Source organism: Humulus lupulus, chromosome 5, assembly GCF_963169125.1.
Source record: "Humulus lupulus chromosome 5, drHumLupu1.1, whole genome shotgun sequence".
Classification (NCBI taxonomy): domain Eukaryota; kingdom Viridiplantae; phylum Streptophyta; class Magnoliopsida; order Rosales; family Cannabaceae; genus Humulus; species Humulus lupulus.
The window spans coordinates 241,956,241-242,100,419 of record NC_084797.1 but is presented as its reverse complement, the minus strand read 5'-3'; the positions used below and the strand labels follow the sequence as shown (position 1 = coordinate 242,100,419).

Here is a 144,179-nt window from a genome sequence, read left to right as displayed (position 1 = left end):
TTAATCAGTGGTGCTGGTGAGCAGCTGCCCCTAGGGTGTTCAACCTCACTTTATCTTGGCAACCCTTAGTATCTCTAGGCACTCTCACGGAATGGCCAATATTCACGGCTGCTATCCGGGAATAACTTATCAGAGCACTTGCTCGGATTCTAACCGTCCAATGATTAAGTAAGCATGAGGGCCCCTAGGTCCCATTTATCTTGGCGCCCCTAGGTTTAACCAGCTTATCCTCATCTCATGGCCACTCGTCGCGGTAATGAACCGGACATAAATAAAATCAAGCAGTGTGACGGGGATCAACCGTCTAGGATATGACGGACTTCTACCGTTCATATTTTCTAAATCAGCACTCACTAGACTAACGTCTCTAAGCAACTTTCTATGACAGCCTATATATGTGCATGTATCCCTATACTAACATACAAGACAATAATCATTTCATGTTGCAGCCATACAATATAAGTTGACTTACTTGGAGTCCTTAGCGCTCAGCAAGTTTTCACCCTCCAACGTTCAGTCCAGTTACGCTTAGCCAATACTGTAGTTATCCATACAGTATACTCGGATTAATTATGGCACTAATAATTCGTTATTATTATTTTGGGCAGTTTGGTCATTTTAATAAAAGTCATTTGTAAGGATTTATAATCCTTATTTGGGTTTTAAACCTATTAAGGAAAGTTATACAAAATATTCGAGACTAAACCCTAAGTCTCGGGGAGACCTATCCTAAGGTCTCGATACCTAGGCTCGGGTATCACAATGGTATTTCCCCACAACCCGCTAAAAATCTTACTCTTTCAAGGTATCGCTATTAACCCGCACTTTCGACTAGTCGGTTAAAATATGTAAGATTTTAGCCGGTATTATATCCAGAAAATACAAATAAATTCCTTAATTATTTTTAAAGAAAATAAACTCTTTAAATTTTCCTTTTATTTTTCTTAAGGTTTTAATATCTAAAAACCGTTTTAAGAAAATTGCCTAATTTGTCTTAATTAGGAAAACCGTTATAAATTTCTCATCTTGACTAATTAATTTTCTAAAAGAAATTAATCAATTTTACTTACTAGAAAAATCATTCATTTAATTATTTTCTCAAAATATAGGGTTTTAAACCCTCTTTTAATTTATTAACTATTAATAAATTAAATCTCTTATTTTTAGAAAGAATAAAAACTCTTTAATAAAAGTAATTCATTTAAACTCAAAGGGTAAATTTTAGTGAAAATATGATTTCAAGACTTACCATTTTATATCTTGAAATAAACAAAATTTTACTTTTTACCTTATGTTCCAAAATATCATTTTTACACTAAGTGTGAAAAACCTATTTTTCACATTTTTAACTACATACTTCGTTAGTTCATATCTTGAAATTTACTTACCCAATTGTTACCAAAATTTCCCAATTCCATTTTTGTTATGCCATTTAGGTCTTTGTAAAATCTTAGGTCAAAATGAGCATTTTTGATTGGTGAAATCATTTTCCAACAATGAGGTAAAAATTACCTTATTTTCAAGTCCTTATTTTTTCCAAACTTTGACAGCTAATAACTTTCAAACCGTTTAATATTTTCTTACCAAATTTTACAGTGGACTAATAGGTTATGCCAGAAATGGGTCCACAAAATTTTAGAAAAAACTGGGTTCATTTTCCCTATACAGTGGCTGTCCAAACTTGGTTCCGAAAATGAGAATACGAAAAAACAGTTTTTTTACCTAAACTTTGAAATAGCATAACTTACTCATTTCTAAACATTTTTTAGTGTTTCAAAAGCTCAATTTTATGTACTCAATCTCAACAACATAACAGTACAACTTAATTTTACAAAAACAATATACAGTGGCTGCTTGACCCCTTGGAAGTCACAGCTTAAAACATGTTTTGTTTTAGGGTATCCTACAAAACCCTTGGGGGTTTTGGTTCCCATTTTCAAAAATCAATACACATGCATCATAAAAATTATTAAACAACTACCATAACCTTATTACATCATCAACAAGAAACTCTAAGCATTAGATATACAAAAAAAAAATGCTTAAAACTAAAAACCCTACAACAAACTCATCAAAAGTAAACTTTTTACCTCTTTGGTGTTCTTGCTTAAGGTTTGGACCTTCCTATAAGCTTTGACTCCTTCAAAACCTTTCAAAAACCCTAACAAACTTCCCCCAACAACATAGTCAATTAGCTATTTGAAACTCTATGCTTAAAACTTTACAAAAACCTAGATTAGTGAAAGTTTACCTTAGGGAAAATACTTCCTAGACCAAGACTTAGCCTCAAAGTTTCCTTGGTGTTCTTGGGCTTGAAAAATGGAGAGAACACTTTGAGAGGTCTTCAAAAATCAGATGATTGAATGTGAGAGAGTGGTGTGGTCGGTTGGGGAGGGATGGAAGAGTTATATACTATCTAATTTACCCTAAAAACACTCAAGTGTTTTACCCACTTGCTTTTATCCCTAACCTTTAATTAAATGGGATTTAAATCTTATAAAAGTGGGTTCACACAACTCTAAAAGACCACATGGCCGGCCACCCTTTGCCATATATGATCATTTCATATATATATATATTTTTTAAAGGGTTAATAAATGTTTCATAAGAAGAAAAGTCCAAATTGACTTTTGACACCTTTTTCACTCTTATTAAGTTTTAATTATCAAACTTAACATTAATTAATTAAATTAAATGTCTCTCACATTTAATTTAATTAATCACATAATAAAATTTAACCTAAGGTCCATTCATGGAATAAAATTCCCCATTTCGGCAAAATTAGGCATTTAGCACAAAATGCCTTAAAATTTCCATTTTCTTTTAGGTTTATTATTTTTGACCAAACTTTAACTTTTATGAATGTATTTTATGCCCAAAATATAATTGCCATGATTTTTCGTTTTATTTTCCGAGATTTTTACCCGATCAGGGTTTTTGTGTCGGTCCAGGACCGAAAGTCTTATCTTGACTTTTAAAATCACAAAATTCATATTTTGGCTAGCAATAACTCATGGAATACTTACAAACAAAATATAATATTATTTAAAATAATATTCTTAACCCGGGGGAAAAATCCCGACCCGAGTCGTTTAAAGGTACCCAAAAACGTAGGACGTTACAAAGTTTATGATAGTGGCCCATGAGTTTGTCAATGTGAGCCCTAATGTCACCTGAACCATCGTAAACAGTGTGATGCAGCATGTTCAAGTGTTCATTCTTCTCATTCTTTGAGAATTTCTTATACTTTTCCTTAATGGCAGCAAGAAAATCCTTTGCATTTTCAAACTTGGGAATACTATCACGAATGGATCGTCCATGTGATATCTCATAAGCATCAAGCAACAACGATTGGAGTGTTCCCAGTCCTCGTACGATTTCTTATCCTTCTCAGTAGCATCATTAGCAGGCTTAGATGGTGCATCAATTCTCAAGGCCAAGTCCATTTTCATGAAGGTCAAGTTCATCGTGATATTTTCAATCCACTACTTGTGGTTGGTTGCATTCAGCGTCAAGACGGCAGGAGATCTAAGAATGCTTACAGCTGACATTGAGAAACAAGAGCAATAACTAGTAAATACATGTTATGATAAACCATGTCATTTGTGCTCTTTTCTCATCAATATATGATCGCAAAATAACAAATGATCATTATGTATGCTAGAGTTCTTAGACAAACACACAAAATAGAACTCATACACAGGTAAGAACAATCTATTAAACATTATAATAATTTACTATTGAAATGATAGATAAATTGTGATTCATAATGTTTAATAAATTTTCTTCACCATATTAAGCATCCTTACCAAGCAATTATTATCGATAGGATAATTAATTACTTATATAGATCTTAGTGTAATTTTGGAGGAAAAAACACATAATTTAAATAAATAATTATTTAAATGTTCCTCTTTACTAAACAATTCACATGCTTATTCTTACGACAGACAAGAAAATAAACAATAATTGTTAACAATATATAATAAGATTCATGCCACAAAAGATTAAATACAAATACCATTATGAATAAAATTCATGGATTAATCTTGTGCATAAAAAATAAACAAGATGGGGAAATGATAGAATGCTAAAAATGGAATAAAATAGTGAAAATTGGCCCAAAAAAGATCCTTGCACGCGCCCCCACGCGCCCTTTTTTTTATATATATAATGTCCGTACGACATGTCGTTTACCAAAAACGACATGTCGTTCCGGATGAACGACGTGCAGTTGGGGAGGAAACGACGTGTCGTTTGGGCTAAAGGGATGCTGTGTGTCCGTATGAACGACATGTCGTTTTTTGCCTGACAGAGGCAAAACGACATGTCGTTTTCATCGTCCCTGTCACCCAAAATTGACCCGTGGGTCTGCTTCTCGGGTCTACGCGACCCGGTTCGTGACCCGGTCGGATAGGCCATCTCCGGCCACCAAATCCGACTCCGTTTGAGGGGTTTTTCTCCACGTCTCATCCTCTATCACTTTCCGGCCTCTATTTGGGTTAAAAAACTCTCAAAACTAACAAACATATATACATTTTTCTATGAAAGTTTTTGGAAAAAAAATGGGTATACATGGCCGAAAACACTCAAGAAATTCCCCAAAATTTTGTCAAAAAAATGGTCTGAACCCATTGATGATTAATATACTAATTTTCTTCATAGCTCAATTCGAAATTTCATTGTAAATTTTTTTTTGACAAAAAATGGGGTATATGACAATAAGCTCTAAAATCAAAAGACCTGGCTCTTGATACCAATTGATAATTTTAAAACAATATTATGAGCATTAAATCCATAAATCAGATTCAAAACAACATTATATGCTCATACAACAATCCAATAACACATTTTATTTAGAGCATTGAATTGAATATAGCAATTGATAGAGATAAAACATACCTGACATTGAGTCTCCAATGTTCATCTTTGAATCTCTCACGATCTACACAAAGATGATTAGAAAATAGCAATACAAGAGAGAACTTATGGAGAGCAACCCTTACCAAAAACCACATGCATATCTTCACCCAACAACATATATGTTCTATATATATGTCTCGTATGCCTTCTTACCCTAAGGGGTATATTGGGCATATTGGGCTTATATTATTAGATATGGTAGACTATGGTTTAATGGGCCAACCTATAGTCTTTAGGGTGCTACCATGTGCCTCAATTGCAATTAGATTAATATTAACCATCCCATTATGGTCTTTAACTATTCGTAGGCACTCTAGAAAATGATTGTGATAATAGAATTATGTTTGTAATTATATTAGTCCATATAAAATTCTAACACTCCATTCTACTTCTAAACCACTTTTCACATTCTAACCCACTTTAATCAAATAAATATAATTTATAAAGAAAAAAAAGAGATGGGATAATATTATTGGCAGGTATGATAAGTAAGGAACATACCAATATATAGGTTAAATTGACACATTTTTATACATTGGAAGACTTAATTAACTAAAGATTACCAAAAAGTGAGTTTATTGTCTACTGTAAAAGCATGCTAAGTCAATTTATGAATTGCAAAGTGATGGATATGAGAAATAAATGCTCCGAAAAATTAGACATAATAACTAGTGGTTAATCCAAAAAATAATTTCCCAACAGAAGTGAAAATTTAAATAAATTGTATTTTTATATACAAAATATACATATTACTAAAATAATTATAAATGACACAACACTATAAATATAAATATAAATAGCAACATATAAATATTATAGGTAAAAAATTGACATGGGCATAAACATACAGATTTGTGAAAAGGGAGTAAATTGTAAATTTGTTAAATTAATTTTTTTTTATATAATTATTAGAGCATGTAGGAAAAACAGAAAATAGACAATTAAAGTCTTTGACTAAAAGGGCTTCTCTTTGGTTAGAAGTAGTGTTTGTATTAGAAAGAAAGTAGGAGATCAAGTCTTTTGGGAGCACAAATTTGTTTGGAGCTAAGTTGTGGAATGGGTGCTCTATTATTTGGCATACTATTACTTGGGATAAGAAATTATTGGCATTGGTGTCAGGTGAAGATTGGTGATTGGCCTTCTTTAAGAGTTCTGGTGGATTTTTGGCTTCTAAGTCCATCTCCAATCACAACAAATATTACTTTAAAGAAGAATATTCTACTTTTATTTTTTTTAATCATCAATAAACAATTTAATTAATAAATAAATATTGATCATCAATATTCTACTTTTATTCTTTTAATTATCAGTAAATTTTAGTAACAATTGTTGTTTTTTTATTGTTGTTGTTGGTTTTTTTTAATTGTTGTTGATTTAATATAGTAATTTAAATTTTGTAATTTAAAATTTGATAATGTTATTGGTTTTTTATTTTTATTATTAATTTTTGTGTTGTATATTTTTTTATTTTAATTATTAGTATAACATAAATTTAAATTTTATAAATGAAATATAATTAAAATAACAAAAATATATAATTAAAACTTATAATATTATATATGAGGATATATTTATATTTTAAAAAAATTATCAAGACTAATTTTAATTTTAAATTAATAGTAGTGTCTTCATCATTGAAGGTAAATAATATTTTCCTTCATTATAAAAATGAAGTTAAAGCTTAGTCGGAGATAGATTTTTTGTTAAAAATAAAAGAAAAATGGTTTTAAGATAAATATAGAATCTCATTGGAGATAGTCTAAGTTAGTGAAAACAATGTGGTAAAATCATGTTCAGCTTGATTGAATTTTTAATCTGAGTTTTGTTGGTTTGAATTAATTAGACTAGCAGAAATTATTCGGTCCTTTAAATAATTTTATTTACTTGTAAATTTGTAAGAGCCGATGACAAAATAAAAAATGATTTTTTTTTTTTAAAGAAAAAAAAATGATTGTTAAAAAATTGAAATAATATGACTATGATTATGATGGTCATTATTTGTGACAAAAAAAACTTAAAATAAACTTATTGCGCTAGATCCTAGTTGTTAAAACTAGCCACTATTTATTTTTTATTTTTTAATTTTGTAAACTAGCCACTATTTATGATATCATAAAGTTAAAAATAAAGAAAGACACTAAGAGTACTCCACCCATGTAACTATATTTACTATATAGCTAAATTATAACTAAAAAGTACTAAAATAGTCATATAATAAATATTTTATCTTTTAAATTATTTTACCCTTTATCTACCATGTTTAGCTAAATTTATGTTACACTATTATATAAACACATTATATTATTATCTCTCTCCTTCTTCATATATATATATATATCAACATAAATAAAACTTATATATTTATATATATATATATATATTTAATCATCTTCTTTATTTTTTTTTATATATTTTATATATATTTATATACCTATTAAAAGAATTTTATTTATATTTTATAATATTATTATATTTAATCTTTTAATATATTTTATTTTTATTTTAGCACAACATTACATATGCTTAATATAAAATATGACATATTTGTAAGTTGATCATATATTTTATAATATTAATAATTAGAATAAAAAAATATATATTAGTATTGGAATATATATATAGATTAATAGTTATAGAAAATATTTGAAAATATAATATTTAAATGATACAGAGAAAAAAAAAATAGAGAAGCTGATGTATTATATAATATAAAACTTATTGGTAAAATAGAAAAATATGTGTTTTTGATAAGTATTTTAAAAGATCGAGTAGAACACTCACATTTGATAAGTTATAAAATTTAGCTCAAAATCATCAAAAACATACTCCATTGGATGAGCTAAACCACTCATTTATTTCATCTCACTATATTCCCAACTCCAAATGTAGCTAAGGTTTACCTCTCCTTCAAAACATTTTTTTTTATTCTTGGTCTACTTTTTCTATTTATTTTAATTAATAAAGATATTTATAAATATAATATTTAAATAATGTAGAGAGAAAATATAAAGAAACTGATGTATGATGTTATATAAAAATTAGAGGTAAAATAGAAAATTTGATGTTCTGGTGAGGTATTTTAAAGGATGGAGTAGAGTATCGGTTGGGAGTAGAGCTGTAAATGTGGGTTGGCCCGGTCCGGCCCATATTTTCGTGCCTCCAAATAATTCAGGCCGGGCCGGGCTAGGACCATATTCAATTCGTGTCGGGCCGGGCCGGGCCGGGCCGACCCATATTTGAAAGAGTAAGCCCAACACGGCCCATGGGTTTGGCCCATGTCGGGTCAGCCCACTTTCCTTATTCGAGCCGACCCACTTTTCTTATTTGGGCCCATTTTATTATTGCCAAAAAATGTAAAGATGAGAAATTGAACTATCTACTTCCTCTTTAACAATCAATGGACTTACCACCAATCCAAATACATTTCTTTGTTTAAATTATAGTTTTATGTACTTTTTAACAATACTTTACACAAAATTATATCAAAGATAATTATTAGAATTTGAATATAATTATAAACATATAAACATTGAGAAAAATAATAGACTTTTATTATTATTTTAATTTATAGATAATTGATAAATAAAAATTTATTATCATTATTAATGTCAAAATATTAGACTTTTTATCATGTCGTGCTTTTGGGCTAGTTTGTTCGTGCTTTCGTATCATGCCTTCAGGCTTGTTGTGCTGTACCGTGCTCAGGCCAATGTCGTGTCATGCCGTGCCATGCCAATTTCTAATTCGTATCGTGCTTGGCCCAAGTCCATATTTTTTTGTGCCGTGTCATGCTCGTGCCTCCCGGACTCATGCCCGTTTCGTGCTGTGCTAGAAAGCCCCGCTCGTATTTACAGCTCTAGTTGGGAGTAGTCTAAGGCTATAGTAGTTTGGCACGAAAAGATGCCTATGTCTACTAACAAATTTTATTAAGCCTTTTCTTTTGAGTTATGAATCATACAACTTTTTGACATACAAAAACTAGGCTCAACTCTTTCATCGTGACTTTTTAATTTATAAGTAATGATATATGCACCCAAACTTTACACACAGTAACGTGTTACTGCTTTTTAAAACAATAAATTTCAATTTTAATAAATATGATTGAATAAGCTTAAACTGATACATATTTGTATGTATATTTAGGTTGCACATATCATTACTCTTTATTTACAAGGTGACTGGTGAATTAGACCTTCCTTTGATCGAGTAAAATAAGTTTGACAACAGAAAACAGTGGAAGGAAAAGGACAGAAATAGTGTATCATCGTGATCCTGAAAGAAAACAATTGGTGCACACAGATAAGATTGATCCAACCATACACTTGCGTGGCCAGTATTAATTAGCCCAAAAGAAAGAGACAAAGGGCAAGGCTTTTTCTCTTTCCTAACTCACCACCATTGGCCTAGTGGCCACTGATAAACCATATGGCTTCCTCTAACATGTCTCTCCCAATCTTTAAGCCCTACTTCCATGGCCGAAACTTCCTATCTAGTCGTCCCACCAAGCTTGGTTTCACCACTTACAAACCCCAATCACCAAACACCCTACGACCATGTGCCAAATTCAACCTCTCAGAAATTCTGGGAGGCAGAGGACTCTGCAATGGAGAAGAGGGTATACTAAAAGAGCTGAAAAAGAATGTTGAAGAGATAACACCACTAACAGATGACAAGGAGGAAGAAAAACCAGAGAGCCTTGCGATTTCGGGGACCGAAGAAGCGGTAGTAGTCCCTGAAGAAGGTTTTGACAAGGAGTTGATGGGGCTAACTGGAGGATTTCCTGGAGGTGAAAAGGGCTTAAAGCTCTTCATTGAGAAAAACCCACCTCCGGCAAAACCTTCAGTTGAAAATAAACCACAAGCTACAAGCTTAAAGAAGTCGAAAGCACCTGATATGCCGATGTTACTCCCCGGCATGATCGCCATTGTGAGCAACCAAAATAGTCCTTACTACATGTACTGTGGCATTGTTCAGAGGATCACTGATGGAAAAGCTGGAGTTCTTTTTGAGGGAGGAAACTGGGACCGGTTGATTACTTTTCGCCTGGAAGAGCTCCAGCGCAGAGACAAGGGCCCTCCGGGGAAAAATCCCAAGTCTTGTATCCTTGAACCTCTGCTCCAAAAGGATTCAGAGTAATTCTTGTTTAAGTTCAATCACATGTATGTAAATTTTTGTACTGAATGTGAAGAATTATTATATGAAAATAAACTAAAATAAACAGTGCAAGCAAACTCTCGATTATATTATCTCAATAGATACATGAGTATCATGGTTTTAAAATGGAATGCAAAATCACATCTTTCTTTAAGGTGTATCATAAATTTCAATTATCAATTGTTACAACAGAACAACTTTGATATCCTGTGAAATGGTTATTAATACTCAATAAAATACATCGCACCCTTGAAGCTCCATCGTGACATCAGATGCAGCCACCTAACTGCCAAAAGAAAGTTAAAAAATGAGTAAATGAATTGCACATAGTAAAGGAGACTAAGTAGCAAACATAGAACGAGTGATTTCATTTCCAAGTTTAAGCTCATATCAACTTCTAAAGCACAATAATACTAGTTGATTAAAAAGCAGCTCATGGAGCATCTAATGGTTTTTGTTAAAAATTAAGAGGTTTTATAAAGCCGGATGTAAAATCAACCCCCCAAAAAAAGCATCTGGTGAATATGTTAGATATGAGAAAAATCAATTTATAATAGTCTGATCCCCTGAACCACGATTGATATTCTTCCCATTTATCTACAAAGTAACAATTGAATATGGATGAAAATAGGATTATAGGAAGAAGAAGAAGAAAAAAAATTGCATATGTTAAAAAAATAAAAGGAAAACATTTGTTTAATTACTTCATCAGCGGAAGTAATGAGCTTACAATAGCATTTCATGAGCATGAAGTAATATGTATCAGTATCAGCAATAACGTTTGTTTCCCAATTATTTTATTTATATTTTTACATAATATTTTTCTTTCATTAGTTAGATCACAATAAGGAGGCTGTACCAAGGACAAATTCATTGCCAAACAACAAGAGGATTCAAATACCAAATGGAAAATTTTGAAAATATGCAAGCAAGTTTCACATACCAGAACAGCCTCAATCTCCTCATTGGTCACTGGTGTTCGTTTGGGTTGAAGTGAAGCTTTCCCTCCCAAACTTGTAGAAGCCTTAGAACTTGAGAAAAAAGTGAGAGCAGCCGTTTTAGCTGGTGCTTGAGTCTCAGATGCAGAACCTGAAAGGTTGGACATGTGTGTTAAAACTTAACAATCTCTCTAAATGGGAGGAAAAAAAAATAGATCTCAATGTTGATCTGGGCACAAGAAATATAAAATCTAAAACAAAAACCAATTGATGATGTATAAACAAATCAACAAAAAGTTTCCACATCCATATCATGCTATAGAAGGCACGACGACACAAATTTTGTATCCTCGACTCGATACTACAGGATGACACAAAATATCTATCCTTAGCAGTCAGAATCTCAATACTGAAATGTTAACAATAATCCAATGCTTTTGTTTGTAACTACATTGTTCCATCCATAAATAATCTTAAGGCCATGGTCTTATTACTCATATCTTATGATATGAATATACCACCTCAATCCGTTATGTATGGCTGATGAGATTTCTTATTGTTTTTATACTTATCTTTCTGCTAATGTCAAAATTTATGGGAGGCAGAAAGCTCTAACAAATTAATAGGGAGGTTCAGTGATGAATCGAAACCAGACCTTATAAGAGTTGGGTAATTTATAAATTAAACCTAAAAATTCTCCACCAAATATGAGTTGGGCACTTCAGCCATTAAAAAAATGAGCTGAAAAATCTTAGACTTTTGGCACTGACCCTTTTTATAAACAGAATTTCTTAGAGTGACCCTCACTTCGATTCTACTATACTACAACCAAGAACAACTCAAATTTCTTCTTACATTCTCAATGCAAACGAATCACTTCGCAACTCTTTGACCACGTTAAGGATTTGGGTTCGTTAAAAGACCTAATTTTGACCAATTTTCATTCTCAACCGTAAATTATTCAAATAGAGAAAAAGAATAATCGACCCTCGAATATGCTAATTCGAATTAACAGTATATAGTGTATTATCAAGAGAATTGATCATTTCGAATAGATAAAACAACTACAACAACAGTCAAAGCAAGAAATTTGATCACCAGATGGTTTTGGATGTCAAGAAAAAAAAGAAGAAAATGGATTGAGCTAAGAAGTTGAATGAAATAGCTCACCAGATGGTTTTGGATGTCTCTGAGGAAACTTGATTCGAGGTATGTACTTCAGCGCTTGAGCTCCCCCCATCTCTCTCTCTCTCTCTCTCTTCTTGTTCTGGACTGGACTGGGGACGACGACTCACGACGGCGCTTTGACGATTCCAGAGATTACTAGAGTGTTGTTTGGTGCACAGTACTTATGGTGGTCCCAACATATCTCAACCGCACATGTTACCAATCAATAGTCGGGTCGGGTCGGGTCGGGTAATGGCAGCCTTGGTCGGTTTTCCACCTTGAATATGTTAACAAACGAAAACTACATAAAATAATACAATAATTATTTAATTAATTATTAATATTACACCCCCTTAATATTAATGAAAGAATTATCATTCTAGCAATTACAAAATTTTAACCCTCGATCGATTTAGGATTTAGGATCGTTTAAGGTATAGTGTCTTATTTTTATGATTAATATTTAAATCTGATATAACTTAATAATATCTTATCATACTTGATATAAAATGACTTGATATTATAATGTACTTAATCCATCTCGTACTGTATCAAAAATCTCCCACTACAACCTTTATACCATACCCTCACACCATGCAATGATAGTGTTAGTGTTACTATATATTTTTTTTTGTTATAACTCAATCTTAAATGTTAGATTTTACTATATATTAATTTTTTTAATTTTATACATAGTATTTTTTAGACTTACTGTTATATAAATATTTTCATTACATGACTAAGTATGCTACACGTTCTATGCACGTTGAATTTCACTTGAATGGACAATATATAGTTTAACATAATATAACAATAAAAATAACAAAAAGATGAATATATTTATATATTTTTAAAAAAAATTAAATTTAAACAAAAATATTATATGTTATAATAATACAATACATACAATAAAATAAAAATATAATAAAAAAAAACTCTTTTGTATGGTGCATAAAACATTCTGTATAAAAGTTTAAAAATTATTAACACGTATAATTATACTCCTTAAATTATGAAAAAAAATCAGGATTATAAATACTCATATTTTTCAATTATTGTATTTATCTCGTATTTTTATTTTCTAGTGATGTATTCAAATATATATTTATAAAAAACTTCATTATTTGATTTAATCATAAGAGGTTTCTTAAAAGAAAAATCAGCCACATAATGACACAATTGGGCATATATTATGAGCACCGTGTACCACCACCTCTTTCTCATCCACATTTACACTATGAAACGACAGCGTTTTAAAACTTACACTATAATTTTTCATTGTTATTCTATCACTTGAATCATCATCATAAATCATCTTGCTTCGATGGATGGCCTATTCGTTAGAACACTCTCAATTATTAGAATCAAACAAATACTCAATTTCCACCCTAATTCGAAAAGGATTTCATTAGAAGATTCTTCATTGTTGTTATCACAACTTGTAGGATTTAGTTGAGTACTCACCAAGTTCAACAATTTCATCATCAAACCAATACCATAATTCATGTGACAATATTTGTTTTTAGACTAATAGCCATAAGACTACAAAGAAAGAGGGAAGAGAAAATGTCTTTTTTATATATTTGTTAATGATAAGAAAAATAATCTATTACTTACCACCATCATAAACATAGCTATATTTGGTATAATTGTTCAATAATTGTCTAATTATCTTTGTGACATTTATATGGGAATATATATTGAAATTAATGTTGAATGAAACAACATTGGCATTGACAAGAGTAGCAATGAAACCACACTCATTCAGAAAAAGGAGGGTAACCCAACAAAGTTTTCTTCATACAAACAACACAAGTGAAATCTTTCAATAATTTAAAGTCTTGTGAAAGTAACAAAATTACATACTGGTTTTATAGAGGGTTCACTCATATGTCATAAAAATAATGTCCATAAATTCTGAATTCCTATATCTTCTTTTACCTGCACATAAAAAATAGAGTGCTTCTTCTAGTCTCGCACCAGCAGCATAACTAAGGTTGGAACGAAACAGAATAGGAGCCGGTGTTTGGATCTTTGACAGCCTTGAAGTTGTCGACGCTCATTCCAAAGCGACCCAACAAAGAGTTGCCCATTTCTTTCAGCTTCCCTGCTCAGAATGAACAATTTATTACTTGATTTCGTCACAATTAAGAACATGAAAGAAGTTCTCACATAATAAGAGTTTGATAGATGGCAAATAAACATGTAGTAGATGTATGTATGACCATCTAAGAAGGTGTTCAATGAGAGGAAACCATGAACAGGCAGTGGAAGTAAAAGCTTAAACTCAACAAACTAAGTAATATGCTGCATGAATTTCCCAGGAATAGCATCACAAATCAGTGCATGTTTGGTTGGATGGAACAGGGTCATTCCATTATTTGATTTGCCAATTAAACAACGGACTTACCATTTCAATGGAATAAACCATTCCATTATTCATTAGAAATGGAAACCTCTTTCCATTCCTAAAGAAATTTAAATTTTAAAATAAAATTATCATCTCACTATTCTACTTTTATTTTTTCAAAGTAAAATGTCTTAGTCTAGGGATATTTTTGTCAATGCAATTCTAATTCCATTCTATTTCTACATCTAACCAAACAAAATAATTTCTATTCCACAGTGTAAGCAAACAATGTAATATTCTTCCTTGCTATTTTATTCCATTCCAGTACTATTCTCATTCCCATTCTAATTCCATTCCAGCAAACCAAATGCTACCTTAAGCAGAAGGCACACCGGTGTATTAGAAATAAATATACAGTACATGCACCAATGAATTGAACATCCAGAAAAAAAAGTTCTATTGTGAAAAAATCAAGAAAAATGAAATCTAAAATCTTATTGAAGAAAGCTGTGGAGACAAAATGATGTCATGTCTTACTGTCTACCTAACGCTTATTAAGTACAGTTGGAGCAAAACGTTAAATTAAACATCATCTCAAGACATTTTTTATGATCTTCTCATGTACTTAGGTTGCTAGTTGCATGTTATGGGGTCGGGCAAAACAGTGTTACAAATATAAAGTACAGTACATAAAGAGTAAAGAATGATAACTTGAGACAACCGCCAAACAAAGTTGGCCAAGTTGTGAAGAAATAAGTGCAACTAAGGCAACAATTGTTAATCTACTTTATATGTTTATATCCTTTCAATTTGTGAACACGATCCTAAATTTTATACGTTTATCAAATATGCTTTTATGCCCATTTACTTTCACCTACGGAATTTGAAAGTCTTTCTTAAGAATGCACGCCAACTTCATCTATAAACTTCTAAAATATTCAAACACTTCAAAGTAGAGGAAATTAAAAAATAGGATGAACAAATAGAGTTTTCAAATATATTACCAATCATCTCCTCTTTCATTTTTTCTCGTTTTTCTTCAGCTAGTGGTTCCAAACGGCGAATTGATTTCCTGGCTTGGTCATTTGAAGGATCCAGCTCCAAGATTTTTTTCATATCTAAGACAAGACAAGAATGAGAGAAGGCAAAATCAGCAGAGCACAAAACTATTCATACAACTTTTAAATCCTTTCAGCATATAAAAGGACTATTACTACAGAGAGAGAAGATTAACTGAATAAAGATATTATACCACTGAAGTCCAATACATATAAAGTTTAAAAGTAGAATTGAGAACATCCATGCATAGCTTCACAAAAGCATCAAATCCAAACTCACCAGCAATAGCCTCCTCAAAATGGTCAAGCTTCTCGTGAGCCTCTCCTCTTCTTAGCAGAGCTTTTATGTATGATGGATTTAGTTCCAATGCTTTTGTGCATTCTTTGACTGTTTCCTCATATTTTCCCTATGATACATTAATAATATATCCATTATTACATAAGAAAACAAAAAACGTAGAAACTAAATCAAGTGACAAAAAGGTAGCAAAAATTATCTATATTAAGAGGGAACAGAACTAAGACCAAGATAATCATTGCTATAAAAAAAGAACTAAGACCAAAATAGAGATGGTTTTAACATCCCATAGATTCTAATAGCAGATGAAAACTATTGTGAATGGCAGAAGAAAAAAAACCCAATATTCTATTTCTAAGCTACATAGTTATGCTTTACCTCTGTTAATGCTTTTATCCAAATTAAACCTTCTGATAAACTGGCATTGCTTTCTTATGTAGTTCCAGAAGGCTTATAACAAACCAATTTCATTCTACTATAAACTATTCTAACAAATGATTATATATAAAACGAAAAATTATTGATGAATGGAAACAAATAAAATCTACAGAATTAGGAAAAAAATAAATAAAGCATGAAAACAAACCAGCTTCAAATAGCATATTGCACGATTTGAATGGCATGTAGAACGTATTTCCACAGATGAAGTCATCTCTGGTGCAAGTTGTAAAGCAAGTTCATATTTTGATAGTGCCTCCTCAAATTGCCCGTTACTGTAGAGCTGATTGCCTTCCAATTTCACATCATTTGCTTGTGCTAAGGATTTCTGGTTTGAACAGTAAGAAAAGACCATAAGATAATTTTCAGAAAGCAACATAGTTTAAAAAATGTTCAATAGATCACAAAATTGTTGCTTTAAGCAATTGATAGCAAAATTCTTCTCTTTTATAAGAGTATCATCAGATACCAGGTTAACATAATGAAACAAAAGAAACAATAAAATGAAAGATATTTACTCTTTCTTTTGAAACGATCATAAACTTAGACCAACATTAGAGGTAAGTGAGAGTGACTATCAACCAAGATAAGTCTGCAGAAACATAAGTATCCCAGAAAGGTATTAAGTCTTACACCCTTATGTCTAGCACGGCTCAATGAACCCAATTCTTTTAATTCCTATTATGAAAATTCCACTGGAACAGAAAAATAAATTAATCTTATGAGCTAGTTTAGTTAATCGACAATGCACAATCTTTCATTTCAATCAACTTGTTGTGCAACAATGTTGTACCCCTAAATTTAGTCATGCACAGATATCGGAATAATGTCAAAGATGTCAAAGCCTAAGAGGCATTACATTAATTTTATGTACATTCACAGAAAAACATTAAAAATGTATAAAAGAAGCATCAAAATGTTTGGGACCATATTCAAAATCCTGTATTTCGTATCCATTTATAACCTCTATAGAGATGCTTTTCATTTCAGTATAGACCACAAATTACAAAACCTAAACCCCCATTACTCAACAAGTAGGGAAAACACAATAGAAAACACCAAAAATCGATTGGAATTCGTTAATGCTTAATTTTTTTTTTTTTTGAATCGTGTCTAGAGGACAAACCTGATTGAGCTCATCGTCATCATTACGGGAAACAACTTGTTCTTCTTGTTGATCCGATTGGGAGTGGTGATTTTGCTCCTCTGTTTCTTGAGGCGGTTGGGTATGGTGATCGTCGTCATCGCTGCCCCCAAACTCGCCATCGCTGGCGGTCTCGAAGCCCTCGTCGTGGTCCTTTTGGGAAGAAGAGGGTTTTGGAGGATTCGAAACCCGGTCATCGTCCTCGTCCACTTCGATTTTCACCATTTCTGTAAGCTTAATAGTTTATTGGGAAAGTGGTTAGTCTCTAGCGAAAGCAATAAATATATATAAATAAACCGGTTAATTAGTTCATAAATTATTTTGAAGAGTTAATTAGTTTCTAATTGACCACTAAAAATTATATATTTTTTTAAAAGTAAAGTAAATATCTACTAAACCGATAATGTTTACAGAGGAATACCATATAATTCATACCAAGGCTTTTACAATAATCAACAAAAACTTCATCTAAAGCCTTAATTACTCACAAGTAATTAAGCTTCCAACAACTATAAAGTAAATAGGCATATGATAGATCAACCCACCAATGTTTATTACCCAATAATTGTAACAACCCAAATTTTCTAGTGTAGATTAGAACCTGGATTGGGGAGCCAGGAAAATCATACTTGATTTATTATACAATTAAATGATTATATGCATGATTATGTGAATTATATTATTATATGATGATAAATACATGCATGTGGGTCAACTTTTCATTATAAGGGTATTTTGATAATTTGGCATGTTGATGGCATATTTGTATATTTTCATGCATGTTAGTGAAGTATGAATGAGGTCATATTATTATGTGGATATTTTTAATCTATTCGACATGAGACGATCTTAGAATACAAGTTAGCGATTTGGTCATAACGGGTTTATTTACCGGGCTCGGAGTGAGTCTCATTTATGTGATTAAGTTCACAAAAATATCATTTATAAGGAACTTAGTGGGAGTTAAGGATAAAATACTGATGAGGGGTAAAATGGTAATTTGCACCCATCTCGTTAGTAAGTCATCGATAGATGATTGACTGACTGTAATGGTTATAACAATGGATAACATATTTATGGTTTTGAAAATACGTTCTATGAATTCAAGAGTTCAATTTTGAGTCTATAGTGGAGTCACGAGGAATTAATAATGTAGTGAAATTATTCATAAATAAATTCACGGTAACTTATTGGAGCTTGATTTCATGGATCCATGGTCCCTGCATCACCTTTGAGTAAATCATCTAGAATGTCTCAATTAATTGATTTAATAATCAATTATGATTTTTAAAATTGACTAGGTCAATTTTGGAAAATTTACAGAGATATGAGATTTAGAGAATAAAATAGAATATTTGGGTAAATTTATTAAAATTGATAAATTTGTGTCAATATAAATAAATAATATTAAATAAAATTTCAAATTATAATTAGTTAATTTGAATAAGGATTTAATTAATTAATTAAAAAAATAAATAAAAAGTTTTGAAATTAGGCCCAATTGGGATTTAAATTAAAAACAAAAAGATTTGGCCCAAGTCCATTTATGGCAGCCCGAGTCTTTTATTTTTGTTTATTATTTTTAATAAATTTAAATTTAAATAAGGAATATGATATCTAGGATTTTTATAAGGAAGTGAGCTTCAGTTGATTGGTAAGTGAAACCCTAGACAGCCTAACCTTTCTTGACCACTCGCTCTTCTTCTTCTATTCAAGATCTCGTTCTCATGTGTTGAGAACCAGCCCACACTAATTCTAGGTTAATCAAAGGCTTGGTGAGGAAGACTCTGTTGCTGATCTTGTTCAATCTCTTGATAATACTCTGCTACATAAAGGAATCAAGGGTTAGAGAGATTGAATGATGGAGTTGTTCCAAATCCGCTGCGTAATGTAAGTTTTTACTTTACTCTATATTTGTATCAATTTCATAGGAGTATGTTCTAGGAATTTGCATGTTTATATGATAATATGTAAATTACATGAAAATAAATAAAAATCATGCAATAAGTATGTCCTACAATAGCACCCGTGAGTCGAAGCTCAGCAAGAAAACTCAATATGATATGAATAGGTAATAACATGTCACTAAATCATAATAAACATGTCTAGCAATAATAGCCCTATTCTTGCATGCAAAGCAAGTCCAAATAAGTGATTGTGGGCACTGCCCTCTTGTATAGATGACTATCAAGTCAATCTGAAAATATGTTCTTTGAATATGTGACTAACGAGTCACGAACTTGAAACAGATAAGTAATTAATAAGTCACGAACTTGAACTAGATAAGTAACTAATAAGTCACGAACTTGGACTTCTCACCCTAAGATGTTACAGTCACCTTAGCCTTTTAGCCTTGAGTCTATGTAACTAGCCTTTAGACTAGACAAACGCTTTTGTTTTCATCGAACTTGGGGTCGGTCAAGCATTTCATGCTTATGTTGATAATGCTTAAGTCGATTAGATCTAATCTTTTCGGCTTGTGTTAAACCCCAAGCATTTCAAGCTTATGTTGATAATGCTTAAGTCGATTAGATATAATTTTTTCAGCTTGCGTTAAACACGCTAATACCGTTCTTAACTCATAAGCCAATACCATACTATCAGTGCCCAGTACCATTGCCGAACTTGACTAATAAGTCACAGCTTCACAATCAATACTGACACCATTGTTGTTGTTGACTAATAAGTCAGTACCATTCAAAAGTAAGTAATGCAACCAGACATATATCATGTTATCCAAAAAGCAGGTATGGGTGACGTGGCAGGCGTTTTCAACACGTGGCTGACACCTGGCGGAAGTCCTATTCGACCATCGACCAGAGAGATTCCCATGGCGTAACATTTGAACTTTATATACGACCAGCTTGGTCGTATACTCCGTATATTTAGAGAAAATCTTATGCAGTTATGATCATATCCGAGATTGTCTCCCATGATTTACTGAATATCCGATTAATTAGGAAAGAATATCTGTAACTGATTCATGTAATACTCCTTAAGCCTATAAATAAAAAGAAATAGCTCAAGGAATGAGACTTTTTGGATGATTTTGAGTTCATACTTTGCAAGAGAATTAGAGCTATCATTGTATTATTCACCTCTCTAAGGTCTGTGAAACTCGGAGAACCCTAGTTCTTTGATCACTTCTTTGAGATTCTATATTAATAATAGCTTAAGTGGACGTAGGTCATTACCAATTCTTGGGGTCGAACCACTATAATATCGTTGTGTTATTTACTATTTTTCCATTAGATCTGCTTCAATAATTTTTGTCATATCAAATATCCACTCCGTGTTAGTTGGCCAAAATGAGGGTCAACATTCTGGTGTTTTCATTGAGAGACGAACTCAAGATTGTTGAAGTATTAATGGCAAAAACAACAAAGAAGACTGGGCAGGCGGTTGGCGCTGCACCATCTCAACCTCCTCCTCCCCTAAACGTGGCTGAAAATGAGCCACACTTTGAATTTGATGAGGGGGAACTGGACTCCGAAACACTGAGAAATACCCTGGGGGTATTGCAAGATGAATTGCTTAATCTGAGGGCCAGTCAAGAAAGTACTGCGGAGATTATGGAGCGACAGTAGCAAGAGATAGAGTGTTAGCGCCAAGAGCTAAGTGAAAGACAGACGGAGATGGACCGTCGTCAGAGGGAGGCCATGGCAGCCCTCGAAGCAGCCCTACAGTTGGCTTGGAATCAGGCTGCACCTGCCTCACAGCCTGATCAACCCTCAAATGGGCCACCCCAAAGGGGTCCCAATCCTAGCCCCCCAATCCAGCCGACAAGCCCTCAAAGGCCCGAGCAGCCACCAATGCCTCAGGACGATGTCCCGCCAAGGTACCCTAAGATGCAGCCTCCATCTCAGGCTGGTCGCGGAAATCCCCCACAGCCAAGGCAGAATAGGGCCGAGCAGCAACCCCGTAGTCCTAGACGCCATAGGGGTGAAGAGCCGAACCCACCGAGCAGGGGGCAGCGTCCTTCTGGCAACAGAAGGAACTCAGAGATAAACTCTGCGGTCTGGGGCCCCCCACGGCCTGATAATGCATGGAGACCTACCGACCAATGTAGGCCACCCTCTAACGCTCGGGAAGTTCTAGCCCGAGGAGGCAACCGAGGGGACAGTCGGTCCCACCATAGCCAATCGAGGTTCAGAGATGGCCATGATTACAATGAGGCCGACTCAGGCAAAGGAAACGTTGGTCGGAGAAATGAAGAGAGAGGTGGGGGTAGAAGCCCACCACCTAGGGAAGACCAACCAGAGAGACGTAACGCTGGGGGGCAGCCCAGACAAAACAACGTCTTTAATCGGCTCGAAGCAAGCGAGTAGCGGCGAAGAGACGAAGACTTAAGGGACGTACTCAATGACCGCCGGGAATGGCACGATGAGTACATCCCCCAGCAGCAGAGGCCTCGACGATTCCTGAAGCCGTACAGGCCCAGATAGACACCCTGAACCAGGCAGTGCAACAGCTGGTCGGGGGAAGGACGTCTCACATCGAGTACGATAGGAGAAGAGCCACTCCTTTCGCTCAAAGGATAGCTGTGGCAGAAACTCCCAGTAAGTTTAAGATGCCCACGCTTCCAAACTTTGACGGGTATGGTGATCCGGTATCTCATGTCAACAAGTTTGAGATACAGATGGACATTCAGAAAGTGTCCGAAGACGCTCGGTGCAGGATCTTTCCTGCAACACTTTCTGATGCTGCACAGGAGTGGTTTTTCAAATTCCCTCCTGCAAGTATTGTTTCTTGGGAGATGTTCGTAAAGGAATTTTATGGACAATTCTATGCGGGTCATGTGCACCCAACTGAGGCAAACCAACTGGTTGAGATACGCCAGAAGGAAGGGGAACCCTTGAAGGAGTATGTTCATCGCTTCATGCGCGCCGCAGCAAGAGCCAAGACTGTGGGCGATGAAGGCAAAATGATGGCCCTAACTGCAGGAGTTAGGCGCCATACGCCCCTCTGGAATAGCCTCAGGAAACATGGGGTTAAAACTACCCAAGAGTTTTTAGATCGAGCTGATCGATACATCAAGCTCGAGGATGCAATTGCCAACGAAGGCAAGTCGCCAGCAAAGAACAAGGGGCCCAAAGAATATCCCGCCAAAGCCTCCAATGGGACGAAACCCAACGCCAACGGCAAAGGCAATGGGAACGGCAATGGCAAGAATGGGGGAAAGAGGCCCCATAATGAACCCTCGACCTCCGAGAACAAGCACGCTAAGGGCAATCGTTATGAACCAAGTGTCACTAACTACACTGCCCTCGTCGAGTCTCGAGCAGAGGTATATCAGGCCACAAGCTCCAGTGTGCCTTACAAAAGACCCGCTCCCATCCCAAAAGAAATGTCAAAAAGAGATACAACTAAGTTCTGTCATTTTCACAACGACTACGGACACGATACGAACGAGTGCAACCAGCTGAAAGATGAAATCGAGTTCCTTATTAGACAAGGACACTTGAGGAGATACGTGCGGGCCTCGGGAACTTCCCAACGAGAAGCTCTAGGTGGCAACGAGCAGGCGCCTGCACGCCAACGCTCGCCACCTCTGCAGCCTGATCCCGTAGCTGGCACTTTGCTCACCATCAGCGGTGGCCCACACCTAGCGGGAAACAGCGGAAAGGCAAGGGAGAGATACGCTCGTACCCTGCGCTACGACCAGGACACCGAGATGATGACTGTGGAGGATCGGGCATCAAAGAAGGCTCGGTCAGAGGACGGTGAAACAACCTTCTCTCATAGTGACGCCCAGCATGTCTGATTCCCATATTTCGATCCGCTCGTCGTGGATGTTCAAATTGCCAATATGATGGTAAAGAGAGTGCTGGTCGATACAGGAAGTTCAGTCAACATCCTGTATAAATCGTCGCTGGAATGCATGAAGTTGTTCGTCAAGGACTTGGAGCCCTGCAACCAAACAATTTATGGTTTCTCTGGTGAGGGATTCGCTCCAACAGGGTCAATCAGACTTCCGGTAACAGCAGGTACAACACCCGCTACCATGACATTACTCACTACTTTCATAGTAGACGATTGTCCTTCTGCTTACAATGCTGTGATCGGAAGACCCATACTGGTTGACCTTCGAGCCGTCACCTCAATATGGCATCTGGCCATGAAGTTCCCAACAGATGCAGGGGTAGGACGCGTGTTGGGAAATCAAAGGGAAGCAAGGGAGTGCTATAATGCCTCAATTACTAAGGCCAAGAAAGGAATGTCTATGAGCGCTCCCCCAGAAAGGTTACAGATGGCCATTGATACACAAGCCCAATCAGGTGATGAAGTCACCAAATAGGGTGTTGCCCTGGTTACCCCAGAACCGTTACAGTGAACAGTGAACTCGAAATTTGACCCGCTACCCGAGTCCTTTGGTTAAAAAAACGTGTTCTAAGTGTTATTAACATGCTAAGGTGAAAATCAGCAAAAAAAAAAAAGAAATGATATGTTTTATTTAATACATAAAACTATTCATGGGCCCTCAAGAACATTTACAAGTTATTTACAACTCAAAAAGGTCATTACTGTTCCAAAATTACAAACCCGCCGACCTAAGCGGCAAAATAGGGTAAACTCCCTAGTTCCTCTGAGAACTCCTTGGCCGTGGTGGTCAAGCGGCCGCATATGTACACATCACCACCTAAGCTCTCCACTCAAGGCTGGGTGAGCTTTTCTTTCCTTTTACCTGCACCACATAGCACCCATGAGCCAAAGCCCAGCAAGAAAACACAGCATTGTATATAAACAATATCAAAGGATTATCATTATAATCACACAGAGCTTATAACTCTTAAACAAATGAGTGAATATCACTTGAGGTTCTAGAAAACCATACTGAGTGACTGACAAGCAAGTCACTAATTTGAACAGAAGAGTAGCTGCCAGGTAAGCCACTAGCCTTAAACAGATGAGAGACTGGTAGGTAAGTCTCTAACTTAACAGATGAGTGATTGATGGGTAAGTCACACAAGCGCTTATAACACTCATCGAACTTGAGGTCGGTCCGGCATTAATGCTCTCTGAATCATCCAATGCAGATATTGATTAGATCTAATCTTTATTAGCTTGCGTTGGACACGCTAAAGCCGTCTTGACTAATGAGTCAACACTATGTGACCAGTGCCCAGTACCACTGCCGAACCTGACTAATGAGCCATGACTTCACAGTTGGTACTGACACCTTTGCCAAATCTGACTAATAAGTCAGTACCATACACAAGTGAGCAAGATTTTCTAAGCATTTGGTAATCAATTCATGTCCACATTTACATAATCAACATGCCTCAAGAATAACCATGCATGTCACTATGGGGTGCAGTTTTCTTACCTCTGATTTGAGCTAGAATGAACAAAAGAACGACCCTTGAGAACGGTTTAGCTTTTAGTCCTTTAGCGGTTACCTAATCATAACACATTATAGGATACCATCAATAACATGATAATCAAGGGTTCTCAAACCAAGCTCTAGCCTCCGAGACATCAATCCTCACTAATCCGGGTAGTAGGAGTGATCCCGAGGCCTAAGACCATGTTCCCGGGGTCAAAATGAGCAAACGAGGTGAAAACTGGGCAAAGGCTGTGGCCCTAGCACCTTCGGCCGTAGCCCCTAGAGTTTCTTGAGGCAAGCGCCGCGACACCCTACACCAAGGGCCGCGACGCCGAGCAAGAACAGAGAGCCCACCTGCTTCTTCAAAGCAGGGCCGTGGTGTAACATGCTGGCCTTGAGGGCATGTTACAAGCTAGGATGGTGCTCGGTCAAATGCGCACGCGAGGGTGCAGGCTGGTGAGCATGCTCATGCCTAGTTTGTACGGCAGTGGCATTTTCGTAAATATCTTCAATATTGCCCGGAAATGGACGGGACTTGGTAGGTTCCATATTGAAGGGTCTATGAACGCAATGGTATGATTAGATTTGGGAGATTCGGATAATTGGCGAGCTGAGAGCTAAATATGTCTCCCAAGCAAAAATCATATATGTTCCTTGTAAAAGGCTAAAAGCTCAGAAGGCTCTTTGTAGGGGGAGCACCTGGTGTCAGCTCTCCACCACCCCCTGGCACAGGTGTGTCAAGTGAGCTACTACTAGTTGGGAGAACTAGTAGGGCGGGCATATGAGGACCACGAGGGGACTCATATGTCTCCATGAGTAGGAGTACTCATGGACATTACCAGGCTGCCCCGGTAGTGCGTCGAAGTGTGCTGCCAGAGGTTTAAGGGTATGGTTCCCTTGGCTTGTCGGGATGCCGCTTGCATGGAACGTGGCCCAAACCTTCGAGAGATGTCGTGGTGTGCCATGGCCACGAATCTCGACACGAGATGGCACGGGAAGTCATTCGTGGGACTTGTTAGCATGCAAGCATTGGAGGGTGCATTATGCTTGAGTAGGACAGAGGTCCAGTGTATGCAACTAGTCTGGCAGCCAGTCTCGAGGGCCTGCCAACATGCATGATGGTATGGTGCCTTAAGGATTGGACCATGGACGTATGGGAGTCCTTGTTCTGTGACATGAGCTAATCGAATAGTATCGAATGGGACATGATGGGAGGTGTTGGCCCGTCAGCTTGGTGTTGGCTCATAACCACACATGCTACCTTGACTTGCAAATGTTTGGGTGAGCATCGGTGTTGGGATTTGCCTTGCCATAGTGAGAACCTATGGACAGTGTGAGTGTCTTGGCTAGATATCCTTGATGCATGATTGCACTCATAGATGCTTGAGAGCATGACTCAGCGAGAGTTGTTCAAGAGACGGAAGTGTGCAAAGGCACACGGCCACGCGAAAAATGTGCCCATTGTTATTCGAATCGTTGGAAGGCTGACCTTGGCTCAGAGGTGTCAAGGTGCCGCACGGGCATTTCCACTGTCAAAATGTCAGCCCGCGACACGCGGCACCCCAAGAACAGGGTCGCGGCTCCCAACTCTGGGCCATTCCCAAATGTGTTTTTAACACTCCAAAACCTCCATAAACATACCTAAACATTCCCCAATCATCAAAAAAAAAATTCCCAAGCTTCCCAATACTCCAAAACCATCAAAACCCAAGGTTCAAATGAACCGAAAACTCAACAATTTACAAAATCTAATTCAAAGCTTAGAAACTCGAAAAACTCAAAACTTAAACTTCAATTACCTTCGATTGGGTTGTTTTCCATCGAATCCTTCGGTTAAGAAGCTTCTAATATTTCCTAGGATCTCTATGCATCGATCCTCGCTTGATTCCGACTCCTAGAACTTAAGATTTATTCGAAAAGGCTCAAACAGTAACACGGACTATCGAAAGGAAGAACGAGAGGTTTTCTATCGTACGTTCTATCTGACAAGCTACTTCAAGCTTAAGTAACCTCAAATAAAACCTAGTGCTCGGGGTCCCGAAAACACCCCCGGGGACATTATAGTCAAAAATCCCAGAATTTCACCCTGATCTCGATAACTCTCAATTTATCATCAAATAAACATTCCTATTACCCCAAAATTGACCCCGTTATGACAAAACCGCTAATCCATTATATATGACCGTCTCATGCCGAATATCTCGAATATATCTCCATAATAATGGAATCTCACTTATAATTCATATTATGCACCCAAATACACAATTATGCCCTAAACGGGCCAAATTACCAAAATATCATAATATTCAAATGTGGACCCACATGCACGCATATAACATCATATCATAATATAATTCACATATATATGCATATTATCATTTAATGTCTTAATTAAACAAGTATGGCCCTCCCGGCCTACTAATCCTGCCATTAAACCATATCGGAGAATTCGGGGCATTACAACTATCCCCTCCTTATAGAAATTTCGTCCTCGAAATTTATCTGAACAGCTTGGGAAACTGACTCTGTATATCTGACTCCAGCTCCCAGGTCACTTCCTCGACCTTGTTGTTCCTCCACAATACCTTAACCAAAAGTATCATCTTATTCCTGAGGACCTTATCTTTTCTGTCAAGTATCTGAACTGGCTGCTCCTCAAAGGAGAGATCTGGCTCAAGCTCCATATCTTCATAACTCAGAATATGACTCACATCAGATACATACCTCCGAAGAGCTGATACATGAAACACATTATGCATGGCAGACAACGCCGGAGGCAAAGCCAATCTATAAGCCACCTGACCAATCCTCTCCAGGATCTCAAATGGACCTACAAATCTAGGGCTCAGCTTGCCCTTCTTCCCAAACCTTCTCACCCCTTTCCATGGCGAGACTCTAACGAAGACATAGTCTCCCACTTGGAACTCCACGTTCCTGTGCTTAGGATCTGCATAGCTCTTCTGTCTACTCTGAGAAGCAAGTATCCGAGCTCTTATCCTCTCAATGGCCTCACTGGTCCTTTGAACTGCCTCAGGACCTAAATATCTCCTTTCACCTGTCTCATCCCAATGAATGAGAGATCTGCACTTCCTACCATACAGCATCTCATAAGGTGCAACCCTAATGGTAGACTAATAACTGTTATTGTAGGAGAACTCTATCAAAGGTAGATACTTACTCCAAGTTCTATCAAAGTCCAGCACACATGCTCGCAGCATGTCTTCCAAAATCTGGATTGTCCTCTCAGATTGTCCATCTGTCTGAGGATGATAAGCAGTACTGAACTTTAACTGTGTCCCCATGGCCTTTTGCAAACTCCCCCAAAACTTGGAAGTAAAAGTGGGGTCTCGATTTGACACGATTGACCTAGGCACACCATGGAGCCGCACAATCTCTTTCACATAGAAATCTGCATACTGGTCAACTGTATAAATAGTCCTCACTGGTAGAAAGTGAGCTGACTTGGTGTAGCGATCCACTATCACCTAAATAGAATCATGCTGACTAACAGTACTGGGTAAGCCCACAACGAAATCCATTGTGATGTCTTCCCACTTCCACTCTGTGATATCCAGAGGCTGCAATAACCCTAACGGCCTCTGATGCTCAGCCTTGACCTGTTGACATGTCAAGTACTTAGCCACATATTCAACTACATCTCTCTTCATCCCTGGCCACCAATACAACGATCTCACATCCTGATACATCTTCATGGTGCCTGGATGCAAAGAGTAAGGTGTAGTATGAGATTCATCCAGAATCTCTCGTCTCAAGGCAGTGTCTAGCAGTACACATATCCGTCCTTTATATGTAGAGTCCAAGAACTTTACTTAGCTAATTGTTTAGTAGTATTATAGTATGTTTAGTATTATCTTTGTAACTGTGGATTTTTGGTTCAGACCGGGAATTATTTGGACACTCATAGTAGTACTTATAGATTTTCTAAGTTTAACCTATAGTTTAAGAATATTAATTTTAACCTAAGGTTGATTAATATGACTGATATTAAGGATAATATTTGTTATATTATAAGGTTTAGATATCAACCAATAGGATTTTAAGCACATGTTATGAATGGTGATTAAGGATTAAGTATTTTTTAGGATTAAATTTAATAAGGAGTAAAGTTTGAATGTTATAGGGTCAGTCAGCAGATTTGAATACGTTGAGGGCTTAGTCAAGGCTGTTTACTCCATTCAAACTTAGCTAAAAATGTGTAATTTCGTGTTTAAATATTCAGCGTGTGCCGATATATCGCAGCTATAGGAGGCGATATGTCGCAGCACGTAGATACGGAAAACACGAATCGATGCACGGTCGCCTCGGGAACAGTAGTCCAGGCGATATATCGCCTACAGGGGGCGATATATCGCCTCCTCCAGCATATATTCAAACATTTTTTGAATTCTTTTCCTTTCAGCCATTCAAACTTCTTCATAAGTCCAGCATCTTTTGAACGAGTCTTCAGCCTCTGCTGAACGATTATTCAAATGATTTTCACCTAAAAAGCCATTATTTTTATTCAAGTAAAATCAAGATACTTTCATTCCCAAACTCTATAAATAGGACCTAGTACCCAGCCATCATTCACCTTTTGCTCTAAGTTCAGAAGCTGCTAGTGTTCAGTGAGTGTGAGAGTGTAAACACCTGGTTTGGGAAAAGCATAAGCTTATCAAACACTTTGGGAAGTGAGGTTCTATGGTATTTCGGTTGTGGTATAAATTGGTCTTTCAAGTCTTTGAGGTAAACCAAAACTTTAGTTCATTTGCTTTATGTTATTTCCTCTTTCATAACCTTCTACTCAGTCCCCTAACCTCATTCTTATTTTGGTTAGGGAATTCAAGTTCTTAAGCACATAAGTTTCGGTAAGTATGTTTTTCAATGGTTTAGTCTTTCCCATCCTTTTCATTTCTTCTTCTTCATAAGACTCACTCTTTCTCATATGGTTTTAGGAGTGTTCCAAAAGTCCCAACTCAGTCCATCATATCCCGGTAACTTTGGTAAGGAAAATAGGATAGAATCTATATGTTTATTGCTTATGTTATCTTATGTGTTATGTTATGAAATATGATACATTATGAATATGTTATGAATGTGTATGTTTGTAGGCTTGGGCTTATGCCCTATTTGACTAACAAGACCCCAAAAAGATTATGGGCATATGCCTACTTAGCTAGTAGGACCCCACTAATCTCATGGGCATAAGCTTGTTTAGTCTATGGGACCCCAAGTAATAATGGCCATTATAATAAGTGTATGTATTAAGTGTTATGATATGTCTTTACGTTTATTATGAAATTTATATGTTATGACTATGTGTTAGATTTTCCTTGTTGGGCATTAGGCTCATTCCTTTTTGTTTTATGTGCAGGAAAATAGCTTTAAGAGGCGGTAAGATTCGTGGACGCTTAGAGGATGTGTATCGATGGTGAATGGAGTCAAGGGGCCGAGCGTTATTCGATTCGAGGATGTAGTCTCATTTTATCTTTTATGGTTTTATATGTATTTTCTGCATTTCTTATGTAATTCTTTTCATTTAAATCATGTTTTGTTTTTAAAGACAATGGGATCCCATATCCTTCTTAGTATTTGTTTGTAAGTAACTCTTATTTTACAAGTTACTCAATAAAATTATGGTATTTTTGTAAAAATGTAAGTTTATGTATAGTTTCGTTAATGGTCCAAAAAGTCTAGATTAGTGGGTCATTACATTATACCTCAATAAGCCTATTTCTGACACTGTATAATCTCTGGATGCTCCAGCCATAACATCCTCTCTGATCTTGATCAGCTGTGGATCACTCAACTGACCTTCTTTGATCCTCTCCAACAGCATAGACTGTAGCGTAATGTTAGCCAACTAGCCCACCAGCAACTCTATACCAGCTCTGGTCATATCATCTGCTAATTCTCTGGCTATCAGCCTCATACCATGAATCTGTCCCGGACCCTTCCGGCTTAAAGCATCAGCTACCACGTTGGCTTTTCCTGGATGATACAGAATCTCACAGTCATAATATTTTACTAACTCCAGCCAACGCCTCTGCCTCATATTCAGGTATTTCTGGGTGAAGAAGTACTTTAGGCTCTTGTGGTCTGTAAAGATCTCACACTTCTCTCCATAGAGATAATGCCTCCATATCTTTAAAGCAAAGACCACAGCTGCTAACTCTAAATCATGAGAAGGATACCTCTTTTCATACTCCTTCAACTAACTAGAAGCATAAGCAATTACCCTCTCTGACTGCATCAAAACACAGCCCAAACCCTGATGAGAAGCATCACATTAAATCACAAAGTTCTCCTGATCTGTCGGGAGACTCAGAATCAGAGCTGTAATCAATCTCTGTTTCAGTTCCTGGAAGCTGTTCTCACACTTATCTGACCACACAAATTTCTGACTCTTACGTGTTAGCTCAGTCAAAGCAGTAGCAATCTTTGAGAACCCTTCCACGAACCGCCTATAATAACCTGCCAATCCAAGGAAACTTCTAACCTCATAAGCATTCTTTGGCCTTGGCCAATCTCTGACCGCTTCGATCTTTGCTGGATCTACTTTATTCCCCTCATTACTGACAATGTGTCCAAGAAAGAATACCTGAGACAACCAAAACTCACACTTCTTGAATTTAGCAAACAGCCTATGTTCCCTAAGTCTCTGCAGAACCAACCTCAAATGTTGCTCATCCTCTGACTCAGTACAAGTAAATTACCCGCACTACAACTATTGGTCGCTACATTATTTACTGAACTACCTACTGCCTGGAAGAAATCTGAATTTAAGGAGGGAGCATTCTTAAAGTTGTCGTCCCCATCGAATAGATGACAGGGAATTGGAAAATGGTTTAAAAGCAAAATTAATGTACCGTTATCATCCAACGAGTCGTTAGAGAGTTCGGTAGGCTCGGTAGCCTTTTGTTTCCCTTTTCCCTTGGGAGCCAAGGGCCTCTCCGTTCGGTGAATGTCGGCAGGTTCCCTGATTGTAACCCCAATTGGTCTCCTCCACGGAGGAGACGCTTGGGGCTGCTGCTCGGGTTCCACTTCGGCGTGGGCATTTTCCGCCGAAGGCCCACTTGTCGCTGGTTGAGGATTCCATAGGCTGGCCAACCTAAGGTTAGCCTCTGTAACTAATTTTTTGACACTCTTCTCTATTAGGATAAAATTGTTTTGCCTCAATGGAAATGATTATAATATTACAACTCTATGCAATAATATTACAAGTAAATATAGATTGATTAAATAAGGTTATAACTCTATAACTGAAAATACAAATAAACTAAAGAAAGGAAGAAGATGATGATGAAGAAGAGAATAGTGAGAGTACAACTCTAAGCAAAAGATTACAAGTAAAATAAAGTGTTTAGACCAAATGAAAAGATTACAACTCTTAAACAAAATATACAAGTAAATAGAACAAGAGAAATAAGAAGAAAAGCAATAGAATAAAAGGAAGAACAGAAACACAATCAAACTCTCACTTACACAACCTAAGTGAAGAGGATTGGGGATCACCAACTTGAACAAGGTTTAAAACCTTTGTCCAAAAGCTTATTTCCCCCTAACTCAAGCACTAAGGGATCTCTCTCAGATATTGGAAAAGCTTTCTGGAATTATCAAGCCTCAAGGTGTTTCTAGCCAAGTGCTCTAGTGGATAGAAAAGTTGTGTCTTACAAGTGAGCTATAGGCTCCTATTTATAGAGTTTAGAGACACCCTTTGAATTTCAAATTCCACCAACCCCCATGGCTGTTACCAATGTTTAATTGGATTAATATGGAATTAAAAAAGAGATTTGGGAGTTATTTGGGTTTTTTGAGCCATTCAACAAAGATTGAAAAAACTGAAAATTTGGTCAGTTTTTGGCCTGTGGCCGCGGCCAGAGACATTAGTGGCCGCGGCCATTGGTCTCTGACCCACAGGCCGCGGCCACTGACCAATTTCAGCACAAAAAATTGTGTTGTTTTTCCAAATGGTTCCAAACCCTCCCAAAAGATTTTGTAACTCCCAAAACACATTATTGGGGTTAAAATCATATCTCTAACAGCCATATCACATATGACTTTTATGAAATTCATCTCAATATTGTGTAACAACAATCTTACACAATAAAGGGTAATATTTGGGAAGTTACAAATTTGTAACACCAAATATGTTACATTATTTGGATATATCTCATATATCTAAATATTGTAACTCTCTATTATATGTTACAATATGTGACACAATTTGTCACATTTATTTAATCTAAAACATTATATTATAATATAATATAATTTTACATTATATTATAAAATAATATAACATTCTCAGCATCTGGCATGCTGGCTAAGAGTGTCGTCCTTGACTCCATCCCCGGAGTTGGGTTTGGTCGCAACCATGGGCCTGAAACACATTGAAAGGTTAAGACATTGTGGCAGAAAAACACCAAGTGAAGAAGCTAGCGACGTGAAAATTTGACCTCCTCGTGTGAAAGTCAAGTTGTATGTGACCAGTTCAGGCGTAAGAAAGTAGTCCTGGTGGTACCTCCCCACGTTGGAGATATGGGTGGTGTCAGTCAGGAAAGTGCGCCCGGTTTCCTGATGGCAAAGATGGAAGAACCCCGTGCCTTCTTGGTTGGGGTTAGATTTAAGGTCAAATAGGAAGTTGACCTCATGTGGCGACGGTGCGGGCCAATTTTTCTGGCTATATAGGATGTAGAGTGCAATGAGCGTTCTATATCCGTTCGGGGTGATTTGGAAGGGGGCAACTCCGAAGTAGTTGGCCACCGCCTGAAAGAATGAGTGAAGAGGCAAAGTGGCACCTGCCTCAATGTGAAACCGCGACCAAGCGCTGTAAGCACCCCCAGGCAGACTAGCCCTTTGGTCGAGGTTAGGTTTGACTAGGGTCACCCTTGTCAGTTTGTATTTATTTAAGTAGTTGGCGATCATCCTGATCATCACTCTACTCTTAGCGACAACATGCCACTCGACATCCGGCTGAGTAGTGTGTCGAGGACGGGCATGCCTTTGCAGATTTGTATCAGGAATATTTTTGCCTCGACCACTGGTCGAGGGAGCATCAGCAGTAGGCTGACAAGAGGTGTTGGAATTTTTTCTTTTTCGATCTTTAGTTTTGGTGCGAGCCATTTTTTGGGTCGGAACTGAGGAAGTATTTGGGTTAAGGCGAAAGAAAGGAATATTTGGTATCAAAGTAGAAGGATGTTCTTCGTCTTCAAGCAGCTGAGCTAGGAGGTCGTCCTCACTGGGTCTTTCTCCTCCCCACGAGTCTTGCATATGAACTACAAACAGACAAAGGAGGAGATAAGACGCATAGCTTAGGAATTTATGTGGGAAGTTGGGATAACGTTGCTCGCGTCTATCGACCAGCAGCATTCTTACCGAACACTAAGTTTTATGCTAGCAGTTTGAAAAATGGATCAAAAAGGAAAGTAAAAAGTTTTCTGAAAAGAAGTTTTTTCAACTCCTAAGGTGCGGGAAAAACCCAGTTTTTCAACTAGCCTAAAAATCGAATTTTTACGTCGATTTTACGCCCTAAATCTATGATCCTGACTATCAAACTAACTCCTAACTTATATAAAGCAAAAATACACTACCCTATCAAGCATCAAACGGTTTATACAAAATCCTCACAAATTTCTACTCAAGAACGCAAAAAATTTCAGAGCACAGTAGCAGCATGCATGGCATCTCGAAGAGTGTAAAATACTAAGAAATTACCTGAGCGAAGGTTGGAGATTCAGAAATATGAAAGCTTTGAGCTAGAAAGATCCTCGGCAGGGCGTCTGAAATTTTCGAAATTCTGGGCTCTGGAATAAGGCTCTTGAGAGTTCTTGGCAGAAAATGGCGAATACGAGGTAAAAAGGTGAATGAGAGGGTTATTTATAGAAATCGAAGTGTAACAAAAAGTGGCAATCATGACTTTCCCTTTTTCGAAGCATGGGGGAGTGTATAATCCGTCGGAGTGGTTTCTTGAAAACTGAAAAGGCTTGATTAGACATAATTAGGTCACGGTTTTAAAAAATGCACGAGGGCTCTGACAGATTTTGTGGGGCATATGGACAGTTGTTTTCCTAAGTTTACTTATTGCTGGTCGCAATAAATAAACTTGGGGGGCAAATGTTATCCAAAAAGCAGGTATGGGTGACGTGGCAGGCGTTTTCAACATGTGGCTGACACCTGGCGGAGGTCCTGTTCGACCATCGACCAGAGAGATTCCCATGGCGTAACATTTGAACTTTATATACGACCAGCTTGGTCGTATACTCCGTATATTTGGAGCAAAATCTTATGCAGTTATGATCATATCCGAGATTGTCTCCCATGATTTACTGAATATCCGATTAATTAGGAAAGAATAGCTGTAACTGATTCATGTAATCCTCCTTGAGCCTATAAATAAAAAGAAATAGCTCAAGGAATGGGACTTTTTGGCTAATTTTGAGTTCATACTTTGCAAGAGAATTAGAGCTATCATTGTATTATTCACCTCTCTAAGGTCTGTGAAACTCAGAGAACCCTAGTTCTTTGATCACTCCTTTGAGATTCTATATTAATAATAGCTTAAGTGGACGTAGGTCATTACCAATTATTGGGGCCGAACCACTATAATTTCGTTGTGTTATTTACTGTTTTTCCATTAGATCTGCTTCAATACTTTTTGTCATATCAAATATCCGACTCCGTGTCAGTTGGCCAAAACGAGGGTCAACATTCTGGTGCTTTCATTGAGAGACGAACTCAAGATTGTTGAAGCATTAATGGCAAAAACAACAAAGAAGACTGGGCAGGCGGCTAGCACTACACCATCTCAACCTCATCCTCCCCCAAACGTGGCTGAAAATGAGCCACACTTGGAATTTGATGAGGAGGAACTGGACTCCGAAACACTGAGAAATACCCTGGGGGTATTGCAAGATGTATTGGCCAATCTGAGGGCCAGTCAAGAGAGTGCTGCGGAGATTATGGAGCGACAGCAGCAAAAGATAGAGCGTCAGCGCCAGGAGCTAAGTGAAAGACAGGCGGAGATGGACCGTCGTCAAAGGGAGGCCATGGCAGCCCTGCAGTTTGCTAGGAATCAGGTTGCACCTGCCTCACAGCCTGATCAACCCTCAAATGGGCCACCCCAAAGGGGTCTCAATCCTAGCCCCCCAATCCAGCCGACGAGCCCTCAAGCTCTGATCAATTCTATATTCAATCTTCATGTCATGCCCAAATCACATGTGCTGTTATGCAATTACAATGCAATCAATGTCCATATATAGAGCATTCAACATGCCTCATCAATGACCATGCATATCACATATTGAGTGCAGTTTTCTTACCTTTAGTCCAAGCACAGGTTACCAATAAATGAGCCACAAGCAAGATCTTGTTTCCAAGCCTCTAGCGATAACCTAGTCACAACCATAATATAAAACCTCATAAAAAAATGAGTAAATAAATACTTCCAAACCCAAACCTAGCCTCCGGGACATCAAATCCTACTCAACTAGGTAGTAGGATCAATCTCAGGCCCTTAGAGTTAAGTTCCCACGATTAAAAACCAAATCTAGGCAATAAATGCACAAGTCAGTCGCGACTTGCCCCAAGTCAATGAGCCCATTGCTTGGGCTCTAGGGTGGGCTGTGAATTGACCCATCTTCGGTCGCATTGCGCCCCCAGGCTTCCTCCTCCTCGCTTTTGGCTTCATCCAAGTGACTTGCTAGAACAAGGTCGCGACTTGACCACGAAACAAGCCACATCCTACGATTTTCCCACTTAAAATCTTCCAAAAACCTATTCAAACATATCCAAATCCCAAAATCAAAGTTCCCAAGCATCCCAATTATCCAAAACCAATAAAACCCAAGCTTCAATTCATTCAAAAACTCGTCAAAACACAAAATCCAATCAAAGCTTAAAAACTTTAAAAACTTAGAACTTAAAACTCAAATTACCTCTAATTAAGTCGTTTCCCAACTAAATCCTCCGGGTAAAAATCTTCTAATCTTCCCTAGAATCATTATGCCTCGATCCTTCCTTGAATCCGAGTCCTAAAACTCAAATTTCTTTTGAAAATGTGATCGGATGTTGAAAAGGGAACGGGAGGGAGAGAGAAGTTCTGAAGGTTCTTTTTATTATTTTGATAGGTTACTTCAAACTTAAGTATCCTCAAGCAAATCCTAATGCTCGGGGTCCCAAAAACGCCCTCCGGGGTAAAATAGTCAAAATTCCCAGAATTTCACCCTGATCTCACTTACTCTCAATTTATCATCGAATATTTATTCCCATGACCTAATATCCCGGTAATGTGCTAAATTCCCTCCGACTCACTCCGAGTCAAGTATGGATCTCGTTGTGACTGTCCCACTGTCTTGCCTCCTAGGATCTTATTGTGTTGAGTTACCCAAGCACAACCAAATAATAATGAGGCACCATACACATACCACGCATATGCCAAATATACCCATAACGGGCCAAATTATGAAAATTACCCAATTAAACAGAATTGGGTCCACATGCATATTTAATACACCTAAACATGCATATCAAGTCATATTATACTGTTATTCACATAATCACACAATGATACACATAAATATCACATATTCATATAATTCCAGAATTTGCCATCTTGGCCCCCTAATCAAGGCCATAAGCCTTATTAGGAAATTTGGGTCGTTACAGTTTCCACCACATAGAAAGATTGAATTTGTGATAGATGTGGCACCAAGGACGGAGCCGGTGTCTAGAGCACCCTACAAAATGGCCCCAGCAGAGTTAAAAGAACTGAAAGTACAGCTGTAGGAGCTATTAGACTTAGGTTTTATCAGACCTAGTTTCTCACCTTAGCGCGCACCGGTTCTGTTTGTGAAGAAGAATGATGGTTCTCTGAGGATGTGTATTGATTACAGAGAATTGAACAAGTTAATAATCAAGAACAAGTATCCTTTGCCAATGATAGATGATTTGTTTGATCAATTGTAGGATGAGAGGGTATTCTCAAAAGTAGACCTTCGATCTGATTATCATCAGTTGATGGTCAAGGAGGGAGACATACCGAAGACTGCTTTTCGCACTAGATATGGACATTATGAATTCTTAGTCATGTCTTTTGGATTGACTAATGCCCTAACTGCTTTTATCGATTTAATGAACATAGTGTTCAAGGATTATTTGGACTAGTTAGTGATCGTCTTCATCGATGATATTCTTGTTTATTCTCAGTCAGAGTCAAAGAATGAACAACATTTGAGATTGGTTTTACAGAGACTGAGGGAACACAAATTGTTTGCAAAGTTCAAGAAATATGAGTTATGGTTATCTCAGGTAACTTTCCTTGGGCACATTGTCAGTAAGGAAGGGATTAAAGTAGATCCAGCCAAGATTGAAGCAGTCAGAGATTGGCCAAGGCCAAAGAATGCTTCTGAAGTTAGGAGTTTCCTTGGATTGGCAGGTTATTACAGACATTTCGTGGAAGGGTTCTCAAAGATTGCCACTTCATTGACTGAGCTGACACGCAAGAATCAGAAGTTTGTATGGTCAGACAAGTGTGAGAACAACTTCCAGGAACTGAAGCAAAGGTTGATTACAGCTCCAGTTCTAAGTCTTCCTACAGATCAGGAGAAGTTTGTGAAATACTGTGATGCCTCACATCAGGGTTTGGGTTGTGTTTTGATGTAGTCAGGGAAGGTAATTGCTTATGCTTCACGTCAACTAAAGGAGTATGAATAGAGATATCTCACTCATGATTTAGAGTTGGCGGGTGTGGTCTTTGCATTAAAGGTATGGAGGCATTACATTTATGGGAAGAAGTGTGAGATCTATACTGACCACAAGAGCCTGAAGTTCTTCTTCACACAGAAAGACTTGAACATGAGACAAAGGCTTTGGCTGAAGTTAGTAAAAGATTATGATTGTGAGATTTTGTATCATCCAGGAAAAGCCAACGTGGTAGCAAATGCTTTAAGGAGGAAGGGTCCAGGAAAGATTTTCAGTGCGAGGCTGATATCTAGAGAATTAGCAGAGGATATGACCAGAACTGGTATAGAGCTGCTGGTGGGCCATTTGGCCAATATTACGCTACAGTATACACTGTTGGAGAGAATCAAGGAGGGTCAGTTGAGTGATCCACTGTAACGCCCCACGTCATTATGGCTGCATCCTGGAATAATGACTGGCTCTGCAAACCAACACGAGTCTTTCCATAGTAACGTGGGGCGTTACAAAAGGTATCAGAGCCTTGACCTAGCCGGAAGTGTGGCTGACGAGGACATCGGACCCCTAAGGGGGGGTGATTGTGACAGTCAGAATCCTGTGATCCGCAGGGGGAAATATCGGGTAAAAGCTGTGCAATCCCACATCGCCTGGGGAAGGTCAAGTGTGATGATTCTAAGACTGTGTATGTATGGGGCTACACAGTTGAAGATGGCTTAAATAGATTGATGAGTACTACCTATTCCAACAAGATACATCTTCTTTTCGGTAACCCATCACTTGAGAACTCCAAAGTTAAGCGTGCTTGGCCTAGAGTAGTCTCAAGATGAGTGACCTCCTGGGAAGTTTTCCCAGGAAGCGTGCGAGTGAGAATAAAACACACTGGAAATACTCATGTTGGTTTGCAGAGCCAGTCATCGTTTTAGGAAGCAACTATAGTGACGTGGTGTGTTAAAAATGGTATTAGAGCCTTGACCCAGCCGGAAGTGTGGCCGACAGGGATGTTGGAATCTGCAGGGGGAAAGATGGGGTAAAAGATGTGCAATCCCACACCGCCTAGGGAAGGTAAAGTATGATGATTCTAAGACTATTTAGGTATGGGACTAAACAGTTGAAGATGGCTTAAATGGATTGATGGGTACTACCTATGTCAATAAGATGCATCTTCTTTTTGGTAGCCCATCACTTGAGAACTCCAAAGTTAAGTATGCTTGATCTGGAGTAACCTAATGATGGGTGACCTCCTAGTAAGTTTTCCCGGGAAGCAAGCGAGTGAGGACAAAGCATACTAGAAAAACTCTTGTTGGTTTGTAGGGGCCATTCGTCATTCCAAGAAGCAGCCATAGTGACGTAGGGCATTGCATCCACAGCTAATCAAGATTAGAGAGGATGTTTTAGCTGAAAGGTCCAGATATTATACAGTGCCTAAGATGGGCTTGTTGAGATACAATGGTCGGATATGTGTTCCGTTGGACACTGCTATGAGACGGGAGATTTTGGATGAATCTCATACTACCTCTTACTCTTTGCATCCAGGCACCACAAAGATGCACCAGGATGTGAGATCACTTTATTGGTGGTCTGGGATGAAGATGGATGTGGTAGAGTATGTGGTTAAGTGCTTGACATGTCAACAGTTCAAGGCTGAGCATAAGAGACCAGCAGGGTTATTGCAGCCTCTAGATATCCCAAAGTGGAAATGGGAGGACATCACGATGGATTTCGTGGTGGGATTACCCAGGACTGTTGGTCAACATGATTCAGTATGGGTTATTGTGGATCGCTACACCAAGTCAATTCACTTCTTACTAGTGAAAACTACATATACAGTTGACCAGTATACAGTTCTCTATGTGAGAGAGATCGTGCTCCTCCATAGAGCACCGAGGTCGATCATGTCAAATCGGGACCCCACTTTAACTTCCAAGTTCTGGGGAAGTTTACAGAGGGCCATGGGAACACAGTTGAAGTTCAATACTGCTTATTATCCTCAGACAGATGGACAATCTGAGAGGACGATCCAGATATTAGAGGACATGCTGCGAGCATATGTGCTGGACTTTGGTGGGTCCTGGAGTAAGTATCTACCTTTGATAGAGTTTTCCTACAACAACAACTATTAGTCGACCATTAGGGTGGCACCTTATGAGATGTTGTATGGTAGGAAATGCAGTTCTCTCATTCATTGGGATGAGACATGGGAAATGAATTACTTGGGTCCTAAGGTAGTTCAAAGGACCAATGAGGCCATTGAAAATATTAGAGCTTGGATGCTCGCTTCTCAAAGTAGAAAAAAAAGTTATGCAGATCATAAACGCAGAAATGTGGAGTTTCAAGTGGGAGACTATGTCTTCCTTAGAGTCTCGCCATGGAAATGAGTGAGAATGTTTGGGAAGAAGGGCAAGTCGAGCCCTAGATTTGTAGGTCCATTTGAGATCCTGGAGAGGATTGGTCAGGTGGCGTACAAGTTAGCTTTACCACCGACATTGTCAACCGTGCATAACGTGTTTCATATCTCAGATTTTCGGATGTATGTATCTGATGTGACTCATGTTTTGAGTTACGAGGATCTGGAGCTTGAGGCAGATCTTTCCTATGAGGAACGATCAGTCCAGATACTAGACAAAAAGGACAAGGTCCTTAGGAATAAAACGATACCTTTGGTTATGGTATTATGGAGGAACAACATGGTCGAGGAAGCGACATGGGAGTTGGAGTCAGATATGCAAAATCAGTATTCCGAGCTGTTAAGGTAAATTTTGAGGACAAAATTTCTGTAAGGAGGGGATAGTTGTAACGACCTAAAGTCCCTGGCTTAGAGCTTGGATTAGGGGGCCAGGAGGGCCATAATTGATTTATTATGAAATTAAATGATTATATGCATGATTATGTGAGTTATATTATTATATGATGATAAATGCATTAATGTTGGTCCATTTTTCATTGTTAGGGTATTTTGGTAATTTTGCATATTTGTATATTTTCATGCATATTGGTGAGGTATGGATGAGGCCACATTATTATGTGGATATGTTCGATCTATTCGGCATGAGACGATCTTAGAATGCAAGTTAGCGATTTGGTCATAACGATGTTATTTACCGAGCTCGGGGTGAGTCTTGGAGTAATTTGATGATCAGTACATTACTAGGAATTAAAGGGTAATGTGACATGATTTTTTTAACTATTTGAGAATATTAGGAATAATGAGAATTGGAGGACGTTAATTATAATTAACGGGATTAGATGGGAAATGACGATTTTGCCCTTGGGGGCTGTTAAGAAGTTAAATTAAGCTTGGGGGCATTTTGGCCTTTTGACCAAGGATTATATGTTAAAATTAGAAGCTTGTATAAAAAGGTAGGCTGAAAACAGAGTGCTCTTTCTTCCTCCTCCACGATCATCTTTCCTATTTTCTTCCTTTGGATTTTTGAAGCAAGATTGAAGGTTCAAACTTGGGAATCAAAGCTTGAGGTTCTAGGCTAGTGTTCAGCCATTGAAGGGGATTCAAACCTGAGTTTAAGGTAAGGTTTCAGCCATAGTTTTTTTTTTCTTTCTGGTTTTTGCTCTATTTTTCAGCTGGTTTTTAGTTGATATTTTGGACTGAATAAATGAGAATTTGATGAGGTTTTAAATGTTTAAAGCTTAGGTTTTGTTGGTGGAGTGATGGATAAGTTGTGGTAATGCTTGTGTGTGATTTCTAGGTTGATTGGTGAAGGTTTTTGGCTGGTTTTAATGGAGAAAATGACAGGGGGCTGTGTTTGTGGGGTCAAGTCGCGGCTTGGCCCAGGCAAGTCGCGGACTGCCCTTAGCACCCCAGGAAAATTGCTCTCTGACTTGGGGGCGCACTGCGACTCACTAGGCTAAGTCGCGGCCCGCCCCTTCCTTTTGTGCCAGGGAGAAGTTTTTCAAGGGTTAGGCTCGAGGTTCCTTTTCCTAAGGCTCGGGATCGAATCTACTAACCATTTTAGTACGATTCGAGGTCCCGAGAGTGAGGTTTTAGATTATAAACTTTTTATGAATTATTTTATTAATGGGATTTCATATTTGGTTATGAATAGGTGACCGCCAAGGGACCAAATGATTGATCGTTCTCAAATGTCATTATTTTATTATTTCACGCTCGAACCATAGGTAAGAAAACTGCACCTAGTGTAACGCCCTAAACTCCAGGGACCGTTACTGTGTGCCTTGTAAACAGTGTTAAACTCGCTAATCGAATCATTTGGCCAAAATCGTGTAACTAAGTAGGATTAGCAGTTTAGGGATTAAAAATTTTGGTTAAGATATAATGTTTACTATATACATTGGGATCCCAAAAATATAATTTAGAGGTCTATTACAAGAAAATATTTACAACCAGCCGATCTAAGCTGCAAAACAGGGTTTAACCCTAGTTCCTCTTCAAACCTCGGTCGTGGCGGTCGAGCATCCGCATATGTACACATCGCCACCTAAGCTCTCCAACTCAAAGATGGTCCAACTTTCTCTTGCCTTTACCTGTACCACATAGCACCCGTGAGCCGAAGCCCAGCAAGAAAACTCAATATGCTCATGAACAAGTAATAACATGTTGCTAAATCATTATAGGCATGCCTAGCAATAACAACTCTACTCATGCATGCAAGCAGGTACAAATACACGTTTGTGAAGTCCTGCGCTCTGAGTAGATGACTAATAAGTCTCTCGCTCTGAGGTAGATGACTAATAAGTCTCTCGCTCTGAGGTAGATGACTAATAAGTCATTCCTTGACCAGTTGACTAATAAGTCACTCTCTAAATAGATGACTGATAAGTCCATCTCGGTCAGATGACTGATAAGTCTATCCCGGTCAGATGACTGATAAGTCCATCCCAGTCAGATGACTAATAAGTCTATCCTGGTCAAATGACTGATAAGTCCATCTCGGTCAGATGACTGATAAGTCTATCCCAGTCAGATGACTGATAAGTCCATCTCGATCAGATGACTAATAAGACCATCTTGGAGGTCCCATACCCTCCTAGCCATGTGACGTGTAGGTCACCTTAGCCTTTCTGGCTCTGGCTCTAAGTAACTAGCCCTTAGACTAGACAAACACTTTTAGTTTTCATCGAACTTGAGGTCGGTCCGGCATTAATGCTCATTTTAGTCATTCAATGCAGATGTCGATTAGATCTAATCTTTTAGGCTTGCATTGAACACGGTAATACCGTCCTTGACTTATAAGTCAATACTATACAACCAGTGCTCAGTACTACTATTGATCTTGACTGATAAGTCACAGCTTTACAATCAATACTGACACCAATGTCGATCCCTGGCTAATAAGTCAGTGCTTCCTCAATGAGGTAATACAAACAGACATATATCATATGTCAAAGATTCAAATATAAGGCATTTAACATGCTCATTTAGTAATCAAAAGCATAATTATAATCATGCACAATTACAGAGACTCAAGCTCTAATCAATCTCATAATCCACATTCATGCCATGCCCTAATCTCATGTATCTTATGCATTTTCAATGCAATCAATGTCCACATATAGAGTACTCAACATGCCTCACGAATAACCATGCATGCAGAGACGAAGCCACTATTGACTATGTGTAGGCTCAAGCCTACACTGAAATATTAAAAAAATAGGCATAACCATAAATATATGTATATAATATTTAATTATTGAGTCTATATTTACTTGCCTTATTTTTAGTATAAGGAGACCTCACTTTCTAAATTGCCAAACTCATAGTCATCTTAAGAGCATATTAGTACCTAGTCTATTAATTAGATTAAGGCAAATGTATATATAAATTATTGCGTTTTAAAATTATAATTAAATTTATATATATTGTCATATTATTAAAATTTGAAAAATATGGTAAAAAGATATTGCAAAAATATGAAAGATTAATCAATTTTTAGTTATAAAAATGATGAATTATAAAGTTAACCTATGTGGATTTAACGTAAATTCTTAATATTTTGAAAATGACCAGAATTGAGAATATTAATTTCAAATTATGCTGAAAAAATTGTCATGAAGTTCAACAAGCATACATACTAAAAGTTCTTTATAAACCTTAACTCAAGATATTTCCATTGATAAAATGTAGAATTCAATCAAGAGCATTAAATAATGTTTGGTTAGAGGAATTTTAAAATTGATACTATTATAGTAGATAAAATATTTTTTTCTACGATTATTTTGAAGAATCAATTGTAAAATAAAATAGAAGTTTAATATATTGTTTATTTGTGTACATTGAAATATACATTTTTTTTATATCTTGACAATAAAGTAATCATCCAATGATTTAAAAAAATGAATATTCGTAAATGTAAATTTTAGTTTATTCTTATGACAATGTTTTTTTTTTCTTTAAATGAACATATATATGAATATTTGAAAAGATAAATTTAGTATTAAAATATATTAATTATGAATTAATTTTTTTGTTCAAGCCATCACTGAGTACAATTTCTAGCTTCGTCACTGCATGCATGTCACATATGGGGTGCAGTTTTCTTAGTTTAGGTTCGAGCAAGAATTAGTAAAAGAACAACCCTTGAGAACAATAAATCATTTGATCCTTTAGCGGTCACCTAGTCATAACCAAATATGGATTCCCATCAATAAAATAAATCATAAAAAGGTTTACAATCTAAAACATCACTACCGGGATCCATCCCGCACTCTCGGGACTCTCAATCACCCAAACGGGGTAGTGGAACCATCCCTCGAGCCCCCAAAATCATCCAAAACCCAAAAAATATGTTTGTTGGAAATTGCACTAGCGCTGGGGCGCTTCCCCAAAATCAGAGAAGCCCAAAACCTGTCCTGCCTAGTGCTGGGGCGCCAGGAATGGCGCTGGGGAGCCATGAGCAAACCAGAAACTTTTCTGGTCTTCTCCCTTGCGATCCCCCTTGAAAACCAAGCATCCAAATCAATCCCAAACTTCACCCAAACATCAAATTCAATCCCTAAACTTCATCTACAACACACCCTCATGAAAACCCAAGCAATCAAACTCAAAAACTTCCATGAATTCTCACAACTAACACCTCAAATTCTCAACTGAAAACTTACTTGAAAAAAACAGAGTATAGCTTAAATTCATGGATGTAATTTTACCTTAAGCTCGATTTAGATCCCCTTCAATGGTTGAACCAAGGTCCTAAGCTCTCAAGCCTTGCTCACCTAGCTTGGATCCTCAAATTAGCTCTCAAAAATTGAAAGGAAGAAGGAGAGAAGAATAGGTACGGGAGAGAAAGAGATGAGGATGATGATGCTCTGTTTTGTTCTAAAAGTTTCTACAGCCTTTGAATGATGACATATATCTTAGAGTGAAAAGACCTAAATGCCCCTAGGCTTATATTTTTTCCTTAACAGCCCTCAAGGGCAAAACCATCATTTCCCACCTATCTCGTTAATCATAATTAACACCCTCCAATTCCCATTATCCTCAATATTCTCAAATACCAATAATTCATATCCCGTTACCCTTTAATTCCCGGCAACGTTCTAATCACCAAATTACCCCGAGACTCACTCCGAGACTCGAACTTAATCCCGTTATGACTAAACCGAAAATTTGCATTCCATGATCGTCTCATGCCGAATGGCTCAAACCAATCCACATATAATGTGGTATTATTTATAATTCACCCACATGCATGAAAATACACAATCACACCCTCAACGGGCCAAATTACCAAAATGCCCTTATAATTAAATGTGGACCCATATGCATGCATTTATCATCATATAATAATATAATTTACATAAACATGCATATAATCATTTAATAGTATAATAAATCAATTATGGCCTTCCCGGCCTCCTAATCAAGGTCCTAAACCTTATTAGGAAATTTGGGGCATTACACTAAGTATGTGACATGCATGGTTATTGATGAGGCATGTTGACTGCTTTATTTGTAAATATGGATTGCATGTTAAATGCTTTGCAGTCTTGCTTATTTATGAATGGTACTGACTTAATAGTCAGAAACGACAATGGTGTCGATATTGATTATGAAGTTGTGACTTATTAGTCAAGTTCGGCAGTATTACTGAGCACTGGTCGTACGGAATTGACCTATGAGTCAAGAACGGTATTAGCGTGTTTAACGCAAGCCGAAAAGATTAGATCTAATCGACATAAGCATTATCAACATAAGAATGAAATGCTTGACCGACCTCAAGTTTGATGAAAATAAAAGCGCTTGTCTAGTCTAAAGGCTAGTTACTTAGAGCCAGAGCCAAAAAGACTAAGGTTACTGACACGTCACATGGCTTAGGGAGTGGATACCCGAAGATGGACTTATTATCCATCTATTTAAGGAGCATAACCCTAGAGATGGACTTATTAGTCATCTATACAAGGAACAAATCCTTAGAGGTTGACTTATTAGTCACCTGCACAGTGTGTGACTCAATAATCACTTATCTGATCAGGGCTGCAAGCCCAAAATAATTACCATAATCATTTATTGATCTTCACTTATTTGATTGGGGCTATAAGCCCCAATATGATTATCAGAATCATTTATTGATATTGTATATATGCAGTTATAAGTTTTCTTGCTGAGTCTTGGCTCACATGTGCTATGTGGTGCAGGTAAATTGAAAGAAAAGCTTACCCAGCCTTGAGTGGAGAGCTTAGGTGGCGATGTGTACATATGCGGCCGCTTTACCACCACGGCCAAGGTGTTTCTCAGGGGAATTAGGGGTTAACCCTATATTTTTCCACTTAGGTCGGCGGGTTGTAATTTTTATACTGTGTTGACCCTCATTTTGGTCAACTGACACGAAGTCAAATACTTGATGTAACAAAAGGTATTGAAACAGACCTAATGGAAATAACAGTAAACAACACAAAGATATTATAGTGGTCGGCCACAAGAATTGGTAATGACCTACGTCCACTTAATCTATTATTGATATTGAATCTCAAATGAGTGATCAAAGAACTAGGGTTCCTTGAGTTTCACAGACCTTAGAGAGATGAATAATACAATCGTAAGATAATAGCTCTAATTCTCTTGTAAAGTATGAACTTAAATCAGCCAAAAAGAAAGAAGCCCCTTCTCTTGAGTTATTTATCTTTATTTATAGGCTCAAGGAAGATTACATAAATTTGTTACAGATATTCTTTCCTAATTAATCGGATATTCAGGAATCATGGGAGATAATCTCGGATATGATCATAATTGCTCAAGATCTTCTCCAAATATACGGAGTATACGACCAGGCTGCTCGTATACAAAGCTTAAATGTTACACCATGGGAATCCCCCTGGTCGATAGACGAACAGAACCTTTGCCAAGTGTCAGCCACGTGTTAAAAATGTTTGCCACATCATCCATGCCTGTTCTTTGTGTAGGATCTTAAAATTTAAATCTAGATGCATGCTTCCTATTATTTTTCCAAACACATAATAGAAACATAGAATAACATGACATACATATGAACATTATATTCGTAAATTAACATAAACACAATGATGTAGAAACTTACGAATACGCAGCGGAACTGGAACAACTCCTTCCTTCAATCTCTCTAACTCTTGATTCCTTTCTGTAGCAGAGTATTATCAAGAGATTGAACTAGATTAGCAACACAGTCTTCCTCACCGAGCCTTTGATCAATCTAGAACTAGTGTGGGCTAGTTCTCAACACATGAGAAAGAGATCTAGAAAAGAAGAAGAGAAAGTGGCTAAGAAAGGATTAGAGTGTCTAGGTTTTCACTTACCCAATGAATTAACTGATTCTGACTTATGAAAACCCTAGATATCATATTCCTTATATAGACAACTTAATGGGCTTTATTTAAATTTAAATTTAAATTTAAATTTTGAATTAATTAAACTAATAAACAAAAAGATAAAAGCCTTGGGCTCCCACAAATGGACTTGGGCCCAATACTTTTATTTTGAATTTAAATCACAATTGGGCCTAAATTCAAAACCTTTTATTTATTTATTTATTTTAATTAATTAACTAAATCCTTATTCAAATTAACTAATTATAATTTGAAACTTGATTTAATTTTTATTTATTTATATTGACACCAATTTATCAATATTAATAAATTTACCCAAAGATTCTCTTTTATTCTCTAAATCTCATATCTCTATAAATTTTCCAAAATTGACCTAGTCAACTTTAAAAAAATCCTAATTGATAATTAAATCAATTAATTGAGACATTCTAGATGATTTACTCAAAGGTGATGCGGGGACCATGGATCCATGAAATCAAGCTCCAATAAGTTACCGTGAATTTATTTACGAATAATTTCACTACCTTATTAATTCCTCGTGACTCCACTATAGACTTGGAATTGAACTCTTGAATTCATAGAACGTATTTTCCAAAGCATAAATACGTTATCCATTGTTATAACCATTACAGTTAGTCAATCCTCTATCAATGACTTACTAACAAGCTGGGTGAAAATTACCGTTTTACCCCTCATCAGTATTTTATCCTTAACTCCCACTAAGTTCCTTATAAATGATATTTCCGTGAACTTAATCACAGAAATGAGATCTCAATCATTTAACCTTTTGAACAAAGCAATTAAGGAAATCATCTTTTCACTTCTCATACAGAAGTTATAGATTTCATATCTATGAATAATACTCCCACTCAATTTCATTACTAAATCTCCAAGATGTAAGTATGGGCTAGACCGTAGGGTAAGCTGGTAACGAACAAGTCAAAAGATTTAAATAATATAATTAGCAGAATATTATCACTCAGAATTAAGATCGACTTAACCTATGGTCAACGTTGTGATATTGATTAGATTCGATAACAACGATACTTATTTATCAATCAATAATCAATATCGGTCCTAGTCCGATGTAACCAAATACATCCGATCATATCTACTTGGTCAATGCCTTGGACAAGACATCACACTCCTAATGTGTAAGTAGATCATATCGTAGATTTCCTAATCAGTGAAAATCCAATGCACTGATCTAATCTAGGACTTGTTCTTTTGAACATATAATTACAACTATAATCCACTGTGACCTAGTCACCATAATTGTAACTATCCATATGTTCAGAATTTTATGAATGTTTGTATTAATTGAATAAACATGTAATAAAACAAGTGAACAATGCAATTGAATAAACAAAATGATTTCTACTTCTTTTATTGATAATAATAACGTGTTACATAAGAAAAATGGTTTTATTAAGGGCATAAAACCCAACACTTTGGATAACATTTGCCCCCCAAGTTTACTTATTGCGACCAGCAATAAGTAAACTTAGGAAAAAACCTTTCATATGCCCCACGAAATCTGTCAGAGCCCTCGTGCATTTTTGGAAATCGTGACCCAATCATGTCTAATCAAGCCTTTCAGTTTTCCGACGGCTGATACACTTCCCCATGCTTCGAAAAAGGGAATTCATGATTACTACTTTTTGCCACACCTCGGTTTCTATAAGTAACCCTCTCATTTACCTTTTAACCTCTTATTCGCCATTTTCTGCCAAGAACTTTCAAGAGACATATTCCAGAGCCTAGAACTTCAACAGGTCTTTCTCCTCCCCATGGGTCTTGCATATGAACTGCAAACAGACAAAGGAGGAGATAAGACGCATAGCATGGGAATTTATGTGGAAAGTTGGGATAACGTTGCTCGCGTCTATCGACCAGCAGCATTCTAACTGAACACTAAGTTTTATGCTAACAGTTTGAAAAATGGATCAAAAAGGAAAGTAAAAAGTTTTCTGAAAATAAGCTTTTTCAACTCCTAAAGGGCGTGAAAAACCCAGTTTTTCAACTAGCCTAAAAATCGAATTTTTACGCCCTAAACTTATGATCCTGACTATCGGACTAATTCCTAACTTATGTAGAGAAAAAATACAATACTCTATCAAGCATCAAACGGTTTTTACAAAATCCTCACAAATTTCTACTCAAGAATGCAGAAAATTTCAGAGCACAACAGCAGTATGCATGGCATCTCGAAGAGTTTAAAAGACTAAGAAATTTCCTGGATGAAGGTTGGAGATTTAGAGAAATGGAAGCTTTGAGTTTGAAAGATCCTCGGCAGGGCGTCTGAAAATTTCGAAGTTCTGGGCTCTGGAATATGTCTCTTGAAAGTTCTTGGCAGAAAATGGCGAATAAGAGGTTAAAAGGTAAATGAGAGGGTTACTTATAAAAACCGAGGTGTGGCAAAAAGTAGTAATCATGAATTCCCTTTTTCGAAGCATGGGGAAGTGTATTAGCTGTCGAAGTGGTTTCTTTAAAACTGAAAAGGCTTGATTAGACATGATTGGGTCACGATTTCCAAAAACGCACGAGGGCTCTGACAGATTTCGTGGGACATATGAAAGGTTTTTTCCTAAGTTTACTTATTGTTGGTCGCAATAAGTAAACTTGGGGGGCAAATGTTATCCAAAGAACAGGCATGGATGACGTGGCAGACATTTTTAACACGTGGCTGACACCTGGCAGAGGTTCTGTTCGACTATCGACCAGGGGGATTCCCATGGCGTAACATTTGAGCTTTGTATACGAGCAACCTGGTCGTATACTCCGTATATTCAGAGAAGATCTTGAGCAATTATGATCATATCCGAGATTATCTCCCATGATTCCTGAATATCCGATTAATTAGGAAAGAATATCTATAACAAATTAATGTAATCTTCCTTGAGCCTATAAATAAAGAGAAATAGCTCAAGAGAAGGGGCTTCTTTCTTTTTGGCTGATTTAAGTTCATACTTTACAAGAGAATTAAAGCTATTATCTTACGATTGTATTATTCATCTCTCTAAGGTCTGTGAAAATCGAAGAACCCTAGTTCTTTGATCACTCCTTTGAGATTCAATATCAATAATAGCTTAAGTGGACGTAGGTCATTACCAATTCTTGGGGCCAAACCACTATAATATCTTTGTGTTGTTTACTGTTCTTTCCATTAGGTCTGTTTCAATACATTTTGTTACATCAAGTATTTGACTCCGTGTCAGTTGACCAAAACGAGGGTCAACATACTGTAATGACCATTTTGGATTGTAAATAACTTGTAAACGTTTTTATGGGCCCATGTATAGTTTAATGTTTTAAATAAAATATATCTATTCCTTTTGACGGAAATTTTCACCCTGGCCTATTATTGACACCTAGATGCATGTTTATAACCTAATGACTTGTTTACAACCTAGATGCATGGTTAATCACTCTTTAAAGTTCACAATAACAGTCTTGGAGTAACCAGGGCGTTACTGTTCACCGAGTTTTTCGGAAACTAGAATTACGAGAGCGTAAAAGAAAGGATTTAATGAAAGTAAACAATGTTTTTTTACGTGGTTGGGGCGTTAATATACCTTAGTCCATGAGACAGTTGTATTAGAGCTTAGAGAACTTTTGACAATGGAGTTTTCTACAAGTTGCTTTCAAAAGTTCTGGCCAACCGTATGAGAAGTCTCATTGACCATGTTATTTCAGACACACAAAGTGCTTTCATCCCGGGACGCCTTATCTCAGATAATGTTATGGTGGCCTAGTGCTGCTGAAAGTGTATCTAATTTACTCAACCAATTTGAATCCGCATCTGGCCAAAAGGTGAATTATTCAAAGTCCACAGTGTTCTTCAGCCCTAATACTAGCTCTTCTGCACGTGCTCAGATTTGTGATATTCTCCATATGCCTGAAGCCTCTGAGGGAAGTCTCTATTTGGGGCTACCGAACATAATTGGGAGAAACAAAAATGTTGTTTTAGGATTTCTAAAGAACAAGGTAATTTCGAGAATCAATAGTTGGGACGGGAAAATTCTGTCTCGTGCCGGCAAAGAAGTTCTTTTGAAAACTGTTGTCCAATCGCTCCCTACATATGCTATGAGTGTCTTCCTTCTTCCTGTCGGTACATGTCATGAAATTGAAAAACTCATGGCTAGTTTTTGGTGGAAAACCTCTTCCAGCAAAGGGAAAGGTATTATATGGATGTCTTGGGATCGTATGGCGGCACATAGATTTGATGGTGGCATGGGTTTTCGACATCTACATGACTTCAACATTGCTATGCTCGCTAAACAAGGTTGGCGATTGCTTTGCAATCCTGAATCTCTTGTTGGGAAGGTTTATAAAGCTAGATACTATCCTCGATCTGATTTCATGTCAGCAGAGTTAGGAAGTAATCCTAGCTTTGTTTGGAGAAGCATTTGGAAAACCCAGTCCCTTCTTCGTTTGGGCACCAGAAGAACGATTGGATCAGGGAACACAGTCAGCATTCTCAACCACCCGTGGCTCCCTGTGCAGCAGGATCCATATGTTTCTACTAAACACCCTGGCTTGTTGAATCAACAGGTCAACTCCCTCTTCCATGAGCATACCCACTCTTGGGACTCCGAGCTTATCCGGGATATGTTTAACAACCGTGATGCTGATATCATTCTGGGGATTCCTTTAAGCTCAAATACTTCAAATGATTCATGGTCCTGGATAGGGGAAAGAGATGGTGAGTTTTCTGTCAAAAGTGCTTATAAGCTGATTCAGAACCAAGCAAGTAACGATGTGGCGGCTGCGAACTCTGGTTTCTGGCGCCAGTTATGGCAATTAAAAATTCCCCTCAAAAATTTCTTGTGGAGAGCGGTTACAGGAACCCTCCCCACTTGTGTTCAGTTGGTGACTAAGCATGTTGATGTTCCTGTCACGTGCCCAGTGTGTAACTCTCAACCTGAAACCACCAGTCATATTCTCCTGTCTTGCCAGTTTGCTCTCGATTGCTGGAGTAGGTGTGCAACTCCATTAGTTTTTGACCCCGGTGGTTCTTTTGGCAGCTGGTTGGAGATTATTTTTATGAATGCTGCAGCAGACAAGGTTTGCCTCATCGCCATGTACTGCTGGGCAATTTGGAAAGCCAGGAACAAGGTAGCATGGAATAAAAAGCACTCCACTGTCACTGATGTTCTTGCATCTGCCCAAATAGCTCTTGACCATTGGATTAAAGCTCAGGATAAAACTTCGTTGTCATCGTTGTGTCTGAATAACATCGGTGATGGCTCTGAGACTTGGACTAAACCTGGTGAAAACACAATCAAGATTAATGTGGATGCAGCGCTTTTTGATAGCGAGAACAAGTACGGCTATGGTTTAGTTGCCCGGAATCATTTTGGTAATCTTGTTGCAGCCCGTGCTGGCAGTTATGGTGGCCTTTATGCATCTGAAGTCATTGAGGCTATGGGAATTAAGGAGGCCCTCAGCTGGGTCCAGACTAATAATTGGCGATCTGTTGAGATTGAGACGGACAGCCTTGTTTCTGTACAAGCCATCCGAAGCAACCACTCCATGAGATCCACCTTTGGCCTTCTTATCAAGGACTGTCAAATCCTATTATCTACCCTTCCTAATGTCAAGTTATTTTGGATAAGACGATCAGCAAATCGAGTAGCACATCATGTTGCTAGACATTCTCGGTTTTACCTTGGTTGTAGCATTTCTGAGTTTTCCATTACTGCTGAATTCCAACATCTTTTGTATTCAGAATGCTAATTTAATTCAATGAAGTTGATATTTCAAAAAAAAAAAAAAAAAAAAGAAAATGGCCAACCAAATCAATGGAAAGAAATAAGAAGAATAATGAGGTGTACTTGGGTGAAAGATAAATATATATTAAAGGAATGTTTAGGAATAACTAAGGCCATAATCCACCATGAATTTTTGAAGCTTAATTGTGTCTAATTAATTATAAACAACCAATCTTGTCTCTTTTTCCAATCACTTGTGTATTACATGATATATATATATACACACACAAAATATATTTATCTTTATATTATAACTCATATGATTCTTATTACTCAAACAAAATATCAATATTGTTTACTCAAAAATGGTTTTTGGTGATGTGGCAAAGATTATTTACAAATAGATTGACACGTGACAGAATTAAAGGGCTGTTCGACTATCGACTAGAAGCGTGCCTTATCGTCAGTGTTAATTTTTGGTCGTGAAGCCCGATTTATTTTCTTCTTAAGTTGTAATCTAATATTAACTGCATTTGAATATTTCTTCATAATGATCCTTGATACGCGATTATTAAGGAAAGATAGGACACGTTAGCATGTGTAATCCTCCTTTAGCCTATAAATATGCATGAAATAGCTCAAGGAAATGACTTTTGGATTCATTAGCTTTTTTGCTTGATATTGAGAAAGAAAGAGCTATTATGATTGCTCATCATTCTATTATAATCCTTCCAAAGTTTGTGAAACTCAAAGAACCCTAGTTCTTTGATCACAGCTTTGAAGTTCAATAATAACAATACACTAAGTGGACGTAGGTTGTTACCAATCTTTGGGGCCGAACCACTATAATTCCTTGGTGTTTTTTCTTTTTCCATTAGATTATCTTTTCAAGCGTCGTTCCATATTTTGTCATATATTTGACTCTGTGTCGTTGGCTAATTCGAGGGTCAACAAATATCAATCCATTTTTCTTCTTTTATACTTATAAATATTATTGGTGTTGTTTGGTAACACTTAAAAAAATAGTTTTTTATTTAATTAATTAAAAATTTGATAATTAAATATAAAATGTGTTTGGTAATTTTATTTTTATTTATTATTTTTTTAAAATTTTAATTAAAATTTATTAAATTTGAAAATAGAATTTTTTCACTTTCAAAATTTTTTTAAGCAATTTTCGACTATTTTTTTTCTTCTCTTCTTCAAATCAACACATCATGTTGTTAAACACAAAATAAAAATAAAAATTATCAAATACATTTATTCTTTTTTGTTTTTAAAAACAAAAAACAAAAATAGTTACTAAATATATTTTTATTTTTTAAAAGTAAAGAAACAAAAATAAAACAACATTTCTATTTTTGTGTTTAAAAAATTCAAAAACAAAAATTTTACCTAACAGAACCAACCATTATAAGGTGATTTATAATGTCTAATATCACTTAATGCCATTATTAGAATAATTTAATATCGAATATCGAATATTATTTACTGTATTACAGTTATGAAATTTCATCAATAATAAATTACATCACCTATCGTAAACCGTATTAATTGTGTTAGCCGTGGTGGGCACTGTTCTTAGATTCATGGACATTTAATATTTTATTATGTTCCTTTGGAAACGTAAGAGATTAGTCAACTTGTGTCCTTACATATCAAAGACTTGTATAAACCGTTCATAAAGAACAAATATAATGTTATTATCAATCAAATTTATGTGAGGACTTGACTTAATCAAATATAGTTTTATATGGAATAGTATAGAATGATCTATTAGTACGTATTATATACTAACCTATAAATTAAGAGTAATGATATGTGTACCTCAAATATACACTTAAATATTATATACAGTGATGTGACAGTTTGGTCTAGCTAATCACATTTATTAAAACTGAAACTTATTATTTTAAAAAACAGTGACATATTACTTGTGTAATATCTGAGTGCATATTTTGAGTGCATATATCATTACTCATAAATTAAATGAAATATACTTATTTGGTACCCTATGTTTTTGCAAAGTATCATTTTTGTACTATCTGTTTTCAATAATGTTTATATGATATCATGTATGTTAAAATCGTACATATTTGGTACCCTAAACTCAGATTTGATAGATAAAATTTTGTCAATTTAATCAAACTGCTGTCAATTATGTAAGTTATAAATTTAAATTTAATTACATATAACTGATGACAGTTTGATCATATTGAAAAAATTTAATCTATCAAATTTGAGTTTAGAGTACCAAATATGTACAATTTTAAAATACAGTGTACCATACGAGCATTATTGAAAACCAAAAGTACCAAAATAATATTTTGCAAAAACACAAAATACCAAATAAATATATTCCCTAAATTAAAACCCTCCCTGCAAGTTGCCTTGACATACGCATATGATTGATTTGATATATAATGAGCATGGTTGCAAGTTTCTACAACTGCATGATAGTAATTGATTTAGTAGTTTTGGAAAGAGCATTTAAGGGATCATAAATTGAGAATGGTACATATACATCTTATCATCATTTTCATAGAATTGGCAACTTGTCCATGTGCTCATAACATAAATTTTGAGTTTTAATAGTTTTTTTTTTAATTTTAATAAAATATTTTAAATATTTAACATAACATACTTTTGAAATCCGTTAAAAATAAATATTTATGATTATATTAATATAATTTCAAATATTATAAAATAATATTATTATGAAAATATATAATATATATAGTATAGAATTTATATATTTTTGGACTCTGTATTTTGTCTTATTATTTGTTTGAACTCTGTGTTTTGACAAATTATTTTTTAGACCCTATGTTTTGAAAATGGTTCAAATAGAACCCTAAACTCAATTTCGGTCAAAGTTTTCTCAATTTAAATCATAAATAATTCACTAAACTAACAATTCAGAATAAAAATAAAATCATTCTGCTTAAAAACTGCGTTGTTATATTCAATTTTTTTTTTATCAAAATTAAGTTTATTAGTCTATTTGAACCATTTTACAAAATATAGGGTCCAAAAATAATTTTTTTAAAACACAGGATCTAAACAGGTAATCAGAAAAAATACAGGGTCCAAAAAAATATAAACCCTATAATATATAATCATAATTCTTATAAAATTTTGCTATAATAAATATTTAGTAATTATATTAATACATATTATCATTATTATAATAATATTTAATACCACACTAGATATTTATTAATTATATTAATACAAGTTAAAATGTTATAAAATATTATTATTATAATAATATATAATACAAGATTAAATATTTAATAATTATATCAATATAAATTCAGATGTTATAAAATATTATTATAGTAATATATAATACAAGGCTATGCATTTAATAATTATATCATTATAAATTCAGATATTATAATAATACTATATACAAACAACATGCAATATGCACATTTGCTTAGTTTTATTTATAGAATTTATTAAATTTATATTAATGTCATATAAATTTTGAAATAAATATTATATTTTAATTAAATAATTTATTTATTTTTGTTTATGTTTATTCTAATTTTTGAATTTGAGACTGACAACAAGAGATTATATATTATATGTTTAATGTAATATTAAATATTATATATTTTTTTTAAAAAGTGATTTTTTGCTAATTCACAATAGATTAGATTATATGTTTTATATGATATTATTATAATAAGTGAGTTTAAGTTTAATTAAATTTTATTTAAGTTATAAAACGTATGATTTTATTATTTCTAAATAATTATCATTGTAAAATATCTCAAAAATATCATATTTTAATTTGTTTAATTACTTATTATTTTAAAATAATTATCATTGTAAAATATCTGAAAAATATCCTATTTTAATTTGCTTAATTATTTATTATTTTTAAATAATTATCATTGAAAAATATCTCAAAAATATCATATTTTAATTTTTTTAATTATTTATTTTATTTAAGTTTAAGTGTTTATAAACTACCGTTAAATATAAGAATATTCTGTTGAATATAAGAATATTCCGTTAAAGTTAACATCAAAAAAATAAAAAACTTTTAAAACTAAAAATTTTCGTTATCTACACGTTTATTATATAGAAGATATAACATATAATATATAATCTTAATTTTTATAAAATTTTGCTAGAATATAGTAATTTTATTAATATAAATTTAAATATTATAAAATAATAATAATATTATAATAATAATATTTAATAAAAAATTAGATATTTAATAATTATATTAATATAAAATTAAATGGAGAAAAAAAATTATAGAACTCTTATTATCTTATACCAATGATGAAGCCACAAATAGAGGCAGGAACTTACATTAAATGGGTCAAAAAGTAAAAAACAATTCTTTAAGATGACTAATTATATAAGTTTTGAAGAAATTAGGGATTACGGTAAAATAAAATACTATATTTTCAAAAGTAAAAAATATCAATTTAGTTCATGTGTTTTTTTCCAAATATGCGTTCGGCCCAAATATTATGTTAAATAACTATTTAGACTTTGTATTTTATAAATTAAATTAAAATGGTATTATAGACCTAATTTTGTCAAAATATTTTTAAATATAATTTTTTTTCTAAGTCATCAACGAACTTTTCTTTTTCGATGAACCTATTAAATCTTCAATGACCCAAAAATTGATTTAATAATTGAAAATATTTTAACAAAAATTGAACCTAAAGTACTATTTTAATCTATTTTCTAAAACACAAAATTTGGATTATCATTTAAAAAAACACAGGACCAAAATTATATTTTCCTTTTTCAAAATTTTGTACCCCTCTCAATTAAAGCAAAAAAGTTAGGGGATCATTTTTTTTATTTTTCAAAAAGATTATACAAGAGTAATTTTTAACATATATTATATATATTTAATTTTTGAATGATGCATAGTCCTACTCTCCTAACTCATCACTGATTCTTACTACTTAAATATAATACAATTAAAAAAAAAAAACATATGAGCATTTAAATTAAATAAATCTAGATATATATGTCTGATATTACTAAGATGACATCTATGATAAACTACATGACATCTATTAATTATTACTAAGATGATGATGATATATATATGGAGTATAATTGACATAATACATATATATATATATATATAAAGTGCTAAGGATATAAAAGTGGAAAAATTTGATAGTAACTCGTGGGTATAGTACCCTTTAAATTATTGAAAATGTCAACTAAAGTCATTTGAGATTAATTTGTAAGTTTCCAAAATGCACATTAAACGATCTTTACGATAAATAAAATACAAGATTACGACATGTAAATTGTTGACCATGTCAAGTGCTAAAAAAAAAAGTCTCTAAGACGCGTAATGATGAAGATTAACTACTAATTTGAAGTTGAATAATGACAATGGCATCAACAGATTTAGCATCATTGGTCCCACTAACGTCATTTACTTTGTAATTTGCATAATTCGAAGGACAAATATGATTTGTTTTCTTCGAACTACAGAAACTATTGATGTGGTGCTAATATGCCGTGATTCGAGAGTTTATGTGGAAAATACATATATTGATAAAAATTTAATGGCAAATTCTGGGAATAAGTACATGCATTTTTAGAGCTAGTGTTTATTTATTTAGGACTAATAAATTTAATTTTAGCTAGCTTCATTAGTTAGTTTGATAAATACTCGTATGATCACATGAGTAAATCGTTCAAAAAAAATTAGCATAGTACAATAGAAAGGATATGATTATAATATTTTATATAACTTCAGAGATTTTTGCCATAAAAAAAAATTAGGAGACAAAACCATAATTCAAGTGAAAAAAATCTTATTCGTGCTAGTTCGAATCAAGATTATAAAGTTTTTTTTTTCTTTCTTATAAATTGTGTTCAAGTAAATAAATCACAAAGAAACTACATTCAAATAGAGTCTTGTGTTTAAAAATTATAATAATATATAAATTAAGACACCCTTTTTTTAAGTTGAAAAATTCAAGTGCTTCTGAGTTTTGACAAATAATGGCTGAAGAAAAAATAAATAGATAATAAGTGTTTCGTCTTAATCATATGAAACAGACGAGCTCACCAATTATTATTGTTAATATGAAGTAATAAAGTTTTACAAAAATGAAATAAAATAAATATATATTTAATTATATGAAGACTAAAGACTAATTAATTGACCATTTCAAACCTTCTATGTGTTTTTTTTTTTTGGTTATTACTTCTTGTGGTCAATTCATATTAACATATGTCAATTCACTTGACTTGAAACCGTTCAATACCTTTCTGCTCACGCCCTAAATGGTAAAAAATAATCACCTTGAATTATACATAAAACTATAAAAGATACAAATAAATGTTGCTTTTATTAGTTAAAAATAAAATAAAATCAAACTAGTTAAGCAGTTGATACTTATGGGAGCAGGTATATGTAGAATTTTATTAGCATAAATTCAATATTTATTAGTAAAAAAATAGAGATGTATTGTTCAAACGTACAAACAAAAATAAAAATAAATAAGAAATTTGTGAAAATTGCATATTTTTTAAGGAGTAAATACTATTTTAGACTTTGAGTTTTGTAAAAGTTACGGATCGGCCTCTATGTTTTGATAAATGACGATTCGGATTTGCGTTTTGTAAAATAGAACAAAAAAGTACCTTATACTTCATTTTGGTTAAAAATATGTTCAATTATAATATTAATTATTGGGTCGTTAGTGATGTGATGAGTTCAGAGAAGTAAGGAGAGTGATCGAGGAGTTAGGAATGAAAAATTATATTTGATTTTTTTTTAACCAAAATTTGGTATAAGGTACTATTTTGTTCAATTTTGTAAAACATAGGGTTTAAAATGGTATTTACTATTTTTTAAGTAATTTTGTATACTGGCTTACTTTTGAGTTTGATAATTTTTTACAAAATGATCTCTGTCTAAAAATTCGACCAGTTGTCTAAATTTTTTGACTAACTGTCTAAAATTTTCAACTAGTTATCTGAATTTTTTGATCAACTATCTAAAATTTTCGATTAACTGTCTGTCTAAATTATCAGATGTCATTTTACAAATAATTATCAAAGTGTAAAATAACTTTAAAAATATGTTATTTTGTCAATTAACCCTTAAAAAAATTAATAAGAAAGTAAAGTGACAATATAAAAAATACAAGTATATGTAAACGTGTTATAAAAAATTTATGCTCGGTAGTGTTTCAAAGTAAAACTAATGCAATCTAGAATCTCTAGTACAATTAGAGAAACGAAATATTAACATATTTTTATTTGTAACATTGAGAGTTATAGTCAAATTAAATGTTATATATTTTTGTTAAATTAGGCTACATTGGCATGCCCCCAAAAAATAATATTAGTAATGAAGTCTATTAAAAATAAAAATAAAAATAAAAATAAAAACATCATTAGCCCCCAAAAAATAATAAGTTGGTATTGTTTGAAACGCATCTTGAAAAAAAAATAGTCAGTATTGTTATCCTATTATATAATGTATATTTATTCCTTATACCAAAATGTTATACGTAAACCTGGTTGTTTTTATACTTGTTATTATACTAAGTGAAAGTATCACGTGCATTTATTTAGTTTTATTTATAAAATATATTATATAATTTTTTTAATTGTCATATAAATTTTAAATAAATAAATAATATTATATGTTATAAAAAATGATATAAATGTATTAAAAAAAAGATAAATACATATTTGTTATAGTGTGTTTTATCGAAATACAGATTTAGTACTATTTATTTTCAATAATTCTCATTTGATACCTTATAATTTGAAATCATACATACTTGATACTCTGGGCTCAAATGTGGTTAATAAAATTTTATCAATATGATCAAACTGTATTTAATTATATGAGTTTTAAATTTAAATTTAATTACTTGATTACATATAATTAAGGGTAGTTTTGTCATATTGATAATTTTTTATTGATCAAATTTGAGTCTAGGGTACCAAGTATGAGCAATTTCAAATTATAGGACATGAGATCGGCATTATTGAAAATATAAGGTACCAAGCATGTATTTCAATAAAACACACGGTACCAACTAAGTGTATACCCTAAAATAATGTAAACCAAAATATCTTCTACTTTTTTTTAAATTATAATAATATGATAATTTTTTAAATCATAAATTGTATTTTTCAATTAGTTTTAAAAGTATATTTTGTTAAATATTTGTAAGAATCTATTAATATTAATAGAAAAAAATTGTTAAACTAAAAATTCATTAAATACTCACATTTTATATCTTTGCATATAAAAAGTGTATATCTATTTTTGGTTTGACGATTTTTTTTTAATTTTTTTTAAATTGTAAAAAATATTTTGATTTATTTTTTAATATGTTTATGTTATTATTTTATAATTTATAACATTATTTATTTATTTAAAATTTATATGATAATAAAAAAACAAAATAAAAATAAACTAATACATTTTTTAAATAACACTAAGAAACATATATTGCACGATTTTTTTAACCAATATAAAAGCATTCCCAATAGTTCATCTAAAAGGAGAATTCCCTATAATTATATAGAAAGTTGTTAAAATTATCATCCAATAGTTCCTTTAAACTAATTTTTTAAAATGAAATTTATTTATATTTTTTATTTTTTTTCTTTATATTTATATATTTTTAAGAGCTTCTCTAAATATTTTTTTTCTTACCAAATTTATTAGTTTTTTTATTATTTTAAATTAATAAAAATATTTAAAGACATAATATTTAAATAGTGTAAAGAAATACATAGAAAAATTGATAGAAAAATTGATATACTGTGTAGTGTAAAATGTTGATGTAAAATATAAAAAAGTAAAATTTTAGTGAAAAATATTTATAGTCCCATTGTTTCATATATATATTATTTTATTTTATTTTTATAAAGTTTTACTAGCAGTCAACAAGTCAATGTTCTATTTTGAACCCTAACCCCGTGGAATTAAACGGGTTATTAAGTAGAATTTTCTCAACAAAAAAAAAAAAAAAAAATTAATATACATCAAGTCAGATAATCAACCTTTTACTAAACCAGAAAACAGAAGAAGAGTATAGTCTTTTTTAACTTAGCTTAAATTTATCTATAAATGCAAACCCATTATTTCTTCACAAACCATCTCACATAACCCACCATCATCATCTTCATCTTCTTCTTCTCATCTTCTTATTCTCTTCCAAAAAAGAAAAAAAAAATGTTGAACACTGTGGTGGGGTTCTTCAACAAAATTTCATTAGAAGAAATGTTATCACTAGACCACAAAAAACCAACCAATAACACCAAAGAAATCATATACAGAGATGAGTTGAGTAAGAAGAAGAACAAGAAACCAAAGAATGGAATAAGCAACTCTTATTATTCTTCCTTGGAGATCAAAGAGCCCTTGATCAAGAAAAACCCATCAAAAGAAACCATATGTACTACAATTACTACTACTAAGAGCCAGGTTTGTTCAGAAGAAGAGAACAAAGGAGTTGTGAGAGTGAAAGTTACCATGACAAAACAAGATGCTACCAGGCTTTTATCCAAGTGCAAAGAAGGAGGAAAGCTTGATTTCAAGGATGTTGCCCAAGAGCTTGTGAAAATTCCAGCCAATAGGGTTTCAGTTGATCTTTCTCCACTCCCTGCTTCTAGCTATGGTGGAAGAAAAGTTCTTCAGAGTATTCCTGAAGAGCTTTAGTAGTAAAGTAGAGTAGGGTTCAATTCATAGTTCTGGTTTAGTTGACAAGTTTTCTAATGGTTCTTTGAGCACTTGTTAGTTTTTTGAGCTTGTCAAAATTCCAGTCAATAGGGTTTCAGTTGATCTTTCTCCACTCCCTACTTCTAGCTTTGGTGGAAGAAAAGTTCTTCAGAGTATTCCTGAAGAGCTTTAGTAGTAAAGTAATTATGTTTATGAGTAGGGTTCAATTCATAGTTCTGGTTTAGTTGACAAGCTTTCTGATCTTGGGAAAAATTTTGTTGTGGCTTTAGGGTTTGTTCTTATCTTTATGAAACATTTCACAGATGAAGTTATATATATATATTGGTTTTTTTAGCACTTGGTTTTGATCTTGGGAGATTTTTTGTTGTGGTTTTTGTATAATGGGTTTGGTCTTATCTTTATCAAATATTTTGTTCATCTAAACACATAATGAAATGCATAATGTTTTGATGAGTTGGAGCTATAATGAAATTGGAATGACATATCTCATGATTCATACTTTGAAGTTTTTAGAGTCAAAAAATGTTTGAAATACTTGAGAAACAGAGGACTGTTTTGCTACAATATAATCTAACAAAGCTTCTGTGTTTTGTCTGTTGTGTATGTACTTTTGATTTTTCCTTTGAAAAAGTACATATAAACCTATTAAAGATTAATAGTTGCAAAATTTTAATGACTTTTTCAAACATGTGTGGTAATTTTTGTTTGAAATTAGGCAGAAACTAGGGATATTGTCCTGCTTTATTAAGCTTTAGGTTCTTTTGGGCCTTTTTTCAAGTGACCTATAGGCCTTGAAAGTTGATTTTTTTTTTTTTTTTGTTGCTGAATTGAAAGTTGATAATTCACTTCAATTTGGACTATATATGGGTCCCTAACCAATAATATAAAGTATACCTAAAAAGTATGGCTATTAAATTCTCTATGCCCAAACCACCTATTAATTGTGACCATCCTTCTCTTTGGTTGGATAGATAGAGATAAGTTTAGTGAAATGAACAAAAAAAAAAAAACATAACATTATTATTTGGCACGAAAATATATACAAGACAATTTTTTTATAGGGCTTCACTTTAAGCCCTATCAGTACGGCTCTTCAGTGTTCTTGACTCGTGAATAGTTTTCGGCGCGATTTTTTTTTATGACCATGTATATTATAGTTGTTTAGAGCATCTTGCAAATTTTCAAAAAATTCTAAATAGTTTACGGTAATAAAAACTAGGTTCAAATATGTTGTTTTCTACGCGCATAAAAAAAAACTTGTCATGCGTGCAACAACATGTTTGAACCTAGTTTTCGGTACTGTAAACTATTTAGAATTTTCTAAAAATCGCGCCAAAAACTGTTTAAAGGTCGAGAACACTGAGAGCCTCACTAGTAGGACTTAAAAGTAAAATTCTTATATAAAATGTTCCCTATATATATATATATATCTATCTAAGGTTACAAAACTCAATTCTTCTCTTTTTTTAGAAGGAAGAAAATAAACCAAACAAAATATATTTTATCATAATTATATTCTACAAATTAATAGCAATATTTTAGACTCTACATCTAATATCAAACAACATAAAATAGACAATAAGTTGGCTGGATGGATGATCCCTCCGTGTCTCTTTGTTTTCTTATTTTCATTCTTTGTGATTTAGTCACCTTCTCAATATCTATTTTATATAAAAAAATGTGTAAATAACGAAAATTATTAGTTTTCACAGTTTTTTTTGTTAACTTTAACAGAATATTACAAATACTTAACGGAATATATATTTAAAAGTTTGTAAAAATAGATACTTATCAATTATATTAATATAAATTCATATATTATAAAATATTATTATTATAATATTATTTAATACAAATATATTTAATGATTATATTAATTGTAATTGACGGCTACAATACACAATGTTTACAAAATGTTACACTTTTATACTTTTTTTTTGCGGTAAATATACTCAATGTCTTCAAAATGTTACACTCTTATACCCAAACTTTTATTTTAGCGGTAAATATACCTGATGTTTTTAAAATGTTGCACTTTTATACCTATTTTTTAAAATTATTTTGAGAGATGATAAGAAAGTGAAGGGAAAATATAGGATTTTGGTTATTTTAAATTATTTTCACTCACATGTTATAATTAAAAATATTATTATTACAATAATATATAATACATAGTAAATACATTATATATAAATTTTGTGTGTGTATAAATAATATTACGATGTAACTAAATAAGAAGGAAGATTTACATTTACACATTTTATATTATAAATAATTACTAATTTGTTATTGATATTTTAATATACCCATATTATAATATGTTATACCCAGATTTCGAGCCATGTTAGTTATGACCTCGAAAGTTGGATTCGCAAATAAGTGGACTCATAAGGTTGGAAGCAAGCCCCAGGATCATATGCCGAGCTTGCAGGCCTTGAAGAGTGCATGATCTCGAAATATAGCTCCGGGAACACATTCATCTTCGGAGACAACTTCGGATCAGGGTTCCTGAGCTCGACACGCATACGATCTCGAACAGGTTGAGTGACCTCGGAAGATGTCTCCAGTTCGAAAGGTGACAGGAAACCTGGGAGACTAAAGCCTTAGAGATACGTGATAACCATCTTGAATATCTACAAGTATTATAAATATGAGATGTTATCCTCATTCATTAATGTAAATCCCCTGGAATCGTGGGATATTATTTGATCAGTTAAGCGTTTCCTGGTCTTCAGGGACGTTTCCTTTTATATCTGATTATAGGCATTTAAAGCCATTTATTTTATTCATAAAAAGAGTAACTACCCAAAATATGTGGGATAGTATTCTGCAGCTTTCTCTATAAATAGAGAGGCCATGCAACACTGTAGAGGACCGAAATTCTGATCCTTGAGAGAAAACTCTGAAGAATTCATGTTTGAGAATTTTCAGAGATAATCTTGAGATTAATAACAGAGACTCGTGGACTAGGCAGATTTAACTGCTGAACCACATAAAAATCGTGTGTTTGATTTGTTTTATTGTATTTGGCCATTATCTATTATTGTTTTTTGTGCTCTTCTTTCACTGTTTGACGAAAAACAGCGTCAACAGTTTGGTGCTTTCATTGAGAGCCTTAAGCATTCATCCCTGAGAGATTCATGGCCACGAACAATCAGAACACGCCTGATGAAAGTTACCCAATGCGTCCTGGAAAACAACCAATGGAGAACCCGGATGCTGAGGAGAGAAGTGGGTCTTCTGATTCCCGGGGACCACCGCCTCCACCAAGGGATGAAGACATGTACTACAATCCTGAGCGTTACGTCCCTATTGTAGAACTGGAAAACCGGCAGTTGAAACAGCTGTTGGCAGAGGCCAACAAACGAAATGAGGAGTTGACTAGGGTAGCCGCAGAGGCACAGGTGGCTCAGCCCCCGCCTCCGCGCGAAAACCAGGTCCCTCTTCCAAGGGACGTGCATGTTCCTCCCCGGAGGCCCCGTGGGCGTCCACGAAAGGATGGTGCCACAAGGAGGCCGACTCAACCTTCGGCGCCAGCAGAGCCCTCTGCTCCTCCTAGGCCCCAGAGGAGTACCCGAGCTCGGGTTCCGCCTAACCCACCTGTGGAGGTGCCTCCAGGAACTGAGAATAACCGAACCCCTGCAGAGGCTCGGACTCAGATACCTGGGAGTGCACCGAATGCAACTGACCCATCTCGGGCAAATTCTGGCCCCTTTAGGCCGCGACAAGGGCGACAGCCACCGTCGCCTATACGGTTCCCTCCGTCTCCCATAAGATATCCTTCACCTCCCTGCAGAAACGCTCAAGGGAAAGACAAGGAAACAGGGAGACATTCCAGGAGCGGAGAGGCGCACCCTCTGAGAAAAGTCAGACGTCTCGGTCTCACACTGCGGAGACAAGGCGACATGGGAAGAATACATCACGAAATGACCGATCAATGAGTTTCACCAGTGACAAGTCCGGAGAGACCAGGTCCGTCAGTAATCACGACCGAGGTCGTAAAAATACTGGAAGTCGCAATAATCGTCATGACCTGCGAAGTCATCTAAATCAAAGTAGGGGGAAGGAAGATCAGACAAATCCGGACCTGAGGGATCGCTTGAATAAGGGTAGAGATCCCTCACGGAGACGCGAGCCTGGAATCACGATCAATGACAGTCAATTCCAGACAACACCTCCTACTGACCCAGTCCAAGCAAGGATCGATCAGCTCGAAAAAGCCTTTAGGCTTTTAAAAAATGAACGAGGAAATGGTCGATATGAGGACTCTGATGAGGAGCTCGAGCCTTTTGCTCCACATATTTCCAACACTCAATTTCCTCAAGGATTCCGGATTCCTCACGTCCCAGCGTTTGAAGGAAAAACCGACCCATGTAGTCACCTGAGTACATTCAACACTATAATGAGAGCTAGTAACGTGGGTTACGAGCTCAGATGCATGTTGTTTCCAACATCATTGGCAGGACCTGCCAAAAGTTGGTTCGAAAAGTACAAGAAACACTCAATAACTTCATGGGAACAGTTGTCTAGAGACTTCAAGAAGCAGTTCCGAGCTATGGTGGGAGTCAGACCAGAGGCATCCACTCTGACCAACGTCCGACAACAGCCAGGCGAAACACTGAAAAGCTACCTAACGAGATTTAATCTGGAAGTCGCCCGAGCTCGAGATGTGGATGACAGTGGGCACCTTATGGCTATCCGAGCTGGTGTTTTACCCGGAAGTGACCTTTGGGATGACATGCAAGGGAAACCGGTGAGGTCAATAACCGAGTTTACAGACGAGCGCAGAGGTTTGTCAATGTAGAGGAGGCGAGGTCAACGCTCAAGGCGACCTCGCAGACCGAAACTACAACGATAAACATTAACTCCGCCTCAACCTCGGCTGACCCAGCAGCTCCGCAGCCTACCTCGGAAAATCCCTCAAAGAGGAAAAAGAGCGAGGGAAATAACCCCGAGGCTGAGGGAGGAAAGAAAAAGAAAAGAGAGAGTTATTTCTCCGTGTATAAAGTACACACCTCCAAGACGAGGCAAAATAGCAATTAATTTGCTTTCTGAAGAAAAACCAGGATGTCTTCGCATGGTCACACTCAGACATGGTGGGGATAAGCCCGAATGTAGCGAGCCACACATTGAACATAGACAAAAGCTTTCCCCCGAAGCGACAAAAGCAAAGACAGCTGGACGAAGACAGAAAGAAAGCATTAAAGGAGGAAGTTGATAGGTTAAAACCAAACCATTTCATTAGGGATGCCTTTTACCCTGAGTGGGTAGCCAATCCAGTGTTGGTCCCAAAGCCCAATGGGACGTGGAGAACCTGTATTGACTACTCAGATCTCAACAAAGTTTGCCCAAAAGATTGTTTTTCGCTGCCAAGGATTGACCAGCTCGTGGACGCCACAGCGGGGCATGGCCTGATGTCATTCATGGATGCCTATTCTGGGTATAACCAGATTCCCATGCATGCCCCCGACCAAGAACATACGAGCTTCATCACAGATAAAGGGCTCTACTGCTATAATGTCATGCCATTCGGACTTAAGAATGCTGGAGCCACGTATCAGCGGCTCGTAAACATGATGTTTTCAGAGCAAATAGGGAACAGCATGGAAGTTTATGTTGATGACATGCTTGTAAAGTCTCAACTTAACAAGAACCATGTTGATGACCTCGAAGAGTGCTTTGGCGTGCTCAAGAAATACAACATGAAGCTAAATCCTCAGAAGTGCACTTTTGGGGTATCTTCGGGAAAATTTCTGGGCTTTATTATAAACTCTCGTGGAATCGAGGCCAACCCCGACAAGATTAAGGCCCTGATTAACATGCCTTCACCTCGGAAGCACAAAGATGTTCAAAGCTTAACCGGCAGGATGGCAGCCCTAAGCAGATTCATTTCAAAGTCAACGGATCGTGGCCTTCCATTCTTCAACTTATTGAGAGGAAGTAAGAAGTTTGAATGGACAGAGGAGTGCGAGCTGGCCTTTCAGGAGCTCAAAAAGCACCTAGCTGAACCACCCATCCTGTCAAAACCTGAGACGGGAGAAGTATTGTACCTATACCTCTCAACCACCGAGCACGCAATAAGCGCGGTGCTCGTTCGAGAGGAAGAAAAAGTGCAAAAACTCGTCTACTACATCAGTAAAAGATTACTAGGGGCAGAGTCAAGGTATCCATTGATGGAAAAACTCGCCCTCAGTCTAATCCATTCATCTCGTAAGCTCCGCCCTTATTTTCAGGCACATCCCATCCATGTACTGACAGATCAACCACTTAGGCAGGTCCTGTCTAAACCAGAGGCTTCAGGTCGACTTCTTAAATGGGCTGTTGAACTCGGACAGTTCGAGATCATCTACCATCCAAGAACGACCATTAAGGCACAGGCATTGGCGGACTTTATAGTGGAATGTACTGGTATAGCCGACGACGAAGTAATAACCACGACCCACAAGCTGTGGAAACTTTACGTCGATGGCTCGTCAAATGAAAATGGAGCAGGGGCAGGGGTTATTCTGATCACCCCCGCGGGGAGCAAATTTCACTCTGCTTTGAGATTCGGCTTTAAAGCATCGAATAATGAGGCCGAGTACGAGGCTCTACTTGCGGGACTACGAATAGCAAAGGAGCTCAAGGCCAAAGCCATTCATTGCTACAGTGACTCCCAGCTCGTGGTTAATCAAATCTTGGGAGAATACCAGGCTCGTGGCACAAGAATGGCAGCTTATCTGGAGAAGGCAAAATCTGCATTGGAGTATTTTGAATTTTATGCAATCGAACAGGTTCCCCGAGAACGAAACTCAAATGCAGATGCCTTAGCTCGACTTGCCACCTCCGTCGAAAATGAAGAGCTGAATGTTGTACCCATAGAACACCTGTTAACACCCAGCATTACTGAGCCAGACGAGGAAGATGTGTGCATGATCGAGACGGAGCCGACCTGGATGAGTCCGATAGTTGACTATCTCGAGAATGGGATTCTTCCAAAAGATCGAAATCAGGCTCGAAAGTTGATGTATCAACTTCCTCGTTACACCATTCTGGACGGAAAGCTATACAGAATAGGGTATTCCATGCCGCTACTTAGATGTGTAACCCCTCCCGAGGCAAAGAAGACCATTGAAGAAATTCATGAAGGGTTCTGCGGAGACCACACCGGGGGGCATAGCCTGTCCAAGAAGATCATACGCCAAGGATATTTCTGGCCAACCATTAAAACAGATTCTTTCGAGTATGTGAAGAAGTGCGACAAATGCCAGAGATTCGCCACGATACCCCGAGCTCCACCATCCGAACTGACCATGTTGACATCCCCATGGCCTTTCGCAGTATGGGGCATCGACCTCATAGGCTCTCTCCCGACTGGCAAAGGCGGAGTAAAATATGTTGTAGTCGCCGTTGATTACTTCACGAAATGGACGGAGGCTGAACCATTGGCGACCATAACTTCAAAAAAGATCCTTGATTTCATGGTAAAGAACATTGTATGCCGATACGGAATGCCGAGAAAAATCGTATCCAATAACGGAACCCAGTTCGATTGCGACTTGTTCACCAGCTTTTGCGAAAAGAACGGCATAATAAAGAGTTTTTCATCTGTGGCTCACCCTCAAGCGAATGGTCAGGTCGAGGTCGTTAACAAAACTCTCAAGAGTTCTCTGAAGAAAAAGTTGGAAGAAGCAAAAGGAAGATGGCCCGAGGAATTACCTCAAGTCCTTTGGGGGTATAGGACCACAGCTCAGACCTCAACAGGGCATACCCCGTTCTCTCTAGCATACGGCTGCGAGGCAATGTTGCCCATCGAGGTCGAAATCCCAACGATTCGAACTCAGATTTACGATCAAAGTTCCAATCACACTCAGCTCGAGGAAACCCTAGACTTGATTGATGAAAAAAGAGAAGAGGCTCAGCTGAGAAAAGTTGCCTACCAGCAACGAACCACATGATATTTCAATAAGAGGGTTCGAGATCGAAGTTCGGAATGGGAGATCTGGTATTAAGACGCGTATTCTTGGCAACCCGAGATCCAGCAGCTGGAGTGCTCGGGCCGAATTGGGAAGGACCATACCAGATAGAGTCAGTCATCCGACCTGGCGTATACAAACTAGCGAGATTAGACGGAAGCCTAGTACCGCGAGCATGGAATGGCGAACACCTTAGACCTTACTATCAATAGTGTAGGAAAAGTGTTGCCTGTAACCATGACTTTCTATCTGTACTAGTTTGTTTGTTTGTTTTTGAATTTCATCAAATAAAAGGTCTATTTTGTTCCATATGTAATTTCTTTTTATTTTTGCAATCTCTCTTAATTTAATAACCTATGGTCACACTCATAGGATATTAAGGGGGCATCATTGGTATATGTACCATCAGATTAAAAAATAAAAAAAATATATATATATGAAGTATTTTGAGATAACCAAGTACGCGAGCCTAGATAACCAAGTTGTCAAAAACATATGAAGTATTTGGATATAACCAAATACGCGAGCTTAGATAGTTCGGACAAAACCGAACTACCAAAAATCTAAAACGTTTAGAGTTAACCAGATGTGCAAACTTAACAAGTCTGGAACAAACCAGCCAAAAAATTGATCGATGATAAGTAGGAGCCTAAACCTATCACGAGACAAGTCGAGATCGAGGCTGGAATATCTTAAGAGAAAAATAGTTTCAAACTCTTAACCTCGGAACAAAAAATGAGGATGAGGAAAAGTGACTAAACAAAAAAAGATATAACCAGATCATTCACATTACATACCATATAAGTACTCTTGAGTTCATGGTTAAAGTAATATCCGACCTTGATAAGTAACGAGGTCGGAAGCGGATAATTCGAATAAACTATGCATGAATACATCGAATTTCGAGCCTAAATCCAAACTATGTTTGTATGAATTAAATAAACATAACCGGCTCATCAATATAAAAATATGCAAAATATTTCGAGCCAAGAAATGTAAAGCATATAAAAGAATGGTAAAAGAAATTGTATCAGCCCCGTGGGCATATATTAAAATAATTACAGAAATAAGGGGACGCAGCCCCGATAACTGATCTCCCCGAGGTCAGATTCAAGGAAGAGGAGTCTCCTTGGCCTTCTCAGCATCAGTGGCACCGGACCCCCCAGGACGAATAGCATGACTATCCTCCTGAGCTCCCTCCGAAACGGTGTCCGGAGCAGCCTTCTCCTTCTCGAGCTGTTCAACCTCTTCCTTCTCGAGCCGAGCATTCCATCGTTCAAGAAGCGGCGCCTCGTGGGGACCTAAGAAGCTGGTGTCCAGATCTTCATTATAAGCCCGCATCCGGTACATGGCTGAGTCGACTGCCTTTTCCTTATTTTCTTTGTACTCGGCAAGAAGGCGAGTTTTGGCATCCTCTATGATGTCGAAGGTGGCGGCCTTGTCCTCTTCGAGCTTCTTATTGGTCTCCCGAAGCTGGGTGTTATCTTTCTTTTGCTCCTTGAGTTCAGCTCTCAGCTTTCCGAGCTCCTTGGCCATGTCCTCACGCTCCTTAACCACTGCCTCAAGCTTAGCATTCGCCGCCTTCAGATCGTCGTTCGCTCTAAGGTGGAGGTCCTTCGCCTCTTGAGCATGAGTCCTGCTCGAATGGATCTCGTTGTTCAGCTCGTAATTGAGCTGGGCAGTGAAGGCAAGAGCCTGAAAAAAAAAAGGGGAAGAAACCACCATTAGCCTCCGGTCAGTATGAATGTAAGCAAAAGGAATATAGAAGAATACTTACCGCAGCAGTGTGCTCGATACTCTTCTCATAAAGAACAGTGCGGTCTCGGGTGCCGGTTAACCACTGCCACTGGGGAGCTTCGAAACTGCCATAGCTCTGGCCGATCCGGGACATGACATCCGAGATCAGCGTAGATCCGTGAGGTCCAGCAGCATTGTCCACCACATATGAGTCCATATGGGTGGAGATTGTTAGCTTCTGAACTCGAGAAGCAGAAGGTCTTCTGGAAAGTTGAGCAGAAGACGTTTCGCCCACCACAGGAGGTTGGGACTCAACAATGGCAGGGGCACCAACCAGCGAAGTCGGTGCAACCGCGGAGACGATGACCTGCGAGGATAGCATAGTCGTGGAGGCGCTAGCCTGGACAGTCGACGCAGCAACAGAGCTCAAAACCGGCGGGGCAAGGGGAGGTGTCTTCTTGGATCTCTTGGAGCCTTTGCCCGGCTGGCCAGTCTTCAGTGACCCCGCCCTAGGGCGTTTGGTCCTCTTGGCGCCCGCATTGTCGATAAGGGTGTCAAGGTCGGAGTCCATCTCGCCTGCACAAGTCACGACACAGTGAGTCAGTAAAAGAGAAGTGTACATCAAGTAATTTCGGTATCAGACATATAGAGTGATGATAGAAGAAACCTAACTGGAACTCTCCCCCGAGCTCGAGCTTGGGGACCATGAAATTCCCCCGTCTTCAGAGGAGGCGGGGGGAGTGCCTTCCTTATAAGTAGGTGATAACCTCGAGAGGTCCCTATAATCATTGGTCCCGTACTGCACAGCTATCCCATTCCACACCTCGTCCGCGGTGTACATGGTATCGTATTTCCCGAGCCCACTATCGAACCTATGGACACAGTCATCTACCCAAATCCATATGTAGAAGTGGTATCTATCCTGTGGGCACGAGACTAACCTATTGGGCCTGTGTTCTAGTAATGTGGGGGACCACATCCTCGAGGTAGGGAGGACTTTACCTTCATCTGAGTCCGAGCTCGAGGCTTCATCATTGGCCTCATTCCCGGACCGCGGACTCCTCAGACGAACTGGGAGTGATGGCCTCCTTTCTCTCCTCGGAGGAAGGGCGCCTGTGGGCAGTGGCACCTCCTCCTAGTGTTCATATTTTTTGCTGGACCAGTCAGAGGTTGACTGGCCCTCTTCCAATAGCCCACAAGCTCGGAGCTTGCCCTCATGTAATAGGTACGAGAGAGACCTCCTACCATAAGGGAGTTGGAGTAAGGCCTCTCTGTGCCTCTTCATCGCTTCATTAGGGGTGGGACGTTGAAAGTTAGCTGAAAAACGAAACACATTTCAACTAAATGTGGATTTAAGAACTAAAGTCTCGAGCTCAGGAATAAAAGTAACGAGAATACTTACGAATCTGTCTGAACGAGTAATGTCGAGACGGGGACAGACCATCTGTCCAGAAGAAGGCCCTCTTGAAATCAGGCGGGTGGTTGGGGAGATCCCCAAAAACCTTCGTCTCTTTGGGGTAGCTCGAGAGATAGTAAAAACCATCCCCTCCCCGAGCTCGAGAGGGGTTACTTTTCAAACAAAAGAGATATAAAATCTCTTGAGGTGAAGGTCCTTCCCACCCCAGCTTGTGGAATAAGGACCTCAGGGCAGACAGCACCCTGTACGAATTAGTATTGAGTTGGAACGGAGCCAACCCAACGAAATCAGTAAAGTCTTTGAAAAAAGACTTCAAGGGCAGCAGTGCTCCAGCCCTCATATGTTCTTGGCTCCATGCCGCATATTTCACTGTGGCATCGCGGCCGCCAGGGGCGAAACAACTCCGTTCTTGACCAGTCGGAGCTCGACACTTCAAGGTGCCTGACAAATGAAGGCCATGGAAGGCCAGTATTTCAAATATTTGGCTGGTTGTGGTAACCGTGCTCCAGTAGAGCTCGGCCTCGAACATCTCCCTCCTCGGCTGTGAGGAGGAAGGTTCCCCCATTAAGTAAAACTGGAGTTCCCCTGGACGATATGCAACAGTAACTCTTAACGCAGGGTCGAGGGGGATTGGCCTAGGTCCTGAATTGAGCTCCGGATAGAGGGCCTCCCGAAGAACTCTTCTCTTCTTTTCAATGACCTCGTTTATCTGGCGGCGATAGTGGGCTCGAATGTCTTCCTGCTCGCGTGCAAGCTCGTACTCTCTTATCCGGCGTTTGTTCCGGGCAAAGAGCGATTATGGGCTCGGAGATTTTGGCTCGTAAGGGATTGCCAGCAATGACCCCCACCGTCTTTCCAGATTCTGTGACATCTAACGAGAAAGAAAATATGGTGAGGGCCATGCATGCAAGAATCACGAGCTCGATGGAATGAGCTCGGAAATTTAGGAACGAGACACTAAATACTAAGATCCTTATTGAAGAGTCAGGGGCGTGTATTCCACGAAAAGGAAAAGGAGCATGGATAATTTTTTGAAAATCCCGAAATTCAAGGGAAAGAAGAGTGGTGGTTAACCAGGAAAGGCGTTTTTGGGTTTCGTGCATTTATCAAGACCCACGTTTTTATCCGAAAGCTTAGTGCACAAGAAACGTTACCTAAAAATTTCAAAACCCAGAAAATGGGAACCACATTCAAACGTCAAAACTGTGTATAAACCAGAGACGAAAATCCAGAATGAAAGTCTAAAAGGCATGAAAGCCTATCGGGTTAAAACTTCCTATCGTGGATGCAAACCAGTATAAACAGATACACAGCAAGAACAGTTTAAATAAAAACTGGCAGAATGAAAAACAAAAATGGCATACTTACACAGTAATGGCGATTGCAGAGAGATCGTCGATCGAAGAAGAGGTTGCAAGAAAGAACTCACTGACTCGAACAGACCAGGATTCCTTTGCTTATTTGGTCGAGAAAACATGCACAGAATAGGAATTTTGCAAAGAGGTCTCTGAGTTTGTTTTTCTTTTTTTTGCTTATGGCGAATGAAGGTAAAAGTGAAGAAGAAGATGAAGAGTGGGGTCTTGTATATATAAGTGGGGAAAAGGACTTAATCAGGAGCGTCGAGTGAAATCCTTACTAGATCGAACGGATGGGGATCAATGACAAGAAGGCGCCGAAAAGTTATCAGACGGACGATCGTGGGCGTGTTTCCAAGGCACTCAAGTACCAAAAGTAAGCAATACCCAGCTGACGCGTGTCCATTTTCAAAGGTGTGACGGTACAGTTCTCAAGAAAAGTAGTTCAAAAGTTTCCTTCTCTTAGGATTCGAACAAATACTTTTGAGGGGGCAAAATGTTATACCCAGATTTCGAGCCATGTTAGTTATGACCTCGAAAGTTGGATTCGCAAATAAGTGGACTCATAAGGTTGGAAGCAAGCCCCAGGATCATATGCCGAGCTTGCAGGCCTCGAAGAGTGCATGATCTCGAAATATAGCTCCGGGAACACATTCATCTTCGGAGACAGCTTCGGATCAGGGTTCCCGAGCTCGACGCGCATACGATCTCGAACAGGTTGAGTGACCTCGGAAGATGTCTCCAGTTCGAAAGGTGACAGGAAACCTGGGAGACTAAAGCCTTAGAGATACGTGATAACCATCTTGAATATCTACAAGTATTATAAATATGAGATGTTATCCTCATTCATTAATGTAAATCCCCTGGAATCGTGAGATATTATTTGATTAGTTAAGCGTTTCCTGGTCTTCAGGGACGTTTCCTTTTATATCTGATTATAGGCATTTAAAGCCATTTATTTTATTCATAAAAAGAGTAACTACCCAAAATATGTGGGATAGTATTCTGCAGCTTTCTCTATAAATAGAGAGGCCATGCAACACTGTAGAGGACCGAAATTCTGATCATTGAGAGAAAACTCTGAAGAATTCATGTTTGAGAATTTTCAGAGATAATCTTGAGATTAATAACAGAGACTCGTGGACTAGGCAGATTTAACTGCTGAACCACGTAAAAATCATGTGTTTGATTTGTTTTATTGTATTTGGTCATTATCTATTATTGTTTTTTGTGCTCTTCTTTCACTGTTTGACGAAAAACGACGTCAACATAATATTTATTAACTTAAATAACAAATATTCAAGTTTTATTTACTTATTTAGTATACCCACTACTTTTTTAATATAAACTAATTTATTAATTCAATAATTATGTGTATAATATACCCAATTGGAAATATTAATTTATTACATTTGCTTAATTAATTGCTTTGCTAATTATGACTAAATCAATTTTTTCCTTATTTTCTTTGCTTTTTACGACTGAGTTTTCAATCCCTAATTTTTGAGTTCTATGTTTTTTTAAACAATTTATAAGTAGTAAATTTTTATTTTGAATGAACAATGTTCCATGTTTACTTCAATATTAAGAATTGATTTATTTGGATACTATTTGGTATTCTATATTTTATTTTGTTATCATTTATTAGTTTAGCTCCTAAAAAAATCACATAAACCACTAAATAGTATCAAAATAATAGTTACTTTATAATCATTATTATTATATTTCTCCATTTACTTTGTGTTGTAGTATACTACTACATAATTAATATTTAACTACTTATTAGAGATATCCTATACAAGCTAGTATATACAATCGGATATTTGTTGATATCATATGTAATTTGGTACTAATTGGTATCCAAAATAATTTGTTGGTATCATATGTAATTGTGTATTAATTGTTATGCACTTTGGTATATATACTAGTTGGTATCCAAAATAACTTGTTATGATCAGCTAGTATACAATATGATATTTATTGGTATCTTATGTCATTCGGTACTAATTGGTATCCAAAATAATTTGTTATGAGTTGGCATACAATATTTGTATGATATCTATTGGTGTCATATGCAATTTGGAACTAATTGGAATCTCTTAAATAACTTGTTATTGTGTATAGTATGCAATCAAAAACTACATAATATCATACTATAATATATAATTACATGATATATTTTATAATGTTTATACGAAGAAATAAAGTTTTACAAAAATCAAATAAAATAAATATATATTTATTTATATGAAGACTGAAAGACTAATTAATTGACCATTTCAAACCTTCTATTTTTTTTTTTTTTTTGGGTTATTACTTCTTGTGGTCAATTCATATTAACTTATGTCAATTCACTTGACTTGAAACCGTTCAATACCGTTCTGCTCACGCCCTAAATGGTAAAAAATAATCACCTTGAATTATACATAAAACTATAAAAGATACAAATAAATATTGCTTTTATTAGTTAAAAATCAAATCAAATCAAACTAGTTAAGCAGTTGATACTTATGGGAGCAGATATATGTAGAATTTTATTAGCATAAATTCAATATTTATTAGTAAAAACATAGAGATGTATTGTTCAAACGTGCAAACAAAAATAAAAATAAATGAGAAATTTGTGAGAATGATATTTTTTTTATGGGGTAAATACTATTTTAGACTTTGAGTTTTGCAAAAGTTACAGATCCGCCTTTATGTTTTGGTAAATGACGATTCGGACATGCGTTTTGCAAAATAGAACAAAAAAGTACCTTTTACTTAATTTTGGTAAAAAATATGTTCAATTATAAGATCAATTATTTGGTCATTAGTGATGCAATGAGTTCAGAGAAGTAGGAAAAATGGTTGAGGAGCTAAGAATGAAAGATTATATTTGATTTTTTTTTACCAAAATTGGGTATAAGATACTATTTTGTTTTATTTTGCAAAACACATGGTCTAAATTATCATTTAACAAAATAAAGTGTCCGATCTGTAACTTTTACAAAACATAGGGTCCAAAATGGTATTTACCATTTTTAAGTGATTTCGTATACTGGCTTACTTTTGAGTTTGATATTTTTTTTGTAAATGGTCTTTGTCTAAAAATTTGATCAGTTGTCTAAATTTTTTGACTAGTTGTCTAAAATTTTCGACCAGTTGTCTAAATTTTTTGATCAGCTGTCTAAAATTTTCGACTAGTTGTCTGTTTAAATTGTCAGAGTCCATTCTGCAAATAATTATCGAAAGTAGGCTAGAGTACAAAATAACTTTAAAAGTAGGTTATTCTGTCAAAGGAAACTTAAAAAAAATAATGAGAAAGTAAAATGACAATATAAAAAGAATAAATTACATTTTTGCCCCCCGAACTATGAATAATATATGATCGTGCCCCCCAAATGATTTGCAATGTTAAAAATTTCTTTCGAACCATGCACGTTACTGAAATATGAGACTTTTGTTAGATTTCGTCCTATGTGGCTAACAGAATGATGATGTGGCATTTTGTATGTAGATGTGGCATTGCCATGTGTAGAATAATTAACAATTCTGCCCTCGAACTTTGACTGCTACCAAATAATACTCATTTCATTAAAAAAAAATTCTTAAAATAATTAAATCCTTAAAAAATTAAAATTTTAATTAATAACAAATAACTCTTTTTTAGTTTTAGTTTTTCTTTTTTTTTTATAATATAAAATTAATCTATTTTAGAATGAAAATTTAAATAAATACTAAAATAAAAAAATAAAAAACCTTTAATTAAAGAAGATGACAAATGAAGAATGACTTAAATAAAAAAATAATAATTTAAGAGGAGGAGGACGAAAGGGAACAAACTTTGTTTTATGATTTATTTTTAATTTTTATTTTAAAATATATTTATTTTATATTGTAAAAGAAAAGAAAAAGTAAAAAAAAATATTTGTTATTAATTAGATTTTTAATTTTTGAGTATTTAAAAATTTATTTAGTTAGTTAGAAACTTTTTGTATTGTTTATTTTCTTAATCTTTTAAAATATTTTTTTATTTAATTTTTAAGGATATAATTATTATTTTTAAGAAAAAAATGAGGTTTTCTTAAAAAAAAATTAAATTAGTTTTAATAAAAATAACACAATTTTGAAGTGGTTAAAGTTGGGGGGTGAATTGCTAATTATTCTACACATGGCAGTGCCACATCAACAGACAAAATACATCATTATTAATCTGTTAGCCAACAAAATCTGACCGAAGTCACATATTTTAATAACGTGCATAGTTCGGGAGAATTTTTTATATCACGAATCATTCAGAGGGAACAATCATATAGTAGTCATAGTGTTCGGGGAACAAAAATACTATTTATTCATATAAAAATTACAAGTATATGTAAACGTGTTATAAAAATTTTATGCTGGGTCAGTGAGTGTTTCAAAGTAAAACTAATGCAATCTAGAATCTCTAGTACAATTAGAGAAACGAAATATTAACATATTATTATTTGTAACATTGAGAGTTACAGTCAAATTAAATATATATTAATTAAATGTTATATATTTTTGTTAAATTAGGCTACATTGGCATTTTGCGATAGTATGCACAGCCCCAAAAAAAAAATATTTGTACTGAAGTCTCTTAAAAATAAAAATGTCATTAGCCCCCAAAAAATAATAAGTTGGTATTGTTTGAAACGCATCTTGAAAAAAAAAATAGTCAGTATTGTTATCCTATTATATAATGTATATTTATTCCTTATACCAAAATGTTATACGTAAACTTGGTTGTTTTTATACTTGTTATTATACTAAGTGAAAAGTTATTTAGTTTTATTTATAAAATATATTATATAATTTTTTTAATTGTCATATGAATTTTAAATAAATAAATAATATAAACATATTAAAAAGAGATAAATACATATTCTGTTTTATCGAAATACTGACTCAGTATCATTTATTTTCAATAATTCTCATCTGATACTTTATAATTTGAAATCATGCATACTTGGCATCCTGGGCTATAATGTGGTCAATAAAATTTTATCAATATGATCAAACTGTATTTAATTAAATGAGTTTTAAATTCAAATTTAATTACTTGATTACATATAATTAAGGATATATTGGTCATATTGATAATTTTTTATTGATCAAATTTGAGTCTAGGGTATCAAGTATGAACAATTTCAAATTATAGGGTATGAGATCAATATTATTGAAAACATAGAGTACCAAATCTGTATTTCGATAAAACACAGGTACCAACTAAGTATATACCCTAAAAAAATGTAAACCAAGACATTTTCTACCATTTTTTTTAAATTATAATAATATGATAATTTTTTAAATCATAAATTGTATTTTTCAATTAGTTTTAAAAGTATATTTTGTTAAATATTTGTAAGAATATTAAAATTAACTGAAAAAGAATTGTTAAACTAAAAATTCATTAAATACTCACATTTTATATCTTTATATATAAAAAGTGTATATCTATTATTAGTTTAACAATTTTTTTTAAAATTATTTTATTTTTTTTAAATTGTAAAAAATATTTTGATTTATTTTTTAATATTTTTATGTTATTATTTTATAATTTATAACATTATTTATTTATTTAAAATTTATATGATAATAAAAAAGCAAAATAAAAATAAACTAATACATTTTTTAAATAACACTAAGAAACATGTATTGCATGATTCTTTTAACCAATATAAGAGCATTCCCAATAGCTCATCTAAAAAGAGAATTCCTTATAATTATATAAAAAATTGTTAAAATTATCATCCAATAGTTCCTTTAAACTATTTTTTTAAAATGAAACTTCTTTATATTTATAGATTTTTAAGAGCTCCTTTAAACATTTTTTTAATTTCTTTTTCTTTCCAAATTTATTAGTTATTTTTATTATTTTAAATTAATAAAAATGTTTAAGGACATAATATTTAAATTGTGTAAAGAAATACATAGAGAAGTTGATATGCTGTATATTGTAAACATTTTGATGTAAAATAAAAAAAAATTTAGTGAAATATTTTAAAAGATTGAGTAAATAAACTATTCCCACTCATCTAAATATAAATATTTATATGCCCTTTGTTTCATATATATATATAAATATATATTATTTTATTTTAATAAAGTTTCACTAGCAGTCAACAAGTCAATGTTCTATCTTGAACCCTAACCTCGTGGAATTAAACGGGTTATTAAGTAGAATTTACTCAACAACCAAAAAAATAAATTAATTAAAAAACATTAAGTCAGATAATCAACCTTTTACTAAACCAGAAGACAGAAGAAGAGCATAGTCTTTTTTAACTTAGCTTAATATTTATCTATAAATACAAACCTATTATTTCTTCACAAACCATCTCACATAACCCATCATCATCATCATCATCTTCTTCTTCTTCATCTTCTTATTCTCTTCCAAAAAAGAAAAAAAAATGTTGAACACTTTGGTGGGTTTCTTCAACAAAATTTCACTAGAAGAAATGTTATCACTAGACCACAAAAAACCAACCAATCACACCAAAGAAATCATATACAGAGATGAGTTGAGTAAGAAGAAGAACAAGAAACCAAAGAATGGAATAAGCAACTCTTATTATTCTTCCTTGGAGATTAAAGAGCCCTTGATCAAGAAAAACCCATCCAAAGAAACCATATGTACTACAATTACTACTACTAAGAGCCAGGTTTGTTCAGAAGAAGAGAACAAAGGAGTTGTGAGAGTGAAAGTTACCATGACAAAACAAGAAGCTGCTAGGCTTTTATCCAAGTGCAAAGAAGGAGGAAAGCTTGAGTTCAAGGATGTTGCCCAAGAGCTTGAGAAAATTCCAGTCAATAGGGTTTCAGTTGATCTTTCTCCACTCCCTACTTCTAGCTATGGTGGAAGAAAAGTTCTTCAGAGTATTCCTGAAGAGCTTTAGTTGTAAAGTAATTATGTTTATGAGTAGGGTTCAATTCATAGTTCTGGTTTAGTTGACAAGTTTTCTGATCTTGGGAAAAATTTTGTTGTGGCTTTAGGGTTTGTTCTTTATCTTTATGAAACATTTCACAGATGAAGTTATATTTATTGGTTTTTTTAGCACTTGGTTTTGATCTTAGGAGATTTTTTGTTGTGGTTTTTGTATAATGGGTTTGGTCTTATCTTTATCAAATATTTTGTTCATCTAAACACATAATGAAATGCATAATGTTTTGATGAGTTGGAGCTATAATGAAATTGGAATGACATATCTCATGATTCATACTTTGAAGTTTTTAGAGTCAAAAAATGTTTGAAATACTTGAGAAACAGAGGACTGTTTTGCTACAATATAATCTAACAAAGCTTCTGTGTTTTGTCTGTTGTGTATGTACTTTTGATTTTTCCTTTGATAAAGTACATATAAACCTATTAAAGATTAATAGTTGCAAAATTTTAATGACTTTTTCAAACATGTGTAGTAATTTTTGTTTGAAATTAAGCAGAAACTAGGGTTATTGTCCTGCTTTATTAAGCTATAGGTTCTTTTGGGCCTTTTTTCAAGTGACCAATAGGCCTTGAAAGTTGATTTTTTATTTTTTTTTTGCTGAATTGAAAGTTGATAACTCACTTCTTCAATTTGGACTACATATGGGTCCATAACCTTTATTGATGACAATAATATAAAGTATACCTAAAAAGTTGGCTATTAAATTCTCTATGCCCAAACCACCTATTAATTGTGACCTTCCTTCTCTTTGGTTGGATAGATAGAGATAAGTCTAGTGAAATGAATAAAAAAAACATAACATTATTATTTATTATTATTTAACGTGAAAATATATATATAGAATAATTCTTTGACAGAGGCTTCACTTTAAGTTCTATCGATGGGGCTCTTTAGTGTTCTTGACTCGTGAACAGTTTTTGGCGTGATTTTTTTTTTTCCGTGTATATTGTAGTTGTTTAGAGCATCTTGTAAATTTTCAAAAAATTCAGAATAGTTTACAGTATCGAAAAACTAGGTTCAAACATGTTGTTTTCCACGCTTATAAAAAAAATTAGTTACACGTGCAACAACATGTTTGAACCTAATTTTCGGTACTGTAAACTATTCAGAATTTTCTAAAAATCGCGCCAAAAATTTATCAAAGGTCGAGAACACTGAGAGTCTCACTGGTAGGGCTTAAAATAAAGCTCCTATATGAGAAATTCCATATATATATATATATATCTAAGGTTATACTCTTATACCCAAACTTTTTTTTTTGCGGTAAATATACCTAATGTTTTTAAAATGTTGCATTTCTATACCTATTTTTTTAAATTATTTTGAGAAATAATAAGAAAGTGAAGGAAAAATATAGAATTTAGTTATTTTTAAAATTTTAAATTATTTTCACTCACATGTTATAATTAAAAATATTATTATTACAATAATATATAATACATAATAAATATATTATATATAAATATTGTGTGTATACAAATAATATTACTGTGTAACTAAATAAGATATTATAATAGTATTTATATTCTATCAAGAATAAAGAAGTTTATTCTCCAATCATTGAGATGTGATTGGAATAATATCATGAAAGAATAAAGAAGTTTATTCTCCAATCATTGAGATGTGATTGGAATAATATCATGAATGTTTTGTAACTTAAATATGGTAGTTTGTGATCTAAAATATTAGCGCATTATTTAAAAAAAAAAAACATAAACATTAACTTGGTATAATTTTTCTTTTAATACGTTTATAATATCATTCTTTCATATATATTATTGTTTAATTATTTAAAATTTATATGACAATCATAAAAATTTAATAAAAAATAATTAATAAATTTTCTAAATAAAATTAAGCTTACACCTAATAAATATATAAAAGAAATATATAAAAGAGTATTTTCATCTTCTTCATCCCTCTTATTATTTCTTTCTTATCAAATAGGGAATTTACTTATTTGGTACCCTATGTTTTTGTAAAATATCATTTTGGTACTTTCTGCTTTCAATAATGCTCATATGGTACCATGTATTTTAAATTTATACATATTTGATACTCTAAACTCAGATTTGATAGATAAAATTTTGTTAATATGATCAAACTGTCATCCATTATATGTAATTAAGTAATTAAATTTAAATTTGGGACTTACATAATTGACAACAATTTGATTAAATTGGTAAAACTTATTAATTAAATTTAAATTTAGGGTACCAAATATGTACGATTTTAAAATACAGGGTACTATATAAGCATTATTAAAACAAATGGTGCCAACATGATACTTTGTAAAAATACACCTATCAAATATAGTTTAAGTGCTTACTCTGGACCAAGGCTGAGTAGACGCAAAATCTAAGGCCTCTTAGCCCAATGACCCCAATAAATTTTAATTATAATATATGTAATTAAAACTATATAGTTTTATTAAAAAATATGGACGCCTGAATATAATTATACTGGGACCCAAAAATATCAAAGCCGGGCCTGGTTTAATGTTTTTTTTTTTTTTTTTTTGTATCAAATATATTTAGTTATCTTTTACATTTATTGGGAATCATACCACATTATTTAGAGTCACAAATTATTACTAAAAAAAATTATTATATATAATTAATCATATAGTTTGTTGTGACTAGCCATTAATTTTTTAGTGACAACATATTTATGCTGATATTTTTTTTAAACATAACTTTTTTTTGCTTTGTTTTTTTTTTTTGGGTCAAAAATTGTATTATGATAAAAAAAAATAGAAATATTTATAGAGTAGACAGTATGATGATTAATTTATAGTCATGCATACTAAGGGTGCTGCTAATTTCAATTCTTAATAGAGTGTATAAAGCATAAATCTTCAAAGAGAAAAAAAAAAACTAGCTTATAAGGATAAGCACTAAAGAAACAGGTCACTAATCCCATCTCTTTCCACCAAACTAATCAGAGATTAATTTCTCTTTTTGGGGAACACAAAATGGCATTTAAAATTGATCAAAATTAGACTAATTTGCCCATCAAGTTGTTATATATTTTTTGCAAAATTTTAATACCCTTTTTCAACCTTGGTTTTGGAAAAAAGAAAAAGATAATTTCTTTAAAATACTGACTATGAAACTAGAGATAATCAAGGCAATTCTAACCATAAATATTAAAATAATGTTGAACCAACATCAAAATGAGGTAATTTTAACACTATATTTTTTTTTTCAATCTAATCATAACACTAAAAATTACACCAAAAAATATATTCAACATTATTATATTCTCTAAAAAATACACATTATATTATTTTTTTCTTATAAATTAAATAATATACATATATTTATATGTATAAAATATTAATATAAAACACAAAATAAATAAAAAATGTTGTCGTGGTAAACCATGCCACGACATTACATCAATAATGTCGTAGCACTGTTCAGTCCACCATTTTGCAGTGTCATTAGAGTGATATATGGTGCAAGATCAACCTCAAAATGGTATTTTGCAGCCCCATTGGAGTTGAATATAAAGTTGAGATTTGAAATTAAAAACTCAGGTGGAGCAGTGTTATGATGGCACATCACTTGCTAAGGTATGTGGTTTTTCAACGCACAAAGTTTGGTACCCAAATTCAATTATTGGGACCCCAAAGTTACCAAGTATTGAAATTAATTTGCTTGTGTGGGGATGTTCTTTTCTTTTTAGTCAATAGATACCACCAAGGGTTAAAATTGATTTGTTGATATCAACTGCACCTTTTGTTACTTTACTATAGTTTGGAAAGTTTCGGAAAGTAGACTCTTTATTTTTGTCATGGCAATAATCTGCCATTTATGTACTAAGATGGACTATTACACAAAGATGGACTCTCTTTCTTTATTTGATTTAGGTTTGCTCTATCGAATAATGATGTTTTATCACTCTTGTTGTTCGAGAATTTCAACTTTTGCCAATGTTCGTAAATTTTTTCCCGTTCAAGGTTGTGGATCTTTTCGTATTGTCGTTGATTCAGGAATAAGTATTGTTTAGTGTTTACTCGATTATATATGTTTAAAAGACAATTCATTATATATTATATTTTTTTTGAATTAGATTACATTTAAGTTTTGTACTTCTGGCATAATCATCATTAAAAAAATGTACTGGGATTAAATTAGTTAGTTTGTATTTGGGTCATTTCTTTATGAGATTTGTAATTGCTCTATCCATTTTTAAGATATGTAAGCATTTAGTTTCATTTAACCAATTAATAAAAGATCACTAATAAGAATTCCCAATATAACCTTTTACAATATATATGAACAAACAAGGATTTTCAATAACTTAAAAAAAAAGCTCAAAAATAGCCTTATATTATATGAAGTGAGAGAATGCAAGCAAGTACAGGTATTAACAATAACACACTTTTGAACATACATAAGAGAAATGAAAGAAGAAGAAGAAAAGAAGTAACTTAATTAGTACCTAAGTTTCAAATGTGGGCAAATCCAAATGAAAAAAACTCCAATGAAGCAAAGCAAGCCTAAGCAAAAAGTGTTTCAATGTCTTAGAAGTCTCAACAACTTTGGAAGGGTTTGCCATTTGACAAAAAAAAAAGACTAGATTAATTACAATTTTGGACCAAAACCCACATCAAAAAACTCAACCTAAACCCAAAAAAAAAAGAAGAAGAAAAAAAAGTAATAGATTCATCTACTCATCTCAACAAACTCAGGACACTCCATAATACTTTCTAAAGAAGGTTTCCAACTCTGATTAACTTTCACTCTGCTCTTTTCAATCTCTTCCAATACATCTTCTAAGCTTTTCCCACCTTTGTTTTGGAGTTGAACCATAAACCACTCAAGCTCTTCTTTGGTCAAAACAATCTTCAATCTCAGGCTCCCTTTTCTTGAACTATTATTTTCCTTCACAAACCCACTTACTATTTGGTCATTATCTTTGGCACCACTTTCTTCTTTCACCTCCAAAATCTTGTTGTTCTTTTCTTGCCCTTTGCTCAAGCATGACTCCAAGCAATTTCCCATACTGGTTTTGGTTTCAGATCCAAAAACAAAACCAAACCCTTTTCGAGTAGTGTTGTAAAACCTAAAAAAAAACAGGTTTCGAAGAAAAATTATATATATATATAGACACAAAATTAGTAGAACAAGTCTCTATAGGTTTTGGGGGAGAGCGTGGTGTGTATATGTATATTTATAGGTGTTCAATATAAAAAGAGATACTAAAGACAATGATGACCAAACAAATAAAGTACGTAGACCTACTTCATTCATAAGGATTGGTTATTAGTTATTTTATTATTATTATTATAAAATAAATAATTGAAAAAATAAAGATTTTCTTTATTACCCCGTGACTTTATGTCTCTTCATGATTTATTTTAACAAATTTTAGACTAATGTCCCCACCTATTAATATTTCATCCTTTAATTTAATTTAACGTCCACCTAGCAATCTCATATATATATAAATATAATATATTATATATCAAATTTTATCGCGTGAAGAATTACATTTCATTCACCTTAAAAACTATCGGGAACGTCAATTGATCGGATGATTATTAATCATTAAAAATCTATTCACATCAATCTAAATCTAATTAATTATATTTTACTCATAATTTAGTTTATATACTTAGATTAAGATTTGATACGCAAGAATTGAATTTAATGTGTTTAAGCTTAAGTGCTCGATGAATCTAATAGTTATGGTATGAATTGAATGTTTCCCCTTAATCTTATCTCGGCAAAATCCGTCTCATATAACATTATTATTATTAGGGTAAATATCATTTTGTACTTTGTATTTTGCAAAAGTTAACGATCGAATTATGTGTTTTATTAAATGATAATTTGGACTATGTGTTTTGCGAAATAGAACAAAAGAGTATCCTAGACTCAATTTTGGTTAAAATATTTTTCAATGTGACCAAAATACCCCTGAATTTTATTAATTAAATAATTAAAAATTAAAATTATATAAAAATTTTGTATAAATTGATTTTAAAAACTAAAATGTAATTTTAATATTAATTTTTAATTATTTTATTAATTAATAAAATTCAGAAGTATTATGATCATACTGAAAAATATTTTGACCGAAATTGAGTTCATTGAACTCTTTTGTTCCGTTTTGCAAAATATATAATCAAAATTATCATTTAATAAAATATATAGTACAAAATAACTTATTATTATTATTACTATTATTATTATTATTATGTGGAGTAGAAAGAAACGTTCCAATCCAGATTTTCATAAACAGTACTAAAAGATTTTGTTTGGGATAGAATTTTGATGGCCCATTTTGATGTCGACAATTAACTCACTTTTTTATCAACTTTATTGGCTCCATTAGTGACCCTTTTGCTCATAGTAGACAATTTGGTTTACCATTCAATTCAAATAATTATGTTCTCAGTAAATCACGGCTTTAATTTAATAGTACAACATTTCTACTCTGTTATTTCTTCAATTAATTTCATTTAATAAATAATTAAACAAATAATTGGACAAACAACATGACAATGACCCTTAATTTTGTAGAATTTAAAGCCTTTTTTTTTTCTTAATTTAATACAATTTAGTCACACCTTCACTACAGACGAAGGTGCTTAAATTAATAAATCAATAATGTCTCTTTTGCTTTCTTTTTTTTTCCTTCTTATAATCATAATTATTTGTCTGTTTTTTCATCGAGCCATACAATAATGAAAATAATATAAAAAAAATATTATTTTTATCAACTATTATTTTTTTTCCTTCTCTTGCTTTATTCCTTTTATTTTTTATAAATATAATTTGATTTTGATTGAAAGTGATGTGAGTGTATTTTCCCTTTGTAGATATAATAAAATATCATATTCCAACTTGTTATAAAAAAATTCGTAAATACAATTATGTATTTCATTACCTCTTGGAATAAAAAATATATTCCACTATTATATGCCTTGATTTCATGTGTAATTTTCTTTTCAACTTTTGGTTTTTTTATTTTTTTCCATTTGCGTGTTGAAAAAAAATTAGACTTCTTTTCTTGCTTTCGAAAGAAAAATCATTAGATTTACCTACTATATTCCTCTTCTCACATTTTTTTTCACTTTTGATTCAACATCTTTTTTCCCTTTGATTTTCTTTGATTGACAATGAAAATGTGTACTATAGTACTATGCTACTTTTCACGAATTCTGACCCCAAAAAATAAATATTTACCAAGCTTAGTTTGAATTTTATAGACATTAAAAAAAAAGAAAATTTCCTCATTTGATATTCTTTGTTTTTACAAAGTATTCTGGTATGCTCTCTTTTTAATAATGCTTATATGGTATCCCATTTTTTGAAAACATAGATATTTGGTATCTAATTGATAATTTTTTTTCAATATGACCAAATTGTTATCAGTTATATATAATATGCAGCTCACATGATTGAGAGTAATTTAATTAAATTGGTAAAATTTTATTAATTAAATTTGAATTTAAATACCAAATATGTACAATTTTAAAATACAGAGTACCAAATATGTATGATTTTAAAATACAGGGTACTAAATATGTAAGACTTCAAAATACAGGATATCAAATGAGCATTATTGTAAACACAGTGTACCAAGATTATATTTTGTAAAAACACAAATACCAAATGATTACCGATCCAACTAAAAAAAAATTATATATAGTAAAGCCTTATTTGCCCTTTCTTTTTCTTTTTTTTTTTTTGGCAAGGCATCTTTGTCCTTAAAAAAAGTAAATTGGCTTTTTAAAATCCAAACTATTATGTCGATCATGAGAAAACATTAAAAAGATATTATTATATGGATGAGCTTTATCTTCTTGTTATTTATACAGATAAGCACAGATATTTTATATTCACATTATATCTGTATTCGTGACAAGTATTATTAGAGTGTGGATTCTGTTGTTTGTTGATAAAATACAAACAAAAAACTTCAATAAATTTCCTCTATAATCAGACAAATTACACAGCTTTGGTGGCAGCTTTTAAATTTCTAACGCATTGTTCAACATTAATTTGTCTTTCTCAACAAGTGTGTACATAGAAAAATAAGAGATACTAACCTAAAAAAAAATGATGACTATATAATAAAACAAAAAATCACGGTTTGATTGATGGAGCTAAGGCTAAGAAACCATTTTGGACCGTTGTAGTCTAATGGTTACTATTGTGAATACTTGTATTTTTGTCTGAAAAAATATAAACATTCTAGTAAAAATATTCTTATATTCTCCATTGATTGTTGATACATTCAAATGGGTTTGATTCAACTGAATAAAATTCATGTTCAGACATGGGGTTTTTTCTAGTTATGGATACAATACAAAAGTGGTCCTATTATTCTCATTCTCATATCTAACATGAAACTTCAACATGAGTCTTCCTTTTTTATTTCTTTAAGGGTCTTTTAGCAAAATAATATATTTTTTTAAAGTCATTTCGTACTCTAACCTAATTTGAATAATTTTTTACAAAATAATCTCTCATAATTTAGACATGTAGTCGAAAATTTAGACAGATGGTCGAAAAATTCAAACTGCCAATCAAAATTGAATTTTAAATAAAAGTCATTTTATAAAAAATTATAAAAAGTAAACCAGAATGCAAAATTACTTAAATAAAATGTCATTTTTATCAATTTCTCTTTCTTTAATCATTTTAGTGTCATCACCGCTAATTTCAAAGATTATATTGTTTATGAAGACCCTTTTTTTTAATTATTGTAAAAAAGTTACTTAACACCACTCTTATCAATAAAGATTATAAAGCTAGCATTGAAGACCCTTTTGAAAGTGCTAAAAGAGAGAAAAAACCAAGAGTTAAAAAGACCTCTAACCCTAATAATTAAGTTATATAGTTAGTAGGTGTCTAATGATGTAACCATGACAATACATGACGTTGGAACAAGTTCAACATGTCAATTATAATTAATTCCAACATTTAAGATTATATAACACTCAACGAGAATCTGATTCTCTTTCGTCCACATCAAAATTTAAGAGGTTAATATAATGCAAATTATTTTTGTTTTCATAGATCTGTGCTACTGCTATAGTCCATTTGAGCCGACAGTCTCCCAAATTTAGGTGAGATAATGACTAAGTTAGTAATTAAAAATACCATAGCTAGATTTTGGTACACGTGGACAGCCTTATGGGACTAACTATAACCTACTCTTGTCCTAGCTCGTTAACTAGTGTTGAAAAAAAGAGCAGAAAATCAAACCAAGGGATTAGTCAAAGCCCCCCCACATTACTATATTTTTTTAAGTAAAAGATATGCAAAGACAGATGATACAAGAAAAGTAGCATGTGATTTCAACAAACAAAGTTTTCTTAACACAAAATTAGTTCATCTCAACCACATATCATTGAGAAACATGAGATCTTATATAAGATTATGTCTTCTTGCACATGCATGTGACTTTTGTTCTCCACAAAGTGATTCATTCAAGTTTCCATACTAGCCAATCATTTGATTTTGATGTTAAAAAATTCATTATCAACCAACTCAAGTTCTAATTTTTTTTTATTTCTTTCAATTCATTTCATTCAGCACTCTGCAGAGTCAATGCACATGGTAAAAAGTAGGGGTGTTCATAAAACCGTCCACACCATACTGCAGTTTGCAGCTTAGAAAACTTCACAGTGCAGTTGCAATTTGTATTTTTGCCAAACCGCACGATGTAGTTTGCAGTTTTAAATTTTATAAATGCAGATCAAATCACACCGCATCATTATATATATTAATTTTTTTATATTATTTTTTTCAATTTTAAATTAATACATAAATATTTATATAACATACACAATAGTTAAAAAAAATATATAATGTGTCATAAAATACTAACACATATTTTACTTCAATCTAAATATATTACTCTTTAATTAATATAATATTTACTTTTATATAACATTTTCTATTTGTTATTAGTTTGTTATATATTTATTGTTTTACTACATCCCTAGTAAAAATGAGCATATGATTTAATGTAAATGTTTTAAGTCAAATTGAAGTAAGAAATTCATTACCAACCAAATTTTAAAAAAAAAATTAAAAAGTCAAGACTTCAGTTTAATTTTTGAAAGTGGGGCATATGTACAAGTGAAATGAATACAAGTCATAAAACAATTTCCCCATGAACCAGTCAACCCAAAGACATGGCTTTTGAGTCATGTGTGATCAACCACATGTGCAAGTGTAAGCATAAACTTCCACATAAATATATATATATATATATGCAGCTACAAACATGTTTGATGTGTTCAAAGTAAGCACTTCATTTTCAGCAGTTGAATTAGGCATGCCTAAATGACTCTTTAGGTCCTTGATAGATAAGTACATGGAATAAAAACTGTTTAAACGAAGAAAAAGCACTCTGCTTAAGAAAAGCCTTAAACATGAACAGCTTTCTTAATGTTTCTGAATCTGGACTAAGTCTAGTCTCAAGCATCGAACATTCTGATAATTAACACATGCATAGAACATTAGTAAAAATCTAATTAAACTCACTATACACGCCTGCGCTTCTTTGCTAGATTCTCAAACACTTGGTGGACATCATCAGAAGTAATCGGCTTCGAAGAATCAAACGATTCCTGCAAAAGAATGAACTTGACATTGGGGCTTTTGTGCATAGCAACTAATAACAGAAATTCAACTGACATCAACATCTTTATCCCCCTGAGCTATAACAAGCATTAAATAGAAAAACAAGATAACATTGGCTACAAAACACATACCAGGAAAGTGCGAATTTCATCCTTCATATCCGCAATGCCATTCAGAATTTCCATTTTTTCCACATGACCAAGGTTATCAAGTAGACTTAACTCAGCTCCCTCTTGTTTCTGCAACTTCTCCTCCCTCTTCTGCTTTCCCATTTTTTCATACTCTGCAATAGAGTCCTCCTTGTCAAGAAGAAAAACAAGTCCCTTTTGTTTGCAGTAGTCGTTACATTTTTCACATCTGCAAAGGGAATCCCTCCAGCTTTTTGAAAGAAACATTGGCTTCCTCTCTAACTCAAGGGCAGTAACTAGCAGATCAACACCAAGAGCACAAATTGCATGTGGACTAGCATCCATATCAGGCTTTGAATCTATGTCCTTTCCAGAATTTTCTCCTAGTTGCGAACCCTCCCCACACGGAACAGATTCAGATTTGGCAGGAACCAGCACACAATCCTTTTTGGGAGATGTGTTATTTTCAATCTCTCCAGATTTACAGCCAGATTCTGTATCTTCCACAACATTTTTATCCTTGCTCACACTAACAATATCAGCAGGCTGCTTCTCTACTGCCCATATGGCTCGAGGATATAGTCTTATAAAAGAACAAACAACCGAGCATGCCCCACATATAAAATCCTCATACAAAGGTTCCCCTTCCTCATCTCTAGGCACCTGTTGTAGAATAAAAGATCAATAGAACTTACAGTTTAACATGCTAAACACCAACATTTATTAAATTGCAAATCATTTACAAGGAAAATGTACTTCGAGAAATGTAAAGTTCTCACCAAAGCTTTTAAATCATTTCATTTTAATTCACTAAATAGTTTTCTAGTTGAATGAACCCCAATTCCTAGTGATAAGGGGATACTAGAAGATTATACAAAAGGTGGTGACATCATAGATCAAGTACTACGTACTGCTGGCGCTGGGTACAGTGGCAGTAAGGGTAAGAGTCCACAAATTGAAAGAAGATAATACTATATTTGTTCAAGTAAACATGCTGAAGGGAAATTAAGAGTCATTAGAGTATGCAATTTGCAGTCAAAGCATCAGAACAAATTTTGCAATGCATCTACAAGTTGGGCACTTGGGGTTGACAGAGCTAATATAGAGATTTGCCATTCCAAAAGGAAAATTATGCCATTAAAAAAAAGACCACAAAACAGTAAAACATGAGAAAAATAACTTAAGCCTGCTAAAACATCCCAAGTAATAACCTCATCAGAAGATTGAAGACCAAGATGCTCTTCATGGAACCAGTCTTCGCATACACAACACTGAATCATCTCAACTTGTTCTTCAGCCTCAGGATCAGGATAGGGGCGACCACATGTACAGTATGAACCTTTAAAATTATGATTGTAAGAATTCTCAACATTCTCTACATCTTTATTTGGGAAAAGCTTGCAAAAGAACTCTCCAAATTTTGAATTTCCACAGTCACACCTAAAGTTTCTCTTTGTCCATAGCTCAACAATCTGGTAAAAAGAGCACCCGCAAATAAATAAAAAAATGGAAAGGACACATTAGATATAAGCAAAAAAACTTTTTAAGAACAGTAGGTAAAGCTATTGCAACAAGATTCTAAATATAACTGTTGTGTAAGAGGTATAGTAACATCATATTATCATGTAATGGAAATCAACCCCAGCCACTACACCAGTGCACACAATTTGAAACCCACATAAGCATCCTATCAAAGAGAGATATCAAGATGTAAAAGTTCAATTTATGAAAATCAAACAGTAAAACAGTTTCCAGAGAATAAAACTGTGCTAGAAAGAAGCAAACCAATTTATGCTGGATGAAGTTAACCAAAAAAAATTATGCTGGATTAACTCATAAAAATCAATTCATTGTCATCAGAAGTCAAAAGATTTACAAGTAAATAAATAAATAAGGTATTCAGTATTCTATAAAGCCTCTTTATGCCTTTAAAAAACAAGGATTTTGTATCAAATATATGCAACAGGTTGCCAACCTTTTTAAACGTAATATATAATCTATGGTCTTTCAACTTAAAAGTGCATATTAGATATGTAGAGGAAACAAATACAAAATATGTTATTTTTTCCATCCAAAGGAATGAAAAAGCAAAGATGAAAGGGGAATAAGTGTGAACTGGAAGAAAACACACATAAAAATTAGAATCAGCACACTAAGTATTAAGTTATTAACCACACACAAACCCAAAAACAAATGATACTTCAAAGGAATGGTAGGAAAAGTAGCCCTATTTGTTGTTCCAAGACATTGTCTTGCTAGGCCAAAATACTATTCATAAACTTAGCTCTAGCCTCTACCTAGATATCATTAAACAAACAGAAAGAAAGTAGAAGTCCACATTAAAACATGGTATGTACCTATTGACTATGCTACTGGTTATTGTCTGGTTAACAACAAATACTCTATTCTAAAAAGAATATTGACTAAACATACCTCGTGGCCATCATGGCAAGATAAACTGCAAGCAGTGCAAACTCCAGCATTCCCATCTGGGGTGCATGTCAGGCATGAGAAAATTGCTTGTCTCTTCATGTAACCATTATTATAAGTACACTCCTTCCCTTCGTCACCTCCTAAAACCAAATCTGCTTCCTGTCAACAAGATGAAGCACCAAAGATAAGATAAATGAAATATAGCAGCTTAAACATATATAAATATGAACAATACTCTGCACCACCCTTGTTGTTAAGAAACTATGACATGGATAATTTTGCCGCCTTAGATTTTCATAAAACAGCCATCGATCCATTCAATTCTTAAATTTTGTATACATGTCCTTTTGCTAAACCCTACATTCTTTGAGAGGTAAGACACTCAAGCAAATTGATAAGTGGATCTCTATGAGAAATCGAACCATAGACCTCATGGGAACAATTCATGACTTAACCACTAGACCTAATAACTTTTAATAATCTTTCTAAATTGGCAAGATTCCTCATATGCACTAACATTGTTGTAGCAATATACAATTTACTTGAACAGTTAATAATTGATTTGCTCGCTAAGCAGTAATTAGCATGAAATTCAAAGTATCATGCCTACTAAATTGTGTCTTTGTTAAAAGGGGCCATCAAACATTGCATAAAGAAAGCAAATAAACTGATAAGCATGTAATTCCAAGTTCCAACCTCCACTTCAATGCATCTCTAACATAATTACATTCCAACGATATCATGTCACCAAAAAACTGATTGAAAATAACATATAGTTCAACCTCCTCAACCTATTCAGTAGCTAACATGAAAATCGAAGTGCCAAGCCTAACAATAATAACAACGAGTTTAAATTAAAATGAAAGGCATAAGCTCTAACTCGTAAATCGTCAAATAGTGTTAATTGCGTAGGTACATCCATAATAACAACTGGAACTTCTGCTAGCGATATTGTTCTACCTCTTCAACCCATAAAATTCACCAAGCACCGATACATACTAGACTCAATTCTACGAAGTACGAAGCTAACCATAAAAACAAATTATAAAACAAAACAAGACATACCAGCTCTCGTTCTTCAACGTCCTCGAGATACTCTTGGATGGAAACAGTTTGCTCTACTTCATCATCAAATGCATCACCCATCTTCACCGATACACAAATTCGTTTCAAAAAAATCTAATAATCGTTTATATCTGACTTCTACCCTCCAAACCTGAAACTCAATCGAACAAAATTTCACATATTACTCACAACCCCATAATTGAGAAAGTTGAATCAAAAATCAAAGCGTTGAAACACCAAAACCCTAGAATCAATTGCAAAGCTAATCAGATTCTCAACACCCAAAACGAAAGCATACCTAATTTTGCAGCACGGACATCTCAGGGCGAAGGTGGAAGAGATTGTTGGAGCGAGTCTGGAAATGAACCGAATTGAAATGTTTGTGAGGAGAGAGAAAGGAGAGAAGGATGAGTAGAAGGAGAGAGAATGAGGGGTTAGGGTTTTTATTTATAGGTTCAATAAGAATAAAAGGAAAGGACTATAAGGACATTTTCCCGCCATATGAAGCTTCTTAAGAAGATTATGTAACGTTACTCAAAATCAAATACCAAATTCTTTCCCTCCAAATCTCAACTTTCTCATATTCCCATTTATTTTTCTTTTTTTTTAATTTCTTGTCTCTTTTTATAATTATATACTTGTATGTATAACAATATATGGTATACCAAGGGCAAAATAGAGAATATAGAGCAATACATAAAAAATCAGACAAAAGTAAATTGATTTTTTTTTCCTAGTGAGGGGAGAATAATAGTGCTTATTTATTTGTGTTTTTAAAAATTAGAGACCATGGTTTATAATATATAGAAAAAGGTAAGCATACAAATTTATTTTGAGAGAAAAATAACAAATGAGATGGGATTTTTCTCTAATTAATTGGTGAGTGTAAAATGAATGCAAAGAAAATTGAGGAAGTAAATTAGACTTATTCGTAATTATATATGTACTTGTAGATATGTATTTTTATTATATTTTTTAATTATTGTGTAAATTTTAAGTAAATAAATAATATCATAAAAATAAATAAAATATGTTTAATATAATGTATGACATAAATGTATTAAAAAATTATGATAAAATATTATCTATAATTTTTAATAAAAATATTGTCTATAAAAATGAAAGAATAGGAAGTAGCTAGAAAAATATATTAAAAAATAATAAAGAAGAAGAAGGGAATATTTTTTTTTTTCATTTGTAACAATTTTTTTTTTTAAATATATATTTTCAAACTTATATGTATTTAAAATGAATTTTAAATAATTTTAGTCTTTTATTGAATTTTTTTAAATAATTTTTCTTTAATTTTTTAAAAACTAATATAAAAATAATTTTTATAATTAAAAGGAGCACAATTTGGTAGTTGTGAAAGTTTGGGGAGCAAAAATATTAATTATTTTATTCAAATTGTAACATGGGGAAATTTTAACTAGCCGTATATTTTAGGAGTACAATCTAATAGTGTCAAAAGTTTAGAGGGCACAAATTTTATTTAGTCTATTTAATTTATCAAATTTAAATTTAGGGTAATTAATATATACGATTTCAAATAACAAATTATCATATAAATATTATTAAAAACATAAAGTACTAAATTTATATTTCAATAAAATGTTAGAATTAATATGAAAGTAGACATATGAACAATTCTATATACATGTAGGCGGAATTAATATATGAATGAACATATGCAAAAAAGAATCGAATATTGTATACCCCCAGCCATTGCTATTGATAACCTCGATCTAGCTTTAGATCTACAAAAGAAAAGAACAGAAATTAGAACGAGTACACGGGCTTCCAAGCTCTCACTAACTCTTTTAGATGGAGTTACTGAAAGTCAGAATGAGTAGCGAGCTTGGGGACCGGTACTCTATATTTATAGAGTGAGACCTACCATCAGAGTCTCTGCCACAGATTGAGATATTTCCTCAATCAGTTGGGATATGAAAAATCGGGTAACAACAAATCAGGTAACAAACAATGTTGACCATTAATTAGAATATTTTGTCAATAAATTAAATATTGAATATATTAAATCAATTAGTTGATTTTATATACCAAATAAATAATACTCTAACATAAAACACATATACTAAATAAGTTTTTACGTTCTATGAACCATAAAAATCTTTTTTTTTCCTGCTATCAATATATTTTTTTGTATAAATCATGTAGTATGTAGTGAACATGAGCTTTGAATTTGACTAATACTAAACATATATTGAGAGTTTTTCAAAAAAAAAAAAAAAAAAAAAACATATATTGAGACAATTTGATCTAAAATGTACATTGAAAATCAACGACTACAAATAAACTGAAAAAGCATATAATGATACTGAAAATGGTCAAGTGGAAAACAAAATTAAAACTTGAGAAATGAACCAGTGACTTGTAATAAAGGTACTAGTTATAAATTTTGAATATGAGGTAGTGATTGGAGAATCGAATAGAGTTCAAATCAACCTCTTGGACTTGGGCTTGGGCTTGGGCTCACATCTACCAACTCTTGTCATGAACTCCTTGATTGTTTAGAGATTTTCATCCCAATCCCAACAAAGTCCGCCATCTGCAAAAGGCCCAATTTTTGTTTTACCACATGAATATATGTACGAGGAATTTACATGAAATATGGGAAAATTCACTAAAATTTGATATATATGGCTTTTTATTTTGTGTGCATTTTTTATGGTTTTTTTTGTTGTTTTCCTTTTTTATGGGTTTTGTTTTTCCATATTTATCAAAATATTGCTTTTATATCCCATATTTTTTTATACGTTTTTTTTTTCTATAGGGGTATTTTTATGAGTAAATTTTTGTCTTTTTATTTTTATTATTATTTTTATTATTTTGGTAAACATTTTTGTAAGAAAATTTTAATTCAGTAGTGGTTTATTATGCATTTATGTGTATTTTTGTGAGGGCTTTTTAGTCATTTTATGTGTTTTTTTTATTATTTTATTTTTGAATTTTTTTTTGTAAGGAAATCAATTCCCAGTATGCATGCAGGTACTTGAGTACCGAGCCTCTATCACGTTTTTATCTTCTTCACGTTTTCTGAATTTTATTAGTATATTTTATTAAGTATCACGTTTTCTTCAGTGGTGATTTGTGTTCTTAGTTTTTGTTCTTGTGTTAGGGTTTATTTGAGTTCTTTGTTGTCGATTTTCTGCCCTCTGTGCGTGTGTTTCGTTTCGGTGAGTACCTGGTTTCAAGTATGTCTTTTTCCGTTTGCTTCAGTATCACGTTTTTTATATATCGTTTGGTTCAAATTTTTTCTTTCTTTCAGCATTTGGTTTTTTGTTTTGATTTCTTCTTTTTTTTCTTTTTCTTAGGATTTTTATAAGTTTCTCGTTGTGGATTTGTGCCTCTTTGTGGTGTTTTCGTATCGGTGAGTACCCGGTTTCAGGGTTTTTTTTTTTTTTTTTTTTTTTAATGTAAATTGATTGTTAATTTTGCTTTGTATTATATATTTTTCTGTCGTGGGTGGTTGTTTTTTAATCTGTGTTAATGACGGTTTTTATATTTGGTGCACGATTTAATCGTTAGTTTTTTAGTGGGGTTTTTGTCAGTTTTTGATCAGTTTATTATTTGGGAAGTTTATGGGTAGTTATTTGTAATTTGTGCTCTATATATGTGTATATCTGTTTTTCTTTTTTCATTTGTGTTGTTTGTTTTTTTTTATGCAGTGCATTGATATTTCTCTTGCTCGAATTTGTGTGATGGATCACTGTGGTGAATGCGGTGGTGTTTCTGGTTCGGAGAAGAAAATTTCTGGTATAGTAGAGGATGAATCGAAGAATGTAGGGGATGATATTTGCGAGATTCTTCCTCGAAGGAGTAACATTACACATTTGAAGTCTGTTGCAAGGAAGAAGAGTAAATCCCCTTCCTCTGTTGCAAGGAAGACAAGTAAATTGCCTTCCACTGTTAAACAGGCGAAGGATTCGTGTGCATCTGATTCGTGTGCATCTGGTAGTAAGGATGCTGGAGATGATTCTCATGAGACTAAACATGTTGTGGTATGTGTTTATTTTTTTAATTATTATAATATAAAATTGTTCATCTGTTTATGTTTCTGTTGTTGTGTTTCACATTGGGTGGATTCTGTTTGTTTTATTTTTTTATGGTTGTGTATTTGGTTTCTTGTAGTTTTGTAGTTAATTTGTATAATGTTCAATTCTGTTTTGTGTTTGTTTTATAGTTATTGTTGTGTTTTCTTTTGTTATTAAACTGTTTTTTTTTTTTGTACCTGGTTACATGTGGATTCTATTTTTTTAATTTTTTTTATGGTTGTGTATCTGGGTTCTTGTAAATTTGTAGTTAATTTGCATAATCTTAAATTCTGTTTTGTGTTTGTTTTATTGTTATTGCTGTGTTTTTTTTTTTTTGTTAAGCTGTTTTATTATTTTTTGGTACCTGGTTTCATGTGTACCTGGTTACATATGTACCTGGTTACTTTACAGATAACAGTGAACGATGTTGCTTAATGAGTTTTGAACTTGTTTACCTTAGTGAATGAATTGTTTTTTTTTATATGTGTATTTAAACCATACAAAGTTAAATACATATAAGCCGTTTTATAAATGTAAAGTACTTATAAATTTTTCATGTTTATATTTTTTGAAACTGGTTGCATGTTTAATTGTTTTGTTTTTTTCTGCAGGCTCATTTAAAAATATACCCCTCCAAGAGGTTTGGTAGTAAGGTTCAACATTTTAATGACAAGAGTGTCATTACTGACTTGAAATCTAAGTTGACTAAAAGTCAGAAATCATTGTTTAAGAAGACCCCATTTGGGCACTTTTTAGAAGTATGTGATATTCATTTTCAAACTCAACTTGCCCAGCTTGTGTTATTGAGAGAGGTATCTCATGAGAGGGAGGAAGAGGAAATGTGGTTTAAGCTTGGTCGTAGAGTGTGTAGGTTTTCTATTGAAGAGTTTGCTCTAGTTACGGGTCTTAGATGTGATGGTGATTTTGATTTAAGTCGTTTTCAAAAAAAGAAGGTTTTGTTTAAGAAAAAAATATTTGGCCGTTTTGTTGGTAAGGTGTCGAAGTCTGAATTACGCAATGCTTTTATTAGTAAGGATCTAGTTGATGATGAGGATGTTGTCAAATTGGGTATAGTTCATATCCTAGTTAACTATTTGTACGGCTATACTAGTGATAAGTTGGTTGATGATTTCTTTTTTGAGATGGTTGATCGAGATTTTTCTGAATTAGCAAATATTGGTTTTGGCAAGTTTGTATGGGATAGGAGTTTTCAATATTTGAAAACTGCTTTGAAGGGTGGGAATAAAATATTTGATGGATTGTTCGTTGATGGGAAGGTTGGCCTTCACCCTTACAAACTTCTTGGGTTTCCCATTGCTTTTCTTGTATGGATTTATGAAAGTATAGCTGAGTTGAGTCCTGAGTTTTGTCAGCGGGTTGGGAAAAAATTTCCCCGTTTGTTGAATTGGAAGAGTACAGATAATGCGTTCTATGAAAACTTGGTGGGAAAGGTTTTCAACAATCAGAAGGTATAATCTTTTTGTTTTGTAACTGGTTTCTTGCTAAATTTGTTTGATTCATTTTTGCATTTTTGTTTGTGTACCTGGTTTCAGTTGATGGTAACCAGTTTTCTTGATTTTGTATATATATATTTTTAATTTATTCAGTTGACTATCCTGAATGTCTATCCGTCTTCTGAGGAGAGAAAGAAACTGGCAGTAAATAAGTTTAAGTTTGAGCCTCTATACTTGCCGAAGGTGTGTGCTGAAGATGGAGACAGTAGTCCGGGTACCCAGGTACTGGTTAGTTTTGTTGTTTGTTTTAGTTAAAAAAAATATATTATTTTGTTTTGAAATTTATAGGTTTCTTTTTAGGTTTTTTTGTCTTTATTTTTTTTTTTTGCTGTTTTGTAAAGTATTTTATTTTGTTTTGTAGGTTGATAGTGAAAAGTTGAGATTGATTTGTGAATCAATCTCATCAATAAAAGCATGCCAAGAAACTATTATTAGTGACATTGCAGTTATGAGATCTGAGTTCATGGGGAAACTCAGTGATTTATCTGCAATGATTGCAAAATTTGTTGCAAAAAATTCTGAAAAAGTTGCAAATTCAAGTGATGAAAGTGCTGGTTTTAATGAAGGGGAAAAGCCAGATGATTTTGATAATGTTTCCAGTCCTATTTCTGATGATTCTAAGCTAACTTGTTTGTTTTTATGCTTTATTGTTTTTTTTAACCATTTTTAGTTGTAACCAGATTGTTTTTTTTTTTTTGTTGGCTAGGATTGTGGAAATGATTCAGCTGAAGAGTCTGATGGTAGTAAGGTAACTAGTTTATTTTTCTTAATAGTATGTTTTCTTTCTGTAGTTGTTTAGTGTAACCAGTTACTGTTGTAACCAGTTTCATTATTTCTTTTAGGGTGTTGAGAAGGATTTAAATGAAAATTTTGATGCTGTTTATTCTGGGTTGGAGTTGTCAAATGTTGTGGGTGGAGATAAGGTTTTGTAATTTATTTTTGTTTTGTTTCTTGTATTATTTTATTTAAAATTGAATTTGTTGTAATTGATTTTATTTTTATTCATTATAGGATTTTACAAACAAGCCTGAGTTCAGTTCAGTTGGTTTAAGTTTTGAAGAAGTATATGTTGATCCAGAGATTTTGAGTGTTATTGATAGAACTATTCAGTATGCAGAAGGAGAAAAGAAATTTACCGGGAGTAAGGATGATTGGAAGGTTGTGATGGTTGGTGATGATGATGAGGTTCCTGTTGCTATTGAAAAGAGGGAGCCTAAACCTAGTACTCATGTCAAGTCTCCTTTTGTTACTGAGTTTGGTTCTTCTGATGTTAAAGAAACTGTGAAGAGGAAGGGAGTGGAAGTGGTGATTGTTAGAGGATTGGTTCCATTTGAAAATGAAATAGGGCAGAATGTTTCAAAAAATGATTGCCTGGATTATATTTCTTGGATTGAGGATAAAATGAATTTTAAGAATAAGTATGTTTTTTTATATTTTCTTTAATATTATTATTCTTGATATTTAATTGTTTGTTAATATATATATATATATATATATATGTTTTTTGTTTTGAAGGAAGAAGAAATTTTCTGATGTCAATAACATTATCAATCCCCCAATGGATTATTCATTTGTTAAAATTTATGAGAAAATGTGGTTTTACAAGCTTCAAACTTGTGGGGAGGAGCTTATGGACACTGTAAGTAACCAGATTCTTGTTATAATGTTTATTTAGTAGTATTTGTTTGTTTAGATGTTTTTTTTTTTTTTGTTGATCATGTTTAAGTCAAGTAACCAGGTTCCTGTTAATAAGTGTGTAAAATATTTTTAAATTTTGGGTAGTAACCAGGTTCTTTGAAGCATTGTGTGTAACTTGTTTTTTTTTTTATTATATATTGGCTAGTAACCAGGTTCTTGGTATAATGATTCTTAATTAGTCTTTGTTTTGTTTAGATGTTTTGTTTTTGTTGTTGATCATGGTTAAGACAAGTAACCAGGTTCCTTTTAGTACTGTCTGTAAATTGTTTTTTTATTTATGGGTAGTAACCAGGTTCCTAACTTTTGTATGTTTATTTATTTTTTGTAGCATATAAATGTATGTTTTTATTACCTGAGGAAGAAGATTAAGCTGGTTGATGGTTTGAACAAGAGGGTTACAACTACAGACTCTTGGTTTGATGCAACTATCAAGGGTTTGTATGATAACTTTGTGGCAGCCAAATGTGATTCAAGCATCATTCGTTTTGATAATCTAATTTCAGATTACATTATTGGTGAATATTTGTTTTGTAACACTCCTTGGGTGGATGTGGATCATGTTCTTTTTCCTGTGCATGTGAAGGTTCAGTTGCATTGGGTTTTTATTCACTTTTCCATTAAGAGTAGGATGTTAACTGTCTACAATTCTTTGACGGGGAAGAAGAATGAGAGTATTGCTTTGCCATATGTGAAGGCTTACTCTGTTGTTTTACCATATTTTCTAGATTTTCTTGATTTTTATTGTTCTAGGAAAGATTTGGACTTGAATGTTGGTCCATATTCTGTTGGGAAGAAGGATCCAATTGATTTTAACTTTGCCAAAGACTTGCCATTTCAAGAGGATAAGTAAGTAACTGGTTTTTTGTATATTGTTGTTTATTTTTCTATTTTGTTTGTTTTTAAGTAATTTCATATTCTGTTTTTTGTGTTTTTTGTTTTTTTTGTTTTTTGCAGTGATTGTGGAGTATTTGTTATCAAGTATGCTGATTTGTTTATTCATGGGAAGATTGATGACATCCCGAAGAACATGGCTGCCAAAATTGCTACCTATCGTGATTATCTTGCCATTAACTTGTATAGTCATGCAAAAAAGAAGCAGATTGGTGGGTACAAGACCGAAGATGATGCTCCATCAAAGAAATCAAAGAGGAGGAGGAATTATAAGTAGAGATGTTGGAGTTTTTTTTTTTTAGCTGTATTAACGACCATGTCTTTTTTTTCTTTCGTTGTTTAATAGTGAAGTTGTGGTTTGTAATTGGGTACTGTTTTAGTACTGGACTTATGTATGGTTTTTTTTTTTTTTTTTGGTCAATGTAAAGAATTGGTTTCAACTTTTGGCTTAATATAAAGTTTTTTTTAATGTATATTATTTTAATGTGTATGTTTTTTTATTCAATAGTGTTGGAGTTTTTTTTTTTTTTAAAGTGTGAAGATATTGTGATGTACATGTTTTTTTTTTCATATAGGTTTCAATTATTATTGTATGAAGATGGTGTAACCGGTTACTTCTGTGTTAGATTGTAAAAGCTATATGTTTCAGGTAACTGGTTACTGTTTCTTTAGTTTTTATTTCTATTTTTTAAATTATTTTTTATTTTTTTATGTTTGTTGTTTTTTTTTTTTTGTGTGAACGATTTCTGATTATATAACTAGGTTTTTAAAGTAGTTGGTTTTATTAATATATAGTTGTTTGTTAAAATTTCTTATAGTGATTGCTTTTTGTTTTTTATATTTTTATGTGTTGTAACCAGGTACTTGAATTTTCAGTTTTTGAATATCTTGTGTTGGAACCTAGAAGTTGAGTATCAAGTTTATAATATTTTATGTTTTTTTGTTTTTTGTGAAAGATTTGTGGTTTTATAATTAGGTTTTTAAATCGTTGGTTACATGTATATGTAGTTGTTTGTTAAATTTACTTATAGTATCTGTTTTTTTTTCTTTCTATAATATGTGTTGTAACCAGGTACTTGAGTATCCAGATTTGGAATATCTTTGTGTTTGGAACCATGAAGTTGAGTATCAAGTTTATAAAATGTAAAATGTTTAAAAAGTTTGTACTTTTATTGAAGTAGAAAACATTAGGATACAATTTTATTACATGAAATGAAAATATTGAAATTGTAGTATATCTATTCTTTAGAAAATTATTTGTCTATTTTCTTTGACTTTGTTGTGTTTCGCAGCTTTGGGATTGGTTCATTCCTGCATGTTTTTCTGTTATGCCCTTGCTGTGCGCATCTTCCACATTTTATTTGCACCTTTGGTTCTCCTCTAGATCTGATTCTTTTCCTTCTAGGGCGGCCTGGTGGTTTTCTTGATTTTGGTGGTAGGACAATTATGTTTAAAGTCTCTGGCAGTGTCCATTCGCCTTCATTTGGCAATGGATGAACAGTTGAGTCATATGTTGCTTTCATAGTTGTAGTTTTGTAGTAATCAGCAACATAATCATATGTTTTCAGCCGTGTTTTGGCGAATACTGCTATTGCATGTGCACACGGTATTTCGTCTTGTTGGAATCTTTTGCATTCACATGTTTTCTCCATTAGGTTGACCAAAAAATTTCCTTTCTGTTCAACCACAACTTGGTACAGTATAGTGTTTACTGGGAAGACCTGTTTATTTTAGTAGAGAAACACATGTTAGAAACTGGATACTGTGATATTTTTGAGTAACTGGTTACTAAGAGTTTTGATAAATAATATTCAGTGCTCAATATATGTCAGGTACCTGAAATTTAATGGCACGAATAAAGTTTTCTCTAAGCACAGTTTCAGTATCTGTTGTTACTTGTGTGAATGTTCCGTTTGCTTCGTTACCATTTTTCCATACCCATTTTTGAACTAAACTTCGAAGGCCCTCCATCATTGTAGTGATTGGCAGCGTTCTTGCAGCTTTCAATGCAGCATTTATTGATTCAACTATATTTGATGTCATCATTGTATATCTTCTTGTTGGAGCATGGCATCTAGACCAAGTTGAATATCCAATTTTTTGTAAATACGGTCTTATGCGTGTGTCAATCTTGTCTATTTCATGCATGTAATGCTCAAATGATTGTACCCTGTATGCCTTTGCTGCTTTGACAAAGTTTAGGTTTAGGTCCTCCCCATGGACACCAAAATTGACTTTGATGTTATTTAACAGGTGGAATATGCATGCTCCATGGAAAGCTTTTGGGTATACATGGTCTATAGCATTTTCTATGCTTTTATGCCTGTCTGAAATGATTGCCATACCTGTTTTGCAAAATCACAATGGAGTAACTGGTTATTAAGTATTAACTGAGTAACTAGTTTCATTAATTTGTATGACTGTTATTTTATTTTTTACACTGTTTTCTCTATTTTATTGCTGGATTATTATTAAACTGATAATTTTATGAGTTTAGTTTGTTTCAATAAGAATATAAAGAAGAAAACCGTACCTTCTCTTTCTCCATATGTCTCCTTTAGCTTTGTGAAAAACCATAACCATGATGAATCATTTTCAGAGTCTCCAATTCCAAAGGCTAATGGGAATATGTTGTTGTTAGCATCCATTGTTGAAGCAGTGAATAAAGTTCCCCCAAATGATGTCTTCAATTAAGTTCCATCTATCACAATGACTGGCCTACAGTGTTTCCATCCTTTGATGGAATTTGCAAATGCTAGGTACATATATTTGAAGTGATCTGTATTGTCTGTAACCAGGTGTGTAATTGTACCTGGGTTCGATACTTTTAGCATGTGAAGGTAGATGGGAAGTTTTTGGTATGAATCATCTTGGTTTCCCCTTGCCAATTCTAAATCTTTTTCTCTTGCTCTCCAGGCTTTTTGGTACCCCATTGAAACACCAAAATCATCTAGCATGTCGTTGATTATGTCATGTGGTGTGTGTACTCTCTTTATTGACATATATTTTGATTTTATTAGTTCCCCAATGACATTGCAATTAGCCTGCCTGTGGTCTTCCATAATGATATCCAAGGAGCAGGTGTGAGTTTTTACATACTTTCTGATTTTAAATGTTTCTGTTTTCTTGAACTTTGAAGCTCTAAGTAACCAGTTACAATTGTCATCCACACAGGTTACCAGGTACTCTCTTGGTTCAGATCTTTTTGTCTTGAATTGGAAGTTGTGGATCATAGCATAATAACATAGAGCAGATTTTAAGAGCTTTTTGTCCTTATAAATCTGGCCTTCTTCAACTTTGAAAATTTTATGATCAGTTATAATTTATGTTTCTTCTTTTCTTTTTCTTTTGTTTTCTTCTGTTCTCTCTATGATAAATTCTGCTACATCATCAGCTATGTCTGTAGTATTTGGGAAGGTTTGTACCTGGTTATTTCTGGTGTAGGTTGCTTCGTGATATTGTAATTCTGTAGCTGATTGCTCGTTGTTTAGTTGAAGAACTAGCTTTTCTAAATCTGTGTTCTGTTTTTGTGTTTCTTCTTCATATGTAGTGTGTTGAACAGTTTCAGCTATTGTTTGATCAACAGTGGTGATGCATAGTGGTAGCTCAGTTACTTCATTTTGCTTCTTTTTCAGCTCAATGTAGAATAGGACTGAATTGCCAGTGAGTAATTTCATTGGTGGCATACCTGGTGAAAACTGGTAACTCAGCTCAATATTTTGAATATTGCATTTTATTTCAGTTTTCACTAAATGAACCAAATTGTTTAGAGAACAATTTGTTGGTATTATCAGTCCAGTCATGGTGTACTCATCATACTGATATCTATCTGTCCATTTTCCTCCAAATCGAATCAATGTCATTATGGTCTCCATATCTGCAATATAGCACAACATAATTTTTAGTGATGTTTAAAATGTATCTGGTTGTGTTAGTGAATGAACATTATTAATGTTGAAATTATTTTAGTAACTGGTTTCTTTTTCTGAATCGAGAACTATTTTCCAGTTTCCATATTTATTTATGTTGCATTAAATTCTGTTTTTGTGTGTGTAACTGGTTTCACGTTTGTAATTAAAAAAGTTTTGAAACAAGTAGTTTGAGTCAAGAATTTTATCAGGAAGTAATTTGCAGATTATTTGTGTAAATATTTTGCATGTCGTATATTTGAAGAAAGATTTGCTTACCTGTTTGAGAAATCAGAGAAGTTGATGGATTTATGCGTTTGCTGATGTGAACGAACGTAAAAGCAGGGGATGTAATCGGAGAAGAAGATCTGCCGGAGAAGAAGAAGAAGAAGATCTCAAATTCAATTGAATTTTTAATTTGATGACTGGAGAAAGAAGACGATGATGAGAGTAGCAGCCAGATCGGAGACGATGATGAGAGTAGCAGCTATCACTTCTTGATCGGATTTTGATCGGAAAGAATGGAGAATATGAAGCTGTGATCGGAAAGAATGGAGAATATGAAGCTGTGATCGGAAAAAATGGTCGATGAATTGCTGTACCATACAAAAATTTTCTTGATTGGCAGTGGGTGAGAAAATTATGGGAATCTGTTAGTTTAGTTTATGGGAATTCCATATTTATTATTTTGTATTAACCGTGTATTACCATATTTGGCTTAATTATTTTTTTGTCCATATATATTTAAAGTTTATTTAAGATTCCCATATTTATGTTAACATCTCTATATGTACCTTTTGACTCCTCTCGTAATATTTATTATAGTTCTTTTAAATATGTTATTATTTAATTTGTCAACTACAAATATACCGATAAAACTTGAAGAAAAGAAGAATCAAAAACATAATTTTTTATGTAGTTGAGGTTATTAATTATCTCTAGCCCACGAGTCAATTGTATTGATGAATAAGAACTTGCAAAGCTTAAGTTTTTTGGAGTTTTAGACAATTTTTTTTATGTACTAAAGTTGGATCATTTTACAAGCGATATCATATCCTTATTTATAGGAGGTTGAGGGGGTTTAAGCTCACTAATTGGAGCTGATTACAATAAATTTGCATTAATGGGCTTAGATTACATGTAAAGTAAAGCATTTTCCCCACAATTTAGGCTTTTGGGGCTAGTTGCTTGTCAATGGGCCAACCACAAGGGCTACAAGCCCACGATCTATTGGGAAAAGGAGTTACTCATGTGCTGTCAGGGGCTAGTTGCACGTACCCCTAGTTGACGAACCTCCGAGCATGTTCTCTGGTCGTGATGAAACGACACTTCAACATATCAGTTTCTAGGTCCCGGGGAGGACCAAACAACACCACCCACTAACACCACGTTGTCGTTTGAAGAAACATGGACAACGTAATTGATCGTTTGGTACATAATTTGATGAACACAACTTATATGTATTTGTTACTGAGATAATTAAACTTAGAAATTGAAACACGGTAATACCATCAAGTCTCATTCAACCCTAGTTTCTCTTTACCTTTTGTGACAGTCAGAATCCCGTGATCTGTAAGGGGAAAGACCGGGTAAAGCTGTGCAATCCCACACCGCCTAGGGAATGTCAAGTGTGATGATTCTAAGACTGTGTGGGTATGGGACTACACAGTTGAAGAGGGCTTAAATGGATTGATGGGTACTACCTATATCAACAAGATGCATCTTCTTTTCGGTAGCCCATCACTTGAGAACTCTAAAGTTAAGCGTGCTTGATCTGGAGTAATCTAAGGATGGGTGACTTCCTAAGAAGTTTTCCCAGGAAACATGCGAGTGAGGACAAAGCACGCTGGAAAGACTCGTGTTGGTTTGTAGGGCCAGTCGTCATTCCAAGAAGCAGCCATAATGACGTAGGGCGTTACACATTTCTTCTTCCAAGGTAGGACCAGAGTTATGCTTCCCTTCCTCTTGGTTGGAGCTCTGCCTATAGGTTGGACATGCTATGGCCGAGTGGAATCTTGAGCAATTATCACTTCTTCAGTGTGTTTTGGTGGTAGGATTTCCAGGTTGTGGGGAGCCTAGATCTCGGTGGGTTTCGGTGTGGAGTTGGGTTTTCGATCTATTACGATCGTGGTGGGAAGAGATCAATTCTCCGCGAGAGGTGACCAATGTGTGCTTCGGGTCAGATTTAGCACTCTGCGTCGAGGGGAGGATCATATCCGAATGGAGAGCTCTAGATCCGGTGGAGTTAGATCTGTAGGCACGATGGACTTGGTCTTTTGAGGAAAGCCTTTACATCGATTAGGTCGGAGAAAAAAGTTATTTTACATTTGTTTTATTTTGTGTTAGTTATATTTGATTGGATTTTCTTTACATTTTGTTAATAATATTCCATGTGTAGGAAGTTGTAGTTCGCCTTAGTAGTGGATTTTCTATTAAACATGAATGATATGTTTCTATATTCCATGTTCGGTCACTTTATCATGTTTGGTTATTGTTGATGTTCTTCAAAAATAGATTCTAGTAGTCTAATACTGTGACAAAATTAAAACTCATGATATTTTAGGCTTTGTAATGAGTTGCATATTATTTGTAATTTTATATTACTAATTATATGCCATTTGGATAGTTGAGGATTACCTCTTAATTAATAATTTTAAAAAATATATAGAAACATACCATTCATGTTTAATAGAAAACGACTATTATAACAATTTCTCTTTGTTTCGAAGCATTTTTTATTAAGAAAAGTGATATTTTAATTTCTATAATTTAAATAATTATGTGTGTAAATTATTATTATTATTATTGCTCAACAAATAATTGTCGTTTTGAACTTATATGACTTTTTATTGGTTGTTGTCGTTTAATATCAAAAAGAAAAAAATGGAATTCCGTTGCCGGGACTTGAACCCGGGTCTCTCGGGTGAGAGCCGAGTATCCTGACCAACTAGACTACAACGGATTGGTGATGTTAGCCTAAGTTAATAATTAATTAATCAAAACAAATGGCATTATAGTAATAGCAGTTTGTAAATTATTGTCGTTTGCTAAGTGATGTCGTTTTTGGGGTTTGTGTTTCCAATTATTTTCGTTTTGTCGTTTTATTATACGGAAATCCACTTTTGTGAATTTATTCTTAGAAAACCTCTTGGTAGCTGTTTTCATTTTAAAGGTTTTTGTCGTTTTTCCATATGGTCGGTCGTCCCTCCTGAAAGTCATATTTTGTTTGTTATTTTCTCTTAACAAATAATCTGACTTTTCTTTTTGGTTTTATTTACATTATTTAAGTATTTAATTTATGATAATAACAAATATAATATGACAAAAAAAAAAGTATTTTATTAATATTTATAACAACAAAAACACATGATTAGAGAAAAAATATATTTTCATAATATTTTCAAAATTATTTAATATTTTTATAAACTAAAGTAATGTTTCATTAAAAAAATATTATTAGCTACATTATTATTTTATAATTAATATTAGTAACTATATTATTTCAATTATCTCGATATTAACAATTTTTATTATGTTTATGCTTGTTTATTTCATATTTTTTTAAGATTTAATATTGTATATAAAATTATTTATATACATATATATATTTATGATTAGTTATAAGTTGCATCACAGAAAAAATTTACAAAATAAAAATAAATATTTATGTGTTAAATATTAACAATCGCATGATAGTTAAGTTATTAAAATTAAAGAAATTATAGGAAATTATTTTTTTTAATGAAAAATCAATGTAATTTGTAAAACTATTAAATATTTTTTAAAATATCATGAAAATATATTTTTTTAATGTCATATTTGGTATAGTCATAAATTATGTGGTTTAATTTTTATTAAGATTGATTTACTATTTTTTATATTCTATTTATGTATTTTGAAAGAAAAAATGAATAAAAATAACATTCAGGAACTTTAATGGTATGAATTAAAAATGTTAGGAATTTAACTAATGCAAAATCAATTTTTGAGACTAAATTTTAGAGATTTGAAAAAAATTGGTACTTAAAAATTAAAGGCTGTAGCTAAAAAAAAAAAATTTAAACTGTGGCAAAAACAAAAAAATAGGCCTCAACTCAAAAGTCTACTTACAAAATTGAATAAAAATAAAAAACAAACAAAAAAATTATACCAAGGATCTTCGTGACATAAAAGAAGGGTTTGTGACGTGTACCTTTTACTTGTTACTTTTTTTTTTAATTTTATGGCCCATTAGCATTTTTTATAAAATTATTTGAAACATTTAAAAACTAAAAAAAATATATGACTTTTATTTTACAAGTATTATTTTATGGCTTTCTAAAATTTGTATTCCTTTTTATGTGATTTTTTTTTCCATATTTTTGTAAATAAATCATTATTATGCTATATTTTTTTTTCCTATAATCTTATTTTTTTAATTAAATTTGTCCATACAATAAGAAAAGTTTAATTACCATATTTTTGCATATTAATAGCTAAAAAACCATATTTATGAAAAATTCTCAAAATCAAGTAAATTCACACTAGCTCCTAAATCAAGTAAAGCTTTGTTAATAAAATGATCGCCAATGATGCTTTAAATTGTTGGACAACCATGATCTTTATATTTCACAAGGCTTTTATATTGAATTATGGAGCTAACTTGTTCAGTTAAAAACGTCTTTTTTGGAACATTTGTATTTCTTTTAACAGTGCAAAGGTATTTTAAGAATTTAGAACAGACATGAATTTGTTTAATGGCATCTAAGAAATGAATGTTGATGCTTACTTGTTTGAAAACTTATAAGATGTCACTATATTGGTTGCCTTTCTTGAGTGGAATTAATCTTTGTGGAAAATGAGATTTTGGGATGGAAGGAAGAATTTGAGCATCATCTTTTGAAAAGGTCATTTGTGTTGGAACTTTGAGGTTGACCTTGGTCTTTTTCAACTTGAGGTATATAATCAGGTTTGACAATTTGTTTTCCGGACCTAAGAGTTGAAACAGACTTAGCTTCTTCTTTATGACTAGGGGCTCCTATTTCATATTGGCCTTTAGGATTTGGGATGGGTTGGCTAGGAAATCTTCCCTTTTCTCTCTCGGTTACAGCATTAGCAAGTTGACCCAATTGTGTCTCGAGTTTAGCAATGGATTGAGACTGATTTTGTAAGATTTGTTGGGTGGATTGCATGAATTGTTGTAAGGTTTTCTTTGTGGAGGGTAAGGTTGACTTGGTTGGGCATGATTTGGATTTGGCATGTGGAATTGGTTTCCTTGATTCATTTGTGGTTGGTTTTGTCTCCATGAAAAATTATGATGGTTTCTCCAATTTGGATTGTATGTGTTGGAAAATGGGCTATCAGAATAAGGTTTTCCATATGAATGTAAAGCATTAGCATCTTCAGAAAATGTTTCAATAAAATAAGGACATGATTGAACATTATGACATGAACTAGCACATAAAGAACAAACATCTTTTTTAGGTTGCACGTGAGAATTCATAGATTGACTTATTACTAAGGCGTCTACTTTTCTTGCTAATTTTTCAAATGATGTTCTTAAATCACTTTCTTCTTTTATTTCATATTTTCCTTCTCTTTTCGGTGAAGGGTTGGCTCTAGACATAGGCTCAGAATAATTCAATTGTTGTGAATTAACAGACAATTCTTCAAGAGCGTCCCAAGCCTCTTGCCCTTGCAATTTTAAAAATTTCCTGGTATGTATGGATTGAATCATTTGTCGGTTTGAAGAGGTTAAACCATCATAAAAATATTTTACAAGTCTCCATTTTTCAAAACCATGGTGGGGACATTTTAATAATAAATATTTACATCTTTCCCAACATTCATAAAATTCTTTGTATCATTTTGATAAAATTCAGAGATTTCTCTTCTTAAATTATCAGTTTTGGACATGGGGAAACATTTAGCAAATAATTTATTAAAAAGTTGATCCCAAGTAGTTATGGTTCCAGTTGGAAGTGAGTTTAACCAAGCTTTGGCTCTATCTTTTAAAGAAAAATGAAACAACCTAAGTTTAACCGACTCATCTGAAAAATTTTGAAAACGAAAGGTTGAGCAAATTTCCAAAAAGTCTTTTACATGCATGTATGGATCCTCTCTTTCTAAACCATAAAATGATGGTAACAATTGAATAATTGATGGTTTAAGTTCAAAATGAGTGGCATTAGTAGTGGGTAAAACAATGCATGACGGAGCATTAGATGAAATAGGTGAAAAGTATTCAAGAAGAGTTTTTTCTTGCACAACATTAGGTTCTTGTTCCATTATGCTTAAACTTTCAAAAACACTTTCAATTTCACGAAAAGACACTAATTTTTTCACCAAACGATTTTTTGAATTACGATGCCACTGATGCATACAATGTCACAAATTTCACAAAGTACCACAAACAATCACAAGAAAACAAATTTCTGATGTGGAAGGTCAGTTAGAACCGCAACCACAGAACATACTTATAACAAGAAGAGATTATAATATTTATATATATATTTTTTTGTTATGATTTTTATAATTTTTTATTTTGGTTTAACTTGTTCCCAGGCCTATTTGATTCCACTTACTCACGACTTAATAACAACTCCCCGAGGTTAATTAATAAGCGTGGATGGGAACTTTGCCAAATTTCTTTTAAGCAAAAATTGCTTATGTTGAAAGAACAAGCTTTGTTTTTTTAGTTTTTTTTTTCAAGTATTTTATTAAACAATAAAATTACAACTAACTAAATGCGATAATTAAGAAAAAAAATGACAATAGCAATAGTAAATAGTTATATAAAAATTAGGAGGTACTAATGTCATCAACTAAATAATCAACAAAAATAAAATTAGGAGGCACTGATGCCATTAACCAACACTAATAATAATAACACTTAGGAGACACTAATGCCATCAACTAAGATAATAAACAAAAATAAAAGCTAGGAGGCACTAATGTCATCACTAGAGGAGATACATTGTTCAAGTATATAGGAGGCAAAAAATGCACTCAACTATCAAGTATGTAGGAGGCACAAATGCACTCAACTAATAAGTATGTAGGAGGCACAAATGCACTCAACAAAAAAAAACTTAAAAAGTAAAAGAAAAAAGAAAAAGGGTTAGGAGGCACAAATGCACTCAACTAATAAGTATGTAGGAGGCACTAAATATCATCAACTACTAAGAAATATATATAATATACTATATAAAAATATAAATAAATATATATGTATAACTTTCTTTTTTTCTTTTTCGATTTTTACTCTTTTTTTCGATTTTTTTTTATAGATATATATTTTTTTTACTTTTTTTTTTAAGATGATAGTGCAAAATAAAAATAAAATAACTAGTAGAAGAATGTTACTTACCTTGTAGAAAGATCGTTTCTTTCTTGCAACTCCCAGGCAACGGCGCCAAAAACTTGTTGAACCCAAAAGAGGGTGTTTTAATATTTATACTCGCAAGTGCACGAATCATTTCGGAATATAGTGTTCATGTAAGTACGAGGTCGAACCCATGGGAGTTGACTAACATCAAAAGAAACTATTTCAAACAAAGCAAGAAGATTCTAACCTAGTTATAAATATTTGATGAGATTTTGTTTTAGAAAAATAAAAGACAAGTAATAAAAAGATTTAAGATTAAATAGACAAATGGTTTTCAAATGAGATATGTAAAATAAGATTATTAAGATATTATAATCCACAAAATGCAAGTTCAATAGTATTTATAAGTATATTGATTCCTAAGTTTAGATATAGTTGAAATAAATCACACTATATTTTTTTCAAAATACATTTTCTATTCAAGCACAAGTTACTTTAAAAAATATAGGATTTTTCTTCACTTATATAAGATATAATTTCTAAGCATTAGTTGTGTTACAACCTAATGAAGCTACAAAAAATCAAAGAGATTATGTTTAGGCAAAATATGATACTTATGCTCTAAGAATTAAATGTGAACAATTTAATGAAAAACATTTAATCAAAGAATATCATATTTTTGCATAATGAAGAACTAAGTGTAATATGCTTTAACAATCAATAATAGATGAAAAATGCATATCTTTGATAGAAAAATTCATAAACAATGTTGCATAAATGAGAAATCAACATACAAAAAAAAAAAAAAAAATACAATCTAGTTACATTTTGCTTCATCATCATCTTAATAATCTTTGAAAAATATTAGAAGCTCATAACTAGATTGAAATAAAAATTACAAAATAACATACTTGACATGCTCTTCAAAAGATGAAAATGATAGAGAGAAAATAGTGAAAAGAATAGAGAAAAATATGAAGTGTAGAAGATGTTGAAAAGATGAAGAAAAACTTCCCAAATGGTCTTACAAAACTCTATTTATAGGCAAAATATGGAGATTAAATTAATCAAATTAAAATAAATAAATTGATTAATTTAATTGTGTTAGGAAGTGGTAGGATAAATAGAGTAAGTGTAAGAGTATTGGAAAGATGAAATGTTTGGTTGGGTAAAAGATTAGTGAAAAGCTAGGGTAAAAAAATTAATTAGGAATGTTTATTTAGGTAAGAAAAATAGGGATGAGTGAATTGATATTTGAGTGAAAAATATTGGGAATAAAAACATGATTTTGTTGGTCTTATTTTTGTGGTTGTGGCAGGGTTGACTTGGGGGCGGTTGGGTCTTGTGCGTGATTGGGAGCTGCTGAAGGCAGCTTAGAGTTGGGCCAGGCGGGTGGCTGGCGGCCCAGGAGGAAATGGTAGCAGCTGGGGTCCTTTTGGCATGGGCCTGGCTGTGGCGTTGGTGAGGGAATGCTAAAGCTGATGGAGAGACACGGCTAGTAGGTGGAGCTTTGGAGGCTGGCGTTGGAGTAGCTGTAAGAGCTTCAGGTGGTGCCAGCTGGATGGAGTTGGGAGGCAGCTAATTGATGACTTTGTTGCTGCTGGCCGTTGGGGTGAGTGGCTGAACGGTGAAGGAAGCAACCGGGCCTTGGGCCTGGCTGGGCAGACGGGCCCAGGAGCAGCAGGAGGTGGCGGCCCAGATGGCTGGGGGAGGCTTCGGGCCTTGGTGTGGGTCTGCTGAAAAAGATGGCCCTGCCATTTTTTGCTATTTCTTCTTCACAAATGCCAATCTTCTTTCCTTCTCTTTATTCTTCAAACACAACAAAGTTACAACATAATTCCTACACCATAAAAAATTAAATTAAGTAACAATAAAATATTTTCAATTATAAATAAATCATATTAATTATTTGAAAATACTTAATTAAAACTTAATTTAATTTATCAATAAAGATCAACAAAATTGCACTTTTATTTTACTTCTAACTAAACTATATTAATTACACATAATTTAAACTACAATATATTATAATAAAATATCTATAAAAATGTATAAAAATCTAAAAAATTACAATAAGACTAATAAATATAAAATTACTTAAAAACTTAATAAATTAATTAAGAACTCAAGAACTAAGCAACAATTAACACATAAAAAGTGGTAAAATAACTCTATTTTATAGAGTTATCATTAGACTCTGTATTTTATAAAATTGATCAACATAGTACTTTATACCTAATTTTGGTAAAAAAAAATTCAAATATAATATTTTATTCTCAGCTTCTTGTCAATTTTCTTCACTTCTCTTAACTTATTACATTACTAATGACTCGAGAATAGATCCTATAATTGAAAATAATTTTGACCAAAATCAAGTCTAGGGTACTATTTTGATCTATTTTGTAAAACACAAGGACTAAATTATTATTTAACAAAACACAAAGACCGATCACGTATTCGAAAAAAATACAAAGGTCAAAATAGTATTTTCTCATCTAGTATTTACTCCCATGTTATAAAAGAACAAAAATATATTATCCCAAATTAATTGTCATTTTAATTAATAATCCTAACCACCCAAAAAAAATTGTTCCATTATCATTTATTAATTTTATTTAACTCACTATTATTTTTATTTATTGCAACCTTTTGTTGGATAAAGAAATACGCGTGCCACCTCATGAGTTATCAACTTCTTATTAATTAGTATACTATTCACACTCCTCAATTCTTTCTACATACACATACTCTTAAATTAAATCCATCTTATTCCATAAATATTTTCATTTATTTATTTATAAATATATCTTTATATTTCTAATATTAAATCTTAAACTGTACACTCTTTTTTCAAATAAAAAAAAACTGTCCACCATATATTTATTAAACATTGGTAATTACGAGATTTCTAAAAAATTGGATTATTTGAATCTTTCTTTATGAAATAAATAATTTATAAAAAGCATGAAAGTTTAACACAAAATCAAATACTTTAAACATGCAATAAATTTACTTTTATATTTTATGATTTTTCCAATTATAAAACTTATGATTGTGTTGTTTTATTGATTTCTAATAATTAGTATAATTTAAAATAATTACTAGATTTAACATATTTACTTTATCAGGTAATTAAACAAGATTAGGGTTAATTGTTAAATTTTATAAATAGAATTTAAAAAGCTATACCCCTCAAATACTTTTTTAATATTTTTTTCATTTTACTTAAATAAATATGTAATAATTAAACAAAAAGCATTCATAGCACCATATTTTTTTATTAATTCAATAATAAGCCAAACCCACAAACAAAGATACACCAATCAAAATTGCCTTGTAAATTTTCCACACAATTGAATTGGTCCAACATATAATTACAAGGTCACATTGACACTGTTTTCCAAATAAAAGTATCAACAGTACCAAATTCAATGTCTTATCAATGAAAAACTTTATATTTAAAATTAATTAAACTATATATAGGTATTTTGTCAAAAAAAAAAAAAAATCTTCCTTCTAGAATAACATTTTATAATTTAGATAAGTATTCAAAAAAATTCAAACAAACGATGAAAATTTTTAGACAAATAATAAAAAATTTAGATAATCGATCAAATTTTAAATAGATGTCATTTTACAAAAAAAAAAATTATCAAAAGAAAACCAAACTGCAAAATCAATTGAAAAAAAATTTCATTTTCAGCTATTTCTATATATATATACATAAAGTTATATAAAATTATATATATGACAATTTTTCAATAGGAGTTTCACTTTAAGCTCTACTGGCAGGACTTTCAGTGTTCTCGACCTTTGAACAGTTTTCAGCGTGATTTTTTTTATGACCGTGTATATTATAGTCATTTAGAGTATCAGTGCGATTTTTCAGAAAATTCTGAATAGTTTACAGCACCGAAAACTTAGTTCAAACATGTTGCACGCGTGACTAATTTTTTTTATACGCGTGGAAATCAACATGTTTGAACCAAATTTTTGATACTGTAAACTATTCGGAATTTTCTGAAAATCTGCATGATGCTCTAAATAGCTACAATATACACGATCATGAAAAAAATCGCGCCAAAAACTATTTAAGGGTCGAAAAACACTGAAATTCCTACCAATAAGGCTTAAAGTGAAAACCTTCTAGGAAAATTCCCCCGTATATTATATAATAATTTACGACCCTCTTGCTAAGAAATCTTCATTAAGCTTCCAAGCACCTACAAATTACTATATTTAATCATAACATTAGATCGAGTTGACATTAGATTTATCTTCTTGTTTTATTCAAATATATATATATATATATAATTGGTTTCAATTTTCAAGAATTATATTACGAAAAAAAAAATGTCTCATTTTTCCAAAATCTTATCGTTCTCATTATATTCGATCGTGATCAACTTGTTCATGTTCACTACTGAGATCACCAGCTCAGAAAGCTCAACCTGTACCAGAAAAAACTGCTCTCCAACTGGATTAACAATCAGATTTCCATTTCAAATATCCGACGGCCATGATCGTCCGTACTTTAATCTCCAAAACTCACCTCGTTGTGGCTACCCTGGTTTCGAGCTCTCATGCAGAAACAACACCAGCGACGCCATTCTCTCTCTTCCCGCCGGCGACTTCGCCGTCAGGATGATATTCTACGGCGCACAGGTGTTGACAATCGACGACCCGGACAACTGTCTCCCCAGACGCTTTCTCGACACGAAATTCACCGTTTCCGGCACGCCTTTTCGGGTCCGAAACCTCGGGAGCTTCACGTTCCTCAACTGCTCGTCGGCGCCGGAAACCGGCAACGGCAACGGCGTCGAACCGGTGATCGTTCCGTGCCTCAGTGGGAGTGGTTACACGGTTGTGGCTATGCCGGAGATTTTTGCGTCGGTGTTTTTGTCGACGCCGTCTTGTAGTGTTGTTTCGACGGCGGCTCTGGTTCCGGTGACGTCGTCGGAAAAGTGGTGGGAAGGAGATTGGGGGTTTTATTTAAGAGCCTCTGTAGGGCTGACGTGGCGGGAACCTGATTGTGGTCAATGTGAGAAGCTTGGAGGAGAATGTGGCTTTGTGAGTGGTGGTGACTTGGAAATTGGCTGCTCTCATCTTCCAACTAAGCATGGTAAGTGGTAATTATTTATTAATTAATTAAATGAATTGGTTATGAAGATAAATATAAACTAATATGCATAGTTAGTGATTTTGATTTTTAGAACTTTTTTTTTATTTATTTTAATGTTAAGATAATTACTCCCCCAATTAGTATACATAATAATAATTAAGGGAATATACTCATTTGGTACCTTATGTTTTCGCAAAGTATCATTTTAGTACCCTCTGTTTTCAATAATGCTCATATGGTATCCTGTATTTTAAAATCGTATATATTTAATACCCTAAACTCAGATTTGATAGATAAAATTTTGTCAATTTAATCAAGCTGCTGTCAATTATGTAAGTTACAAATTTAAATTTAATTACATAATTACATATAACTGATGACAGTTTAATCATATTGACAAAATTTTATCTATCAAATCTAAGTTTAGGGTACCAAATATGTATGATTTTAAAATACAGGGTACCATATGAGCATTATTGAAAACATATAGTACCAAAATGATACTTTGCAAAAACACAGGATACCAAATAAGTATATTCTCAATAATTAAAGAAAGAAAGAAAGAAAAAGTTTTATCTTTGATAAAAATTATACATGTTATTTATTATTTACCAAACTTTTAATATAATTTTTTAGGTGTGAGTACTACTCATAGTTGTCCTCTTAAAACAAATCATAACAATTCATCTAAAATTATATTTTAATTTGGTGTCTAACCTATGACAATTAAACACTTTAATACAATTTACATTTATAACAAAATAAACACAAATTAATATAGAGCTAAAATATAACATAAAAATTAACTTTTATTTTAAACCTTAATACATATATGTATATATATATATATAAACTAATATATCTTTTAAATTCAAAATTAACTTTTTATGTTATTTTTTTAGACTAAACTCGACAGTTTTTTTTTATCTCTTACAAAAAACAGAATTATATATAAATATTTTTCTTTAACTCTTACAAAAAAAAAAAATTAATATGATTTTACATTATATCTAAATTTTGTATTATTATAAATTAAAATGTTTAATCACATTTTATTATAAACTAAAATGAAAAATAAATAATTATTCCTGCATGAACTATTGTTCAAAATAACATAGCAATCTCTTAAAAAACTTCAAAAAATCTTTCAAAAGAATTAATAACAAAATATAGATATTCAAATTAAAATATCTCTGACTTTTTGTTATTGACTGTTTTCCCATCAATTTAATAAGAACTGATGGCTAAAAACATATATATTATTTTTAAATTGAAAAAAAATAATTGCAAAATTAATTAATAGAAAATGATCATATTAAAACTAATTTTTCAGAGACAGAAAAAAAAATCTTAGAAAATATTTATATACATAATTTTATTTTTGAAATATTAAAAAAAAATATGAAGGTGCCAACTGACAACAAAAGTTAATATTATTATACTCAAAAACATAAATGTTAAGATTATTGTTAATTATATTTTTATTTTTATATTAATTGATGTTTATTTTGTTATAAAAGTCAAATATGCATTGAATGAGCATTACAAATGTTAACTTACAATATGTTAGACATTAGATTAAGACACTATTTTAGAGAGCAAATTTCAATCCTTAATTATTACTACAATATGCTTTTTCTTTTATTGTTTTTACAAATCTTAATTATATGTAATATTTGCTATAATTATGTGGCTCCTACTAGTCACTATTCACAAATAGGTATATAGTTACGAATAATACTAAATATTTGAGTAAATACAAACTCTTTTTAATTGTGACTAAAAGAATATTGTTAAGAGATTCTATCCGATATAATATATGATATTTGCTACTTAATTACACCAATCAAGATATAGCGGTATTGAGTATTATGCTCGTTCTATAAATATAATTGATGCTTATTTATACTATGAAAATAGTCCTTCAAATTTTTTTTTTCAATTGTTTGAATGGAATATTAGGCATCTTAATCATTTTAACTTGATATTTATTGTTTTTTTTATAGGTCTATCCAAGGGAGTCCAATACATCTTTTATTTCATCACATTTCTAGGAATATTAGGGTTTTTGTACTTCAACTGTCGACCTAAATGTCACAACCAGGAAACTAACACCAGAATTTTTAGACACATTCATTGGAGAAATAATAATCAGCATAATCATCAATTGCCCAATACTAACACTAGTACTAGTACTACTATTCTTCCACGTCATAATGAAGTCAACATCGGTGGACTACCGCCAGTCGGTATTGACAAAACAATTATTGAAATGTACCCAAAAAGGTTGATCGGAGAGAGTCGACGACATATTAAATCTGATTACAATAGTTGTTCGATATGCCTGACTGAATATCAACCAAATGATACGGTGAGAACTCTTCCCAATTGCTTTCACTACTTTCACTCGGACTGTATCGATGAATGGCTCAGATTGAACGCCTCTTGCCCTATCTGTCGGAACTCACCGCTTATATCTCCTTCTCCTTTGCCTACCCAATAGATAAATATTTTTATAGGGTAAATATGTGCCTTTAACTAAATTGGTATACACACATGTATTTTTCACAATAAATGAAAAAGGAATACTAATTAGTATTCAACCATTTTTTCTGTTAATTATTGAAATGATAAGTCAAATATATTTTGAATGGAATGAGTGTAGAAATATGGATGTCAGGTTGGTTATAAATTATTAAAAATAATGGGTTAACCCATATTAAAAAAAAAAAACTAGGGAAAATTAGATACTCTCTCTATTTTTTGGAATTCAGGTCTAAGATATTCTGCTCAACAAATATTCACTTTTTACAGGAACATTCTCATTACATTAGGGAATATTTTTTAGTAATATGGGTAAAATCTATATTGTTACAAAAAATATAGGCAAAGAAAAATGACCATTTTGGCTTTTTTGGTTTAACCCAATTGTCATGTTTAATCATTTTTTAAAAAAAAAAAAAGCTAAAAATAATAACATGTCTATTAATTTTAAACGGTATAAAATAGCCCCTTCACTTATTTTTAGTCAAAGTTAAAAACAAAATAAAATAAAAATAATCTCACTTAAAAATCATTAATATATTTATTTTTTATACATAAGGAATTTATAAAATTGATTAAACTTAAAATAAATATAATCCAAAATATAACACTATTTTTTATTTTATTTAGATTTTAATAATTTATTTTACATATTTCTCCGCAAGATATTATAAATATATTAATACATAAAAATGAAGAAATATTAATTTAATTTAATTTCTTCTAATTTTGGAATTGATTATTTAAAAAAATTGAATTGTTAATTAATTTTATAAATTATATTTGTATATATATATATACTAATGCATCTTAAACTTGGTAATAGTAGGAAGAGCAATCTATTGTAACAACATACTTGTGTCATCACAATACATGCTAAGGATTATAAAATATGATAAACTCAAATTCAAATATTATCATGCTGTCTTTTTGGTATTATTTGGCAAAATTTTTGTTTTTGTGTTTAGCTAAAAACATAAGATTTTTTATGTTTGGATGACTATTTTATAAAGATTTTTTTTTTAAAGAAAAGTTATTTTAAAAATGTTTGGATATCAATAAAAAAATATATATTTTATAAGTAAATTATGAATAATAAAATTATTATAATTTAGAAAATAGCTTCTAAAAAATATCTTTTAAAAAAAGCTACAATCCTTGCTTCTCAAAAAAGACATTTTAAATTAAAAAAGTATTTTTTATTTTTTATCCAAACATTTCCAGAAGTACTTTTTTTTATTCTAGAAACTAAAAAGTAGCTTAAAAAAACTAAGGCAAACGCTAGAAAATCAAAAATGATTTTTTATTTTTTTTTCATAGTCCACTTTAACTTGAGATTTATATGTTAAAAAAAGTCTTCATAAGTGGAACAAAATGTATATGCAAAACTATTATTAGAAAGGGAAAAAACATATAGAGAAAAAAATGGTATAACGTTGGTATCAAAAGAATAAAAATCGTTCGATAATTATTTGCATATATTATGTTTTTGGGCCTAATCCATACAAATTCGTAATTTGAAGCCCAGTCCACAAGCGTATGTATGTATGATCAACATAACAAAAACAATAAAGCCCTAATAAAACAAAGGGTTAATTACATCTTCTACCGTAATCTAAAAAAAATTTCGTTTTATACGGTAATGTTAACAAATTACAAAAATACGGCATTTACTACCTATTACCTATCACCCGTGTGTGTATATATATATATATATTAACCCTTTGTTTTACTTTTTTATTTCAATTTTTAATAAGAATTAGGCATATCAAATAATATAATAATAAAAGTAATAATAATTATACTTACTGCCTTCAATAAAATAAAATAAAATAAAGTAATTTATTTTATTTAAAATAAATATATTTATTAATATTTATAAAATTACTCAAAAAATAAATAAATATTTATACAAATTACAAATATACTGTTAATTAAAATTAACATTAATAACTATATGTTACAATATATAGTTAAAGATAATCACAATATTATTATTCTTTATAAAAATATTATATATATTTTTTAAATCATAGCTAGTCAAGTCTCAACACTCCATGTTAAACCAAAATCATAATCTAATCCAAGTTTCAAGTTTTGTTACAAAAATATATTTAAAGTTAAAAAATTAATTTTGTAAATCTTTGTAATAATCATGTTAAATTAATTTATAAATATTTATGTAAATGTGAGTTACAAAAATAAACTTTTTAGTTGTGAAATTAGTTTTGTAAATTGTTGTTACAAAAATGTAAAACTTGTTTAAAGAAAAATGTTGTATTTCACCACTATATTCAATAAAGTGTTTTATAAATAATGAATATCTTAAATTTATATTTTTAAGTTGTATAGCATAAATATGATGTTTCATGTAATTTTTTGGTACAATATTGTAACAATATGAAAAAGTATAATAATTTTATGTATATTTTCTTTATGATTTCTTAACTATAAAATATTTTCGTAAATATTAGTTACAAAAATATCTTTCTTAGTTGTAAAACTAGATTTGTAAATTATTGTTACAAAAATAAAAAATTTAGTTACAAATTTGTTTGTAAGTTTTATCTACAAAAAAAAAAAAAAAAAAAAAATCTACAATTCTATAAGTGATTTTGAAAATATTATTTACAAACACGTAACAGATATTTACAAGTTCGTAACATATATTTACTAGTTTGTAAACGTTGATCACAAGAAATTGTATTTTACAGCTTTTATTTATGATTTTGCCACTCCGTATTTACAATTTTGCCATTCCGTGTTTTTATCCAAAAATTCCGTATTTTTGTAAGGTACCGTATTTTTCAGATTTTTTTTTAACTTTTAGTGCATTTTTGTAAATTTCCCTAAAACAAAATGTAAAATAGCAGCCCACATTGAATGTAAATGGTTGGATTCAATATATAAGTGATATGTTGAAGGGAAATCTACAAAAATACACTAAAAATTAAAAAAAATATGAAAAATACGTTATATTACAAAATTACAGAATTTTTGGATAAAAACACGGAGTGGCAAAAGTGTTAATACGGAGTGGCTTTTAAATCTTAAATAAAAACAGTAAAATATAATTTTTTGTGATCAACGTTTACAAACTGGTAAATATCCGTTACAAAATTGTAAATGATATTTACAAAAATTAGTTCTAGAATTGTATTTTTTTGTACATAAAACTTACGAACAAAATCGTAACTAATTTTTTATTTTTGTAACAATAGTTGACAAATCTAGTTTCATAGCTAGAAAATATATTTTTGTAACTAACATTTACAAAAATAATTTATAGTTAAGAAATTGTAACTAAAATTTACATAAAAATATTATAATTTTCCATATGTTACAATATTGTATCAAAAAATTACAATGTTGACGCCGTTTTTCGTCAAATAGTGAAAGAAGAGCACATAAACAATAGTTGATAATGGCCAATTGAAATAAAACAATGTAAACACACGATTTTTACGTGGTTCAGCAGTTAAATCTGCATAGTCCACGAGTCTTTGTTATTAAACTCAAGATTATCTCTGGGAATTCTTCAAGAATGAATTCTCCAGAGTTTTCTCTCAAGAATCAGAATTTCGGTCATTTACAATGGTGCATGACCTCTCTATTTATAGAGAAGACTGCAGAATACTATCCCACATATTTTGGGTAGTTACTCTTTTTGTATAAATAAAATAAATGGCTTTAAATGCCTATAATCAGATATAAAAGGAAACGTCCCCTGAAGACCAGGAGACGTATAACTGACCAAATAATATCCCACGATTCTAGGGGATTTACAATAATAAATGAGGATTACATCTCATATTTATAACACTTGTAGATATTCAAGGTGGTTATCGCGTATCCCTAAGGCTTTAGCTTCCCAGGTTTCCCGTCATCTATCGAGCTAGAAACATATCCCGAGGCCACATGGCTTTCGAGATCGTATGTGCGTCGAGCTCAGGACCCCTGATCCGAAGTCGTCCCTGAAGATGAGTGTGTTCCCGGAGCTATCTTTCGAGATCATGAATACTTCGAGGTCGTCTATATCCTGCAAGCTCGACATACAATCCTGTAGCATGTTTCCAACCTTATGAGTCCACTTATTTGCGAATCCAACTTTCGAGGTCATAATTAACATAGCTCGAAATCTGGGTGTAACATCTTGCCCCCTCAAAAGTATTTGTTCGAATCCTAAGAGAAGGAAACTTTTGAACTACTTTCTTTGAGAACTGTACCGTTACACTCTTGAAAATGGACACGCGTCAATTGGGTATTGCTCATTTTTGGTGCTTGAGTACCTTGGAAACACGCCCATGATCGTCTGTCTAACACCTTTTCGGCGCCATCTTGACATTGATCCCTGACCGTTGGATTTTGCAAGTATTTTGTTCAACGTTCCAGATTAATTCCTTTTTCCCACCTATATATACATGACTCCACTCTTCATCTTCATTTTCACTTTCGTTCACCATAAGCAAGAAAAGAAGAAAAAAGAAAACCAGAGACCTTCCTAAAAAGCTTCTGTCCCGCGCATGTTTTCTCGGCCAAAGAAATAAAGAAATCATGGTCTGTTCTAGTCAGTGAGTTCTTATTTGCTACCTCTTCTTCAATCGACAATATCTCTGCCGTCGCCATTATTGTGTAAGTAAGCAATCTTTGTTTCTCATTTTGTCAGTTTTTATTCAAACTGTTCTTGCTGTGTATGTGTATATACTAGTTTACATCCTTAGCATAATACGATAGGAGGTTTTGATCCGATAGACTCTTATGCTTTTTAGACTTCCATACTGGATTTACATCACTGGCTTATACCCAGTTTTCATATTTGAGTGAGGTTCCAATTTTCTGGGTTTTGAAAAAAAAAATTTAGGCGACGTTTCTTGTACACTAAGTTTTCGGGTAAAAAACATGGACCTTGATAAATGCACGAAACCCAAGGTTGCCTTTCTTGGTTAACCGCCACTTTCTTTTCCCTTGATTTTCGGAATTTTCAAAAAATTATCCACGCTCCTTTCTTTTTTCGTGGAACGCACGTCCTGACTCTTCAATAAAGGGTCTTGATATTTAGCTTGTTTCGCTCCTAAACCCCGAGCTCGTAAGTTCGAGCTCGTAACTCTTGCATGCTTGGCCCTCACCATTTTTTCTTTCTTGCTAGATGTCACAGAATCTGGAAAGACGGTGGGGGTCGTTGCTGGCACTCCCTTACGAGCCAAAATCTCCGAGCCTAGAATCGCTATTCGCCCGTAATCAACGTCTGATAAGAGAATACTAGCTTGCGCGCGAGCAAGAGGACATTCGAGCTCACTACCGCCGCCAGATTGACGAGGTCATAGAGGGGAAAAGGAGAGTTCTTCGAGAGGCCCTCTATTCGGAATCCAAATCAGGACCTAGGCCGATTCCTCTCGATCCTTCGTTAAAGGTTACTGTCGCGTACCATCCGGGAGAGCTAAAATTCTCACTAATGGGGGAACCTTCCTCCTCGCAGCCGGGGAGAGAAATGTTTGAGGCCGAGCACTACTGGAGCTCGGTTACCACAACTAGCCAGATAAGTGACATCCTGGCTTTCCATGGCCTTAGCCTATCAGGCTCCTTGAAGTGCCGACCTCCGGCCAACCATGAACGAAGCTGCTTCGCCCCTGGGGGCCGCGACGCCAGTGTGAAATACGCGGCCTGGAGCTAGGAACATATGAGGGCAGGAGCTCTGCTGCCCTTGAAGTATTTTTTCAAGGACTTCACGGATTTCGTTGGGTTGGCTCCGTTCCAACTCAACACCAACTCTTACAGGGTACTGTCTGCCCTGAGGTCCTTATACCACGAGATGGGGTGGAAAGGACCTTCGCCTCAAGAGATCTTGTATCTCTTTTGTCTGAAAAGTAACCCCTCCTGAGCTCGGGGAGGGGATGGATTTTATTACCTTTCGAGCTATCCCAAGGAGAAGAAGGTCTTTGAAGATCTTCCCAATCATCCGCCCGATTTCAAAAGGGCCTTCTTCTGGACAGATGGTCGTCCCCGTCTCGACACTATTCGTTCAGGCGGATTCGTAAGTATTCTTGTTATCTTTATTTCCGTGCTCGTGACTTTAGCTCTTAGACCCGTACTTAGTAGAAATATGTTGTCTTTCAGCCAATTTTCAGCGTCCCACTCCCGACGATACAATGAAGGAGCATAGAGAGACCCTGCTCCAACTCCCACATGGCAGGAGGTCCCTCTTATACCTTCTACACGAGCATAAGCTCTGAAAGTGCGGACTTTTGGGGGAGGGCCAGTCCACCTTTGACTGGTCCAATATAAAATATGAAAACTGGGAGCAGGTGCCACTGCCCATAGGCGCCCTTCCTTCGAGGAGAGAAACAAGGCCGCCACTTCCAGTTCGCCCAAGGAGCCCGCTGTCTGGGAATGAGGCTAATGATGAAGCCTCGAGCTCGGATTCGGATGAAGGTAAAGTCCTTCCTACCTCGAGAATGTGGTTCCCGACCTTACTAAAACACAGGCCCAATAGGTTAGTCTCGTGCCCACAGGATAGATACCACTTCTACTGATAACTCTACAAAATAGAGTTATTTTACCATGTTTTACATGCTAATTGTTGCTTAGTTCATGAGTTTTTAATTAACTTATTAAGTTTTTATGTAATTTTTAATTTATTAGTCTTATTGTAGTTTTCTAGATTTTTATATGTTTTTATAGATATGTTATTATAATATGTTGTAGTTTAATTATTTAAAATTAGTATTGTTAGTTTGAATGCTAAAAATATGATTTTATTGAAATTAAATGTTATGTAAATTAAATTTTAATTAATGTTTTCATGGGAGTTATATGATATATTTTATTAATGAAAATATTTAATTTTAATTTAGTTTATAATTTATTGTGTAGGAAAATTATTGCCATTGAAAAGCAAGAAAATCAAAGGAAAGATGGTAATTTTGAAAGAAAGTAACAAGAAAAATGGTGTTTCTCCAAAAGCCCAACCACGTGAGGCCCACTCTAGGCCCAACCCGTGGCCCCCCCTCCAACACCCAACCACCACATTGCTGCCATTTCCCTTATTGAGCCCAACAAAAATGCATTTTGTCCCTTTGTCCCCTATGACAAAAATGCCAACTTTTTACCCTTTTTCCTACACATTTTCACCACAACATCATCATTACACCCTATAATTTACCTCTACATACCATATTTATTTTATTTAATTAATCTAATCAATTTAATTAATTTAAATTGATTATTTTAATAAACTCACTTTGGCTATAAATATGGACTTTCAAGACCATTTTTGGGGTGCTTAATTTTTTGGTTACCATCTTTTTCTCTCATTTTCTCTCTACCATTCTCTCTTCCATTTGGGTTTTTCAAGAGCATTTTGCAAGTATGTATGTCATTTATTTTGTAATATCTATTCTAGTTATGTGCTTCTAATCTTTTTCATAAGATTATTAAGATCATGATGAAGCAACTTGTAACTAGGTAATATTTATGTTGTATGTTGATTTCCCTTGTAATGCAACAAAGTCTATGGATTTTTCTTCTTCATATATTTCTTTCATCTTAAATATCTTGTATTTTAGATTGTTAGAACATTTTTACACTTTGTTCTTCATTAGTGCATAAACATAATATTCTTTGTGTAAGATGTGTCATTAAATTGTACACATCCATGCTTAGAACAAAAATATTATGTTTTGCCTTATAAATAATGTTCATTGATTTATTTGCTATTTCATTAGATTGATTTACACTAAATGCTTTGAAATTATAATTTTGAAAAGTGAAGAAAAATCCTATCTTTTTATAAGAAAATTGTGCTTAAAATTATAAATATTTTTGGAAAATGATAGTTTAAATTATTTTAACTATCACTAAAACTTGGGAATCAATATACTAATAAATATTATTAAACTTACATTTTGTGGATTCTAGTATCTTAATAATCTTTTCTTTTAATACTTATTTTCAACTCATTATTGGTTTATTTTCATTATCTTAAAAAGCTTTATTTTTCAATATTTCATTTTATGTTCATACTATTAAAACTTATCAATCTTTGGAACTAGGTTAGAATTTATTACTTTTGATTTAAAATAGTTTCATTTTCGATTTTAGACAACTCCTTTGGGTTCGACATCCTTGCTTACGATCACTATTCTATATGGACGATTCGTGCGCTTGCGATATATAAATTTTTAAACATACCCGTTTAGGGTCCATCATCTACATATGGAGTTGGGTAGATGATTGTGTCCATAGGTTTGATAGTGGGCTCGGGAAATACGACACCATGTACACCACGGACAAGATGTGGAACGGGATAGCCGTTCAATATGGGACCAACGATTATAGGGACCTCTCGAGGTTATCACCCACATATAGGGAAGGCACTCCCCCCGCCTCCTCTGAAGACGGGGGAATTTCATGGTCCCCAAGTTCGAGCTCGGGGGAGAGTTCCAGTTAGGTTTTTTCTTTACCTGGTTTCCCTCTCTTTCCAAACTTATTATTATTGTCTAACTTATTGTAACTGCGCAGGTGCCATGAATCCTGACCTCGACGTTGTGCTCTTTAGCGATGGGGGAGCTGGCGCCCAGAGGAGCAAACGTCCGAGAATACCACGGAGGTCTGACCGACCATCCAAGGTACCCAGACGCCACGAGACGACCCCCACGGTCCAGACTACTGCGAGCACAACCACGGAGCCGACTGTCCAGGTTGATGCGTCTGGCTCGACCGTCCCCCTCTCGCTTCCTCCGACCGATACTCATATAACAGTCGGTCGGCCCCCGAAGAAACCTTCTATCTCCAAGGTTCAATTGCCGACGGCCCGAACTCATATTGAGGAGTTCGTGCTCGATGGCGCCGCTGGGACAGAAGGGGCTGTGCTCAGCTCGGACGTCCTTTCTCGAGTGGGTTAGAGCTTTTCCGGCTCCGGCGCCGACCACTTGGACCTCGTGCGCAAGGCCTCGGACTGCAATACTCTTTATGATAAGAGTATCGAACTCACCGCCACGGTAGCCTTCGCAACTCTATTTTAAATATTTGTGCCTCAGTTCGCAATTCTGATTCGTTCTTTGTGTTTCAGGCCCTTGTCGTTTCAGCACAGCTCAACTATAAGCTGACCAACGAGGTGCAAACAAGCATGTCTCTGGCCCAGAAGTCGAAGGATCTCGAGCTTAAGATGGCTGACGAGCTCAAAGACTCGAAGTCTGAACTTGAAAAAATGAAGACCCGTCTCGAGGAGCTGGAGAAGTCGAATGCCGAGCTTGAGCAGGTGAAGACTAGTCTCGAGAAGGCCAATGCCAAGCTCGAAGAGGAGAAATCTGTCACCTTCGACTTCATGGAGAGCGAGAAGGCCCACCTCCTGGACGAGTATAAGGAGCAGAAGGAGAAAGCGGTTGACCAAGCCATGTACAAACTTTGGGCTGATAATGCTGACCTCGATACCAGCTTCCTAGGCCCTCTCGAGGCCACATATGTTGAGCGGTGGAATGCCTGTCTTGAGGCAAGTGAAGCTGCTCGAGAGGCAGCTCAGAAGGATAGTCATGCTATTCGTCCTGGGGGGTCCGGTGCTACTGATGCTGAGAAGGCCAAGGAGACTCCTCTTCCTTAAATTTGATCTCGGGGAAATTATTTATTGGGGCTGCGTCCCCCTATTTTTGTAACTATCTTAATTTATGCCCACGGGGCTGATACAATTTCTTTAAATATTATTTACATGTGCTTTACATTTCTTGGCTCGAAATATTTTGCAAATTTTTTATGGATGAATCATTTATGTTTATTTATTCATACAAACATATCGTGGATTTAGGTTCGAAGCTCAATGCATTCATGCATAGTTTGTTCAAATTATCCGCTTCCGACCTCGTTATTTTTCGAAGTCGGGTATTACTTTAACCATGAACCCAAAAGTACTTATATGGTATGTAATGTGAATGATTTGGTTATATCTTTTTTTGTTTAGTCACTTTTACTCATCCTCAGTTTCTGCTCCGAGGTTAAGAGTTCGAAACTATTTTTCTTTAAGATATTCCAGCCTCGATCTCGACTTGTTTCGCAATAGGTTTAGGTTCCTACTTATCATCGATTAATTTTTTGGCTGGTTTGTTCCAAATCACATTTGGTTAACTCCAAACGTTTTAGGTTTTTGGTAGTTCGGTTATGTCCGAACTATCTAAGCTCGCATACTTGGTTATCTCCAAATACTTTATTTATTTTTTGATAATTCGGTTATGTCCGAACTATCCCAGCTCGTGTATTTGGTTATATCCAAATACTTTATATATTTTTGATAATTCGGTTATGTCCGAACTATCTAGGCTCGCGTATTTGGTTATATCCAAATACTTCATATATTTTTGATAATTCGGTTATGTCCGAACTATCTAGGCTCGCGTATTTGGTTATATCCAAATACTTTATATATATTTTTTTTGCATATGTTATTTTATTTTTTAAGCTGATGGTATATGTACCAATGATGCCCCCTTAATATCTTATGAGTGTGACCATAGGTTATTAAATTAAGAGAGATTGCAAAAATGAAAAGAAATAACATATTTGGATGAAATGGAACTTTTATTTGATGACATTCAAAAACAAATAAGCTAATACAAATAGAAACTCATGGTTATAGGCAACACTTCCTATACTACTGATAGTAAGGTCTAAGGTGTTTGCCATTCCATGCTCGCGGTACTAGGCTCTCGTCCAATCTCGCAAGTTTGTACACACCAGGTCGGATGACTGACTCTATCTGGTATGGTCCTTCCCAGTTCGGCCCGAGCACTCCAGCTGCCGGATCTCGAGTAGCCAAGAATACGCATCTTAACACTAGATCTCCCATTCCGAATTTTCGATCTCGAACCCTCTTGTTGAAATATCTGGTAGTTCGTTGCTGGTAGGCAGCATTTCTCAGCTGGGCCTCTTCTCTTCTTTCTTCGATCAAGTCTAAGGTTTCCTCGAGCTGAGTATGGTTTGAACTTTGGTCGTAGGTCTGAGTTCGGATCGTTGGGATTTCGACTTCTATTCGCAACATTGCCTCGTAGCCGCATGCTAGAGAGAACGGGGTATGTCCTGTCGAGGTTCGAGCCGTTGTCCTGTATCCCCAAAGGACTTGGGGCAATTCTTCGGGCCACCGTCCCTTCGCTTCCTCCACCTTTTTCTTTAGTGAGCTCTTGAGAGTTTTGTTCACAGCTTCGACCTGGCCATTCACTTGAGGGTGAGCCACTGATGAAAAACTCTTTATTATACCGTTCTTCTCACAAAAATTGGTGAATAGGTCGCAATCGAACTGAGTTCCGTTGTCGGATACGATCTTCCTCGGCACTCCATATCGGCATGCGATGCTCTTTACAACGAAGTCAAGGATTTTCTTTGAAGTTATAGTTGCCAATGGTTCAGCCTCCGTCCATTTTGTGAAGTAATCCACGGCGACTACAACATATTTTACTCCGCCTTTGCCAGTCGGGAGAGAGCCTATGAGGTCGATGCCCCATACTGCAAAAGGCCATGGGGATGTCAACATGGTCAACTCGGATGGTGGAGCTCGGGGTATCGTGGCGAATCTCTGGCATTTGTCGCATTTCTTCACATACTCGAAAGAATCCGCTTTAATGGTTGGCCAGAAAAATCCCTGGCGTATGATCTTCTTGGACAGGCTGTGCCCCCCAGTGTGATCTCCGCAGAACTCTTCATGAATTTCTTCAATGATTTTCTTAGCCTCGGGAGGGGTTACGCACCTGAGTAACGGCATGGAATATCCCCTTCGGTACAGCCTTCCATCCTAAATTGTGTAACGGGGAAGTTGGTACATTAACTTTCGAGCTTGGTTCCGATCTTTTGGAAGAACTCCGTTTTCGATATAATCAACTATCGGGGTCATCCAAGTCGGCTCTATTTCGATCATACACACATCATCCTCTTCTGGCTCGTTTATGCTAGGTGCTGATAGGTGTTCTATGGGTACAACATTCAGCTCTTCATTTTCGGTGGATGTGGCGAGTCGAGCTAAGGCATCTGCATTTAAGTTCCGTTCTCGGGGGACTTGTTTGATTGCATAAAACTCAAAATACTCTAATGCAGATTTTGCCTTCTCCAGGTAAGCTGCCATTCTTGTGCCTCGAGCCTGGTATTCTCCCAAGATTTGATTAACTACGAGTTGGGAGTCACTGTAGCAATGTATAGCTTTCGCCTTGAGCTCATTTGCTATTCGTAGTCCCGCGAGTAGAGCCTCGTACTCGGCCTCATTATTCGATGCTTTAAAGCCAAATCTTAAAGCGGAGTGAAATTTACTCCCTGCGGGGGTGATCAGAATAACCCCTGCCCCTGCTCCATTTTCATTTGATGAGCCGTCGACGTAAAGTTTCCATAGCTCGTGGGCCGTGGTTATTGCCTCGTCGTCGGCTATTCCAGTACATTCCACTATAAAGTCCGCCAGTGCCTGTGCCTTAACGGTCGTCCTCGGGTGGTAGGTGATCTCGAACTGTCCGAGCTCAACATCCCATTTAAGAAGTCGACCTGAAGCCTCTGGTTTGGATAGGACTTGCCTAAGTGGCTGATCAGTCAGTACATGAATGGGATGTGCCTGAAAGTAAGGGCGGAGTTTACGGGATGAATGAACTAAACTGAGCGCGAGTTTCTCCATCAGTGGATACCTTGACTCTGCCCCCAGTAATCTTTTACTGATGTAGTAAACGGGTCTCTGCACCCTCTCTTCTTCTCGAATGAGCACTGCGCTTATTGCGTGTTCGGTGGTTGAGAGGTATAGGTACAATACTTCTCCCGTTTCAGGTTTTGATAGGATGGGCGGTTCCGCTAGGTGCTTTTTGAGCTCCTGAAAGGCCAGCTCACATTGCTCTGTCCATTCAAATTTCTTACCTCCTCTCAGTAAGTTGAAAAATGGAAGACCACGATCCGTAGATTTCGAGATGAATCTGCTTAGGGCCGCCATCCTGCCAGTCAGACTTTGGACATCCTTGTGCCTTCGAGGCGAGGGCATGTCAATCAGGGCCTTGATCTTGTCGGGATTAGCCTCAATTCCACGGGAGTTCACAATAAAGCCCATAAATTTTCCTGAAGATACCCCAAAAGTGCACTTATGAGGATTTAGCTTCATGTTATACTTCCTGAGCACGCCGAAGCACTCTTCGAGGTCATCAACATGGTTCTTGTTGAGTTGAGACTTTACAAGCATGTCATCAACATAAACCTCCATGTGTTCCCAATTTGTTCCGAAAGCATCATGTTTACGAGCCGCTGGTATGTGGCCCCAACATTCTTGAGCCCAAATGGCATGACATTATAACAATATAGCCCTTTATCCGTGATGAAGCTCGTATGTTCTTGGTTTGGGGCGTGCATGGGAATCTGGTTATATCCAGAATAGGCATCCATGAACGACATCAGGCCATGCCCCGCTGTGGCATCCACGAGCTGGTCAATCCTTGGTAACGGAAAACAGTCTTTTGGGCAAGCTTTGTTGAGATCCGAGTAGTCAATACAGGTTCTTTACGTCCCATTGGGCTTTGGGACCAACACCAGATTGGCTACCCAGTCAGGGTAAAAGGCATCCCTAATGAAATGGTTTGTCTTTAACCTGTCAACCTCCTCCTTCAGTGCTTTCTTTATGTTCTCATCCAGCTGCCTTTGTTTTTGTTGCTTTGGGGGAAAGCTTTTGTCTATGTTTAGTGCGTGGCTCGCTACAATCGGGCTTATCCCCACCATGTCGGAATGTGACCATGCGAAGACATCCTGGTTTTTCATCAGAAAACAGATTAATTGCTATTAGCATTGAGCAATCCTTCTTGAGATGTCCAACCATGTCACATAGGAAACATGCTTTCGCTCGGCATTCTCCTAGATGACGCCTCTTGCACCGCGTGCATACTGGACGAGTCTGCCAGCTTTTCTTCTTACTTGCTCCAATAAGTGGAGGTACCACTATCTGGGCTCCATGCCTCATGGTACTCTTTTCCTCATCTCTGATGCTCTCAACAGCAAGAGCCTTCTCTACCACCTGAGCATAGGCAGAGACTTCATGCACTGGGGCAACTCTAATGCTCTGAGCTATTCCAGGATTCAACCCCTGAATAAATCTTTCCTTCCGAACCATATCTGTGGGTACCATGTCTAAGGCAAACTTGGCCAACTCATCAAATTCAGTAACATACTCAGTCACTGACGCATTGCCCTGAACAAGATTCAGGAACTCATTCATCTTGGCAGTCTTAGCTACATCACAATAATACTTCTCGTTGAACAGCTGCCTGAATTCTTTCCAGTCCATCACAGCTGTGTCTCGTGTCTGGGATACTACTTCCCACCATGTCCGGGCATCATCCCGCAATACACATGTAGCACAGATCACTCTATCATGACCTACCAGTCCCATATTATAAAAAATGGAGCTGATCATGCCCATCCATTGCTCAGCTCTGAATGGATCTAGGCCTCCCTCGAAGACTGGAGGATAAAACTTCAGGAATCTTCCACAGAGAAATTCCCATCTGTTCTCAACCCTAGGCTGAGCTGAAACTGATGCCACCCCTGGCATAGGAAAGGAAGAGGTACTACCCAATAGACTCCGCTGTTGCTTCAAATACCTGATCTCTTCCTCCTGCCTCTGCAATCTTAATTGCAAATCTGTAAGCGTCTGCTGAACATTCAAAGATGCAGACGAAGAACTGATACCCTGGCTGTAACTCCCAACCCTTGTATAACTATCACCAGGCCTCATAACCTGCCTTGAATATAAACCTGCTGATTAAATCTGCAGTCAATAACTTGACCCATTAGTCACAATAACCATATCAAGGGCTTTTCCCACTGGATAAACCTTACCACACCACAATCATAAACCACTTGCAGTGCTGCAAACATGCCCATGGCATTCATACTTTACTCATATTCCCTGCTCTTCCAATACTCAAACCATGCTTCTAACCCCAGCATGCAATAACACAGTTATACATATATATATTCACAGAGCAGGCAAACATATGATCACAGCCATATAAATATTCACGGAGCATATAATCATATAGTCAAGAGCCAGGCTCTATCAGAATCTCATGCTCCCTAATACAATGTACAGGTAAAGCATTCACATTTTATTCAAACAGCTATACACATAGCTACAAAAATATTTACCATTCCTTGAGTGAAGCTATCTTCAGTGATGAGTGTACATGCCCAGCTTGTCTTCAGGAACCATAAACCTTGGCTCGCTCTGATACCAAGTTGTAACGCCCCAAACTCCAGGGACCGTTACGGTGTGCCTTGTAAACGGTGCTAAACTCGCTAATCGAGTCATTTGGCCAAAATCGTGACACTAAGTATGATTAGCGGTTTAGGGATTAAAAATTTGGTTAGGATGTAACGTTTCACTAAAACGTTTAATATATACATTGGGATCCCGAAAATTAAGTTTTAGAGTCTATTAGAGAAAACATTTACAACAGGCCGTTCTAAGCGGCAAAACAGGGTTCAACACTAGTTCCACTTTAAACCTCGGTCGTGGCGGACGAGCAGCTGCATATGTACACGTCATCACCTAAGCTCTCCAACTCAAGGATGGTCCAGCTTCCTCTTGCCTTTACCTGCACCACGTAGCACCCGTGAGCCGAAGCCCAGCAAGAAAACACAATAAAGCATGATATAATATCAACAACGATCATAATAACCATTCAGGACTATCAGTCCAAGCAAATAGGTGACAATAGCCAAAAGTCACAATAATGAGCATCGCTCCTTCTAGCCATGTGACGATAGGGTCACCAGGGCTCAACTGATAAGTAATCCTTTCATAAGTTTGATTAGGACAGGTGCAAGGTGAATGGTCACCAACATAACCTTCCTCCCGACTCTAAAGTCGTGCTATGGACAGCGTCCCTTGGCCATGTGACAAACAGTCACCGGGGTCATATACCTTGGCCATAAACATCTGGTCATAGACCAGGCAAGCGCTTATAAGTTCTTCGACCTTAGGGTCGGTCTGGCATTAATGCCATAGAGCCATTCAATGCATAATTCTCGATTTAAGCTTGCTTAGGACAGGTGCAAGGTGATTAGTCACCAACATAACCTTCCTCACGACTCTAGAGTCGAAACTATGGACAACGTCCCTTAGCCATGTGACAAACTGTCACCGGGGTCATATACCTTGGCTATAGTCATCTGGTCGTAGACCAGGCAAGCGCTTATAAGTTCTTCGACCTTAGGGTCGGTCTGGCATTAATGCCATAGAGCCATTCAATGCATAATTCTCGACTCTAGAGTCGGTCCCTGACTAGTCAGTGTCTTTCACTAGTAAGACATGCCACCAATCAGATATCACATGTTCCACATCCATAAACGAGGTATTTAGCATGCTTACCAAACAGATAGTAGTGCTATTAGGGCCATGCATAAACACAGAGGCTCAAGCTCTGAACAGTATCATACTCAGTATATAAAGCATGTCCCAAACACATGTTTCTCATGCATCATATGCAATAAATCCAGCAACCTAACATGCATCAATAACAGCCATGCATGTCACGTTTAATAACCAACCAACATGCATCAAGAATAGCCATGCATGTCGTACATAATAATAAACCGACATTCATCAATAATAACCACGCATGACGTACTCATTAATCAACCAACATGCATCATAATAACCATGCATGTCTCATATACACAGGGTGCAGTTTTCTTACCTCAATGTCGAGCTAGAACGATTAAAAGAACGACCCTTGAGAACGATAAACCTTTAAGCCCTTAGCGGTCACCTAATCATAACCAAATATGGAACACCATCAATAACATGATAATCAAAGGTTCCACACCAATATCTAGCCCCCAAGAGATCAATCCAAACTAATCCAAGTAGTAGGGACACTCCCGAGGCCCATAGCTAAGTTCCCGGGGTCAAAACGAGCAAACGGGGTGAAAACAGGGCAAGGGCTGCGGCCCTAGCACCTTGGGCCGCGGCCCCCAGAATTTCCAGAGGCAAGCGCCGCGGCGCCCCACACAAGGGCCGCGGCGCCCAGCGAAACAGAAGGGCCACCTGCTAACTCGAGCTAGGGCCGCGGCGCCCAAGAACAGGGCCGCGGCGCCCAACCCAGAACCATTCTCCAACGTGTTTCCAACACTTCAAAGTCCCCAAAAACACACCCAAACATTCCCCAATCATCAAAACAAAGTTCCCAAGCTTCCCAATACCTCAAAACCCTCAAAACCCAAGGTTCAAACAAACCGAAAACTCAACGATTCACCAAAATCAATTAAAAGCTTAGAAACTCGAAATAACTCAAAACTTAAACTTCAATTACCTTTGATTGGGTTGTTTTCCGTCAAATCCTTCGGCTAAGAAGCTTCTATTCTTTCCTAGGATCGCTATGCCTCGACCCTCGCTTGATTCCGACTCCTAGAACTCAAGATATCTTCGAAAACGCTCAAACGGTAAAACGGACCGTCTTTGAGAGAGAACGAGAGGTTTCTAACGGACGTTCTTATCTGTCAGGCTACTTCAAGCTTAAGTAACCTCAAATAAAACCTAGTGCTCGGGGTCCCGAAAACACCCCCGGGGACACTATAGTCAAAACTTCCAGAATCTCACCCTGATCTCAAATATTCCCAATCTATCACCAAATAAACATTTCTATTACCCCGAAATTGACCCCGTTATGACAAAACCGCTAATCCATTATATATGACCGTCTCATGTCGAATAGCTCGAATATATCTCCATAATAATGAAATCTCATTCACATATTACAATATGCACCCAATAGGCCAAATTACCAAAATGCCCTTATAATAATAAATACACCCATATGCATGCATTCACCATCATATAATAATATAATTCACGTAAACATGCATATAATCATTATATAACATATTAAATCAATTATGGCCCTCCCGGCCTCCTAATCAAGGTCCTAAACCTTATTAGGAAATTTGGGGCATTACATGTTTGCTGACGGACCTGGTTTCTCCAGACTCCTCACTGGTGAAACTCATTGCTCGTTTATTTCGCGATGGATTTTTTCCATGTCGCCTCGTCTCCACAGTGCGAGACCGAGATGTCTGACTTCACTCAGATGGAGCGCCTCTCCGCTCTTGGAAAGTCTCCTTGTTTCCTTGTCCATTCCCTGCACGCCCTTGATCCTGATCTCGAACACGTTGAGCGTTTATGCGGGGTGGCGAAGGATATCTTATGGGTGACGGAGGGAACCGTATAGGCGACGGTGGCTGCCACCCTTGTCGCGGCCTAGAGGGTCCAGAATTTGCCCGAGATGGGTCAGTCGCGTTCGGTGCGCTTCCAGGTACCTGAGTCCGAGCCTCCGCAGGGGTTCGGTTATTCTCAGTTCCTGCAGGCACTTCCATAGGCGGGTTAGGCGGGACTCGAGCTCGGGTACTCCTCTGGGGCCTAGGAGGAGCAGATGGCTCTGCTCGCGCCGAAGGTTGAGTCAGCCTCCTTGTGGCAGCATCCTTTCGTGGACGCCCACGGGGCCTCCGGGGAGGAACATGCACGTCCCTTGGAGGAGGGACTTGGTTTTCGCGCGGAGGCGGGGGCTGAGCCACCTGCGCCTCTGCGGCTATCCTAGTCAACTCCTCATTCCGTTTGTTGGCCTCTGCCAACAGCTGTTTCAACTGCCGGTTTTCCAGTTCTACAATAGGAACGTAACGGTGAGGATTGTAGTACATATCCTCATCCCTTGGTGGAGGCGGTGGTCCCCGGGAATCAGAAGACCCACTCCTCTCCTCAACATCCGGGTTTTCCATTGGTTGTTTTCCAGGACGTCTTGGGTAATTTTTTTCAGGGGTGTTCTGATTGTTTGTGGCCATGATTTTCTCAGGGATGAATGCTTAAGGCTCTCAATGAAAGCACCAAACTGTTGATGCCGTTTTTCGTCAAACAGTGAAAGAAGAGCACATAAACAATAGTTGATAATGGCCAATTGAAATGAAATAAAACAATGTAAACACACGATTTTTACGTGGTTCAGCAGTTAAATCTGCCTAGTCCACGAGTCTTTGTTATTAAACTCAAGATTATCTCTGGGAATTCTTCAAGAATGAATTCTCCAGAGTTTTCTCTCAAGGATCAGAATTTCGGTCCTTTACAATGGTGCATGGCCTCTTTATTTATAGAGAAGGCTGCAGAATACTATCCCACATATTTTGGGTAGTTACTCTTTTTGTATAAATAAAATAAATGGCTTTAAATGCCTATAATCAGATATAAAAGGAAACGTCCCCTGAAGACCAGGAGACGTATAACTGACCAAATAATATCCCACGATTCTAGGGGATTTACAATAATAAATGAGGATTACATCTCATATTTATAACACTTGTAGATATTCAAGGTGGTTATCGCGTATCCCTAAGGCTTTAGCTTCCCAGGTTTCCCGTCATCTATCGAGCTAGAAACATTTCCCAAGGCCACATGGCTTTCGAGATCGTACGTGCGTCGAGCTCGGGACCCCTGATCCGAAGTCGTCCCTGAAGATGAGTGTGTTCCCGGAGCTATCTTTCGAGATCATGAATACTTCGAGGTCGTCTATATCCTGCAAGCTCGACATACAATCCTGGAGCATGTTTCCAACCTTATGAGTCCACTTATTTGCGAATCAAACTTTCGAGGTCATAATTAACATAGCTCGAAATCTGGGTGTAACATACAGTAACCATCAAATTGATATTATACAACTTAAAAATATAAATTTAAGATATTCATTATTTATAAAAAAATTTATTATATATATTTATATAAAAATGTAGTGAGAGAGTAGTGAATTACA

General features: G+C 34.4%; 9 protein-coding genes and 1 non-coding gene across 11 annotated transcripts; 4 read left to right on the top strand and 6 right to left on the bottom strand.

Annotated features, from left to right (window-relative positions):
- Positions 1-9,300: 9,300 nt before the first annotated feature.
- LOC133778603 (NAD(P)H-quinone oxidoreductase subunit S, chloroplastic) lies at positions 9,301-10,167 on the top strand. Its single transcript, XM_062218584.1, has one exon. The coding sequence runs from the start codon at positions 9,349-9,351 to the stop codon at positions 10,057-10,059; it is 711 nt and encodes a 236-aa protein (XP_062074568.1). The 5' UTR covers positions 9,301-9,348; the 3' UTR covers positions 10,060-10,167.
- LOC133778604 (uncharacterized) lies at positions 10,138-12,360 on the bottom strand. The gene is made up of 3 exons (XM_062218585.1): positions 12,186-12,360; positions 11,021-11,166; positions 10,138-10,363 (listed from the first exon to the last, which is right to left on the bottom strand). Exons 1-3 carry the CDS (start codon positions 12,253-12,255, stop codon positions 10,346-10,348), a joined length of 234 nt encoding a protein of 77 aa, XP_062074569.1. The 5' UTR covers positions 12,256-12,360; the 3' UTR covers positions 10,138-10,345.
- Positions 12,361-13,925: 1,565 nt separating this feature from the next.
- LOC133778602 (uncharacterized) lies at positions 13,926-17,740 on the bottom strand. The gene is made up of 5 exons (XM_062218583.1): positions 17,453-17,740; positions 16,475-16,654; positions 15,871-15,997; positions 15,537-15,650; positions 13,926-14,289 (listed from the first exon to the last, which is right to left on the bottom strand). Exons 1-5 carry the CDS (start codon positions 17,693-17,695, stop codon positions 14,174-14,176), a joined length of 780 nt encoding a protein of 259 aa, XP_062074567.1. The 5' UTR covers positions 17,696-17,740; the 3' UTR covers positions 13,926-14,173.
- Positions 17,741-82,503: 64,763 nt separating this feature from the next.
- LOC133778600 (uncharacterized) lies at positions 82,504-83,345 on the top strand. Of its 2 annotated transcripts, XM_062218581.1 has the most exons (2): positions 82,504-83,061; positions 83,092-83,345. In XM_062218581.1, the coding sequence occupies exons 1-2, from the start codon at positions 82,582-82,584 to the stop codon at positions 83,092-83,094; spliced, it is 483 nt and encodes a 160-aa protein (XP_062074565.1). In that variant the 5' UTR covers positions 82,504-82,581; the 3' UTR covers positions 83,095-83,345. The 2 variants fall into 2 exon arrangements, with proteins under 2 accessions (XP_062074565.1, XP_062074564.1); XM_062218580.1 differs by having other exon boundaries at positions 82,507-83,345.
- Positions 83,346-87,431: 4,086 nt separating this feature from the next.
- On the bottom strand, positions 87,432-88,278 carry LOC133778601 (uncharacterized). The gene has a single exon (XM_062218582.1). The coding sequence runs from the start codon at positions 88,125-88,127 to the stop codon at positions 87,789-87,791; it is 339 nt and encodes a 112-aa protein (XP_062074566.1). The 5' UTR covers positions 88,128-88,278; the 3' UTR covers positions 87,432-87,788.
- A 5,097-nt stretch (positions 88,279-93,375) lies between these two features.
- On the bottom strand, positions 93,376-97,812 carry LOC133778599 (uncharacterized). The gene is made up of 6 exons (XM_062218579.1): positions 97,656-97,812; positions 97,358-97,508; positions 96,293-96,451; positions 95,071-95,331; positions 93,863-94,522; positions 93,376-93,718 (listed from the first exon to the last, which is right to left on the bottom strand). Exons 2-6 carry the CDS (start codon positions 97,436-97,438, stop codon positions 93,632-93,634), a joined length of 1,248 nt encoding a protein of 415 aa, XP_062074563.1. The 5' UTR covers positions 97,439-97,508; positions 97,656-97,812; the 3' UTR covers positions 93,376-93,631.
- A 5,265-nt stretch (positions 97,813-103,077) lies between these two features.
- LOC133778598 (uncharacterized) lies at positions 103,078-106,725 on the top strand. The gene is made up of 3 exons (XM_062218578.1): positions 103,078-103,148; positions 103,288-104,565; positions 104,953-106,725. Exons 2-3 carry the CDS (start codon positions 104,485-104,487, stop codon positions 105,472-105,474), a joined length of 603 nt encoding a protein of 200 aa, XP_062074562.1. The 5' UTR covers positions 103,078-103,148; positions 103,288-104,484; the 3' UTR covers positions 105,475-106,725.
- A 43-nt stretch (positions 106,726-106,768) lies between these two features.
- LOC133778597 (uncharacterized) lies at positions 106,769-108,183 on the bottom strand. Its single transcript, XM_062218577.1, has 3 exons — positions 108,049-108,183; positions 107,352-107,860; positions 106,769-107,236 (listed from the first exon to the last, which is right to left on the bottom strand). The coding sequence occupies exons 1-3, from the start codon at positions 108,161-108,163 to the stop codon at positions 106,769-106,771; spliced, it is 1,092 nt and encodes a 363-aa protein (XP_062074561.1). The 5' UTR covers positions 108,164-108,183.
- A 4,129-nt stretch (positions 108,184-112,312) lies between these two features.
- On the bottom strand, positions 112,313-112,385 carry TRNAE-CUC (transfer RNA glutamic acid (anticodon CUC)). Its single transcript has one exon. It is a non-coding gene; the product is annotated as a tRNA-Glu (tRNA).
- An 8,608-nt stretch (positions 112,386-120,993) lies between these two features.
- On the top strand, positions 120,994-124,485 carry LOC133778596 (RING-H2 finger protein ATL20-like). Its single transcript, XM_062218576.1, has 2 exons — positions 120,994-121,851; positions 123,858-124,485. The coding sequence occupies exons 1-2, from the start codon at positions 121,083-121,085 to the stop codon at positions 124,352-124,354; spliced, it is 1,266 nt and encodes a 421-aa protein (XP_062074560.1). The 5' UTR covers positions 120,994-121,082; the 3' UTR covers positions 124,355-124,485.
- The last annotated feature ends 19,694 nt before the right edge of the window (positions 124,486-144,179 follow it).

What these genes read in the sequence shown, in the direction of transcription:
- LOC133778596 (XM_062218576.1), top strand. Translation starts at nt 121,083, where the DNA reads ATGTCTCATTTTTCCAAAATCTTATCGTTCTCATTATATTCGATCGTG. An exon ending in TCATCTTCCAACTAAGCATG is followed by an intron (nt 121,852 to 123,857) that starts GTAAGTGGTAAT and finishes TTTTTTTTATAG; the next exon opens with GTCTATCCAAGGGAGTCCAA.
- LOC133778604 (XM_062218585.1), bottom strand. Translation starts at nt 12,255, where the DNA reads ATGGGGGGAGCTCAAGCGCTGAAGTACATACCTCGAATCAAGTTTCCT. An exon ending in GAGACATCCAAAACCATCTG is followed by an intron (nt 11,167 to 12,185) that starts GTGAGCTATTTC and finishes CCAACCTTTCAG; the next exon opens with GTTCTGCATCTGAGACTCAA.
- LOC133778598 (XM_062218578.1), top strand. Translation starts at nt 104,485, where the DNA reads ATGGATTATTCATTTGTTAAAATTTATGAGAAAATGTGGTTTTACAAG. An exon ending in GGGAGGAGCTTATGGACACT is followed by an intron (nt 104,566 to 104,952) that starts GTAAGTAACCAG and finishes TATTTTTTGTAG; the next exon opens with CATATAAATGTATGTTTTTA.
- LOC133778601 (XM_062218582.1), bottom strand. Translation starts at nt 88,127, where the DNA reads ATGGGAAATTGCTTGGAGTCATGCTTGAGCAAAGGGCAAGAAAAGAAC.
- LOC133778600 (XM_062218580.1), top strand. Translation starts at nt 82,582, where the DNA reads ATGTTGAACACTTTGGTGGGTTTCTTCAACAAAATTTCACTAGAAGAA.
- LOC133778602 (XM_062218583.1), bottom strand. Translation starts at nt 17,695, where the DNA reads ATGGTGAAAATCGAAGTGGACGAGGACGATGACCGGGTTTCGAATCCT. An exon ending in CAATATGCTATTTGAAGCTG is followed by an intron (nt 15,998 to 16,474) that starts GTTTGTTTTCAT and finishes AATGTATCATAG; the next exon opens with GGAAAATATGAGGAAACAGT. An exon ending in TTTTGAGGAGGCTATTGCTG is followed by an intron (nt 15,651 to 15,870) that starts GTGAGTTTGGAT and finishes GTCTTGTCTTAG; the next exon opens with ATATGAAAAAAATCTTGGAG.
- LOC133778603 (XM_062218584.1), top strand. Translation starts at nt 9,349, where the DNA reads ATGGCTTCCTCTAACATGTCTCTCCCAATCTTTAAGCCCTACTTCCAT.
- LOC133778597 (XM_062218577.1), bottom strand. Translation starts at nt 108,163, where the DNA reads ATGGATGCTAACAACAACATATTCCCATTAGCCTTTGGAATTGGAGAC. An exon ending in GACATATGGAGAAAGAGAAG is followed by an intron (nt 107,861 to 108,048) that starts GTACGGTTTTCT and finishes TTTGCAAAACAG; the next exon opens with GTATGGCAATCATTTCAGAC. An exon ending in TTCGTGCCATTAAATTTCAG is followed by an intron (nt 107,237 to 107,351) that starts GTACCTGACATA and finishes TAAAATAAACAG; the next exon opens with GTCTTCCCAGTAAACACTAT.
- LOC133778599 (XM_062218579.1), bottom strand. Translation starts at nt 97,438, where the DNA reads ATGGGTGATGCATTTGATGATGAAGTAGAGCAAACTGTTTCCATCCAA. An exon ending in GTCTTCAATCTTCTGATGAG is followed by an intron (nt 94,523 to 95,070) that starts GTTATTACTTGG and finishes ATTCTACAACAG; the next exon opens with GTGCCTAGAGATGAGGAAGG. An exon ending in ATGAAATTCGCACTTTCCTG is followed by an intron (nt 93,719 to 93,862) that starts GTATGTGTTTTG and finishes ATTCTTTTGCAG; the next exon opens with GAATCGTTTGATTCTTCGAA.